The sequence below is a fragment of the Oryctolagus cuniculus genome, chromosome 4 (genome assembly GCF_051225735.1).
Source record: "Oryctolagus cuniculus isolate XC-2025 breed Fujian yellow rabbit chromosome 4, ASM5122573v1, whole genome shotgun sequence".
Taxonomy (NCBI): Eukaryota; Metazoa; Chordata; class Mammalia; order Lagomorpha; family Leporidae; genus Oryctolagus; species Oryctolagus cuniculus.
Window position 1 is genome coordinate 158,459,194 of NC_142870.1, and position 144,179 is coordinate 158,603,372.

The 144,179-nt window shown below is 39.9% G+C and overlaps 1 long non-coding RNA gene and 1 pseudogene across 1 annotated transcript; both read right to left on the reverse strand.

Annotated features, from left to right (window-relative positions):
- Positions 1-1,605: 1,605 nt before the first annotated feature.
- Positions 1,606-2,706, reverse strand: LOC100348160 (eukaryotic peptide chain release factor subunit 1 pseudogene; annotated as a pseudogene).
- A 22,875-nt stretch (positions 2,707-25,581) lies between these two features.
- LOC103350359 (uncharacterized) lies at positions 25,582-106,554 on the reverse strand. The gene is made up of 2 exons (XR_016233324.1): positions 106,316-106,554; positions 25,582-25,940 (listed from the first exon to the last, which is right to left on the reverse strand). It is a non-coding gene; the product is annotated as an uncharacterized LOC103350359 (long non-coding RNA).
- Positions 106,555-144,179: the final 37,625 nt, after the last annotated feature.

Genomic DNA, 144,179 nt, shown 5'->3' on the forward strand with positions numbered 1-144,179 from the left:
CTCTCACTGTCCGTAACCCTGCCTGCCGAATAAATAAATAAAAAAGAAATATTTTTTAAAAAAGTTTATAAAACTGAGACTTCTCATTTAGAAAAAAAACATTATCCAAACAGACCATTTGTAAACAGGAACATACTGATTTAATTTTAATGAGCAAGCATAAAATGCGTCATTGGTTTCGGTGCGGTCATTGTTGCTGCTGTATTTCCTGCCTGAGAGTGGGGATGGAAATTCCAGAAAAATATTAAAGAAAATTTAAAACTGAGATTTGGGTTGTCACGTGGAAGGAGATTCCTGAATTGCTCTGAATGAATTTCAAAATCAGCACAGTCACAAGGAACTTCTAATGCATGTGGCTATTGTCAACTACAGAGACTTATGATAAAATCACTTTGTTATTGGTGAATCAGGGGAGCCCAGGCTCCAACTGAGATAGAAATCTCTAAGTAAGTTTGAACAAGGAAGTAGGAACCAGAGGGAAAAACAAAAGGTCAGTCTGAAAAACAAAACATTGATCCAAAGATCCACGTAGATAAGTTGGATGATAATGATGCTGCTGAAACTGACAATGACAGAGGTATAATAAGACAACACGACAGTTACTGGAAACACTAGTGGGAAGGGACAGATGTCCTGGACATACTAGTTTTTAAATATATTTATGCAGATACTTCAAAAAGTTAATGAAATTAAAAGGTACTTGTCTGGCAGAAAACATTTTGAGATCTATGCCTATTTTTTTCACAGTATGCATTTTTCCATGAACGTATTCGTTTTCTTCACTTCAACTGAAATTGCGTGTTGTATTTCTCTCGAACACAAGCAACAGCCCCACATATCCATCTCAAACTGGTAGCTAGCAAGCTAAGATTAGAGGGACCTTTCTCAAAGCAATTGATACTAAGGGCACAAATGCATCTACCAAACACAGAGAAGTAAAAAGTGCACTAGAAAGAAAGTTCAAGAGTTGGTCTGATTTTACAATACAATTTTGAGGCTGACAGTCTGGAGGGGAAGGCAAAGCATGAGGGAGCAAAATTGACACTGCCTTCTGTTAGCTCACCTTTTCAATGTTAAACCAAGACCAACAGAGAAATGTTTCCAACATTTCACCACATATATTCTTGTTATGCAGTCGAAGCTAATGCCAAGTAAATGGGTCACTATGAAAAGCAGCAATTTAATTTTTCTCCAACCAAAATAAGGAAAAAAAAAGTATGATCTCATTTCTATTAACTTTTTAAGATTTATAACTGTTAAAGTATTTTTGCTCCTATGTATAAAGGTTTAAAAATTTTCCATAAAATACAAGAGCAACCAATTTCACCACTGAGTAAATGAGAAAAATGGGTTCTTTTTAAAATCAGCCCAAAGTGGCATTTAGGAACTTAGCTGAATCTTGCTGTACTGACACCATGACAAACCGACATGTAGGGTTGGCCTGGTTTTGTTTTGTTCTTCTCAATATCCAGTGTTGAAGTATTAAATTCTGGAAACGTTTCAATTGTAAGGCAGAGATCTGCATGGATTCCACCCAGGTATGCATCTGGGTTGGACGCTAAAGGGAGAAACACATTTGCGGGACCCATGTCCACTTCCTAGTAGTCAGAATATTCCCCCTTGGTATTCCATTGCCTGATAATCTAATTGATACCATGGGATACCTCCAATTCTAACAAATCCTTTCACAAATGGGGATCCCTCTAGTGACTTATCTGTGGCAATTTCCAAAGTAACGCTAATTTTTTTATAGTTGTTGGCACATCATTCCAAAGGGGCATGCTATCCAACAGTTCATGTTCCTGCCCTATCTCTTTGTACATCTTCAACTCCAAAATAGTACTTTCCTGATTCCATCAAATACTCACTCTATTAATTTCTTTTCTTGAATGTATTTCACAGTGGAGAGGACTTCAGTAGACAACCCAAGAGCTGGCTTGTTTCACTGCAATAGGAAATTTCAACAAATTTTATTAAAGTTTTTGATTGCAACCTCTGATCAAACAAATCAGACTGATTTAGTTCAGTTTCAAAGATAGCTGATCCACCTGAGATGAGACCAGCCCATTCCCTTTGTCCCCAGAAGTAACAAGCTATACAGCTGTCTCTGCTACTTTCAGAACATGGTTATGCAGTTTTTCCATTCTTAAATGGGCAAAACACAGGCTTACTGACCTCCTCTATCACGTTGCTTTGGGAGATCCACGGTGAATTTATGCAGTACTTCTCCTGTGTTTCCCTGAAGTGTGCCAAAAGATATACCAAGACCATCTATTACGCCAAAGCCAAACAACGTCACCTGAAAGTAGTGCTATAGGAACCTCTGCATGGAATTTATTGTCACATAAATACAATAACATATTAATTACTTTGAAAGGTTCAAATCAACACTGACTTTCTTTTCTTTTCCTTCTCCTGTTAAAGTTGTTCCACAATAAAAAGCCAGACCATTTGGTGGTACTGTGTTGTAAAGTTTGAGTCTTTGTTATATGATGCAGATGTCATGGTTCCTAGGAAAAAAAAAAAGTGGCTTGCTCAGATGTGAAGTTAGATGAATACCAGATACTTGTTGTATCTGGTCTTTGGGAAAAATGATCAATGATATCATGCTGGTGCCACTGCCACGGGCCTCCTCCAAGCTCTTAATGAGCTTCCTGGTAGTCCAGATTTCCATGTCCTGTCAGTAGCACTGGGGTCACCAACCATTTTCTTGCTTGCTAGTCCCTCAGGGCCCAATTCTGGGCAGCAGTGGCTCCTACCTTGCAGAGGGTCTCACTAGGACACTGTATCCTTGCTAGGCAGCTGCACCTGTGAGCTTCCATGAACTTTTTTGTACCTACCTTAAATGCATGGATTTCAAACAGTTTGTGCACCAAAATAAACGTATTTTAATTTCATCTACCATGAGATTTTTGAAGCACCTTTGTATAAAATAAATGACTTGTAGATAGGAAGTTGAGTGTGGAACTATTTACTGGGTTCTAGATTGTAACACTAGGAACTTTTATAGACTACATATAAGCACATGGATAATTCGGGATGGAGATAAAGATGGCTATTAGCCATTTCAGTCATCTTCTCTCACCCTACCAGTTTTCCATGGGGAAGTAATTGGTGGAAAGTGAGAGCTTCTACTAATGGTAAATTGTAGGCTTCCACAATCACCTCTTTCCAAAGTAAACTGTTCGCTGAATTTTAGCCAAGCATATAGCTCCCTCTGGTAAGTTATTCTGGTTTCCCAAATAGCATCCTATGACCAGAGAAGTCACCAAGACCAAGAGCTGTCCCCGTATCTGGATCAGTGGATGCAATGAATTTCCAAAGAGAGAAGCAAGAGGATGGCAAAAGCCACTGGAGAATGACCACTGTTATCCTGAAAAACATCTTCCTGCTTTCACCCTGGGCCTGCTGAGTGCTTACAAATTGTAAGAGGGCCTCAGCCTTCCAATTCACTGCACAGGCAAGTGTGTCTGTGATACTTCCAGACGACCAGAAGTTATCTCTTCAGAGGCTTTCTACTGTTCCTCCTGGCCTCAGGAGTACTAAGAAAGAAAAAAAGGAGGAAACTAGAATGTAAGAGCTGCATGATTTCTGCTCTGCATTCGTTACTCCTCTCCTCACTCATTCTATGCTGCTGAACTCACAGAAAGAGTAACATAACAGCTAATACCTTCACCAGATTATCCTGCTGTAGAGAACATGTTCTCCAGGTTATTGACACAACTCTAGCTCAGCACTCAGAGTGGCTGATCTGAGATGAAATCAACATCTCAGTCTAAACTCTTAATCCCCTTACAGATGCCCTGTGTTCTCCGACAGCATGGCTTAAAATTCATGTAGATGCTCTCTTGTACTAGTCATAGGCATCATGTACGAGAAGAAACTCTGAGATTCTAAAAACTCATAATTTAAACACCTTTTGGCATAAAGTATATTTAATAAGTGATTCCTGAATATAAAAGGTCTTAATTAAAGGGGTTGATTTTAAATTGGAGATTCTGATGAAGGTGGCTTGTGATATTTGAGAACATTGAGGAACTGAGTACCTCGACCTGAGTACTCATTTTCCAAGTAGAGCAGGTTGTATGTTAAAGAGGTAAGGAAATCTGCTGGTTATAAGCAACTGGGAAAAGGTTGAACTCAGCAATAAGGAGTGAAGAGTTATAAAACATGACCAAGTGCAATGCAGTCCACCCAGGGAAGTCAGAGGTTCACAGTACGACAGGAGACTGGAACTCAGCAATCCAGTCTCTCTGCCAGGGTGACTTACCTAAGACAGGAAAACTTCTCATCTCTCAGTTTCCACATGTGCAAACCAGGGGATCAAATCACACGTGTGGTTCAATACCTGCATCAAGTTTTGTTACGCTCTGCATTCATAAGAATAGTGAGTATAACCTCTTCATCCAAGCATGTTCTCATTTAGAAACATATAGTATCTTAGTATCATTAATTAGAAACTTAATCAGTGGCATCCATTTTGACTAGAATTATATTTTGGTGAAAACAAATGTGTTATTGATTTTTTTCCCTCATCTCAGTTATCCAAAGCTGAGAAAATAAGAGCTGCTAAAGCCTTCCCTCTACCATCTGGGCTTTCTGGAAAAATGCCAAATTGATGTATTATGTTGAATTTCCCACCTCCACTACAATTTGAAATTTTCAGCATCCTGTCATCCAAACCATTTCTGCCTGACTACTATTTATTACCCAAAGAGGCACAACATCAGTGTCAGAGATGTTTTCAGCTTTTTGATTTGGAAAAGATTTTCACAGTACCTGTACTGATAGATGGTTCTGTCCATAGGGGCAACAATAATCAAAAGACTTATCCCCATAGTAATCTGTAAAACGTAGCACTGTATTTCTGTTATTCATTAAATGAAATATATGGAACCAAAATATCCCTTTGAACTCTCCAACGTTTTTACTTTAATATTTTGTTCTTAAGTATGCTGGATCAACTGCCATGCTGTTAATTCACAGTTTCCAGCCTTCCCCTTGCTGTGTAGTTTGACTGTCAGAGGGAGGAGCATATCTTACAGAGAAGCCCAGGTACAGACTCCGGTTTCCCTGTACCTTTGCTGCTCTTCTTACCCATACCTTCCAGCTCTACTCACTCTACTCATCACATTCTTGACATCTTCGTTGCCCACCATACTGTATGTGCATACTGGCCATACTTAAGGTCGTAGTGTGTCTATTCTTTGCACACTTGCAAACAAAGCTGCTTCATTTTCTGTCTCCTTATTTCTACTCTCCCCTTCTCCCAGTGAAAAGTGCTTGTCCTTCTTCTTGTGGTCAGTTCTCAGAGGACATCTCCCAAGAGTCAGGTGTAACCTTAGTAATCCACAGCTTATTACCTTATCCAACCTTATATTGGTTCCCTATCACTGCTATAGTTAATTACCACAAACTGCATGGCTGACAACACCAAATTTTCGTCACAGCTCAGGAGACCACAAGCATAGTTCCAAGGTTAGCAGGACTGTGTAACCTCCAAAGGCCCTAGGAAAAACTCCTTCCTTGCCACTTCCTTTCTTGGAGGCTTCTGGTATTGTTGGATCATGACAGCACAACTCCTATCTCTCTCTGTCTTCAGCCTGAAGTGATCTTATCCTCTTGTGTCCCTTACACAAACACCTATTATTGGACCTCAGGTTCAAATGCACCTTCAAACACCCTTTTTCCAAATAAGGTCAAATTACAGGTTCCGGGATGTGGTGGGCATATCATTTCAGGGGAGAGGGTGATTGGATACTCAACCCACCACAAGCCTGCAACAATTGGGAGGATTTTCTGGAGAAGGTATTTTACACGTATTGCTCTTCCTCACAGAGCAGGTGAGCCCACAGACCACAGCTCTCCCTAGAGCACGTGCTCCTGAAGCTAAGCTTGCATCACCGCACCACACTTCCTTTTCCCATGATTCACTTTCACTCAACAGCTGTCCTTCCCTATAATTTGGTTTCTGCTTCTCCTCTAAAGTCTTTTGGGAAACTCTTTATTCATCTGAAGTGCAGAGGAAGGCCCATTCAAGTTCTTTTAATACACTCTGGTGCTAAAAAACCAGAAAATATAAGATATGTATGTATTTTTGACCTTGTGAGTGAGTCAGAGGAGTTTGTATGAATACAGAGAAGGATTAAATAGAGTTCAATATTGTCACCTGCTGTATCATTTTATGGACTGAATTGTTATATATAATTTCATATATATTGTTTCATATATAGTCCCCATATACACTGTATATTTGTATGTATATATATGTATATATACAAACCATCCATCTATGATGCCCAGTTATCTGTACACTTTACACATTTTGGACATTCAGCAGGAAGCAGGGGAGAGTAATACCTATTTTCCTAGAGACCAAATAATGAGAAGATAAGCCACAAAATGTCTTCTGAATTTTGTGGGAATATAAACCAGTATAGCCACACTGTGGAGGATAATATGGAAATACCTCAGAAATCTCAATATGGACCTACTATATGATCCAGCCATCACACTTCTGGGAATTTACACAAACCCAAAGAAATCAGCAGATGAAACAGTATGTAACCCTATGTTATAGCAGCTCAATGCACATTAGCTAAGATATGGAATCAACCCAGATGTCCATCAGCTGATGAGTAGATAAAAAAATTATGGTATATATACACTATAGAGAGCTACTCAGCTGTAAAAAAAAAATGAAATGCTATCTTTTGCAACAAAATGGATTAAACTGGAAACCATTATACTTAGTGAAATAAGCCAGTCCCAAAAGTATAAATATCATGTTTCTCTTGATATGGGAGAACTAATAGAGTACCTAAAATGTAATGTCTTGGAGTGAAATAGACATTTTGAAATTCAATGAATGTTTATAGACCTTGTCTCTACTGTTGAGAAACACTGTTTTTTTTTTTCTTCACACTATTTGTTGAACTCTTTACTTCATGTAGGATTAACCTTATAAACTAAATTGAAGATAGATCTTTATAAAAATTAAGAGTGGGAATGTGAGACAAGAAGAAGAAGGGTTTGAGTGTGGGCAGAAGGGAGGGTGGGTGGGAAGTATCACTATGTTCCTAAATCTGCATATATGAAATACATGAAACTTGTGTACCTTAAATAAAATTTAAGATAAATAAAAAAACCAAAAAAGATACAGAACTATGATCACTGATGTATGAAGGAATTACATAATAACATCTAAGGTTCTTTTATTTTTAAGTTGATTGCCAGTAAAAAAATTCTCTTATTTTCACATAGTTTTTTGAGATCAGGATGGATAAACCTTGTAGTCCTAAACCTAATCTCTGTTCTCCCTCACTACAACCAATGACTTTATCTTTCTTCTCTTTCTATCATAACTCTAACATTGAGAGGAAAGCTTGGGCTTACATCAAATGATGTTTGAGGAGCAATAAATGGACCTAAAAACTGAGTGCTATAGCCTTTGGGTAGGAAAAAGAGTTCATACAAACACAAGGAGAAGGATTAAACAGAGTTTCATATTTTCATCTACTTTGTCATTTTGTGGCTTGCATTATAGCTGAAACACGACGTCAACATGGGGTAATAGATAGTCACGGGGACCTGGGTTCTGCAAGAAGCAGAATGACATACAATGAGAAGCCCCTCATTTCAGCAGTAGGAAAAAGATAAAGTAGAGATTCTATAGAAGCAAGAATGCCTCTGGACTCGGCTTAAAGAGGCCCAATGTACCTCTTCATGTATAATTTAGCCAGTTGCATACTGAGGCTGGTTCATAGTAACTCATAAATTTTTAAGAAATCTGTGAGCCAGTTAAACACCATTATTAAAGAGACATGCATGTAAGCCTGTAATTAAATGAATTATATTTAAAACAATGATAATAAATAATCAAAACATCACTTTCTAATTATTTTGTTATAGTTTACTCATTTACTAGTACTAAGATATCATCTATACAGGCCAAGAATTATTGATTTCACTACTATGGGCTACAAGTCACCTGGCACGGGGAAAAAAAGTAATTTCTACATCTCTCAAAGACACATTTAGGAATCTATAGATATTCTACAATAAATGTACTGAATTCATCTGTTATTTTCTCCTTTTGTTGGAATTTTTCTCTGGCCATAATATCTGTAATTCCAGTCCCTTTGCTATCATATTATGGGTTAGCTGCAAAGGGGAACAAGGGGAAGAACAAGGGAGTAGGGGAAGTATGTGGAACAGAAAGGCTTGTCTCTCTGGGGATGAGTTTTGGTCACCTCCTACTCCCTCAGCCTTTCTTAGAGCTATGTTCTCACTCAGGCTGCTAGACATGCATCGCCTCTTCTAATTCTTTCTTAGCAAGCAATTCGAAACTCAGAAATCCTGTTCCCAATCAGCTTGGTTAATTTATCAGGGAAATCAACTCACGTCTTTGGGGCAAGCTATACTCTTCTAAGAGTAGACTACTGATATAGAACCATCCCAGGATAGAATCTTAACTGGGATCTTCATTTAGCAGCAGAAAGAACACACTTTGAGAAGCATTTCTTATGTCTGCATTTACTGCCATCATCAAGCTAAGCTGTTAAGATCTTGAGTGCCCAACAGAGAAAATGCTACTGTTCACCAGTCCCAAATCCTTTTCCCAGCAATCCTTATCTGCCCAAGGCATGGGAATATTTGGATGCTCAGCTTCCTGTACTGGCTAATGTGCCCAGAAAAGTGACTCCACCTCCTGCTCAGAGACAAATCATAACTCATCCAAATCCAGCATGAGAATTCTATTAAGCTTGCTAATGATAGGTTAATGGGTAAATGGCTCATTTGTGACCAGGGAGAGAGCTTCTAAGGACATCTAGGAAGGATTTCCCCATGGATTAAAAGAGGAATATCAGAAAAGACGGCCAGCCCCTCTACTTTCACTGGACAGCCCTGTTTTATCATAAGATACATTGTATCGCAGCAGCTATACCGTGACTGACAGAATAGGGAAGCAACACTGATAGATTGAGATTACTCTAGCTGATTAATTATCCAACTCTGGAACTGCCCTGCCCCTTGGTTTCTTGTCATTTAAAATAAGAAACATCTTCATTATTCATGCCAGTAGTTCTCCAGGTGGTGTCCCCACATCCTAAGCATCAACATAATCAGGAAGCTTCATAGAAATAAACAAACAAAAACTCGGATAAAACCTCAGGCTCTGTGTCAGGGTCAGAAACTCTGGGGAAGGGACTCAGAAGTCTACGCCCGTCCAGAGATCTTGATGCACTTCAAATGTGAGAACCTCTGATATAAGCCATTGGATAAAGCCTGGCCACAGAGCTTCGAATTCATTTGAAAGGAAATGATGTCTTTCTTAATTATTTTTATTAGAAAACATAAGGTATGAGATAAGCAGACAAGTCTTTCAGGTGACTTATAGAATTGAATCCCCAGGCGGGGGCCGGCACTGTGGCACAGAGGGTTAATGTCCTGGCCTGAAGCGCCAGCATCCATATGGATGCTGGTTCGAGTCCTGGCTGCTCCTCTTCCAATCCAGCTCTCTGCTGTGGCCTGTGAAGGCAGTGGAAGATGGCCCAAGACCTTAGGCCCATGCACCTACATGGGAGACCCGGAAGAAGCTCCTGGCTCCTGGCTTCAGATCGGCACAGCTCCAGCCATTGCGGCCATCTGGGGAGTGAACCAGCAGATGGAGGATCACTCTCTCTGCCTCTCCTCTCTCTATGTGTAATTCTGACTTTCAAATGAATAATGAATCTTTAAAACAATGTAAAAAAAAAAAAAAAAAAAAAGAACCGAATGCCCAGGCCAGCACTGTGGCTCAGCTGGTTAAGCAGCCATCTGCAGCACTGCATCACATATGGGTACCAGTGCAAGTCCTAGCTGCTCCACTTCCAAGCCAGCTCCCTACTAATGCCCTGGGAAAGCAGCAGAAGACGACCCAGGTCCTTGGGTTCCTATACCCACATGGAAGACCCAGATGAAGCACCTGGCTCCTAGCTTAGGCCTGGCCCAAGTACTGGCCATTGCAACCATTTGGGGAGTGAACTGCAGATAGAAAGATAGAAGGTCTCTTTTCTTTCCCTCTGTCTCTGTCTCACCTTCTCTCTCTGTAATTCAGCTTTTTTTTTCTAAAGATTTATTTATTTATTTGAAAGTTGGAGTTACACAGAGAGAAGGAGAGGCAGGGAGGAGAGAGAGGTCTTACATCCGCTGGTTCACTCCCCAGATGGCCACAACGGCCGGAGTTGTTGTGCCTCACCACCTGTAATTTAGCTTTTGAGATAGATAGATAGATATGTTTTTTTTTTTAAAGAAACAAACCAATCCCCAAATGGTTGGTGTCCATGAACAGATAACTCAATATCTTTTTGTCCCAGCTATACTTAATAAAATGAGGTAATGAAAGATTATATGCTACATAGGAAAACTGTTAGCATCCCAAGCTAGACAATAAGGACACATACACCAATTATCGCATTTTACACTTTTGTGTTTTTTCTCATGACTTGATATGAAAATGTTCTATTACATCTACTATGATTATCTAAATTACCAGTTATATGTGATAATTACTAAATTATTCTGCCCTCTTATTTTACTTTAGAAGGAAGGTGAAGTAAAAAGATGATATATTTTAAAAGAAAGTTTGAATCAAAGGACTGTAGAAAACACATGGACCACTCAATCAAAATGCTGATCTTGGGGTCAGTGTTGTGATGTAGCAGGTAAAGTTGCTACCTGTGATGCTAGAATCCCAAATGGGTGCCAGTTCATATCTCAGCCGCTCCACTTCTGAACCAGCTACCTGTTAATGGGCTGGGAAAAGCAGTAGAATATGACCCAAGTGCTTGGGCCCATGCCTTGGCCATTGCAGTCAACTTGAATGTGAACTGGCGGATGGGGGATCTCTCTCCCCTTGTCTCTCCCTATCTCTCCATAACTCCTTCAAAATAAATAAATAAATCATTTTATAATGGTGATGATCTTGAAAAGATAGGTTTTAAAAATGTAAGAGCTTTTCAGCACCACGGCTCAATAGGCTAATCCTCTGCCTGTGGTGCCGGCACCCCGGGGTTCTAGTCCTAGTCGGGGCTCCGGATTCTGTCCTGGTTGCTCCTCTTCCAGTCCAGCTTTCTGCTGTGGCCCGGGAGTGCAGTGGAGGATGGCCCAAGTGCTTGGGCCCTGCACCCCATGGGAGACCAGGAGAAGCACCTGGCTCCTGGCTTCGGATTGGTGCAGCGCGCCGGCCGTAGTGGCCATTTGGGGGGTGAGCCAACGGCAAAGGAAGACCTTTTCTCTCTGTCTCTCTCTCTCTCTCTCTCACTGTCCACTCTGCCTGTCCAAAAAAAAAAAAAAAAATGTAAGAGCTGTTTTGACTATAACTGCCCTGTGGTATGTCCTAAAGTCAGGTAGTGTGATGCCTCTGTCTTTTGGTTTTGCTGTATGAGACTGCTTTTAGCTATTCAGGTTCTCTTGTGTTTCCATATAAATTTTAGCATCATTTTTTTCCTATATCTGCAAAGAATGTCATTGGTATTTTGATTGGGATCTCACTGGATCTGTAAATTGCTTTTGGCAGTATGGACCTTTGGATGATGTTGATTCTTCTAATCCATGAACATGGAAGATTTTTCCATTTTTAATGTCGTGCAGCACACCTCTGTTCTGTTCCTACAACTGTGGGAGGTTTTAGAGGCATTAGCCCCAGAGCTATGGTCATGCACTTTATGTGAGCCAGGTGAATTCACCTTAGCTTCTGGGGGCTAACACCAGAAGTAGCCCATAAAAAATCTGCTCCACCCTAAGAAATCTGGATAATGACTCCACTATACCCTGCAACACCAGGACTGTAATAATTTATTCTAAATTTCTTGGTGCCACAGGAATCTACCTGGTGGACATTCTACCTCTCTGGACTCATACCCTCTAGAGAAAAATCTTCTGTACAATTTGTAGTCACCCGGAAGAAATGGAACAGAGTTCAATTCACGTTCCTAGTCCTAGGACTAGAGCTGTTGGTAGTATAAGCCACAACACCAGTTGGACTCTCCTAGCAGAGCCGAGGAAGGGTCCATCTGCATCACACAGTCCTAAAGCCACAGCAATTGATGCCATAATCCCTGGCATCACTCAACTTTGCCAGATGGATAAGGAAACAACCATCCTTATCTCCATCAGCATGAATAATGCGGTCCTGCTTACCACAGTGGTCAGGGTAACTGACACTGAACTTTTGTGGATCAGAGATACACACCCAAGGAAACCCTTATTCATCTCAAAGTCACACTTCTCTCCCTTTGAACTGCAGTAGACTACATCACTGTGTCACTCAGACACAGCTGACATTGATTATACAAAAGAAGCCGGTGCTGCAGCTCACTAGGCTAATCCTCCACCTAGCGGCGCCAGCACACCGGGTTCTAGTCCCGGTCGGGGCGCCGGATTCTGTCCCGCTTAACCCCTCTTCCAGGCCAGCTCTCTGCTATGGAGTGCAGTGGAGGATGGCCCAAGTCCTTGGGCCCTGCACCCCATGAGAGACCAGGAGAAGCACCTGGCTCCTGCCATCGGATCAGCGCGGTGCGCCGGCTGCGGCGGCCATTGGAGGGTGAACCAACGGCAAAGGAAGACCTTTCTCTCTGTCTCTCTCACTGTCCACTCTGCCTGTCAAAAAAAATAAAAATAAAAAAAAAAATAAAAAAAAGACAAAAGAAATCACTCAGAGACTACACTCCTGGGCTCACCTAGAACCAAAGCCAAAGTGACAAGCCAAGTGATACCCGGCATTCCAGTGAAAACATAAACTCTCTTCTAATGAAACCCACTCAATAAAAAAGAAGAGAAGAGTAGACCAGATGGGCAGATGTCAATGTAGAGACACAGGAGACAGGAAGAAGCAAGGTAGCATGCTGTCTTCAAAAGAACATAATAATATTCCAGAATTAGATCCTATATGAAGGAAATCTATGAAATGGCAGATGTAGAATTCAAAATAATGATTGTAAGGAAACTCCACAGCACGCAAGAAAATACAGATAGATTAAAGAAATGGGGAAGTCAATGAGTGACATGAATGAAAATATTACCAAGGAGATAAAAATCATTGAGAAGAAAAATACAAATTTTGGAGATGAAATCTTCAACTAGTGAAATAAAAAAATACAACTGAGGGGGCCAGCGATGTGGCGCAGTAGGTTAATCCTCCTATGGCGCCAGCATCCCATATGTGTGCTATTCTAGTCCCAACTGCTCTCTTCCAATCCAGCTCTCTGCTGTGGCCTGGGAAAGCAGTTGAAGATGGCCCACGCACTTGGGCCCCTGCAGCAGTGTAGGAAACCTGGAAGAAGCTCCTGGCTCCTGGCTTCAAATCAGCTCAGCTCCAGCCATTGCGGCCATTCGGGGAGTGAACCAGCAGACAGAAGATCTTTCTCTCTGTCTCTCCCTCTCATTGTCTGTAACTATACCTCTCAAATAAATAAATAAATAAAATCATTAAATAAAAGTTAAAAAAATAAATAAAATAAATAAAATATTTGATAAAAAATACAACTGAAAGCTTTAAAAGCAGGACAGACCAAACAGAAGAAGAATCTCTTGAGAAAAAGAATTTTGAAATTACCCATACAAAAATAAACAGAAAAGAATTAAAAATTATGAAGCAAGTTTACTCAAAATAAGGGGCACGGTTAAATGACCAAATATTGTATTACAGGTTTTCCTGAAATGGAACCAAAGGAAAAAAGCCACTGAGAACCTGCTAAATGAAATAGTTGAAAGTTTCCTACCTCTTGAAAGAGATATGGATATCCAGATACAAGAAGCTCAAAGAACCCCAAGCAGTCTCAACAAACAAGGTCTTCTCCAAGGCATACTGTCATCAAATTGCCAAAAGTTAGAGACAAGGAGAGAATCCTAAAGACAGCAAGAGAAAAGTATCGAGTTACATATAAAGGAAAACCAATTAGATTAATATGAGACTTCTCAGCAAAAACCCTGTAAGCTAGAAGATAGAGTGATGGTATACACGAGGTCTTAAAAGGAAAAAAAAAAAAAAAAAAAAAACTTCCATTCCTGAATATTATAACTAGCAAAGTTCCCTTTAAAAATGAAGGAGAAATAAAGCCGGCGCCGTGGCTCAATAGGCTAATCCTCCACCTTGCGGCGCCGGCACACCGGGTTCTAGTCCCGGTCGGGGCACCGGATTCTGTCCCGGTAGCCCCTCTTCCAGGCCAGCTCTCTGCTATGGCCAGGGAGTGCAGTGGAGGATGGCCCAGGTGCTTGGGCCCTGCACCCCATGGGAGACCAGGAAAAGCACCTGGCTCCTGGCTCCTGCCAGGATCAGCGCGGTGCGCCGGCTGCAGCGGCGGCCATTGGAGGGTGAACCAACGGCAAAGGAAGACCTTTCTCTCTCTGTCTCTCTCTCACTGTCCACTCTGCCTGTCAAAAAAAAAAAAAAAAAAAAAAAATGAAGGAGAAATAAGGTATTTTCCAGGTAAGCAAAAACTGACAGGCACAGTGGGTTAATGCCCTGGCCTGAAGCGCCCGCATCCCATATGGGTACTGGTTCAAGACCAGGCTGCTCCACTTCTGATCCAGCACAGTAGGTTAATCCTCTGCCTGCGGTGCTGGCATCCCATATGGGCACTGGTTCTAGTCCCAGCTGCTCCTCTTCCCATCCAGCTCTCTGCTATGGCCTGAGAAAGCAGCAGAAAATGGCCCAAGTCCTCTGGCCCCTGCACCCATGTGGGAGACCCGGAAGAAGCTCCTGGCTCCTGGCTACAGATTGGCTCAGCTCCAGCCGTTGTGGCCAGTTGGGGCGTGAACCAGCAGATGAAAGACCTTTCTCTCTGTCTCTCTCTCTCACTGTCTGTAACTCTACCTCTCAAATAAATAAATAAAGCCATTGTAATCCATAAACTGTACTTTGGAAATTTATATTTACTAAATAAAAGTTAAAAAAAAGTGTCTTATGCCTTTGTCAAACCCATGATTCAGAATGTTATATTACTATAGTTTTAATGTTCTGTGATTACTTTAAAATTTATTACATGTGGGTGAAATGGTCGTTTTTCTGTTTAATTATTATTTATAGCCATTTTCTATATTCCCACTAAACCTTTTTTTTTTTTTTTTTACTCTATACTTTTTAAACTTCTTATTCTGAGAAGGACTAAGCCTTTTTCCTGTAATGTAAATTTAAGATATGTTATCTCAAAAACTAAAACAAGATGGAAAGAAAGGGAGAAGGAAGGAGGATGGTAGGGAGATGGGGAGAGAAGGTGGGAGAGAGGAAGGGAATATTATGTTCTTAGGCTTGTACCTACAAGCCACATTGAATCTGTTAAAACTTAATTAAAAATTAAAATAATTTTTAAAATAACCTGGAAAATTTTTAAAAAATAAAATTCACTACATGAATGAATTGGACATACTCTAGCTACCAGCCCACAGTTTGGTCTTCAGACTACTCCAGGGTTTGCTGTTTGGTTTTGTTGTTACTTTGCTTTGATTCTTATGTATAGAAAATCCTTGAAAGATTTTTTTTTCTATCCTCTTCTATATTATTTCTTTTAGATTTAATCCTCAAATAGCATTACCAAGGCAAATGGTCATCTTTATGATTCTTACCCTACATTACTAAATTGCTGTCTACAACCACTGAAGCCAGGTATAACATCTCTAGCAACCCCTGAGTACACCTCTTTTCCTTCTTGGCAGTCAAAGGATATTTTCACTTTATTAATTCAATACACACACTGAGGTTATAGTTAACAAGCTTGGAAACATAATTTCTAAGCAGGTAGATTATTTTCCTTGCAACTGGTCTGGAACAATCAGCACATTTTCTTGGTACATTTAGTTGCCTTGTAGCCATTTGACACTTACCTTCCTTTAATTGCTAATAAAACAAGGCATTTATCAAGGATCCACAAATGTTCTCATAATGCATGTGGATATTGGGTTAGAAAGATGCACACTAAATGCTGAAGTGAGAGCATGAGGTACAAGTAGGCATTTCTGTCATGCGACTACTGTCGAAAATTACCACCAACTAGATGGCTTCCAGCCACAGAACTCATTCTCTCACAATTCTGGATGCCAAAACTCTGAAAGTAAGGTATCAGCAGAGTTACACATCTCCAAAGGCTCTAAGCAACAGTATTCTCTCTCTTTTTCCAGCCTCTGGTGGCTGAAACTTGGTTACTTGCCACTGAGTTTTGCACGTTCCTAGGTTCACCATATTCTCATGCAGGTCCATGCAGAATCTCTGTTTCATTCCATTTCTCTCCTTCAAGACCCACTTCTGTAGTAGCAGATTGAATGGAGGTCCCACATATATATATACACACCTCGTCCTCATCTTGAGAATCTGTGTACACATTTGGAAAAGAGTCTTAGTAGCTGTAAGTAAGAATCTCAAGACAATATCATCCTGGAGTTTTCAAGTGAGTTTCAATTTCAATGACAAGTGTCTTTACAAGATAAGAAACATATAGAGAAGAGACACACATAAGAAGCTGATAGAGTGACATAAAAATAAAAGTAGATGTTAAAGTTGTAGCTACAAGCTAAGGAGAGAGACCGACAGCCCATCTGTTGGTTCACTTTTGAAATGCCTACAACAGCCAGGCTGGGCCAGGCTGAAGCCACAAGCTGGAAAGTCCATCTGGGTTTCCTACATGGGTGGCAGGGAGCCAAGTAATTGTGTCTCTATTGCTGTCTCAGAAGGCGCACACCAATAGGAACACAGCTGAATATTGAACTAGGCCCTCTGATGGACTCTGGCATCCCAAGCAGTGTCTTAAGCACTGCACCAAATGCCCGCTCTATAAACTTTTAACTATATATTCAACAAATATTTTGAAATACTATCCTAAAATTCACATAATAGGAAACAAAAAGACTCTAACTGGAAAATCTGAGAGCATACTAGAAGACTTAATGAAATGCTGCTTTCTCTCCCCTGGAAATAAAAATAAAATATTCGAGGCATTCTTCTGTATCACTCTAGTTATTTTCTTTCTTCTACTTCAAAATAGTCTCAAAATTCTGTGTTTTTCACAATACTAACATAACACGATTAATCACTATTAACTATTCAATAGATTGTGCTCTGATCTTTACCTGTGTTTTTTTCAGTTGATGTATAAACCTTTTATTTTAAATGCAAAAGCTCTATTTCTTATCTTACTCTTCATCTTTTTTTTTCTTACTAGATGAGAGAGCAGTTCTGCTAAGTGTCCACAGATACATTTGGGGAACTGAACCTGTGTGTCTCCACGCTGTAGTCAGATGCTTCCACAAATATCTAAATGGACACCTCAATCGATCTCTGTGTTGAAACCAGTGCCTTGGTATAAGCCCAGTGCTCATACAGCTTTCTCACAGAGACTTGGACTCTTGCTGGAAGATAGATTAAGCTGGTGTCAATGATTTCCGTTTTTAACTTGGGCACATGTCAGAAATTCTCAGCGATTTAGGTTAATGCCAAGAGCTTATCACAGAAATAATTTTCACTCGCTTACTTAACAGGGACTAGAATAACTTCAAATTAATGACAGAATGAAACTAAAGAGAGGTAGGACTTCCAGAATGACAAAATAAGGAACTACATGGAGATTGCTCTGAGCAAACATTTAACTGATAAAAATTGTGTTTTAAAAGTACCTGAAGTCTCTGGAAGTTTTTCTAAGTGAATACATCAAACAGAGAAACATTCATTCATGAACATCTGCTAAACGTTGGTTTGATAAGAACTAAAGCATTTAAACCATGATGCACTCCTTTATACACCTTCCTCACCAAGTTCTGTTACAGGTCCTGCCCTCAGGAACTCTTCCCTGGACAAGTGCAATCAAGAAGCAAGTTCATAAATTCAGCCAAGGCACTCAGCAAATAAATAAAAAGAAAAGAAAATAGCAAATCCTTCAGGAATCAATATCCAAGGTTGGTACAATATACAAGTACTATTTAAATGTTCAGTTTTCAACCCAAAATTGTGAGGCACACAAAAGAAATATAAAAGTGTAATCCATATCTAAAAAAATAGCAAGCAATAAAAACTGCCTTTGGAGAGATCCAGATAATATGTTTAGCAGACTAAGAATATAAAGAAGCTGTTATAAGGATGTTCAAAAACTTAATGAAACACTGCTTGAAGCAGTAAAGAAAGGTATCATGACAACATCCTATCAAATAGAGAACATTAATACAAGGACAAAACCTACCTAAAACAACAGAATAAAAATGAGAAAAAGCACAAAATAATCATAAAAACACAAGAGGGGCTCCATATACACAAGAATTGGAAAAAGAAAGAAAGAGAGAGAGAGAAGAAGGGAGGGAGGGAGGGAGGGAGGGAGGAAGGGTGGGTAGGAGGGAGGGAGGGAGGGAGGGAGGAAGGAAGGAAGGAAGGAAGAAAACTTGAAGACAAATCAAAAGAGATTATGTGACCTGAAGAACAAAGAGAAAAAAGTATTAAGAAAAATGAACACAGTCTAAAACAAATATGGGATGCCATATATACAAGCCAATGTATGTAGAATGAGTGGGACAGGAGAGATAAAGGAAAAAAATTTTTTTTTATCTTTTATTTAATGAATATAAATTTCCAAAGTACGACTCATGGGTTACAATGGCTTCCCCCCCCCATACCGTCCCTCCCACCCACAACCCTCCCCTTTCCCACTCCCTCTCCCCTTCCATTCACATCAAGATTCATTTTCGATTATCTTAATATACAGAAGATCAGCTTAGTATACCTTAAGTAAGGATTTCAACAGTTTGCTCCCACACAGAAACATAAAGTGAAAAATAATAGATGATTTTTTTTAAATGATGATGAAATCAGATCAGACCTATTGTCATGTTTAATCCCAGTGAGAGTCAAGTTGGGAATTGATAATTTCTTTCTTTTTTTTTTTTTTTTTTTACAGAAGATCAGTTTAGTATACATTAAGTAAAGATTTCAATCGTTTGCACCCCCATAGAAACACAAAGTGAAATATACTGTTTGAGTACTCGTTATAGCATTAAGCCTCAGTGTACAGCACATTAAGGACAGAGATCCTACATGAGGAGTAAGTGCACAGTGACTCCTGTTGTTGACTTTACAAATTGACACTCCTGTTTATGGCATCAGTAATCTCCCTATGCACCAGTCATGAGTTTCCAAGGCTATGGAAGCCCCTTGAGTTCTCTGACTCTTATCTTGTTTAGACACGGTCATAGTCAAAGTGGAGGTTCTCTCCTCCCTTCAGAGAAAGGCACCTCCCTCTTTGAAGACCTGTTCTTTCCACTGGGATCTCACTCACTGAGATCTTTTTGCCAGAGTGTCTTGGCTTTACATGCCTGAAATACTCTCATGGGCTTTTCAGCCAGATCCGAGTGCCTTTAGGGCTGATTCTGAGGCCAGAGTGCTATTTAGGACATCCGCCATTCTATGAGTCTGCTGAGTATCTCACTTCCCATGTTGGATCACTCTCCCCTTTATTTATTCTATCGGTTAGTGTTAGCAGATACTAGACTTGTTTATGTGCTCCCTTTGACTCTTAGTCCTTTCATTATGATCAATTGTGAACTGAAATTGATCACTTGGAATAGTGAGATGGCATTGGCACATGCCACCTTGATGGGATTGAACTGGAATCCCCTGGTATGTTTCCAACTCTACCAATTGGGGCAAGTCAGCCCGAGCATGCCCCAAATTATACATCTCTTCCCTCTCTTATTCCCACTCTTATGTTTAACAGGGATCACATTTCAGTTAATTTTCAACACTTAAGAATAACTGTGTGATAATTACAGAATTAAACCAGTCATATTAAGTAGAACAGACAAAAAAACTACTAAGAGGGATAATGTATTAAGTTGTCCATTAGCAGTCAGGGCTATGCTGATCAAGTCACCATTTCTCATAGTGTCCATTTCACTTCAGGAGGTTTCCTTTTTGGTGTTCAGTCAGTTGTCACTGATCAGGGAGAACATATGGTATTTGTCCCTTTGGGACTGGCTTACTTCACTCAGCATGATGTGTTCCAGATTCCTCCATTTTGTTGCAAATGACTGGATTTCGTTGTTTCTTACTGCGGTATAGTATTCTAAAGAGTACATATCCCATAATTTCTTTATCCAGTCTACCATTGATGGGCATTTAGGTTGGTTCCAGGTCTTGGCTATTGTGAATTGTGCTGCAATAAACATTAGGGTGCAGACCGCTTTTTTGTTTATCAATTTAAACTCCTTTGGGTAAATTCCAAGGAGTGGGATGGCTGGGTCGAACGGTAGGGTTATATTCAGGTTACTGAGGAATCTCCAGACTGATTTCCATAGTGGCTTGACCAGTTTGCATTCCCACCAACAGTGGGTTAGTGTCCCTTTTTCCCCACATCCTCGCCAGCATCTGTTGTTGGTAGATTTCTGCATGTGAGCCATTCTAACCGGGGTGAGGTGAAACCTCATTGTGCTTTTGATTTGCATTTCCCTGATTGCTAGTGACCTTGAACATTTTTTCATGTGCCTGTTGGCCATTTGGATTTCCTCTTTTGAAAAATGTCTATTGAGGTCCTTGGCCCATCTCTTAAGTGGGTTGTTGGTTTAGTTGTTGTGGAGTTTCTTGATCTCTTTGTAGATTCTGGTTATTAACCCTTTATCTGTTGCATAGTTTGCAAATATTTTTTCCCATTCTGTTGGTTGTCTCTTCACTCTCCTGACTGTTTCTTTTGCAGTACAGAAACTTCTCAATTTGATGCAATCCCAATAGTTGATTTTGGCTTTGACTGTCTGTGCCTCCCGGGTCTTTTCCAGAAATTCTTTGCCTGTGCCAATATCTTGAAGGGTTTCTCCAATGTTCTCTAATAACTTAATGGTGTCAGGACGTAGATTTAAGTCTTTAATCCACGTTGAGTGGATTTTTGTGTAAGGTGTAAGGTAGGGGTCTTGCTTCCTGCTTCTGCACGTGGAAATCCAGTTTTCCCAGCACCATTTATTGAATAGACTGTCCTTGCTCCAGGAATTAGTTTTAGATCCTTGATCAAATATAAGTTGGCTGTAGATGTTTGGATTGATTTCTGGTGTTTCAATTCTGTTCCATTGGTCTATCCATCTGTTTCTGTACCAGTACCATGCTCTTTTGATTACAACTGCCCTGTAGTATGTCCTGAAGTCTGGTATTGTGATGCCTCCGGCTTTGTTTTTGTTGTACAAGATTGCTTTAGCTATTCGAGGTCTCTTGTGCCTCCATATGAATTTCAGCATCATTTTTTCTAGATCTGCGAAGAATGTCTTTGGTATCTTGATTGGGATTGCATTGAATCTATAAATTGCTTTTGGGAGAATGGACATTTTGATGATGTTGATTCTTCCAATCCATGAGCATGGAAGATTTTTCCATTTTTTGGTATCCTCTTCTATTTCTTTCTTTAAGGTTTTGTAATTTTCATCGTAGAGATCTTTAACGTCCTTGGTTAAGTTTATTCCAAGGTATTTGATTGTTTTTGTAGCTATTGTGAATGGGATTGATCTTAGCAGTTCTTTCTCAGTTATGGCATTGCTTGTGTATACAAAGGCTGTTGATTTTTGTGCATTGATTTTATATCCTGCCACTTTGCCAAACTCCTCTATGAGTTCCAATAGTCTCTTAGTAGAGTTCTTTGGATCCTCTAAGTACAGAATCATATCGTCTGCAAAGAGGGATAGTTTGACTTCTTCCTTCTTGATTTGTATTCCTTTGATTTCTTTTTCTTGTCTGATGGCTCTGGCTAAAACTTCCAGAACTATGTTAAATAGCAGTGGTGAGAGTGGGCATCCCTGCCTGGTGCCAGATTTCAGTGGAAATGCTTCCAACTTTTCCCCATTCAATAGGATGCTGGCTGTGGGTTTTTTATAAATTGCTTTGATTATATTGAGGAATGTTCCTTCTATACCCAATTTGCTTAGAGTTTTCATCATGAAAGGGTGTTGAATTTTATCAAATGCTTTCTCTGCATCAATTGAGATAACCATATGGTTTTTCTTCTGCAGTCTGTTAATGTGGTGAATCACATTGATTGATTTGCGAATGTTGAACCATCCCTGCATACCAGGGATGAATCCCACTTGGTCTGGGTGGATGATTTTCCTGATGTGTTGTTGTATTCTATTGGCCAGAATTTTATTGAGGATTTTTGCGTCTATGTTCATCAGGGATATTGGTCTGTAATTTTCTTTCAGTGCTGCATCTTTCTCTGGCTTAGGGATTAAGGTGATGCTGGCTTCATAGAAAGAATTTGGGAGGATTCCCTCTTTTTCGATTGTTCTGAATAGTTTGAGAAGAAATGGGATTAGTTCTTCTTTAAATGTCTGGTAGAATTCAGCAGTGAATCCATCTGGTCCTGGGCTTTTCTTTGTTGGGAGGGCCTTTATTACTGTTTCAATTTCTGTTTCAGTTATGGGTCTATTTAGGTTTTCTATGTCTTCATGGTTCAATTTTGGTAGATTGCATGTGTCCAGGAATCTATCCATTTCTGATAGGTTTTCCTGTTTGCTGGCATACAGGTCCTTGTAGTAATTTCTGATGATTCTTTTTATTTCTGTGGTGTCTGTTGTTACGTTTCCTTTTTCATCTCTGATTTTATTGATTTGGGTCTTTTCTCTTCTGTTTTTAGTTAGTTGGGCCAATGGGGTGTCAATTTTGTTTATTTTTTCAAAAAACCAGCTTCTCGCTTGGCTGATTTTTTGTAATGTTTTTTTGGATTCAATCCTGTTAATTTCTTCTCTGGTTTTAATTATTTCTCTTCTCCTACTAGATTTGGGTTTGGTTTGCTGCAGTTTTTCTAGGTCCTTGAGGTGCGCTGAAAGCTCATTTATTTGGTACCTTTCCAATTTCTTGATATAGGCTCCTATTGCTATAAATTTGCCTCTCAATACTGCTTTTGCTGTATCCCATAAGTTTTGATATGTTGTGTTGTTGTCTTCATTTACTTCCAGAAAGTTTTTGATTTCTCTTTTGATTTCTTGAATGACCCAGTGTTCATTCAGGAGCATGTTGTTCAGTCTCCATGTGTTTGCATACTTTCTGGGGTTTCCTGAGTTGCTAATTTCCAGCTTCATCCCACTGTGGTCTGAGAAGCTGCATGGTATGATTCTAATTCTTTTAAATTTGCTGAGACTTGCTTTATGGCCTAGTATGTGATCAATCCTAGAGAAGGTTCCATGCGCTGCTGAGAAGAATGTGAAGTCTGTAGATGTAGGGTTGAAAGTTCTGTAGATATCTGTTAGATCCATTTGGGCAATAGTGTCGATTAAATCTGCTGTTTCCTTGTTGATCTTCTGTCCGGATGATCTGTCTATTTCTGAGAGTGGAGTATTGAAGTCCCCCAGTACTATTGTATTGGAATCTAAATCTCCCTTTAAGTCCCTTAACATATCTTTTAAATAGACCGGTGCCCTGTAATTAGGTGCATATACATTTATAATAGTTACATCTTCCTGTTGAATTGAACCCTTAATCATTATATAGTGTCCCTCTTTGTCTCTCTTAACAGTTTTTGTATTAAAGTTTATTTTGTCTGATATTAATATGGCTACACCTGCTTTTTTTTGGTTTCTGTTGGCATGGAATATCTTTTTCCAACCTTTCACTTTCAGTCTGCATGCCTCTTTGTTAGAGAGATGTGTTTCTTGTAGGCAACAAATAGTTGGGTTGTGTTCTGTGAGCCAGTCAGCCAAACGATGTCTTTTAACTGAAGAATTCAGACCATTAATGTTCAATGTGACTATTGATACGTAGTGACTTTGCCCTGCCATTTTCCCGGAAATATTTTCTAGTATATGCTTTGAGCTTCCCATGCTCTTTTACTGGTAGGTGTTCTTCCTTTCCCTTCTTTCATATTGATGGCCGTGTTTCTGTGTTTCTGAGTGTAGCACATCTTTAAGTATCTTTTGCAGGGCCGGACGAGTGGCCACAAAGTCTTTCAATTTCTGTTTGCTATGAAAGGCCTTTATTTCACCTTCATTCACAAATGAGAGCTTGGCAGGATATAATATTCTGGGCTGGCAATTTTTCTCTCTTAGCACCTGTGCTATGTCTCGCCATTCCCTCCTAGCCTGTAGTGTTTCTGATGAGAAGTCAGCTGTGAGTCTGATTGGAGATCCTCTGAGAGTAATCTGACGTTTCTCTCTTGCACATTTTAGGATCTTTTCTTTATGTTTCACTGTGGTAAGTTTAATTACCACGTGTCGTGGTGAGGATCTCTTTTGGTCATGTTTATTGGGGGTTCTATGAGCTTCCTGTACTAGGATATCTCTGTCCTTCTCCAAACCTGGAAAGTTCTCTGCTAGTATCTCACTAAAAAGGCCTTCCAATCCTTTCTCTCTCTCCATGCCTTCAGGAACTCCTAGAACTCGAATGTTGGTTTTTTTAATAGTATCCTGTAGATTCCCAACAATATTTTTTAGATTTCTAATTTCCTCTTCTTTTCTTTGGTTTGACTGTATGTTTTCCTGTGCTCTATCTTCTAAGTCCGATATTCTCTCTTCTGCTTCACCCATTCTGTTTTTAAGGCTTTCTAATGTGTTTGTCATTTGATCTATTGAGCTCTTCATTTCATTTTGATTTCTCTTGACTATTACACTTTCCTGTTCTACTAGTTTCTGAGTTTCATTTTGACTCTTCCTTAAAATTTCATTTTCACGAGAGAGATTTTCAATCTTGTCCATTAAGGATTTCTGTAGTTCAAGGATTTGCTTTTGAAAACTTCTAAATGTTCTTATCATAAATTTTTTGAAATCCGTATCTTGCATTTCTTCTATCTCATCATCTTCATACTCTTGGCTTGGGGTGTTTTGCTTATTTGGAGGCATCATAGTGTCATCGTTGATCTTGCTCCCTCTATTTCTGTGTTTGTTACTCGGCATAGTTAATTCTTCTTGAGTCACTGTGCGTTTTTTTTTTTTTTATACTGTGTCCGTGTTAAGTGGACTGCCTGCTGTTGGAGGAGCCTTGGAGGCTTGAGATGGGTGCGGCCTGAGAGCTCTGCCTGGTTCTTCCTGGTTAAGGGTGTGCAAAGGTGACACCCTCAGGTTATGCGTGGTAAATCTCTCTCTTTTTATTTATTTATTTATTTTATTTATTCAGGGGGTAAGTAACACTGGAGGGCAAGGCTGTGCAGAATTGATGGTATTTAGCTTCCAGTCTTTGGCTCCTCTGGACTCCCACTGGGTTGCCTAGGCTACTGAATTGTAGTGACTCAGTTCCTTAGCTCTCCCCCATTGATATGTAAATCCAGAGAGGAGGCCTGCTCTTTGTCTCTTGGGAATTCTTCAAGCCTTGCAGCCTTGTAACCTTTGCAAGGTTAGGGGGAAGAGAAACCCGAAGCTTTTTTTTTCCGAGATAAAGGAAAAATTTTTTGAAAATAATATCTGAAATTTTCTAAGACGTATTAAAAACACTAATCTACATATCTAAGAATCCTAATAAACCCATGATACAATAAATGCAAAAAGAGTCAAAATCTTAAGTACAATGCACCTGAGTGTGAAAGTCAAAGATACAGTATTGAAAGAAAAGGAAGCAATAAAGGAGGAACAAAAATATATGAAATGTATTATAGAAACAAAGCAAAATGACAGATGTAAATCCTTTATTTATTTATTTGTTTATTTGAAAGGCAGAGTAACAGAGAGAGGAGGAGAGAGAGAGATAAGATCTTCCAGATCTTCCATCTGCTGGTTTACTCTCCAAATTCTTGCAAAATCCAGGTCTGGCCAGGCAGAATCCAGGAGCTGGGAACTCCATCCTGGTGTGATCTTCCACATGGATAGAAGGTGCCCAAGGACTTAGGCCATATTCTGCTGCTTTCCCCAACACATTAATGGGGAACTCTTTGGAAAGCAGAGTATCCAGGACCGTGATTGGCACTCCAGTCTGAGATGTAGCCTTGAAGCAGTAGCTTAATCCACTGTGTCACAACACCCGCTCCCAGCTGTAAATTCGAAAACATGAGTAACAGCTTTAAATATGAAATAACCAGTGGAATCAATAGCAATAGATATTTGGCTTGAGTAAGAAAGTGAGATCTTACCACATGCTAATACAGGAGATACAATTTAGATTCAAAGATACAAACAAAATCAAAGCATCTATACCATGCAAATTATAATCTTGAAGATTGAAGTATCTGCCTGAAAACTTGATGAAAGAGTCAAAAGCAAAACATAAAAAATAGAGATAAGGAGATATTTCATAATGGTGAGAAACCCAATCCACCTGAAATACATAATTATAAACATATAAGAACCTATAGAACAGATCCCCTTCCCCAGTAACAAGAAATAGAAGCAAAACAGAGAATTGAAGTCAGAAATGGATAATTGAACAATAACAGTTGGAGATGTCACTGCCCTATTTTCAGTAAATACAGAGAACCATCAAGCAGAGTATCAACCCAAAGAACCGAAGAAGACTGTAGAGCAATTACACTCAGCAGATGTCTATAAAGAAAATACCCAACAACAGAATACACATCCTTCTCAAGCCCACACCAACAGGCAAGACAATGATTAGAGGAGATTTTTATCCATAAAATCCCACCCTGAAAAGGAGAAGTCCATAAACCACTAACCTAATCTACCTTACAAAGTCACTGGGATCACTAAATCCTAAGAAAAGAAATGAAAAAAAAAATAATTAATTAAAGAGATAACTGAAAACCAGAAAAATCAATGAAACCAGAATTTGATGCTTATAAAATATCAATAAGATTGACAAACTTTTAGAGCTAGATTTACAAAGAGAAAGAGAGATGGGAGGTGGGGGAGAAGAGTACACAAATAACAAAACAGGAAATGAAAGAAAAGATATTAATTACTACCAAATTTAGTAAAGTAATAACTGTTATATACCATGAAAGCTTTCTTTCCAGCAAATTAACCCATACCGAAAAGACAAATTGCTAGAAATACATGAATTATCAAAATTTACTCATGAATACATAGAATTTGATAAATCTGTACTAAGCACAGGATTGAATTAGTAAGCACATCCCACAGATAACATGTCATCCCAGCTGTTATCACTGATGAATTCCACCAGATGTTTGAAAATGGTTGGTGGGGAGGCAGTTGCCTAGTGGTCAAGATGTTGCTTGGAATGCCTGCATCCCATATGGGAGTGCCTGTGTTTGAGTTCTAGCTTCATTCCCACTTCCATCTCCCTGGTAATGTGCACCCTGGCTGGTAGCAGGTGATAGCTCAAGTGATTGTATCTGCCCATGCATGTGTATTGAGTTTCCTACTCCTGGCTTTGTTTGTTGCGGGCATTTGAGGAGTGAACCGGTAGATGGAAGTGTGCTTGCTCTCTCTCTTTCTCTCTCTCATATCTCTGTCTCATAAATAAATAAATAATTATCCCCCAAAAGATGTTGGAATGAATTCTCAACTATCTCTTCCAAATGTAAAAGCGAAGGAACACTCTCAACTCATTCTTTGAGCCCAGAATTACTCCAATACCAAACACCATTCTGATACAGAAATATCACAATTATAGTAAACAATAGATCATATCCTCTGTGAATACAGATGCAAAATTCTATTGAAACAAACCCAGCGACATATCATAATGACTATATACCATAAGCAAGTGGGACTTATCTTAGGATTGCAAGTTAGTGTACAGTACCAATTAATATAATACACTTAATTAATAGAATATAAGAGTCATAAGATCATCTCAACTCTGTAGAAAAAAAAATGCTATTAAATTCAAAAATCTTTCATAACAATGACTCACAATCTAGAAATAGAAAGGAACAAATTCAAGTTAATAAGCAAAATTCACAAAAACCTCACAGCAAACATCACACTAAATAGCAAAAAATGCAATGCTTTGCCCCGAAAGCCAGCAGCAGGACAAAATGTCTATTACCACTACTTTTATTTAACATTGTAATACTGTCCTGGAAGTTCTAGCCAAAACAATTAAGGAAGAAAAAAATGCAGGAGATTGGAAGGAAAAAGTAAAATTACCTCTATTTTCAGGTAGCATGATTTTGTACACAGGAAATCATAATCATATAGATATATAAAATCATTCATGAGAAAAACTAAAATAGTAAATGGGTTCAGCAAGATTTTCAGATACAAGTGTCGCTCCCCCTCTTCGTGGAGGAACGACACAGGACCCTGCGCTGTTCTTTTGTTTGCTCGGCCCTTCCCGGGTTTGCTGCTGGTTCTTCCCGGGTTGGCTGCCGTCCCTCCACCTCCGTGGAAGGGCGGTTCCCTCTGCCACTTTCCCCACTTCCGCGGGGGAGCGGCACACCGCCGGCCGGCTCTCTCGGGGGCTGCTCAGATGTTATCCGGATGTTCCCCTTAGATGTTCCTGGTGCATGTTGTCTCTCTCCTCCTTTATAGTCCTCTTTCACCAATCCCAACTCTGCTACCCACAAGCCGAGTACGCTGCTCTCCTCAAATCAGGAGCAGGATCAGCTCCTGCAGGTCATTGGTCGAACTGGAGGCAGCTGTGTAAAAGTTGTTTACTCCTCTCCCAGCGCCATATTGTGGGAGAGCAGATGCATAGAATAAGTCTTAATTCCAGTAACTTAGTCTAGTCCGAGTTGCTCCCCACATACAAGAATATACAAAACTCAATTATTTACCTGTCCAATAGAAATTAAATGTTCACATTAAATTAGGAAAATAGTGATATAATAGCTTCAACAAGAATAAAATACTTAAGTACGCCACATGGACCAAAAGAACCATGACATTTGTATACTGAAAATTATAAAGAATTTTTTAAAAAGAATTATGTAAATGGAAAGATAATGTTCAACTATAAGAGTATTCAAGATTGTTAAGGTGGCAAATCTCTCCAAACTGATCTATAGATTCACCACATGCCTATCAAAATGCAAGTTGGACTTCTCTTTTGTGCAAGTTTATGAATTGATACTGAAATTTACATAAAAATACATGAGACCTAGAGTCACCACAAATGTAGAAACAAAAAAGAAAAAAGGAATGTCTGGTTCCAAAACATACTAAAAAGTTACAGTAATTGAAATTATATTGTACTGGCATAAGGACAGACAAAAATAGATAAATGGAATAGTATTGAGAGCCCCAGATGTATGACCAGTTGTTTTCTGATAAGGGTGCCAGGACAATTAAATGGGGAAAGAAGCTTTCTCAACAAATGTACTTGGACACTCAATATACATATCAAAAAACGTATAAATTGGGACTTCCAATTTTACATTACCCATAAAAATTAACTCACAGTGAATTATAGTCCTAAATATGAGACAAATTTATAAAAGTTTTAGATAAAAGCATAAGCATAAATTTTCATGATCTTGGGTTAAATATTGTTTTATCAGATATAATACCATAACATAAGCAATAAAGTAAAAATAGACAAAATAGGTTTCATCAAAATTAGAAACTTTTGTCCCTCAGAGAATACTATCAAGAAAATGAAAAGGCAAAAACAATGCAAAAGACTGACTGAAAACTTGAAGTCAAATCCTTGATCCCCAAGGTAATGGTATTTGGAGGTGGTACTTTGGGGAGGCAATTTTAGGCCATAAGAGTAGAGCTCTCAGGAATGGATTAGTGCCCTTATAGAAAGTGACACGAGAGAGATGGTATCTCTCCCTCCATCACATGAGGATATAGCAAGATAGCATCTGTCTGCATGCCAGGAAGATGGTGCTTACCAAGAAAGAGAACATCCAGCCCTCGACTTTGGACTTCTTAACCACCAGAACCGTAAGAAATTAATGATTACTGTTTCAGTCACCCAATCTACAATATTTGTTAAAGTAGCCTCAATCAGCTAAGATACGTAGACTAGGATAAAATCATGTCTCACAATAAAGTTGCATCCAGAATAAAGAACTCTTGCAACTGGGAAGAGGATGTAAACAAATTTTTAAATGGGCCCATAATATGAATAGTCATGTCTCCAAAGAAGATATACAAATGGCCAACAGGCACGTGGAAAGATGCTCAATATCATTAGCCATCAGTTAAGTGAAAATCAAAACCACAGCGAGATACCACTTCATACTCAGTAGAATGGATATAATCCGAAGGAAAACAACAAATGTTGGTATATATGTGGAAAAATTGGATCCCTCATATACCGCCAGTGAGAATGTAAAATACTGTTGACAATTTGGAAAATTGATCGGCAGTTCACCAAATGTAAAAGAGATGTGACCAAGTAATCCACACCTAGGCTTCCCAAGAGCAATAAAAACAAACATCACAGGGCCAGCACTGTGGCATAATGGGTAAAACTGACACCTGCAGTGCCAGCATCACATATGGGTGCCAGTTTAGGTCCTGGCTGCTCCACTTCTAATCCAGCTCTCTGCTATAGCCTGGGAAAGCAGTGGAAGATGGTTCAAGTAAGTGCTTGGGCCTGCACTCACATGGGAGACCTGGAAGAAGCCCTGGATCCTGGCTTCACGTTCAGCTCTGGACATTGCAGCCGCTTGGAGAATGAACCAGCAGATGGAAGCCTCCTCTCTCTCTCTTTCTCTCTCTCTCTCTCTCCCTTCCTCTGCCTCTCTGTAACTCTGCCTTTCAAATAAATAAATAAATAAATCTTTTTTAAAAAATCACACAAAAAATGGAGAAATAATTATGGTTTATCCACACAATAAAATTTTTAATGATGCCAACATAGCAGGCAGCAGCTTTACCCATCTTTTTCCAAATAAAATATTATTAAGAATTTTTAAAAGAATGGAATAGTGATATCTCTACAACAAGAATAGACCTTGAAAATATTATACTAGGGGCATGGCTCCAGTCTGTCCCAGCACCAGCCATTACAGCCATTTGGGGGAGTGAGCCAGCAGATGGAAAATCTCTCTTTCTCCCTCCCTCCTTCCCCTCCCCCTGTAACTCTTTCAAATAAATAAATAAAGCTCTGAAAAAAAAAAGAGCTTGAAGAACAGTGAGAAAAACATGCTGAAAACTACAGCAAAAGAGAATTTTTTCTATTTAAAAGAAATTATGCTACACAAAAGAAGACAGTTATAAAACATCACATACTGCATAACTCTACTTGTGTTGAATGTCCAGAATAAGAAACACTATACAGTAACAGAATGTAGACAACATTTAAGGTGATACTGAGATAAATGAGGAACGACTGCTAATGGGCAAGGTGTTTCTTTCTGGGAGGACAAAACTGCTCTAAAACTACAATGTGATGGTACTTCTCTGTGAATATAGAAAATGCTTTTCAACTCTGTGCTTTAAATTGATGATGTATGTGAATGATTTCTTCAGTATATGTTATAAAACAGAAGAACATATAACTGGAACTAATTTTAGCCTAGGTGAGCTTAATATGGTTCTTTAATTGTTAAGGAAACTAAGGTGACAGAAAACAAGTAACATCTTAAAGCAACTCAGTAACTAATAAACATGGTGACTAGATTTATTGAGATGCTTTTAGATGTCTGAGCTATCTAGGCCTCCACAGGGATGACTCCATATTACTGAAGACCTGCCACACTGTCCCTGTCTCTGGGACTAGCTCCAAGATCTGCAGTCCTGACCCAATCTCACTAAGCCAGGTTGCTAGTTCTTTGCTTTAAGCCAGTTACTGCCCCTCTGCCCAGTCCCTTTGGGTTCCATGTTACCCATAATCTTCCTGGTCTCATCATTACCTGGCATCTCACAAGAACTGGTTTTCTCAGTTGTTCTACTTTTCACAGTCTCCTTGCCCTGCAGTGGGTTCCAGTGCCGCCTCTGCAAAGCCGGCCTTGATCAGAGGTGACAAGACAGTAAACCAACACTGTGTTGTCTTTAATTTTCAGGGGAAGGGGGGACATTTAAAAGGTGGTTCCTGCCCAAGATGGAGATAAGAAAACTGAAGTTTAGAAAGACTACAATGCCGCAGGTCACTTTGCCAGTGGGTGGTAGAACAGGGAAATGACTTGATTCCTTTCTACCATACAGACCACCTCCAGGGCTTACCAGCTAAACTCCTTTATTATTTCTACCATATTCATGGCTTAGACAGCTCAGTAAGTTTCTGTTGCTACTATAACAAATTGTGCACAAGCTTACTGGTTTAACATGGCATAAATGCATTACTTTCCCATTGCCGTAGCTCAGAAGTCTGAAGCGGGTCCCATTGAGGTAAAGCAAGGTGTCAGAAGGTCTACATTCCTTCTCGAGGCTCTGTGGGAGAACCTGTTTCTTTGTCTTTCTGCCTTCTAGAGGTTGCAGGTGCTCCCTGGTTCACAGCCCCCTTTAACCTTCAAAGCCAGCAATGGCTGGTAGAGTCATTCTCTTATTTCATCCTTCAGATGAAATTCCTCCTCCACTCCTGAAGAGCCATTTGATTATATCAACCCAGGTTCCTCTTCTTAAATTAAGATAAGCCTGTTAGCAACCTGAACTTCACCTGCCACCAAATTCCTCCTTGCTGTGTAAGGTAGTAACATACTCACAGGTTCAAGGGATTAGAATGTGGATATCTTTAGGGACCATTTTACTGCCTACCAAGAGGCAAGTATGACTATGCGCTGTAATAGTGTAACAATCCCACTACTTCCCTTTGGCCCTCCTTATTTTACCACTACATACTCTACCAACTCCCACACCTTGTTTCTCGACTAAGATATGCCCTTCAACACATTTTATAGGTTTGGGGTGGCTCAATGAATAGGCTAAGTTGAATTAAAATGCTTATCACGGATAATAATGCAATGTATTACTCCTACTACAAAATGTGAATATTTTAATAATGTTCTCACCCCATGCCTTAATGCCAAAGAAAAAATAAAAGTGAATCTGATTATAGGCCCTTTCAGGAATTCTCTCTTTTGAACAAGAATTCACAAGTTTTTTTTTTTAAACTTTTATTTAATGAATATAAATTTCCAAAGTACGACTTATGGATTACAATGGCTTCCCCCCCATACCGTCCAAATTCATGTTTTGTTTATGTCTTCCAGACTGGTCAGCAACTGAATCAGTCAAGGTTTTTTTGTTGTTGCAATTAAAGAAATAAGCTTGTTAGTCACTGTTTGCTGTGGCCAAGTAAAATTAAAATGTATAAAAACAGTACAATATCTAGGGTTGGAAATAGAATAAAAACAAGAGAAAAAGCAGCTATTAAATGATTTTATTGGGACACTTTTATTAGAATGAAAAAATATAAGGTTTTATTGTTTGTCTGGTTTAATCTTTATGTTTTCCCCCTTGAGTGATAGGCAGTCAGAGTCACCAGCTGGCTAAGCTGTTTTGTGTTTATTTTTGGCTCTAATATGGCAATGAAAGGGAAAATATGGTGATGAGGAAACTAAAGGCTAGTGGAGCATCCATTTCATTTCACTGTGAGAAAGCAGGGTGAAAAGATCTACCAGTCAAGTTCAGCCAGAGATGCAACCAATAACAGACATGCATGATGAGCTGTATTGCAAGAAAGTGGCTTACACAAGCAAGGGGGCTGGCTGGCGGGCTGGGCACATCCAGACTCTAAGCGACGAGTTACCCCTGCTGCCTACCAGCAGAATTTTCACTTTCCGGGCAACCTCGGTTTGGCTCCTTAGGTTCCACAGCTAATTGAATCGGTCTCACCCAGCTTATCAGGGATAATCTCTGTAAAATGGACTCATTAGGGAGCTTAGTTATGTCTACAAAACACCTGGGTTAGTACTTGACTGATTAACTGGAAAATGTACCCAGCCACACTGACACATCAAAGACCATCACAGAAGAGGAACAAAGGAGGGCTTCTCGGTGTAGACTCACCAAAGGCACCCACAGCATGGCACAGATGATTCACCATGCAAAAATGATGAGATGTTGGGAAGAAGCAATGGATTCTGGGAAGGCACAAACAGATGCCCATCCAGCAGCTGGGAAGAGAGTGAATGGACAGAGTCAATAGTTTATAGTAGCAAGAGGATTATTCCGCCAGCCTGGCTCTTTCCACCAAACAGCCCTCTGTGATCAAACAAGACAACCTTATCTGTGCAGTACCTCAGACTTCCTTAATTCCTGAAATGAAGAGTAACTTTCATGTGGGAAGTAATTTAGGATTATCAGGTACAGGGTAAGTTTCGCTGTAAAAATATTTTTGAAGGCATAAATGCCTGTGAGAACCCTCAAATCACAACACATTGGGAAACACTATGCCAGTCCACAGTCAAGGGTGACCTTGGTTGGAGAATCAGAGAGATGTTTCAGTCTTTCTACTAATATCATGACCATATGGACTGAGAGGAGTTTACTACACTCGATGATGACTACTCAGTGTTATCAGCACAAAACAAGTGTGTGATGGAAAGCAAGATAAACATAAAGTCAAAACTTCAAGAGTTCTGTCAAGTAATAAATCCAGTTGATGTCTAAATTCCTCAGGATTTCTGAAAATGCAGAGGGTAAGGCTGAGCTGGAGCCTCACCTTTGCCTGTTCTAGCACTTGAACTGCTTGCTTTTTCCTCCCCTACCATTCATTTTGCAAATTTGGATAAGCTGTCCCTTTCTTGGTTACCTATCATCTTTCCCACTTTCATTCCCTCTATAAACACCATTTCTGCTGCATCTTCAAAAGCTTATCTCCTCTTCACAGCTGTCTGTTCAAAGTTGAGAGCCTGACACTGAATTGCTTGAATTGCTCTGAAATAAATTCCTCAGGGCAGAGACCAATTTCCTATGCATCGTCAATAGCTGAATATAGTGTTGGCGCTTCATAAACACAGAGTGAATATAAATAACAGAAAGTCCAAAAATCGGATCATGAATTCTGTTTATGGCATCGTTAATATCTAATGCCATGCATTGAATTCTAAGTGCCCCCCCCCAAAAAAATTATCAAAAAGTTCATGGTCTCTTCTGTATGGAAGACAAAACTATAAATGAAAAAATGATGGTTTTCTCAGGAATGCCCAAGAAAACTGAATTCTTGTTCCACTTTGCCTATATACTCTGTGGTAGAAAATACTAGTTAGTCACAATTACTCTTTCCCTCATCATCTCTCTATGGGAAGAATAGACTTCCCAGGTATACTGACTTTGGACCTATGTGATTTGATTTTGCAAATGGAATATAAGTGGCTGTCACTTGATCAGAGGTCTTAAAGGTGTTAGCATGTTCAACATGGCGTTGGCTCTTAGAGCTCCTGAATTTCAACATGAATTCAGGATGTAACTCTGTCCAGTTCTAGACATAAAATACATGGAACAGACCTGTACTCCTTCACAGCCTGAAGCATAAACCAACTGATCCCAACTAAGTTTACCTAGGACAAATAGAGTTGTGGCTGACCTATAGACATGGGTGCACAAAATATTTATTGTCTTAAGCCACTGATCTTAAGGGGTAGCTTTTTACATATTTGAGTATAACCAGAGCAATGATGAGTGGCAGATTCCAAAATTGAATTAGTTCCAAAATTGAACTCAAATTAGTTCAATTGAAAGACAAAATACCAGGAAATATTGAATCTAAAGAGGAATCTGATTCCTTGTTACACTTTCCTGGGATCACCCACAACAATTTCATTCCAGAAATAAGAACTAAGAAAATTTCAAACCACTCCATGTGATGAGTCTATAGCCTTGTTTAGAAGTATTTTTGCAATAAGACACTCTGAACATATGCTCAACCAGTACTTGACCACAAGACACAATTATAAATGAATACCCCTGAGGAAAAAACAATTACTCATTATGTTAGCTTGCTTCCAAGATATCACTTCAATGAGTCATGATCCCGAGTGCCCATGCACTTCTATAGTCCCTTTTCACGTGAAATATAAACTCAACACTGTGAAACCAAAAGAATGCCACAAATATGGAACCTTGCGAAACCTGAAATTGTTATAAGATACTTTGTGGCTATTCCAGGAACCATGATCTGCTATACCAGTAGTGTGACTAACTTGCTGGACAGACCATGTGGTGAACACCTGGGACTACATGGAGATGGTGAGAGACCAACTTGAGATCAGTCTTCCAGCTGTCCCTTCCAAGCCACCGCATTAATGGGATCCCAGACAAAGGTAGCTTTCTTGGACTATGCAAACTATACCAGCTTCCAAGCTGTACATGACAGAGACATCAGTCATACCACACCCAGGCCTGCACAAATTCTCTGTGTATCATGGCATAATAGAATGGTTTTTGTTTTAAGCCACTAGATTTGGGGTAATTTGTTAACCACAGCAATAAATAGCCAGAATATTTATTCACATGATTTACTAAAAGGACATATCTGATTACAATAGGCAATATTTGCTACATATTATTACGTATATGCTATACACCATGTATCATTTTATTTCTCCCTCACATTAAAAAATACTACCTCTGGGGGCCAGCGCTGTGGTGTAGCAGGTAAAGCCACTGTCTGCAGCACCAGCATCCGATATGCACACCAGTTCAAGTCCCAGCTGCTCCACTTCTGATCCAGCTCCCTGCTAATGCACCCAGGAAAGCAGCTGAAGATGGCCAAAGTACTTGGGCCCCTGCACCCATGTGGGAGACCTGTAAGAAGTTCCTGGCTCCTGGCTTTGGATCAGCCCAGCTCCAGCTGTTGCAACCATTTGGAGAGTGAACCAGCAGATGGACAGTCTCTCTCTCTCTCTCTCTCTGTCTCTCTAACTGTGCCTCTCAAATGAGTAAATTTTTAAAAATAAATAAATAAAAAGTAAAAAATAAAAACATTACCTAGGAATATATAACATCATCATTGTTGATGGATAACTAAGAACATTTAGACACAGAAACTACTTAAATTGCCCAAAGTCACACCAGTGGTAAAGTAGAAGAACCAAGGTCTAATCTAAGAAAAATTACTCCAAGCCCTGTTCTCCTGCTTCACTAAATCAAAGTTAGGAAAAATTAAGGTTCTGGCTTCCTAGGGCAGCAGCCTCATTTCCCCTCAGCCAGTCCGGTTTACAGGCCTTTTCATAAATGTTATAACATTGGCATTTATACAAAGAAACAAGCAGGAAATTAAATGACACCTATTAAAGTAAAGGCTAGTTTCAACCAGCTGAAAATCTAGCCCAAGGAGTTTTTGAGGTGTCAGAAGAGAGACAGAAGGCCAAAAAAATTTATGCAGAATAAAACACAGTTGCCAGCTGGCCAGAGAACATTAGCATTCACAACAAAGACAAGGACTACCTGCCAACTCAGGAAAAGTTGGTAGAACTAAATAGAATTATAAAGCAAACCACTTTTCCTCTCTAAGTGGACTTATCAATAAGGCCTGTTTTAGCTGGGTTTGAAATTTGATTATGCAGTTGACTAAGGTTTTCACAAGGGTATCCATCAGGTACAGTTACCTCTATGCCAATAAGTAGTCAAAAGCTTTTTCACAGTCATTTATAAACAATGTGAATCAAAGAGCATAAGGAAAGGCGTCCAGGTAATATGGAAATGGTAGATTTTCTTCTGCTGGTTACGGCTGATATTAGAAGTACTTCTGAATATTATTGGCAAATGGCTTTGAAAGAAAACCCTTGAACCAGGGGTCCCTCCTATTGTAGCCACAAGCAGCCAAAAATCAGTGGTAAAAACTTCTGTTTGAAGGTAACTATCAAATACAGAAAACAATACACTCATCAAAAGCATGGATAGGAACGTTTTCAGTTACACACACAAAAGTGAGGGACAGTCTAAAAAAAATCTAGCCAAGGTGATAAAAGTCAAAGAATGACTAAGTATCTATTCCAGATCAAAGACATGTCATACGAATGCAAGGTTATACTCTGAAATGAATCTTGGTCCACAAAATAAAAAGGTATTTTTCTCTCTTTTACTTAAAAGACACTAATGAAACAATTGGTGAGATTTCAATTATCTAATGCCATCAACAATGTAACAACATTGTATTGATTCTAAAATCCTGATTTTGATTTTATTATGATTATTCCTGGAAAATATACACAGAAGTGCTCAGGGTAAAAGGATACTGTGTCTGCAACTTTCACGTGATTCAGAAAAAAATCAATCCATCTGGAATGTATTTTTATAAATGATATTAGATCTAACATTATTTTCTTCCATATGCATAGGAACAGCCAGCAGAGTTTATTAGATAGTTTAACCTTTTGCATTACATTGTAATATTATCTTTGTAATATACCAGGGTCTTTCCAAAAGTTCATGAAAATGTGTATTATGAAAAACTATATGGGCCGGCGCCGCGGCTCACTAGGCTAGTCCTCCGCCTAGCGGCGCCGGCACACCGGGTTCTAGTCCCGGTTGGGGCGCCGGATTCTGTCCCGGTTGCCCCTCTTCCAGGCCAGCCCTCTGCTGTGGCCAGGGAGTGCAGTGGAGGATGGCCCAGGTGCTTGGGCCCTGCACCCCATGGGAGACCAGGAAAAGCACCTGGCTCCTGGCTCCTGCCATCGGATCAGCGCGGTGCGCCGGCCGCAGCGTGCCGGCCGTGGCGGCCATTGGAGGGTGAACCAACAGCAAAAGGAAGACCTTTCTCTCTGTCTCTCTCTCTCACTGTCCACTCTGCCTGTCAAAAAAAAAAAAAAAAACTATATGTGGATTTCAAAAATTTTGTGATAAAATGAACCTTTCTTATTTCCATTTTCTATAACATTTTTGACATACCTTCATTTTATATGCCCATATAAAGCTAAAATCTAGGGCAACAGTTTGAGTCCTGGCTACTCCACATCTGATCCAGCTCCCTGCTGAGGATCCTGGAAAGACATCAGAAGATGGCCCAAGTGGTTGCGCCCGTACACCCTTGTGGGAGACCTGAATGAACCTCTTGGCTTCTACCTGGCCCAGCCCCAGTCATGGCCATTTGGGGAGTGGACCAGCAGGCAGAGTATCTATCTCTGTCTCTCTCCTTCTCTCCATAACTTTGCCTTTCAAAGGAAAAAAAAAGGAAACTTGTAAAAAAAAAAAACCTAAAATATAGTTTTGTAATCTTTATTTTGATACATGCATTTACTTCCCATTCTTGTGTCAATCAATGATGTGGTTGACTTTGTTGTGTGTTTCAATATCTTGGATGGCAGGATCCAGCAAAATTTTGTATTTGTGCATCTTCATTTATATAATACACATGCATGCACAAAAATGTATATTTAAACATATATCACATATATATGAATGTTTTGTGTGGGTATTTATGTATTTTTGTGTATTGTGTGCATATTTATGAATTAAGTGTGTGGACATTCATGTGTATATATTATACATTAGTTATTATTCATTATACATATATTTTATTATGTATTATACATATAATACAAAATTAAGGCTGGCGCCACGACTCACTAGGCTAATCCTCCGCCTTGCAGCGCCAGCACACCGGGTTCTAGTCCCGGTCGGGGCACCGGATTCTGTCCCGGTTGCCCCTCTTCCAGGCCAGCTCTCTGCTGTGGCCAGGGAGTGCAGTGGAGGATGGCCCAAGTGCTTGGGCCCTGCACCCCATGGAAGACCAGGATAAGTACCTTGCTCCTGCCATCAGATCAGCACGGTGCGCTGGCCGCAGCGTGCCGGCCACGGCGGCCATTGGAGGGTGAACCAACGGCAAAAGGAAGACCTTTCTCTCTGTCTCTCTCTCTCACTGTCCACTCTGCCTGTCAAAAAAAATACAAAATTGAATATACATGTATATATTATACATTATATTATATAAACATGTATATACACATATTGCTTATGTATGTAATGAAAGTATATATGCATTGTATTGGTTTATTTGGGCATTTCCCCACCAAAAAAAAGACAAAAGCCTGTTGTGATTCTAATTTCAGTTGCATTTATTTATATATATTTTAGAGAAATAAAAATTGTATCTTCTATTTTTATCATCAAAAATTATAAATTTAGCCATTTAGCTCAGTTGATGTCCTTATAGTTTATAATTTTCTCATGTAAGTTTTGCATCTTCCCCATTAAATTCATTCCTCATATGCTATCACTCTATCAGTACCATAAGTAAAATAGGCCAAGTCCAGCTCTAAACGTTCATTTCTGTAATTCAGAAAATGTGTTTATTGCCACATTACCAAATTCACTTGTTCATTCTAGTAGTTTTTTACTTTTCCATTTTCTAGATATGCAATCAAACCTTCGCAGAAGACGGGAGCAGAAGTTCAGCTTACGAATTAAGACGAGAGGGTACCTGTGTCCACCTCTGAGGACCTGTGTTCAATCCCCAGCTCTGCTCAGCTCTCCAGTGTCCTGATAATGCAGACCCTGACAGGCAGTGAGGATGAATCACGAATTGGGTTCGTGCCGCTCACATGACAGCTCTGGGTTGTACTCCCCCAGCCCTAATCATCAGAGACGTTTGGAAGGTGGTCAAATGGGTGGGTGGGAGAGAGAATCAGCTTCCAAATGCTCACACTTGCAGGTGCCAGAGCCAGGAGGTGGGAACACAATCCAGGTCTCCTCCCAGGAGTAGCAGGAGCCCAGCGACGTGAGCCATCACCACTGCCTCTCAGGGTCTGCATTGTCAGGAAACTGTAGTCATGAGCAGAGCTAGGACTAAACCCAGGTCCTCTGACATGGGATGTGGTGTATTAACTGGTGTCTTATCCACTACAGTGGATGGCCACTCTGATGCCTTAAACATTTGATTAATCTTTTTACTTGACAGGTAGAGTTATAGACAGTGAGAGAGAGAGAAAGAAAGGTCTTCCTTCTGTTGGTTCACCCCCCAAATGGCTGCCACTGCCAGAGCTGCGCCGATCCGAAGCCAGGAGCCAGGTGCCCACTCCTGGTCTCCCATGTGGGTGCAGGGGCCCAACCACCTGGGCCATCCTCCACTGCCCTCTGGGGCCACAGCAGAGAGCTGGCCTGGAAGAGGAGCAACCTGGACTAGAACCCGGTGCCCATATGGGATGCTGGCGCTGCAGGCAGAGGATTAACCAAGTGAGCCACAGTGCCGGCCCCACATTTGATTAATTAATGGATTCTATACTGATGTTTTATTCAGAAATTTTGTCATTCTGTTTATGCATATGATATAAATTCTGTTATGCATATCATCTTAGTTTCCTTATTAACCTGATGTTACCTTGATAGATAAAATGGCGTCATTTCCTTTACATACTATATATTGGGTTAGCTTAAATAACATGAGAATGATTTATTTTTAAAGATACAATTTATCTTTGAAATGCAGTGACTGATACCCTTTTCAATGATAAATGTAGCCATTTCTATCACCTTTAACTATCTTTAATCATCTACTCAGTTCTCCACTTTTTCTTGGGATAATTTGGTAACTCATAAATTTTTCAAGAAAGTATCATTTTTATCTATTTCTTTGAAATTGCTATTAAAATCTTTTCTGTAGTCAGAGCACATGATTTTTCCAGCTGTCCTGTGCATGATTTTTCCTATTACATATTTTTGTCATTTTGCTGTCCCACATTTTTCCAGATTCCTGTTTTATCTAGCCTTATAAAATCAGTAATTTGACTTTTTTATCCTTTCAGATAGTTTGCTTTAACCCCCACTACTTTCATTTTTACCTTTATTAATTTCCTATTCCTGACCTCTGACTTATTTGATTGTTCAATATTTTAAATAGGTAATAAATCAAAATCCTTTAATTTTACTCTTTATTCCTTAATGTTAAAGACAGTCGGCCACACTGTGCTCTGAATGCACATTTGGCTGTGTCCATTGTTTCCAGTTTGCACTGTTTTCTACACAGTTTGCAGTGTTCCATGGATTCCAAGTTTCATTCAGTGGTTATCTACAAAGGCAGTCTGAGCTGCTACACACTTAGTATCTGGGAATTACCTTCATGCCATTTATTCTCAATTTCTAATTATTATTTCATTCACCTTCTAATATTCATTATAATATGATCAGAAAAGGCAGCCAGTAAAATCTATTAATTTTTATAGATATAGATAAAGGAAAATTTCTCTATGGTCAAATACACGCTCAATTTTTATAAATATTTTATGTGTACATATAGGAAAGTACATTTTTTGAAAATGTAGAAATGTCTATTAATTACATTATGTATATGTTATTACTTATTTTGTATACAGTGTACATATAATTCAAAGAGGTATATTGAAACAACCTATTACATTTGCATTTTTAACAGATTCCTCTCATAATTTTACAGTTTTGACTTACCTCTACTAACAGCTGTTGGGTTGTTCAATGCGTAGCATTTCCTGACTGGTACATGTCTTTCATACACCATGCCTTTTTCAATACTAACCCTCCAAGACGGGCTGACTGCTTTTAACCTTAAATTCTGTGTTGTCCAGTGTTCCCTTTGCCTCTCATGCTTTCTTTATCCTTTGTATTTTCTTCATATTGCTCTTTATTTTTTAAAATTATCTTAAGTGCTTTTCTTGTAAGCAGAAGTTAACTGTATTTTTAAAGTCGATTTTTAAATGTGTATTTATTTATTTGAAGGGCATAGAGAGCACAACAGAGACAGACAGAGATCACCTCTCCACTGGTTCACTTCCCAAATGCCTGCAACAGCCAGGGGTTGGAGACTCAATCTTCATCTTATTCTCCCACAGTCGCCATTAGAGGAAGCTGGAGTTAGGACCAGAGCTGGAACTCAAACCCAGACACAATGATATGGGATGGAGACACCCCGAGGGGCTTCTCAACTGCTATGCCAACCCGTCCCCCAATCTGACACTTGCATCCATAAATTCTGCTTTCATGTTTACGCAATCACTGATACTTCTTCGTTTTGTTTCTTCCTCTTTATATTCATCATTCATTTGACATCGCTGCTTTGTCTTTTTGTAGGTCTTATTTTTCTAGTTTGATTATTCTGGCTATTTGCTCTTTGCCATGTTTATTTGGAAAATCAAGTAGTTTTTCTTCTAGTTCTTTAATGATTGCTTTTTCTTTTCTTTGTTGACAACCTCAAATTTATCTCTCTACAATTGCTTGAAATAAAAACCATTTCTCCCAGTGAAACTATCTGTTTCTCTTTTTTCCATTTCTTCATAAGATTACATGTTTTAGGCTAAATACACTTCTCTCAATCCTCTCCTCAGAAGCTGAGGAAGAATGTAAAAGATTTTACTTCCTTTATCTTTTTCTCCAATATAAATCCCAGGACTTACTAAGGTCATTTAGTAATTCTAGCTCTAAACTCTTATCTGAAATTTCCATTGCAGTGTGTTTCTTCACTTTATTTAGCATTTTGATTGTATTTAGTAAATTTATTTAGCTTTTTTTAAGAATATTCATTTATTTATTTGAAAATCAGATTTACACAAAGAGAGGAGAGTCAGAGAGAGAAAGGTCTTCCATCTTATGGTTCACTCCCCAGTTGGCCACAACAGCCGGAGTTGCATCGATCTGAAGCCAGGAGCCAGGAGCCAGGAGCTTCTTCCAGGTCTCCCACACGGGTGCAGGGTCCCAAGGACTTGGGCCATCTTCTACTGCTTTCCCAGGCCACAGCAGAGAGCTGGATTGGAAGTGGAGCAGCCAGGTCTCAAACCAGCCACCCATATGGGATGCTGACACTTCAGGCCAGGACATTAACCCACTGCACCACAGCGCTGGCCCCTTTATGTAGCTTTTGTATCACATACTCTCTAACAGTCAATATCATGATCCATTTGTGTCTAAGTAAACACACAAACAAGCATGGATTTTCTGAATCATTGTTCACAATTCTCACTTGATGTCTCATTTCTCCTTAATTTATTCATTTGGAATTGCTTCTTTGTACTACTAGGTGTCCCTAAGATTTAGTAATTTTAAGATTTATCAATTTTTAACATTTTGCCATATGCACCTTATATTAGATATTATATACATCGACAGATATAGTATGTTTTCAACACAGGGGTATTAATATCACATAATGTGGGATTCAAGACAATGATCAGAAAGTAAGGAAAGAAGGGCATATTGCCATGTAGACGGTATAATTCAGCACCAAAGATTATGACACCCACACAATTTTTATACTCTGTATATCAACTTACACATAAGAAAGAAAAACTTTGGTATTTGTCTTTCTGTGTATCTGACTTTAATTTCACTTAGCATAATAATCTCCAGTTTCATTCATTTTGTTGTAAATGCACTTTCCAAATTCTTATAAAATCATAATTGAACTGTTTGGCTTTCCAGATGAGTTACAGTTTTTCTGCATAAGAAACTTCCAGATTAATCTCTAACAACTATACCACAGTTTTCTAGATTCCAGGATTGCAGATTAGAAATAGAAAAACAGTCTGAACCTTTTCCTTTATGTGGAACTTATTATTTCTAAGAGAAAGGTTGTAAGTTTCTTATTATGCTAAAAGTTCAGGAATTATTCAAGTATATTACACATATGTCTTTGCTCATCAATATTCCTGGCTTCACTATGCCCTTTCACGTTGTAAGGCCTTTCGTCCTGGAGAAACACCCTTTTTAAATTACATGTGCCTTTCATATCTACAGTCTGTATCTTCTTCATCACAATATCTCTACATTTTTGTTCCACGCTTTAAGACATTTATCCCAGTAGATTTCCTGTCCCAAAAATTCAGTCTCATCTGTGACCATCCTCTCCTTCAATTAAACAAAGACATCTTGGACAGAAATTTTTTCCAGGGCCAGAAGATTTAGTCTTGTATTGCCTTGAATGCTCCTTGTTTTTCAGGTTGTCATTTGGCCCCTCTGCTCTGACCTTGTATCCCTAGCTTCTGATCACCTTTCAGTTTATTTTTCTATGTTTGATTTTCCTAAGGTCTGATTGCTGAAGAGCCCTGTAAACAGTGGAGAGCTAAGTATTCCGTAACCCCTGAGTCTCTCAAAGGCACCAGAAGGAGTCTCTTGCCTGATGGCGGCTTGCTTTTACTCTCTCAATCTCAGAAGCACAGAGGACCCCACCCACCCATTTGTTGCCTTTCTGACCTACGGAGCACCATGAAAATCAGCCAGAAATCATCACCAGTGCAGACGTTCTATCGGGAATCCACACATACGTGGGGGTCCATTGATTTTCCATAGATGTTTCATTGCTGCGGCTCCCTCTGGTACCTGGTTCTTAGGTTCTCATCTACCTTTGAAGGCAGAAAGGCCTCTTTCTCCCTTGACATTATGAGGTAGAGGTTCAAATCCAAAATGACAGGCTCAAAGTTACTTCCACTTTTTCTGAAACTGTAGTAAACAGGGAGAAAAACTACACTGAACCTGGCTGATGCACGGCGACATTCTACCATAAACATGCCCAAGTTCTGAGGCCTGCAGTCATTATACTTTGCAATTTCTGAGAACAGAATCTCCAAAGCTAGAACAAGTTGAGATCTGGATAAACACAGGATGAATGGCTCTCATAGTCGGGTTCTGTGCATTTCATACCATTAATGTCTGCTCTCCTAGCAGGATCTTACCAATGCATGAGCACAGTTGGCTTTTCTGGGCTTCTCGCTAACATCCCGCACAGCTGGAAGCACAGATGCAGGCAGCACATGGGCCTCTCTGGTTAGAAGAGGCTCAAAGGCAGGTACCAAGAAAAGCTCAGTCCCCTGGATCTTAAAAGGAAATGCACATCCTTTTCCCAAACAGCAAACAGCATCCAACAACCTTCAGTCAACAAACTATACTGAAAAGCATCTCTTCGTTTTTCTATTCACTTACGCATCGGTCAGAACCTCCAGTCTATGATAAAATTCCAACATAAAAGTGACTTTTGTGTACTCTCCACTGAAAAACAATTAGCAGAAACTGCTTCCTCTTCCTCTGACACAATAACACATCAGACACGGTGTATCACGCTCCCGCAGTTAAACGAGTTTGGGAACTATGCTAGACGTCCCTTTCCTTTTGAGATACACCTCTCATGGGTGACGTGATTGGTGTAACGATTCTTAGTGGGCTTGCACGTTTCTTCTAGCCTTCTCTTTGCCTTCGCTCCTCCCTGCTCAGAGTTCTCATACTGGAAAATTGCTATTGCACGCCCATGATTAAAACCTGGATGCTGCTGACAGCTCAAAAGGGAGTATCTCTTAGCAATTTATATTCCAAAAGTCCTGCACTTTGTTCTCGCAGGAAGCCTCCTTAACTTGCATCTGGATCTGAACAAACCTGCAAAAAAGACAGCATCTTTCAGGTGTCCTGGCAGAATGCCGCCAGCTGCCACCATCACTCTATGTAGCTAGCTCTGATCACTTTGATCGCCTACTGTCTCATCAGAAAGCAAAACTTAAGATAAACCGCAACCTCAAATAGTCTTACAGCAAACCCAGTGTGCAAAACTGCTCCCTCTCTTCACAGGGAACTCCACTCAGCCTGAACACAGGCAATCAGCCATCCATCTTTTCTGACTTTGTTCTTTCCATTTCTTCTCTTGAGTAATTGATACAGTCACAGGCTTGGAAACAAGGAGACCCAAATCTTCCTGTTCTATGGAATATCTTTAAACTATAGTTTCTTACAGTTATATCTGCCCCGTGGGTGATCAGATATGCAAAGCCTCACCTGTCTGACACACAGTAGATATTCAATAAAAATTGGATTTGGGAAGTAAATGGCTGATTCCAATTTCTACCTGGAGTAAAGTAAGCATGTAGCTTTAAAGCAAGGAAGGAAATACAGGACAGAAGGAAGGAGGAAAGGGAAGAAATCTGGATTGGTTTAAATGAAGTCAGAAGGGGATGGCTCATTAGCCTAGCAGTTAAGATGCCTCTTAGACACCAAGGTCCCATACAGAGTGCTTGTGTTCAATGCCCAGCTCCTCATTCCAGCCTCTGTTAACACAAACCCTGAAACCAGCAGAGATGTCCCAAATTACTGGGCTCCAGCCCCCCACAAGGAAGACCGAGACTGAATTCCTGGCCCACCCCTGGGCAGGTGTGGGTATTTGGTGAACCAGCAGCTAGAAGTACTCTCTCTCTCTGCCTCTCACTCTGCAAAAAAAATAATAATAATAATAATAATAATAAGTAAAAAAGTAAATTATTTTAATGAAGCCACAGATGAGTAAAGTTAGTTTGGCAGTGAGTTCACAGCAGACTTTCCCCAGCACTTAAGCCACCAGTCCAAATAACTTTAATAAATCAAACATTCAGGGTAAATGCCCTAGGTATACTTAAAAATATTTTCTGTCTATTTTTGGAGATTATTTCTGACAAATTGAGTTGGTTGACTTAACTGTGGCTTAGCACTATCAAGAACTTTCATGCTTGCAGCACACACTGTGGCACAGTGAGTTAAGCCACTAGCTGAGATGCCCACATTCCATTTTAGCATACCTTGGATTGAGCCCTGCCTCCACTTCCAATCCAGCCTCCTGCTAAAGTGCACCCCAAGAGGAGCAATGATTCAGGGACTTGTGTCACTGCCACTTATGTGGGAGAGCTGGTTGTTGCAGGCACCCGGGGAATGAACCAGCAGATGGAAGATTCTCTCTCTCATACCACCTTTAAAATAAAATTAATATATTTTTTAAAAATGTCTCCCTTACAGACACATGGCACAAAATATTTCTTCCTGCAATAGAGTTGATGTTACAGTTAGAGTCCTACATCACAAAGACTCTCTCCTATATCCCTGTTAGGGACCAAAAAGCAATGCAAAATGCTGGTTAGGACAACAAATATTCCTTAACATTCATCAATATTCTCTCTCTCTCTCTCTCTCTTTCTGTCTCTCCCTACGCCTCCCTCTTTCTCTCTGATGACTTTGGCACATAGAAGTCAGCCCATAATGATTTACTGGACAGATAATCATGAATGAATGGACAAAAGGACAGAAGGATTGGGGGGTAGACAGAAGACCTACAAGGACTTCAAATCATGTGTGATAGAGAGATCTTCCCTCACTGCTCTTTCCACAGTGGCCAAATTCTCCAAGATTGCCTTGTATCGTTCTCAGTGTCTTAACGACACACCTACCACACCTACGCTAAACTTCCATCAGAACAGCTCACAATTGCAAAGTATTATATACAATAAGCACCACTGCAACAATTTATCCTGGTAAAAGAAATGTAACACTACTAATAAGAAGTATAACACTGGGAACCCTTGGATCCTTGGGAAGAAACTCTTGGCTCTTGGCTTCAGCCTGGCCCAGCTCTGGTTGTTTGCAACCATTTGGGGACTCAAGCAGCAGATGGAAGATCTCTTTCTCTCTCTCTCTCTCTCTCTCTCTCTCTCTCTCTCAACTCTGCCTTTCAAACAAAATAAAATAAATCTTTTAAAAAAGAGGTATAATACTAACATTAATAATAAGATAGAGTACAACTGAAATATCTTGCATACTTAACATCTGACAGTCACTTCCCTAATTCCTTCATTTGGAAAAGGACTTTTACTTTATATTTGCTTACTCCTTTTTCAGGTTTGGTGAAATAGAAGCCCAAAATCAAGTAACTAGCCCAAGGTAATGAGCTGGAAAGTAGTGACTGGGATTTGAGCCTAAATCAGTCTGACAATGGAGTCCACACTTGTATTTATCACACTGTCATTTGGAGTCATCACAACTTATCACCCACAAATGCCTGTTGCTCTGACAACCTTCACTGAAAATAAACAGTGTGGCTATCTGATAGCTAACCTGAATTTTTCTGCTGCTTCTGCTATTGACCAATTAGCTCTAGGTTAATGCATAATTTTGCAGCTTGGGTAACCCCAATGTAAAATGTTAACATTGACACGTGATCTTTATCTCTTCCTTGACTTTAAGCATACAATGATGCCATGCTATCACACATCCATGCAGAGTCTACGTTAACTAATCATGATGTTAAAATGATATTTGACCTTAAACAATATGCAATAAAAATATAAAAAATATTTTAGGAAACAGCATGTAGCCTAGGGTTAAGATGTTTGCATCTCACATCAGAGAACCTGGGTTTAATTCCTCACTCCAGCTGCTTTCATTTTGTTTTGAAAAATGTTTTAAGGGTTAAAGCCCTGGCCTGAAGCACTGGTATCCCATATGGGTGCCAATTTTAGTCCCAGCAGCTCCTCTTCAGATCCAGCTCTCTGCTATGGCCTGGGAAAGCAGTGGAAGATGTCCCAAGCCCTTGGGTCCCTGCACCCACGTGGGAGACCCAGAAGAAGCTCCTGGCTCCTGACTTCGGATCGGCAGAGCTCTGGGGAGTGAACCAGCAAATGGAAGCCCTCTCTCTCTCTCTCTCTCTCTCTCTCTCTGTCTCTACCTCTCTCTGTAACTCTGCCTTTCAAATAAATAAAATAAATCTTTAAAAATATTTTAAATAATCATTTATCTAGTTATTTAAATGGCAAAACAACAGAGGGAGAGGGAAGGAAAGAGAGAGACAAAGAGATCTTCCATCTGCTGGTTCACTCCCCAAATGGCTGCAATGTTTAGGGCTGGACCAGGCTGATGTCAGGGGCCAGGAACTTCATTTGAAGTATTTGAGCCATCTTCCATTGCCTTCCCAGCTGCATTAGCAGGAAGCTGGATCCGGACTCAAACCAGCACTCTGGTATGGTAAGCCACATCACAAGCAGCAGCTTAGCCGGCTGCAACACAATGCCAGTGCTTTGGCTCCAGCTCATTATCCCATTTTTCTGTCAATGCAGACCCTGAGAAACAGCAGTGGGAGCTGTGGTGGTTGGGATCCCGGTGGTCCCAGGACAGACCTAGATTGAGTTCCCAGTTTTGTGCTCTGGCTTTGGCCAGGCCTCAGATGCTGGGGATGTTTGGGGAGTGAACCAACAGAGAGGTTCATTTTCTCTCGCCCTCTCTCTCTTTCTGCCTCTCAAATAAATATTGATTTTTTGTTAATTTTTAAAGGAAAATACATTAGGGGCCAGCATTGTAGTGTAGCAGGTAAAGCCATGGCCTGCAATGCCACCATTTTACACATTTTATATGGGTGCCAGTTCATGTCCCACTGTTCCACTTCTGATCCAGATTGTTACAAATTTACCTGGGAAAGCAGTGGAAGATGGCCCAAGTACTTGGGTCCCTGATACCCTAATGGCAGACCCAGATGAAGTTTCTGGCTCCTGGCTTCAGCCTGGCTCAGCCCTGGCCATTGAGGCCATTTGGGGAATAAACCAGTGAATGGAAGTGCGCTCTCTCCCTCTCTCTCTCTCCCTCCCTCCCTCCACCCCTCCCTCTCTCCCTGTCTTTCTTCCTCTCTCTCTAGCTCTGACTTTCAAATAAGTAATAAATCTACAAAAAGAAAATTAAGTTAATACAAATACCTTTCCAGGAGATAAGAACCCTGTATGTCATATGCTGTACATGCATTTCCTAGATTTTAACTATGTTTGCTGTGCTTTATTTATGAGCCATAAAACTGTAATCCACAAGTGAAGTGTGAACACTTGTAGTGAAGTTCAGCGTGATATTTACCTCTTAGAATCAAAAGCCATTTTGTCATCATAATGGGGCACACTGAGATCAAGAACGGAAGCAAAGACGGAAGATATTTCTGGGTGCAATTACCAAAATCTCTCAGCAAGAGGCTGAAAATCAGAATCTGATAAACTGTAATAATAATTGTGATTTCCAGAGACTGTTTACTCAGAAAGGAATCAATATGCTACATGATTTCTTTCTCAATAAGAACTCATCACAAAATTTGAAGAAAAGCTAAGAGCAGGGGCAGGGTAAACAGAGAAGCAGGAAAAAAGAGGAAAGTAAAGGTGGGAGAGGAGGGGGAAGAGGATGAAGAAAAAGAGGAGAAGGAAGCGTGTAGCAGAGGAAGAGGGGCAGGAAGGAAGAGGGGCAGGTGTTGTAGTGCAGCAGCTTAAGCTCCACTTGGTCATTCACATCCCATATCTGAGCGCCACATCCAATCCCATATCCCTGGTAATGCATCATGGGAGGGAATAGATGATGGCTCAAGTACTTGGGTCCCTGCACCCACCTGAGATACCCGGATGGAGTTCCTGGCTTCTGGCATCAGCCTCGCCCAGCACCAGCTGTTGTGGGCATTTGTGGAAAGATCAGCAGATAGAAAGTATGTGAGTGTGTGTGTGTGTGTGTGTGTGTGCGCGTGCGCCTGCCTTTAAAATAATATAAGTAAATAACTAAATAAACCTTTTAAAAAAAAACAAAGGAGAGGACAAAAGGAAAGATGGAAGAAGGAAGGAAGTGGCAGACAGGAAGAGAGTTTCTTTTTGGTCATAGATATGGGACTCACATTTGAAGCAATTTCTCAGCTACAGGAGCCCTCCACCTGGATGAGTTCTAAATGAAAGATAAATAAACCCTAACTTTTCCCTGCTGTCCTGCCTTCTTATTGCTGTTAAGACAATGTTGGAGAGAGTTACACTATTTAAAACTTATGCAAAAAGAAATGAAAAAACTATTTAAATACAAATTTATATACATGTTATTTATGCAATAGAAGCATTTGACCAGAAAAGGATTCCTATGACTATATCCCAGGCTGCCATCACTATGAAATTATCCATCATCTGTGGGATAATGGGAAAAGGCATACACTGTCACATTTCCCCATTTCAATTCATTTATTCAGTTGTCAACTTATAACCCGGAGCTCCCCCGCAACTGTAGAGTAAGACATGTGTCAGTAGGATCCAAGACAAATGTGAATATTTGCTTTTGAGATGTCTCTTCCCATTTTTAAGCAAAAGCATGGAACTCATCTTTCTTTCTAGTCTCAGTGCTCCAACCAGAAAAGTGAAGAGTTTTTTTCCTTGTGGGAAAAAAAAAAAAAAAACTAGCAACAGTGTCATCATCTATTTAGGAATAAAGGCATTCATTTTCCTTTATGGTCCTAATGCCAGCAGAGGTCACCTCAGAGTACCTGAGAAATAAATTCTGAGGACAGAAATCAGAAAACACAGAGGTCAATTTGGGATGTTTAATATTTAAAGGCATGTTGTCGCTCCCCCTCTTCATGGAGGAACGACACTAAGCCCTGCCTAGGCTTCATATCCGAGTCACGGCACCATTATGTCGCTCCCCGTCTTCGTGGGGGAACGACACAGGACCCTGCACTGTTCTTTCATCTGCTCGGCCCTCCCCGGGTTTGCTGCTGGTTCTTCCCGGGTTGGCTACTATCCCTTCCACCTCCGTGGAAGGGCAGTTCCCCCTGGCCACATTCCCCACTTCCGCAGGGGAGTGGCACACCGCCGGCCGGCTTTCTGGGGGGCTGCACGGGTTCCCTTAGATGTTCCCCATAGATGTTCCTGGTGCATGCCGTCTCTCTCCTCCTTTATAGTCCTCCTCCGCCAATCCCAACTCGGCTGCCCACACGCCGAGTACGCTGCTCTCCAATCAGGAGCAAGTCCTACAGTTAATTGGTTGAACTGGAGGCAGCTGTGCGGAAGCTGTTTACTTCTCTCCCAGCGCCATATTGTGGGAGAGCAGATGCATAGAATAAGTCTTAATTCGAGTAACTTAGTCTAGTCCGGATTGCTCCCCACACATGTGGATTGGAAGCAAGTATATTCAAGCATGCTGTTCTGTGTCTTGTTTCTCTGGTGAATCATTTTTATGTGATCAACTAAGTACACTATTGTATTTATTTATTCAGCCAACACCATTTGGTAGCCTGCATCACAGATCAAGGCCATAAACCAATATAACAATGGATTTGGGGGAACTAGGCAGGGAGTTAGTTAAGGATAGATGAGCTGGAAGATTTTTCCACAACTTCTGTCTCTGCAGCCCGGTAACATAAGTCCGCCCCCTTGCATGTCATTCAGTACGCCCACTTTGCAATGATGCACCTGCTTCTCCTACAGAGGGAAGAAGATGCCATCATGGGCACACGGAAGTTAAACTCAACATGGAGGTGCCATGAAACTCCCAGAAAACCTCACACACACTAAACCCATACAAGCTCCACCCAATTTGTATATATTCAATTAGGCACCACCCCCTACCCCACAAAAGGGACTGCTCTCTTTATGCCTTTCTGTCCTCCTTCTCTGGCCTCCCACAGGCCCTCTCATGGAGGGTATGTCTCCGTGTGGGTTTTCCCAGACTCACACATGAATGTCCAGTCACTTTCTCACTTTAAATAAATTCTACTATCAGTTGTGAACCTTACTTATGCCTCTGCTTTGAATCTTTATCTCAAGCGGGCACAAGGACATGGAATGAACACCAGGAAGTGTATTCCCATAACACTTCTACAGAATTCTCACACATGGGGAGGATAAAACTTAACCAATTTCATACTAAGGATAATAACTGTTAATTAATTAAGAGTGTGTGTGACATGTTGACAAGTAGGCACTATTATAATTCCCATTTTTTAGGATGTGCAAATTGGAACCACAAAATAGTACCTGTTGTAAAAAAAAAAAGAAACACACACAAAGGCATATGAACCCTAACCTTTCATGCCTATACTTTTAACAGGTGTGGCTGTGCTACAGTTACATTAGCTTAAATGACTTTATTATTATCATATAATACATATATAATTGCATACTAAATACCATACTACAGATACTATATATGTGTGTGTGTTTGTGTATTCTGTATTTGTATTCAACCACAGATCAAAAATATCCAGAAAATAATTGCATCTGTAGAAAACAGCTATCTTTTCCTGTAATTATTCTCTAAAAAGTACAGTTTAATAACTAGTTATACAGCATTTACATTGTATTTGGTATTATAAGGGATCAGGTGATGAATTAAACTATGTAGGGAGCTGTGCATAGCTTATATGCAAATACTGAAACATTTTACATAACATGAGCTGTGCTGATTTTGGTATTCACTGGGTATCCTTGAACCAATCTCACACAAATGCTAAGGCAAGACTTCATATTGTAAAACCATTGTAGTTTCCATCCATTCATGAGTGAAATACTAAAACATTAACAATCTTAACAACAGGAAAAACACATACAGTCTTATAATTCCACTTCATAAATACACCTGTCACTAATGCTTTAGCACATATATTTTACTTTGTAACACTGGGTAACTATTATTTATATTGCTTATAACAGCTTAAATGATTTTATCACTAGAGAACAATCAAGCACTCTGGGAGTTTAGATAAAGGAGAGAACTGGGTAAGGACACATTTCATGCGAAATGGAGTGTGGAAGCCAGGCAGGGTTTGAGTCTCTGAAGAGGGTTCCATGCAGATCATTCCAGGTAAAGCAACTGCACCTGCCTTGATTCTTCACAAATGTTCCGTTAGCACAAAATTCCTATCCTTCCCTCTCAGGGGATCAAACCTGTGGACACTGCATATGTTCACTTGGAAATTAGGGGCTGGTACGTTGCCTTCCTTCTTCCTCCCCTGTCAACCTCCCTGTACAGGGAATCACTTCTCCTTGGGAGTCACTGTTGCTGGTAGGAATACGATGTTCAAGTGAGCTGGGCGCTACTACAGCAACATGAAAAGTGAAAAACGAGGAGACCACGCAGGGGCAGGTAACTGAGTGTGACAGGAAATCTCACAACTGCTAAACATCCACTGCAATGCCGAGCGTATTGTGGGACACTTAATCTGCTCGACACCCCTCCGTAGAAACTCTTTTCCTCACGATACATGAAGTAATGCAGCCTGAAACAGCGCTCGGTGACTCTTCCCCAGGTTTACAAAGAGGGTGAGAGAATCTGATTCAAGGTGGGTCTAACACCAACACCCAGGGTTTGTACCTCAACAGCCTGAGAGGCCTCACTCCAGCGAGAGCCTCAGTCAGGTCTTTGTAAGGAGGGAGGTGAAAATCACACTTATGTTGGCTGGTGTGCAAGTGTGTGTCTGTCCCACTTTCTGAATACTTTGGCAGAATTCTTTTATCAAAAATATCCTACCAGAGGCCGGTGCTGTGGCGTAGCAGGTAAAGCCACCGCCTGCAGTGCCAGCATCCCATATGGGCACCTGTTCGAGTCCCCGCTGCCCCATTTCCTATTCAGCTCTCTGCTATGACCTGGGAAAGCAGTAGAAGATGGCCCAATTGCTTGGGCCCCTGCACCCGCATGGGAGACCCAGAAGATGCTCCTGGCTCCTGACTTTGGATCAGCTTAGCTCCGGCCGTTGCGGCCATTTTAGGGTGAATGAGTGGATGGAAGACCTCTCTCTCTCTCTTCCCCCTGCCTTTCTGTGTTGACTCTTTCAAATAAATAAATAAATCTTTAAAAAAATATATCCTACCAGTCTCCAGCTTTAGAGCAACTATAAAATCATAATGAAAACAAAGGACATTCCAAGGGAAAATAAATTAATGAGGAGATGGAAAAGAACAGAAATGCAGTCATTGGGTGAAAGGCTTTGTTCAATTGATGAGGGCTATTCTGGGAAAACCTTGTACCTGGACTCCTGCCTTCAAGGACAGTCAGGATTCAGTTAGCACTGTAACTGCAATCAAATAAAAAGTTTATTATAGGAATTAGGGCTTAACCAAGTGTTGGAGAATCTCAACAGTGAAAATTGTAAGGACAGGAGACATGTACTCACCAGCCAAGGTGAAGATAAATGACTTCAGCTGTCAGAGATATCTGGAAGCTGGGCATGTCCACACACTAGAGTGAGACCGTGAGTGAGTGGAGCCAGTTCTAGGAGAGATTTGCTTGTGAGTTCACAGCAAATTTTACCACAGTGGGCTGGGGTCACACTCTGCCAGTCAACAGGAAGCAGAGCCGGTGAAGCAGGAAGAATCAGCACCCATCTGCACCTCTCCCAGGCCCCACCATCTCTAACCAGCAAAGCTCTTCTGAGAGTGACAGATACTACTTCACACCCATTGTAATCCAGCACCATCCTGAGGGAGGGGTTTGTGGGAAACGTAGCCCCCACCAAAGCCAAATCCACAACAGAAATGGGGGCTCAGCCAAGTACAGTCCTCCTGTTATATTTGTAATGGAAGTCACTCCGGTTGAGTATTGTGGTGCAGCATGTTGAGCCACTGCCGGGGACAACCTGAATCATCTATCAGAGTGCCAGTTTGAGACTGGCTCCTCTGCCTCCAGTCCAGCTTTCTACTCACACATCCTGAGAGGCAGATGATGGTTCAAGTAGTGGAAGCCTGCCACAAGTGAGAGACCCAGATGGAGTGCTAGTCTGCTGGCTTCTACCTGGTCCAGTCCTGGCATTTGGGTAGTGAACCAGCAAATGGAAGATATCTTTTTCCCCTTCTCTCTCTCTCTCTCTCTCTCTCTCTCTCTCTCTCCCTCTCTCTGTTTGTCTCTGTCTCTTTCTCCCTTCCAAGTAGATGAAAACAAATAAACTTAATAAAGAAAGTTACTGGAACACAGTCATTTATTTATAGTCTTTGATTCATCTGCCCTAGGATGATGGCAGAGTTGAGTAGTTACAATAACACCATAGACCTACAAAGGCTAAAATATTCACTGCCTGACACTTTTTTATCTTTTTAAATTTTATTTTATTTATTTGAAAGAGTTAGAGAGAGAGGTGAAGACTGGGGGGTGGGGGTCTTCTATTTGCTGGTTCACTCCCCAAATAGCCACAATAGCTGGAGCTGAGTTGATCCAGAGTCAGGAGCCAGGAGCTTCTTCCAGGTCTCCCACAGTACAGGGGTCCAAGGACTTGGGCCATCTTCCACTGCTTTCCCAGGCCATAGCAGAGAGCTGGATCGGATATGGAGCAGCTAGGACTCGAACCGGTGACCATATGGGACACCAGCACTGCAGGCTGGGCTTTAACTTGTTGTGCCACAGTGCCAGCCCCCAACTGCATGGCCCTTTAAAGAACAAATTTGTTGACCTGTACAACAGAACAATTCATAGGAAGCTTCACCATCTGGTAATCTTGACCCAGTGACAGATTTATCCTCTATGTGGTCAAAAAGAACTGTTCATTGTCCATCTATAAGTCTATACCTTGGATCAATGAAGCACCCAGTAAGTGTTCCTTAGACAACAAGTAAGATGAGCCCCTGTTTGACCTGAAGCCTGATTTAAATGGTAGGAATCTGAACAGGATCCCCCTTGGGTCTTGCAATCACTTGGATGTGGACTGGACCCACAGCTTCATTCTTTACTGCTTGAGTGAACTTCCTAATTGTAATCATTTGGTGGCTATTCTGACTTTTTCATTTGTTCTTTTGATTCCAGTTATTGAAGGTTGGGAAAGGGCTAGCACCTGGATGGAAAACTAGAAGAATAGGAGGAAAGGAATAAATTATTTTTGTTTATGAAATTAATATTTATTCATGGCAAAAATTTCAAATTACAAAAGAAGATAAAAACATAAAAATAAGGGGTGGGCATTTAGGGTAGAGGTTAAAACGACCTTGGAACATCTGCATCCCACATCAGAATGCCTGGGCTTGAGCCTCAGCTCTGATCCTGATTACAGCTTCTTGCTAATGTGTACCCTGCAAGATGCAGCAGAGGATGGCTCAAGTATTTGTGTCCCCGCCTCCCATGTGACAGACTCAGATGGAAGTCCCAGCTCCTGGCTTTGACTTGGATCAGCATTAGCTGTTGCAGGCATTTGGAGAGCAAACCAATGGATGGAGCACTCTCTCCATCTCTTCTCTCTCCTCTCTATTGTTCCATGATGGCAAAGTGCAAACAGAACAAGACAGAATAAGGTGGGATGTGTAGACAGAACTGTACAGCTTTGCTTTGGCACATTTAGGGCTTGTGCTTGAGAAAAGCAATAACTGAACTCCAATTAGCCATCTCCACCTTCTAAAACAATTTACATTCATTAACATGTGGTTCTCAAATTTCTATTGGATCCAGGCAGGCAACACAGCCTAGCAATGCTGTAGGGGTAACACAGAGCTGATGCAGGGAATTGTTCACCATTGTAAGGCTTGTCCCTGCTAAAAGGACAGCTGGTTGTGGTCCTGTGAAAATGCAATTCTGAAAATTTTCCAAATCTTAATGAAAATGGGGAATCTTGGATGTGTGATTGTGTGTGTGATTGTGTGCACGCACACATGTAACCATCAAATTTTAAAATATTGGCAAGGAGCTGGTGCTGTGGCATAGTGGTCAAGCCATGGCCTGCAGTGCCAGCATCTGAGTTGGGAGCCAGTTTGAGTCCTGGCTGCTCCATTTCTGATTCAGCTCCCTGGTAATGTGTCTGGAAAAGCAGCAGAAGATAGCCCAAATCCCTGGGCCCCTGCACCCATGTGGGAGACCCAGAAGAAGTTCCAGTCTCCTGGCTTCAAATCAGCTCAGCTCCAACTGTTGCAGCCATTTGGGGAGTGAACAGGTAGATAGAAGACCTCTCTCTTTCTGCTTCTTCCTCTCTGTAACTCTGCCTTTAAATAAATAAATCAACCTTTTTAAAAACAATATTGGCAACAGGGGCCAGTGTTGCAGCATAGAGGATAAAGCTGCCACCTGTGACACTGGTAACTCATATGGGCTCATATTCATGTTCCAGCTGCTCCACTTCCAATCGAGCTCCCTGCTAATGGCCTGAGATAGCAGCAGAGATGGTTCAAGTGTTTGGGCCCCTGCCACCCACATGGGAGACTTGGATGAAGCTCCTGGTCCTGGCTTCAGCCTGGCTCAGCCCTGGCCAGTGTGGCCACTTGGAAAGTAAAAGAGCAGATGGAAGATCTCTCTCTCTCTCTCTCTCTCTCTCTCTCTCTCTGTAATTCTGACTTTCAAATAAATAAATAAATCTTCAAAAATAAATACATAAATAAAATATTGGCAATGAATTTAATTTAAAAAATACTGTACCTGATACAGAAAATACCATTTTCAATTCAATTTTTTAGAATTCCATACTTCCTTAGTGATTTACCGGAATCTTAAAATAGCCAGGACAGTAGATTAGAAAGTCAGCTTTTTAAATCAGCACTCTAAGGAACAAGTGGTACAGATACTCATAAGTGCCACCATCTGTCTTCCTTCCAGGTGTTGATTATTGGGTGGCAGGTTAGACTGAATAAGAGGAGAAATGAACTCTAAAGAATCCCACTACACTCTGAGGGTTATGAATGATGCCACTTTGAGCCTGTCTAGTTACAGCTGAAACTTCCCAGGAAGAAACCCCTTGTTATCTATGACATGCCGCTGCTGGCTTACCCATGACAGTAACTGGAAACAGCCTGCACCATGATCTACTGTAATGGGGCCCTTGACCTACTTTTATATTCCAGCACTAAAAAGTTAAGCTGCTCACTCACCAAGCCTGGGCATGTTATTTTCCAATGAAATACATTTTTACAAGCATCTTTCTACCAAGTTGTCCTTTTTACGGGATAATTTCGAAAATACAGAGGTACTGAACTGATCTTCAGAAAACTGGGATGGAAAAAGCCTATAATGCATTGTCACCCAGAGGTGATCCTTAACTTTTGTCAGCTTGGAAATCACTTACATTGATGGTAACATGCATGCATGTTCTCTGATCTGAACCCTTTCCCTTTTGTGGGAATAGAGTAATGTGGGCTATAAAAACAAACACCACACTGAACAAAGCTGCTACCATTAGTGATTAGGAAAAAGTGAGCACACTGATTTCACTTCTTTGCCACAGGACTTGTTTCCTTATCTCCCTGCCAGATCATTATTGATTCCACCCACATCTCTACTACAGAAAGACTCTTTAGAAATTGAGTTGTCTAGCTCCCGGGAGATATAGGGCAGTAGACCCCTGTAGTAGACTCTTTCTGTCCCAATCACTACCCTGCCTTACCCACATGTATCTGGCTTGCCTAAAAGCTTCACAATCCTGATTTAAGTAAGAGTAAAATTGATCTGATGTAACGCCAAATTAGCTGATCAAAATAGAAAGCTGCTGAATTTAGTTCTCTGGCATTGGTTCCTCCTTCATAAAATGATTTAAGTCTTTGAAAAGGATAAGCTTTATATATATATATATATATATATATATATATATGTGTGTGTGTGTGTGTGTGTGTGTATATATACATATATATATATACATGTGTTTATATATAAAATTTGCCTCTTTCAATGAAAATCAAAGAAATTAAGAAAAAAGCAAGCTTCTCTGAGGTGTTAAGCATACTTTGCTTTGTAGAAGTTCAGAATGTTTGCTATAGCCAGGCCTCTGCCAGCCCAGTGTCAAGAGAAAAGTCATAGGTGCTGGCAACAGGTAAGAGGGACCTTCCAGCAGAACTCTGGAGCAACAGAGGACTCATCAGTTTTATCCTGAAATGACAAAGCAGCCGCAAGGCCCCCAAGTGACCTGCAAAGCAAAGGAATGGGGAAGAAATACCCACCTCAGGCAGCCTCTTCCACTACATGTGAAATGTGTAACCTTGAAACCACTGTTCCCATTGCATCCATAAAGGGCAGGAGAGGCAACAGAACTATTATGTACCTCATGTTTCTTCTCCCACTGATGACAAATCATCCTCAGTGAAACAGGCAATTGTTAACAGTGGAGAAGAAACCAAGTTGCCCACCTGCAGGTCTTGTAAGATTCATACCCACACAGTAACTACAGCAGGGTCCATGCAAAAAAAAAAAGCCACTGACTGGGTCAACAGTATCCGTAGGTCCTCATTTGGAAATGACCCATTTCATTTGCTTGTGTTTGCTCCACAAACTGCCTCCATTTCTGCATTCATCTGATCCCCAGGAGTTGAGATCTTCATTAATCCACCCTAGCCCAAGCCACCAGCATCTCTTGCCTGTGTTAGTGCAGCAGTCTCCTAACTCTGTTCTCTTCACTCTTATCTCTGCAGTCTGTTCACAGAGAAGGCAGAAGGGTCTTTGTTTTTTTGTGGTTATTTTTTTCTAGTTGAGGTAAAAATCATGTAGCATAAAATTAACCATTTTAAAATAAAATTAACCATTTTATTTTTTTAATAATTAGAATCAGTAATTGGGACATTTTATTTATTTATTTTTATTTCACAGATAGAGTTAGGCAGGGAGAGAGAGAGACAGAGAGAAAGGTCTTTCTTCCATTGGTTCACCCCCCAAATGGCTGCTACGGCTTCAGCTACGCCGATCCAAAGCCAGGAGCCAGGTGCTTCTTCCTGGTCTCCCATGGGGTGCAGGGCCCAAGCACTTGGGCTATCCTCCACTGCCCTCCTGGGCCACAGCAGAGAGCTGGACTGGAAGAGGAGCAACTGGGACTAGAACCCAGCGCCCATATGGGATGTCGGTGCTGGCGCCACAGGCAGAGGCGCCGGCCCCAAATTAGCCATTTTAAAAATAAAAGTGCATTCTTTTTTCAATTTATTAGCAAGTCAGAGAGAAAGGGAGACAAGGACAGAAGAAGATCTTCTGCTGATTTAGTCCCCAAATGCCAGCAACAGCTGGGACAAGACCAGGCCAAAGAAAGGAGCCTGGAATTCAATCCAGGTCTCCCACATGGGTGGCAGTGAGCTAAGCATGTAAGCCATCACCTTCTGCTTCAGTAGTAGGAAACTGAGATCAAAAGCAGAGCAGGAACTCAAGCCCCTTGGAATAAAGGCTTCCCAGGTAGCATTTAAACTCCTCTGCCAAATATTAGCCCCAAATCAGCCATTTTAAGGTTTATGGCTCGGTGGCTTTTAGCATATTATTCCTATCTTGTACATCATCAGCTCCAAAACATTTTTCTCACTCCATAAGGAAACCCTGTACTCATTAGCAGACATTCTCATTTTCCTCTCTTCCTAATGCTGGCAACCCATGATCTGCTTTCTGTATCTAGAGATTTACCAAATCTGGATATTTCACGTAACTAGAATCATAAAATATGCTACCTTTCATTTCCTTCAGTTAGCATAATCAGAGTTCAACCATGGTGCAGTGAATATTAGAACTTCATTATTTAACATGACAAAAATGTTCCATTGTATGCATATAACACATTTTGTTAATCCATTCATCAGTTGAGGAACATTTGAGTTGTTTTTGCCTTTTGTAATAGTGCTATAAACATTTATGTAAAAGGATTACTTTAAATATCTGTGTTTAGTTCATTTGAATAAGAACCTAAGAGTAGAATTCGTGGGTCATATGGTTTAACTTTTTGAGGAATTACCACGTTCCTTGCCACAGCATCTGCACAATCCTACATTCCCTCCAGCACCACACAAGGAAACACGTTTCTCCATTTCATCACCAACACTTTTTTTATTACAGCCACAAAGACCATTTCATGGCTGTAGCTCGGATGATGTAACTACTCCCCACCACTGGCTCCTCTCATATGTGTAAAATAGAAAGCCCTGGAATGATCAGGGATATGAATACCCCTCTCATCCCTTATCCCTCTGCTTGCCTTCTTTCTCACTTCATACCAACTGTATTTATCCTGTCTGGCAGTCCTTTAAAGTGTCAAACTTGCTCTCACCTCTTGGTATTTGCACTTGCTGTTGCCTGTCTTTAGAATGTCTTCTAGTATCTCTACTGTGATTGCTCATTCAAGCTTCAGTTCGAATGGCATGTCTACTAAAATGCTTGTCTTTGGCATATCAGGAAGCATGAACTCACTGCCTACGGCCAGGTTTTCTAAGAAAACAGAATTTAATTCAAGAACCAAATGCTAAAAACCATTGTGGAAGAGGCAAAATGCTAGGGAAAGAAGAGAGAGCATACTGGGGAAGTGAGATAATTAATCAGAGAGAAGACAGTGGGAGTGGGAGGTGAATTATCAAGTAGTCTTCAGTTCCTCAAGAAAAAGAGCCACTTACTTGATCTTGAAGAAATGCCCAGAGGGCTAAATAAAGTCACTGGGTCTCCTAACAGCCTTTCAGTGTGAGGCAAGGAGAGAGTGGGTAATGTGTTTCCTAGCTCTTTTCATTCTCCTGTCATTGAAAGCTACTCTCAAAGGCTTTTGCTTTTAATTGCAGCAAAAACAAAGAAGATAAAATTTGCCATCTTAAGCATTTTTAAGTGTTCAGGCCAGTGTGTGAAACATATTCACATTGTTATGGAACCAATCCCTATAACATTTTCATCTTGCAAAGCTGATATTTTATACAGCAATTCCCCCTTTCTCCTCTCCCCAGCCACTGTCAACTACCATTCTACATTGTGTTTCTGTAAGTTTGACTATTGTAAGAATCTCACATAAGGGGAATCACACAGTATTTATCTTTGTGTGACTGGCTCATTTCACTTAGGATAATGTCTACAAGTTTCATCCACACTGTAGCATTTGACAGGATTTCTCTTTCTTGGTGGCTGAATAATGTTCCATTGTATGTGTATGCTACACCTTGCTTACCATTCATCCACCAACAGACACGTAGGTTGCTTCTACCTCTTGGCTGTTGTAAATAATGCTGCTATAAACACAGCTGTGCAAAAGTTTCTTTGAAATCCTACATTCAGTTCTTAATATACATACCCAGAAGCAGAATCTCTGGATCATATGGTAATGTTTTCCATGTAAGCTACACTATTTACATTAGCATCAACAATGCACAAGTTTCCAATTTCTCTACAACTTCACCAATACCTTCTTATTTTCTGGGGGTCTTTTTAGTAATCATTCCATGGGTGTGGGTTTTAGTTCCCCAGACTTCCAAGCTGTGTAACATGGCTGTTCCAGAGGCCTGCATTGTGTCATAGTGAGTAAAGCCACAGCCTGTGACACCAGCATCCCCTGTGGACACTGGTTTGTGTCCCAGCTGCTCCACTTCTGTTCCAACCCCCTACAGATGGCCTGGGGAAAGCACTGGAAGATTGCCCAAGTGTTTGGGCCCCTGCCAACCAGGTGGGAGATCCTGATGAAGTTCCTGGCTCCTAGCTTTGACTGGCCCAGTGCTGGCCATTGCAGCCAACTGGAGAGTAAACCAGAAGATGGAAGATTTCTCTTTCTCATTCTCTCTCTCTCTCTCTCTCTCTCTCTCTCTCTCTCTCATTCTCTGTGTGTGTGTGTCTCCCTTTCTCTGTAACCCTGACTTTTAAATAAATACATAAATCTTTACAGATAAGTTAAAATAAGGAGGCTATTCCAGGGAGCTTCTGAACAAGCCAGACTTCCAGCTAGTTCATGCATAGGGACTCTCCTTTTTATTTGGCACCATGTAGGGATCCCCTGGGACTCTGTAGGTGAGACTGATACCCACAGACAGTACAAACACTTCAGTCTAACCCAGTCAAAAAAGAAATGTAAGCAATCAACACTGGGGTGGGTAAGCAGGCAGGTAAGGCTAGACAGAGCCAACGTACTATCTAAACTAGACAGATTGCATCCACTTACTCTGCTTGATCCCTTCAATATATTTACCATTACCTAAAACTAAGTGTTTAAATATATTTAATTTCTTCTTGTCCATCTCCCCCAAAATATGTAAGCTTCACAAAGGCAGAGAATATACCTTGTTATAGTCGTATTTCCATTGCCTGGAACGGTCTCTGACACACACTAGAGAGATGAGAAATATTATACCATGAAAAATTAATCACTGGGCTAGCTTCACTTTGCTTCAAGTCCAAGTTTACCTGGTCTTTCCCATCAGTTATGTCTCAGGGATTCGGTTGCAAGACTTTTGCTTCCAATTAGCCCTGGAGAGACATGAAAGACTATCCTTTCTCATCCTACGACAATGAACCAGAAAGCTACAAAAGCACGATTTCAGAGAACTGCAGAGCCCAAGAGTGAAAATGGAGTTAAACTTAATGAAGTGAAATATCCTTTCTAAGGAAAGAAGTGAACCTCAGCTTCTTGGATCCCTAGAGAAGCAGTGGAAGACAAGAAATCCACCTGAGGCCATTGTTAGAAGAAGCCAGCAAACTTGTAATGACTGATGGTGAACAAGCAGGACAGAGCATATGCCGCCAGGCTCTGCAGCAGAGCCGTTCTCTGTCCCCTACCTGCCCCTCGCCTCGGTTCTTCACTAAGTGCATGGGGGCAGTCAGCCCAAGGTTGGGGCAGGACAGAACTGCTGAGGGAGCTCCTCTGAGGTATGCAGGGCCTCCATACCTCTTAGTGGTCCCACATGCAGGTTATTTTTCAGAGAGAGAGGGAGAAAGAGAACGAATCTTGCGCTTTACATGTATTATTTTCAGTATCCATTTTTTTCTTGACAATAGCAGTGTTCAATAAACATGGGAATTATTTATGATTAATATTTTATAGCATAGACAGAATATCATATTCTCTTAATTCTGATTTTCATTTTTATTTACCTAGAATATATCTTACAATGCATATGTGCACTTAGCATGGTCGTTAACTTTTCCAGTAATTTACTAGATTTTCTGTGCATTTTATATACTTCAAAACAGCAGAAAAAAACACTGGACTTTCACTTGAGAGAATGGCATTTGAATTCAAGACTCTCCTCAACTACTGAATAGTCTAAAACAACTTCACCTAGATATCAATGTTTTTAATTCTTCTCATATAAAACAAATCCAATCATCCTTCATCTCATAGTTAGACTAACTTAAGAATAAAATGAACCTGCAGGTCTTTGAAAGTCAACATTTCAGATCATAGTGCTCACAATTATTAAGAAAACTTACCACTTCAAATTGCTCATTAAGCCTTTTATTTTCTTTTGAAAGCAGGATTCTTAATTGTTGCACCTTCCAATGAATATAATATTAATGATTATGTGGAAATCTAAGGCTAAAAGCCATAGATTCTTGAGATTGGGTTTATAAGGATTTGTATGACCATGTAGTCACCCCTGTAACATGCTCCAATATTTAAAATATAACTATATATGCTACCATATAAAAATATTCCACAGTTCCTAAATTCAACAGCATAAAACATTTTTGGAAGACACAAATTGTCAAAGGCACATGAAAAACTGTCCAGTCTCCCGAAGATGGCAGAACAGTACAGAGCCACACTAATTTAAGCTGCTCAGGTTATGAAAAGAACAAAGGAAGGACCAAGTTTCCAGGAGTCTGATTGACGGAAATGTTTGGCAAAGAAGCAAAAGAAAAATTCTTTGATAAGACAGAGACACCGCTACAGCCAGATGTGCAGGGCAGTCAGCTGTCAGCCACTATCTTACCACATCCAAGTAGGAAGAAATTGCTGCACAACCCGCCGTTTGCAAGTTTAGCTGAGAAGAAATTCCACAGTCACGTACTGACTTTTACTTCAGTGTGGAGAGCTGACTGGGGTCTGAGCAACTGTCGGATTTGGAATAGGGAAGTGCATTGCTTTCCTTTCTTCCCCGCCCCTACCCACACAGAGGTCCATACTTGACAGCAAAAAGCCACCAAGCACTTTTCGTCTATTCCTACCAGCATCATAGTCAGAGTCAGGACAACACGCGAGGCAATGGACAGATCTTCGACATCATGCCACTGTTGAGGGCTTTTGGGCATTAGACCCAGAGTTGTGGTCACACACTCTATGTGAGCCCCAGGAATTCGTTTAAGTTGCTGGGTGCTAACACAAGAAGCAGCCCATAAAAAAAAATCCACTCCCTCCCTAGGAGATCTGGGAAATGACCCAACTGTACACTGCAATACCGGGATTGCAACGATTAATTCTAAATCTCTTGATGCCACTGCAATCTCCCTTCATCCCACCTCATACTGTGGAGGGATTCATACCATCAACTACCTTGTAGTCACCCTGTAGGACTGGAACAGGGTTCACTTCACATCCTGTAGTCCTAGGACTAGGGCTGTTGGTAGTATAAGCCACAGTACCAGTTGGACTCTGAGCAGGACCAGAAGAAGGATACATCCAAATCACACAGTCCTAGAGCCACACCAATTGATGCCACAAGCCCCAGCATCACTCAGCCTTACCAGTAGGACAATGGGGCAGCTACCCTTGTCCTCCTCAGCACCAAGAACAAGACGCTGGCTATCACATTCACCAGGGAAGCTGACACTAAGGTCTCTGTGGGCCACAGATACTCAAGGAAACCCTTATTCATCTGAAAGCCACACTTCTTCCTCTACAAATTGCAGCAGACTAGACCACTGTGTCATTTATAGACACAGCTGACATTGATTAGGACAAAATAAATCTCTCAGAGACTACAGTCCAAGGCTTACGTAGAATGAAGCCAAAGCAATAAGCCAAGTGATATCCTGCATTCCAGCTAAACCATAAACTCTTTTCTAACAAAATTTACTCCTTAAAGGAGGGACGAGTATACTAGATGAGCAGAGGTCAACATAGACAGATACATTAAGAATCAAAATAGCACAACACTTCTTCACAATAATTCTCCAAAACTAGAATCAGAAATGAAGGAAATATATGAAATGATTGACAGAGAATGCAAAATGATGATTGTAAGGGAAAAATGGGGAAATCAATGAGTGACATGAACAAAAATATTACTAAGGAGAAAGAACTCATTAGGAAGAGCCAAATAGAAATTTGGAGATGAAATCTTCAATCAGTGAAATAAAAAAATTGCAATTGTGAGCTTTAAAAGCAGATAGACAAAGTGGAAGAAAGAATTTCTGACCTTGAGGGCAAGATTTTTGAAATAATCCAATCAGACAAAAACAAAGAGAAAATAATTAAAAAGAATAAAGAAAGTCTACATGAAATATGGGATACCATTAAATGACCAAATATTTGTTTATACATATTCCTGAAGAAGAACAACAAAAGAAAAAGACATTGTGAACCTGCTAATTGAAATAATAGCTTAAAATTTACCTGGTGTTAAAAGAAACATGGACATTCAGATACAAGGAGCTCAAAGAACACCAAGCAGACTCAACCAAAAAATGTCTTCCCCAAGGCATAGTGTCATCATATTGTCAAAAGTTAAACACAAGGGGGGACTCCTAAAGACAGTAAGAGAGAAGCGTCAAGTTACATATAAAGGAAAACCAATTAGATTATAAGCAGACTTCTCAGCAGAAACTCTACAAGCCAGAAGAGAAGGGAATGATATGTTCCTTGAAGTATTAAGCCTTTTTACTGTAATGTAGATTTAAAAATATGTTATCTCAAAAACTAAAAAAAAAAAAAAAGTCAGAAAGGAAGGAAGGAGGGTGGGCAGGAGAGAGGGGAGGGAGGAAGAAAATATCCTGTTGTTCTTAGAATTGTATCTAAAGATCATACTGAATCTATTAAAAACTGATTAAAATTATACAAATTTTAAGTTAATTCAGAAAATAATAAATAGATGAGAGAATTTTAAAAAAAGAAAAGAGTGTTCATATCACTAGTCATCAGGGAAATGCAAATTAAAGCCAAAATGAGATATCATATCACTCTTGTTAGAATGGACAAAAATAACATATACTGGTAAGGATACAGAGATAAAGGAATCTACCTACACTGTTGGTCGAGTCAACAGTATGTATGTTCCCCAACAAACTGAAAATAGATCTACTATATGACCCAGCTATCCCACTTCTGGGCATATAACTAAAGGAAATGAGATCAGTCTTTCAAGGAGATCCTGCAGCACTCTTCACAACAGCCAATATATGGAACCAACCTAGGTATCCATCAGTAGATGAACAGATACACAGTGGAATATTATCCAGCCACAAGAAGAACGAAATACTGAGATTTACAGCAAGGCAGACGGAACTAGAGATCATCATGTTAAGCGAAATAAGCCAGACCCAGAAAGACAAATAACATATGTTCTCTTACATGCGTAAGTTAAAAGAGTTTAATTGAACTTAGAACAGTGATGACTATAGGCTGGGAGGGGTTGGGGGAAGGGAGAGTAGAAGGTTGAATAAATGATACTAAAATACAGTCTGATAGAAGTAACCAAAACTAGTGTTCCACAGCACAGTACGGTGGCTATAATTCACAATAATTACTATACTCTTTTTTTAAAAGAAGTTTATTTAGTTATTTGAAAGTCAGAGTTACTCAGAGAGAGAGAAAAAAAGAGTTTTATTGGTTTATGCTGTGTATATGTGCTGAAATATTGCACTGTATTTTACCCCATAAAATATACAAGTTATAAATGTAATTAAAAACTTAAACCATAATTTTAAAATGACTTTTAAAACATACATATCAATTTTAAATACGTAAAAATTGAATGCATTGTATGGTCAAGGAAATCCATTAAAATGCATCTTGTGGAGACTAGAGAGGCTATGTTCTTTATTTAAACCTAAGCTTCACTGGTTTCAAACAGTAAGTTGAAAAACATATGCCCGTGGGTGGGTGCTCATAGCTGTTCTTCATTAGTCTGTCTAAACCTGCTGACGAATAGTTCACCCCTTCCTTCTCCCAGAGGAGATAAATCCTAAACCTCCTGAGCATTATCTTAGCTGACTTACATGACCTGAGCATTATCTTAACTCAGTAACAAAAGAGTTGCATATGATAATCCAGACCTGCAAGCTGTACATCTCACATGCCTCACCCAGCCCTTGCCAGGGGCTAACTGCCTGCCACAGTGCTGTCATTGCTATTTCTGAAAGCACCAGAGTCAAATGCATGGGAAAGGGAAGAGAAGTCAAGCGCTTATTTGACTGGCCATGTTCTCTGAAAGCCTGGCAGATGCTTAACTGTGCTTTCTTCACTCTTAAGTGAGTCTGTGCCTTCAGCGATTTCCCGACTGGGTACTTCCTCAAGACCCAAGAGACCAGTCCTCCTGCTGCTCCCTTTTGGGCAACTGTTTTGCAGCCATTTGCCATGCACAGACTGAAGCATCTGTAGAATTTCCAAGAGATCTTTCTGACTGGATTTCAAATGGCCCCAAACTGGTTCTTCCATGAGTGCCTCCTCTGACCAACAGAAAAAAACTCATTCACCCACTGCCTGGAGAAAACTCAAAAGTGCAGGCCAATCCAAACACAGCCATGGCAACTCCACTGGCAAAGCTGTGAGTGATCAGATACCATCCTCTGTGCATGCAGCAATCGCTACTCAAAATCTCCATATTCTGGATGAAGGAACCTTTCACCTGGCATACTCACGGACCACTGCCCCTCGTTCAATAGCAGGCATTATTGCACAGTTCACACCAAAGAAATCCTTTTCACCAAATCCTGCAAACCCTCCAACAACTTAGAATTGTGTATCACTTTTTTTTTTTTTTGGATGAAGGAACCTTAAGAGCTATAAAACATCTCCCCATCTTTTTACTTCGAAAATTTGCATCTTGCTTTTTCAACTCACATTAGAAATTCCTATTGAAATTCCTCAATTGAAACCTCCAGTTGCAGAAAGATGAAGTTGATGTTACACATTGCCCTAATTTCATCCTTCAACATTTCACTAAAGCAATTTTTATTTTGTTGTATCTTTGGTTAATAACAAACAGAAATTTGATTATTTCCTTGACTCCTGAAGCAAGAGAAGAAAATCTCTATGAACAAAACCATATAAATATTGTGTAGAAGTCAACAAAACCTTATGATCTCAACATTATAGAAGAGTTAGAGAACCTGTACAAGGTCCCATCTCTGCAGTGTTGTTTGTTTAAAATGCCGGGCTTTCTTTAATCCAAATCCAAGTTTGGAAGGATGCTTACTTTTTTCAGTGTTAAGATGCTGAGACCATATGGGGTGGCAGGGAGCATCATATCTGCTAGATAAATAAATAGTTCTTAGTTTTTAAAAAGGTACTCAGTGGAGCCACTAATAACTGTCTTAGAAGATACATAAAAATTGGTTATCAAGCCTTTGTGCATTCCTGATATGAAAATTATAGAACTGATTATGAGGGAAATAAACACACGGATATTGTGCTTATTGGCAGTACTTGCCTCAGTACCTAATCAATGGAGCAGTTGGGAATAATTGAATTAATGTGGTTAGATAATACTGGAAATCTGCAATCTTGGGATCAGTTACGATGGGTTACATGCTGGCACAGTGGCAAACAACTTGCAAATCTAGCTTACTTAAAATCATAAATACTCTTGTGTTACTTACCTCGTGAGTTTATTAGGATTCAACAAGGAAGCTCTGAGCACACTAATAATTAAGGAGTAATTCAGACTGATGAAACAAACATCATTTCAAGTATAGCCACATGCTGTGCCAAAGACAAGGGGCTCTGGAAGACCTCACACCAGTGGTGACATCCTCTGTCCAGAAGTGATACATCATTTCCTCCGAAGAGTTGTTGTATGGGATCAGTCAACATTTTGTCAAGCATCCATGACCTTGCATCAGACCTCAGTCACAGAGCCATTCCCGTGCAGGATGTTTCCTCAACCACTTGGTTCCAACTGACCAATCAGAGCTCCCTGTTACAGACCACAATCCAAGAGTGAAAGGAACCAAACCAGAACAATCAAAATCACCTTTGCCACTTTCCTGAAGCTATCTGAAAGAAGTCCTGATGCCTCTCCAGCATCACAAGCTGCAACGAGATGGTTATCTGCTAAGAAGCCCTGGCAGTTCTAGAATTTATGACACCAAGCAAGTCTTCATAACCAGTTATACCTAAAGTGGGCTCCACCCTTGGACTTTTCATTCAGGTGACCTGTTTACATTTCTCCTGATCTGCCTTAAACACAAAAAAAATAAGAACCTCCCAACGTGCTGCTCACAAGAGGGCAGATATTTTTATGATGCATTTAAATCCAGGTGTAAATATACTCCCTGGAAACATTTTTGAGACATTATGTTAACCATTTCTATGAAGTTCACTGACTATTAAAAATAAGAAAATGCTCCAAGTATTTATGAACAGATTATTTTGGGTCATTTTTAAAAACTTATTCCTGACAAAAGAATCCTTACTAATGGTAGTAATGACTTTATCATGCAGAGGAATTATGGTTTTTGTATAACCTCAGATCTAAACCAACAAAATGCATTCTCTCAGAAAGGTAAACTCCAATAGAATATAATCTGTTCTCCAAACAACAGTATTTCTTCCAGAATTATCACTTCAGTTAAACGGTAATACTTTTTCTTCCAGTCCCATCTTTCTTCAAATCTCAGAATAATTAGTGATCTGCATATTGCTATCAGAGATCAATCTGTTAATTATAAATAATGGGTATTGTTGACTGATTACCACTTATTTCTTTTTTTAAAGATTGATTTATTTATTCCAAAGTCAGAGTTACACAGAGAGAGGAGAGGCAGAGAGAGAGAGAGAGGTCTTCCATCCACTGGTTCACTCCCCCAATGGCTGAAGCTGTGCCAATCCGAAGCCAGGAGCCAGGAGCTTCTTCCAGGTCTCCCATGCAGGTGCAGGGGCCCAAGGACTTGGGACATCTTCTACTGCTTTCTCAGGCCACAGCAGAGAGCTGGATTGGAAGTGGAGCAGCAGAGTCTTGAAGAGGTGCCCATATGGGATGCCAGCGCTTCAGGCCAGAGCATTAACCTGCTGTGCCACAGCGCCGGCCCCACCACTTATTTCTTTATCTTTACCAAGAACTTCAAATAGATCACTGCTGATTGTTTTGCTAATAACATTTCTTATCATAATGCCTAGCAATGTGCACTCTGAAATCAAATTACCTGGGTCTAAATAATCTAGGGTCCACTACTTATAAATTGTGTGACTCTGAGTAAATTAATTTACTTTTATCTCCTATATCTATCTCTTCTATAAACTGGGATTAATAATAGTTGATAACTCATGATGGTTGTGGCAAATAAAAGAAATAATCTATGTATTTAGACACTGGAAATTAATACTTGTTAATTATTATTTATTCTCATAAATCTCACTATTATTATAGATTTTGCAAATCCATATCATTCCAATGTCTGGTTTCTACCCAAATAACTCCCAATGATTTTACAGATAGAAATGTAGGTGTACTAAGTCAGAATTCCTCTGAGAAGATGAACATATCTCTTAATTTTCATTGATAGATACATAGTATATATACAGTGTATATACATAATAATATGGACTCTTTGTACTGACTTCAATTAATTTGATTATAATATTATTTGTATATGTATAAAAACTTTAGTATAAACTAATTAAAACTCAAAAACTTATTGAACAATAGAAAACAAATGAATTAGCAATAGTAACTTAATGTGACTGATAATGTCATTTCACTGAAACTTATCTAATAGTGCCAATCTAAATATGGCAATAACTGCTATAGCACAAATAAAATTTTTAATTCTACATACTTCACTACTTTGTATTTTGCTATTAACTTTTCTAACTCTCATTTCTACTGGGAGGACTAGGAAAGCTTGTCACAAAAACCTGCAGAGAGGAGATTTGGTCTTCATTGGTATATATTGTTAAGTTTGATTCCTACTCAATAGAATCTTGTAACTAAAACAGTGCTATTTAATTTCAAGCAGCTGAAAATTTGAGCACTGATGTCTCTAAGCAATACCTCTATAAGACGGCCATGCATAGATTCAAAAAATACTTCACATTTAATGCTATAATTGAAATAAAATACAATATTTTTACCACGAATTATGAAAACATGAAACCAGAGTTCCCAGAAATTCTGGGTTGTGAGATGACCAAAGAATGCCAAGGATTGCCAGCATCCTCTGGAAGCTAGGAGAGAGTCACTGTGATTTTCAAAGCCTCCAGAAGGAATCAGCTCTGCTGACAGCTTGATTCTGACTTCTGGCCTCCTGAACTTGGAGGGAATCTATTTTCATTATTTTAAGACAATCAGTTGTAGTAATTTGCTACAGCACCCCTAGAAAACTAGGGATACTAGAAAATACATTCAAATCATTGAATATGAAGGCACAACATATAAAATATATGGAATGCTGGTAAAACAGTGCTTTGATGACAAAAAATAGATGTGAAAATGTACATTTTTTTAAGAAATAAGAAAGATCTCAAATCAACAATCTTAGCTTCTACCTCAAGACACTAGAAAAAAGGAGAATGCTAACCAAAGCAAACAGAAGGAAGGAGAAAATAAGGATTGAAATGGAAATTAGAAAAATATGTAACAGATGTATGTATATCACAGAAAATCATTTAAAGCAAAATAGGTTCTTTTAAAAGGATGATATTGACAAACCTTTAGCTATGCCGACCAAGAAAATAAAAAGAGTCAAATGACTAGAATCATAAGTAAAGAGGGAATATTAGCACCAACCTTACAGAAACATAGAGAAATATTAAAAACAACTGCATGCCACTGAATTGTACAACTGAGATGAAATGGACAAATTTCTAGAAAGACACAAACTACCAAAGTTGACTTACAAAGAAACAATCTAAATAGACTTGTAACAAATAAAAAGACTGAATTATTAACCAAAAAATTTTGAAAAGCAAAGTCCAAAGATGACTTCATTAATGAATTCCATCAACTATTCAAAGAATTAACATCAATCCCTCACAAATTCTTCCCAAAAACACATAAGAGGAGGAAACTCATTCCAACTCATTCTGAGGCCATAATTATCTGACAACCAAGTCAGACAATGACATCATAAGAAAATTGCAGATTAATCTCTCTTATGAATAGAGATGTAAAAATCCTCAACAAAATACAGAATTCAAATCTAGAAATATATCCAAAGATGACATACTATGATGGAGAGGAATTTATCCCAGGAATGTGAATTTAATTTCCATCTAAGATTAGGAACAAAACAAAGGACATCTGTTCCTTGGGGGCTCTATACAGTGCAATTAGACATGAAAAAAGATGAAACCTACTGATATTTGAAAGGGAGAACTATGATCATCTCCTTTTGCATATGACATGCATTTTTTTAGAGAGAGACTAAAAGAAAGACAGTTCCCACTTGCTGGTTTACTCCCCAGAAGCCTTGCAATGGCCATGGATGAGACAGGCAGAGCCAGCAGCCAAGAATTCAACACTGGCCTCCCACATGCTCCACTATGAGAGCAGGCATCTGCTACTTCCTGGGTGTGCGTTATCATTAGGCTGGAAGCAGGAGCAGAACCGGCACTGGAAGTCAGCCATGCCAATGTGGGATGCAGGGATCACAACTCTTGACTGAACCACTAGGCCAAACACCCAAAGCAGTCTGTCTCTGATATGGATAATCTAGACATAAAAATACAGGTATAGACAATGAATGGAATCAAACAAACTGTTAGAATAAAGGAATTGAGCAAGTTTGATGGATATAAGATGAACATTCAAAAATCAATTGTTCTCTATATAATAATAATACAAGTAAAATAGAAATTAAGAAAATAATTCTATTTACAATAACCTGAAAAGTAATAAAAAATACTATGAATACATTTAATTAATAATTACCATTTCTACTCCAAAAACTACAAATCAATGTTAAAAAATTAAAGAAGACAAAAGTGAATGGAAAGACATCCCAGGGTCAAGGATCAGAAGACTTCCTATTAAAAATCTCCAAACTGGTCTGCCAAGTCTGTGTGATCCTTATCAGGAACTGTCAAATTGATCTTACAATACATAGAGAAAAATTCAAGAAGTCTAGAATAGTTTAAACAATATCAGAAAAGACAAAGCTCTTCATCCCCAGTTTGTCTCACTGCATTTTTCATTCTTTGTGTAAACATTACAGTTTAAAGCAAGAGACAATTTTACAGATTTAAGTAGCTAAGCAAAGTCCAAATAAGGAAACGCAAAGAAAACCATGCCCAAACACATCACAATCAAAAATAGCCAGAAAGAAAACAGCCAGAGGAAACAACACATTACACTGAAAGGGACAATTCAAATGACTGAAGATTGCCCAGCAGATACCAGATGATAGCTGAATTGCTTTTCTGTCACTGGTACACATAGAGTATTGCTTATCCAAAATGCTGGGGACCATTACTGTTCCAGATTTCAGATTTTGAAATAGCTGCAAGTCCCAACACATAATTCATTCATAGACCATGTGTAACTTATGTACACTTATGTTGAGGGTAATTTTATCCAATATTTGATTGCATCTGTCATAGGGTCATGGGTAGAATTTTTCACTGTGGCATCATGTATGTATTCAAAAAGTTTTGGCTTCTGGAGTGTATGAGATCTTGAGTTTTCAGATTACGGATGCTAAACCTGAGTAACCAATCACCATAATTTCAGTAACTTAAAGCACCACAAATTTCTAATCTTACAGTTGTGAAGTTAGAAGTTCAACACAGGTCTCAGTAGACTAAAATCATTGCTTTCTGGACTGCATTTCTCCCCAAATCCCTAGGAGAGAATCATTTTCTTACCTGCTACACCATAGCACCAGCCCTGTTATTTTTTTAATGTCAGTATTTCATTGTCCTCTTACAAATAATTTAAGACCTCAAAGAATTTTATGTGAGTTATACCTATCACTATTTAATGAAAAATTTAAATTAATCATTTACATATTTATTCATTCTAAAATAAAAGTAACATTGTATATGTTGATGTAAATAATATTTTCATTTAAAAATACATAGTAACAAGATAGGCATTGCTTTAAATTTTTGCAAATGCCTTTAATTTGTGGCTTGACAAAACATAACTGGGAGTTAAGATGCCACTTGGGACATTCACATCCCGTATCATACTGCCTAGGCTCAAACTCCAGCTCCACCTCTGCATCCTGGTAATGCATATCCTGAGAAGCAGCAGGTGATGGCTCCAGGAGTTTGGGTCCCTGCCACCCAAGCAGGAAACCCAGATTGAGTTCTCCACTCCAGCTTCAGCCTGTTGAGGCAGCTGGGGAGTGAATCAGTAAATAAATAAATTTAATTATTTTAAAAAAGCAACTTAGTGACCAGCTTTGTGGCACAGTGGGTTAAGCCACAGTCTACAACACTGTCATCCGATATTGGAGCACTGTTTAAAGTCCTGGCTACTCTGCTTCCAAACCAGCTCCCTACTAATGCACCTGAGAAAGCAAAAGATGATGGACCAAGTATCTGGGCTCTTACCATCCATGTCAGCAACCCAGATGAAGTTTTAGAGTCTTGGCTTCAGCCTTGCCCAGTCCTAGTCATTTCGGCCATTTGGGTAGTCAATCTGCAGATGGAATAACTCTCTCTCTCTCTCCCTCTGTGTGTGTGTGTGTGTGTACCTATCTCTCTATCACTCTCCCTTTCAGATAAATAAAATAAGTCTTTTTAACAAAGACAATTAGATTATCTACTTTTTTTTGATGATCTATTTGATTTTATTCCTTCCATTATGTGTTTTTTTCTTAACTTTTATTTAATGAATATAAATATCCAAAGTACAGCTTATGGATTACAATGGCTTCCCTCCCAATATGTCCCTCCCACCCACAACTCTCCCCTTTCCCACTCCCTCTCCCCTTCCATTCACATCAAGATTCATTTTCTATTCTCTTTATATACAGAAGATCAGTTTAGCATACATTAAGTAAAGATTTCAACAGTTTGCTCCCACACAGAAACATAAAGTGAAAAATACTGTTTGAGTACCAGTTCTAGCATTAAATCTCAATGTACAGCACACTAAGGACAAAGATTCTACATAAGGAGTAAGTGCACAATGACTCCTGTTGTTGACTTAACAAATAGACACTCTTGTTTATGGCATCAGTAATCACCCTAGGCTCTTGTCATGAGCTGCCACGGCTATGGAAGCCCCCTGAGTTCACCGACTCTGATCATATTTAGACAAGGACATGGTCAAAGTGGAAGTTCTCTCCTCCCTTCAGAGAAAGGTACCTCCTTCTTTGATGAACCGTTCTTTCCACTGGGATCTCACTCGCGGAGATCTTTCATTCAGGTTTTTTTTTTTTTGCCCAGAGTGTCTTGGCTTTCCATGCCTGAAATACTCTCATGGGCTTTTCAGCTGGATCCGCATGCCTTAAGGGCTGATTATGAGGCCAGAGTGCTGTTTAGGACATCTACCATTCTATGGGTCTGCTGTGTATCTCACTTCCCATGTTGGATCATTCTCTCCCTTTTTTATTCTATCAGCTAGTATTTGCAGACACTATTCTTGTTTATGTGATTTACAAAACCTTAAAGAAAGAAGTAGAAGAGGATACCAAAAAATGGAAAAATCTTCCATGCTCATGGATTGGAAGAATCAATATCATCAAAATGTCCATTCTCCCAAAAGCAATTTATAGATTCAATGCAATACCAATCAAGATACCAAAGACCTTCTTCTCAGATCTGAAAAAAAATGATGCTGAAATTCATATGGAGACACAGGAGACCTCGAATAGCTAAAGCAATCTTGTACAACAAAAACAAAGCCAGAGGCATCACAATACCAGATTTCAGGACATACTACAGGGCAGTTGTAATCAAAACAGCATGGTACTGGTACAGAAACAGATGGATAGACCAATGGAACAGAACTGAAACACCAGAAATCAATCCAAACATCTACAGCCAACTTATATTTGATCAAGGATCCAAAACCAATCCCTGGAGTAAGGACAGTCTATTCAATAAATGGTGCTTGGAAAATTGGATTTCCATGTGCAGAAGCATGAAGCAAGACCCCTACCTTTCACCTTACACAAAAATTCACTCAACATGGATTAAAGACTTAAATCTATGACCTGATACCATCAAATTATTAGAGAGCATTAGAAAAACCCTGCAAGATATAGGTACCGGCAATGACTTCTTGGAAAACACCCCAGAAGCACAGGCAGTCAAAGCCAAAATCAACTATCGGGATTGCATCAAATTGAGAAGTTTCTGTACTGCAAAAGAAACAGTCAGGAGAGTTAAGAGACAACCGACAGAATGGGAAAATATATTTGCAAACTATGCAACTGATAAAGGGTTGATAACCAGAATCTACTTTTAACAGTATATTGTACACACAGATGAATTAGAATGAAAAAAGCAAATACTATCTTAGAAACATAAAAATAATTTTGACCCAAAGATATCTCTGAAAGCATCTCTAAACCATATTTTGAAAATCACTGATTTAACAAACTTGAGATGTGATTTATCTAGAAATATATATGTTATAATGGAAGTGTCACTATATCTATTGATTAAAGACTTATTTATATTTTATTTATATTTATATTCAAATAGCAGTTTGAAATGAAGTAATAGTTGAAGTTAACCTTATTACATTAAATTACTTTTCCTTTTTTCTTAGGAGGCAAAAGCTATGTGACAATTTGTAGATGTCTAAATCACCAACAGTTTCCAACTCTGAAGGAAAGGTAGTGGTTCAAAAACTGATCACAAATTAGAATCACCTGGAAAGATGTTACAACTTCACTGATCCCAGGACAGACCAACCACATCAGAAGAGCAGAATGAGGTGCTAAGAGCTTGGTATTTTGTAATGCTTCCCAGGACTTCTAGGAGCTTCCGGACAAGGAAAACCACTGTCTTGATGACTCCCAATTCCTAGCTGATTTCATCCTCCCCTAACTCCTCTGTCTTCTTTTAAATAAGTACCCGAGGGAAGCAACAAAACCTACTCTACTCCTCTTCAGGAGTTTTGGCAGATGCACAACTTTACAGAAACCTTATTTGTATATCAGTAACTTACAGCCACATTTCTCCTGAATTTCCTGGATTTCTGGCTAGGTCAATTTCACAGGCATCTGAACTATGCAGGTGCACAAGTCCTCACATTCAGAAGGACTCTGCTTCACCTGCTTTTCTGCTCCACTGTTGCTGTCCTACAGTTATTAAAAACTGCTTGCTGAGTGGATGAAGAAAATGTGATCACACACACACACACACACACAAAGGAATATCACTTTGTCATGAAAAAGAAAGATGTCTTAACAGTTGCAAACAGTTGTGGAAGTTTATGTAGTAAAATAAAAGTGTGGATGGCATGTTGTTTGGTTTAGATATTTACAAATGTTGTCCTCACTGAATGGTACCCCTTACATAATAATATGCTCTTCTTGCCTAATTTTATGATCATCATGGACCCCACATTATGTGATATTAATATATTCACCTCTGCTTTCAAAAAATAGTACGTGTGTGTCCATATAAAACGCTTACCTATGAATCAAATACAGAAAAATATTACAAATAACATTTTAAAATATATTAAATAATTGTTTAACAAAGGTTCTTGCATTTTCTTGTTTTTTTTTACTGAGCCCCACAAATTATGTAGCCAGTAAAATATTGAATTAAAAAACTTTGAAAAGGATGAGCTGATGTTATTTTTCTGAGAAGACAGATCTATAGAATGGGCCTGCTATCCAAGAAGAGGTTCACAATGACTTCTCACATTCTAAGCCCGAACTTTTAGAAAGAATCCTCCCTAAAAGTCCCAGGCCACAGTTCATAATCTATTATTCACAACATATTTATGTTTCACCTTTACTGATGAAAGCTATAAAATGGATTATGACAATGAGTTTCCCAGCAAGAAGCAAATGATATATTCAAGTTAGGCTAACTGAACAGGGGCTGACCAGGGGCTGACAAACACATGCACAGAGACTGGGAAAACCAGGAGGTCGAAGTGAATTAACCCAGAGAAGCACCAGTGACTCCTAGACTGGGAAGGAGACAGTAGCACAGAGGAGAGTACTTTGAGTAAAGCAGTTGTCGCTCCCCCTCTTCATGGAGGAACGACACAGGACACTGCGCTGTTCTTTCGTCTGCTCGGCCCTCCCCGGGTTTGCTGCTGGTTCTTCCCGGGTTGGCTACTGTCCCTTCCACCTCCGTGGAAGGGCGGTTCCCCCTGCCACATTCCCCACTTCCGCGGGGGAGTGGCACACCGCCGGCCAGCTCTCTCGGGGGCTGCACAGGTGTTCCTTCAGATAGATGTTCCCCTTAGATGTTCCTGGTGCATGTTGTCTCTCTCCTCCTTTATAGTCCTTCCACCAATCCCAACTCTGCTACCCACACGCCGAGTACGCTGCTCTCCTCCAATCAGGAGTAGGTCCTACAGTTTATTGGTTGAACTGGAGGCAGCTGTGTAGAAGCTGGTTCTCCCTTCTCAGCGCCATATTGTGGGAGAGCAGATGCATAGAATAAGTCTTAATTCCAGTAACTCAGTCCAGTCCGGGTTGCTCCCCACAGCAGTGAACTTTTTTCCCCATATACACCATTTCAGTGACATGATGACACTTCCCACCCTCCCCTGCTCACTCTCATCTTTCCTCATCCTTCTTTTCTTATTGTTCTTTGAATTTTAGTGGTACCATACTTCTAAGTATGTCAAAGAATTGGGCTTTTGTCAAGGACTAGAATACAGTCAGCCTGCAGCAACTGCAGCCTGAAAGACTAAGAATTCAGATCTTGTTCTTCTTCCTGCTGGCCAAACCCAACCAGAAGGTGGAATGCAGAGAACACCAGATGTTTAATCCTTGCAAGTTGGCCGCCTGGAGCAGGGGCAGATTGGAAAGTGGATCTTGAGTTGCAGACTGATATTATCCATAACATTTTTCATCTAACCACTCATTTTTGCCTTTCGTTCAGGTAAAAAAAAAATCCTGTCCTCAACACAGGGTTTAAGTTCTGTTGGCACTATCACATAGGAGAAGTCAATTCAATAATATTCTCATCTCAGATTTTTCTATGCCAGTCAACACTAGGGTTCTGTACATAAAGAAAACAAGAACATGTGACAAATAAATCATTAGGTATTCAGTTATCTCTTTATCTGGTTCATAAGTCTCAGGTTTGTGGTTATAGCTTCCTTCCTTTACTGCACAAACCTCATTCCAGGAAAACAGTCAGTGGTCTTGTCTCTATTTGGATGCCGCAGTTTTGTATTAGCCAGGACTACTGAGAAAGGGGTATCAAAGTGAATTTCACGGATCCCAGAGCTAGTCTTCCGTGATCCACCAAGGAGGAGCAATACAAATTCTCTCTCATGACTGGAATCAACTTCCTGTATCAGCACAGTGACACTATCCTCTGCCTGTTGGTTTAGTGGCATAACAAGCTCCATATGGACAGGGGCAGCCCTAGCTTCTAATCCATGGGGTCTGTAGCAATAGTTCTGATGGGAACATTCCTTCATTGAACACTAGGATCTCCTTAGTCACTGGGTCCGGGTCCAGACAAAATGAGGTTAAAAAAAATGCTTACACCACGGTTTCAGAGCTGATAAAGAAAGGCAGTACTCCCATCTCCTCCCCTTGGTTACCATGTATTCTGAGTACAGGAGAAAGGTTGATGATAAATAGACAGACAGACAGACAAGAAATAGGTACCACGGCTCAGTAGGCTAATCCTCCTCCTGCAGCGCCAGCACCCTGGTTCTAGTCCCGGTTGGGGCACAGGATTCTATCCTAGTTGCTCCTCTTCCAGTCCAGCTCTCTGCTGTGGCCAGGGAGTGCAGCGGAGGATGGCCCAAGTCCTTGGGCCCTGCACCCACATGGGAGACCAGGAGAAGCACCTGGCTCCTGGCTTCGGATCAGCGCAGCGCCCCAGCCACAGCGGCCATTGAGGGGTGAACCAACGGCGAAGGAAAACTTTTCTCTCTGTCTCTCTCTCTCACTGTCCACTCTGCCTGTCAGAAAGAAAGAAAGAAAGAAAGAAAGAAAGAAAGAAAGAAAGAAAGAAAGAAAAGGTATCATCTGTGTGTGTGTGTGTGTGTGTGTAAGGGTGTTTCCAAAAGTTTGTGGAAGATGGAATTAAAACATGGGGTTTATTGCTAAAAATCTGAAATCTATGCACAGCTTTTCAAAAATATACATTTTCTACATTTGAAGGTACCTTGTATGCTTGGATTCAAGAAATTTCACACCAAAATAAACTTATCTTTAAGCTCTATTTTTCAGAGCAGGTATTTAGACAGAGAGAAAGGTCTTCCTTTGCCGTTGGTTCACCCTCCAATGGCCACCGCGGCCCGCGTGCTATGGCCGGCGCACTGCGCTGATCCAATGGCAGGAGCCAGGTGCTTATCCTGGTCTCCCATGCGGGTGCAGGGCCCAAGCACTTGGGCCATCCTCCACTGCACTCCCTGGCCACAGCAGAGAGCTGGACTGGAAGAGGGGCAACTGGGACAGAATCCGGCGCCCTGACCGGGACTAGAACCCGGTGTGCTGGTGCCCCATTTGTAAATCATATCAGAGTAACTGGGTTTGAATTCTGGCTCTAGCTCCTAACTCCAGCTTCCTGATACTGCAGACTTGGGAGGCAGAAGGTGATGACTCAAGTCACTGAGTTCAGCCACTCATGTGGGAGACCTAGACTGCGTTCCCTGTTCCCAGATTCAGCCTGAACCAGCACAGGCTATTGTAATCATTTGAGGAGTGAACCAGAAGATTGGAGCATTCTCTGTGTATGCATGTGTATGTGTATGTCTGCCTCTCAACTAAATACATTTTATATAATTATTAAAATGTAAATGGATTCCATTTTTCCATGAATTTTTGAAGTACTGTCATATGTATAGTATATGTTTATGTATGAAATTTCTAATTCTTTTGCTTCTTGCTTTTTGTAAGTAATCTTGTTCAAAGGACCTTATAAAGGAAATTTAATAACTCCTATATTTCCTGATTATGTGTTTGTATATGTTTGTGAGAGAGATGAGCCCACTAAAGATTAATGGAATTACTTAAAGATTTTAAATATTATAATTAAGCCACAGGTTTTAATGTCCAAAACATTACACAGTCCACAATAGGTCTTATAAAATCTATTACACAGAGAGAAATCAGTAAATTGAGCAAGGAAAATGAAAATATAACAGAGAATGCACAGACCCCATTAAATCATTATAAGTTTATTAGAATTTTAAGTGGAGGAAATGGAGGAAATTTATCAACTCAGTAAGATAGTAAGACTATGTGAAATATCAGCTTTTGACTTGAATGTCCACAAAGCCAAAACCAATGTACAATTTTTTCTTTTAAAATTAAGCATTCCACTACTTCAAAAATTGCATGATGTTTAAAGTGTCCTTAAGCTTCTTTTCTCCATTTTCTGACTAAGTTTGGCTATACTTGCTTTTTTGGCCTTTAGCCTTATGTCCTACTTTGCATATCAGTGTATTTTAGTGAATATGTCTGCTTTTAAAAGGAACACTAAGAAATATGTTAAAAGTTATATTCCAAAAATAGAATTTCTTATGGTAGATGAATAGAATATGTTGGAGCTCAAACTGTAATTTCATTTCTATTCGATGAATGAAATACCAGAGTCAGAGATGCAAGTATCTAAGATGGTCATTTATCACGTATTTAACCAATATATTTTGAATGCCTACTATGTACATCCACTGTGACAGATAATATGTGCTCTGGAGGATTTTTAAATAAAGCAAATGAAACATGGTCTGAGCCCTCAAGAGGCATAAAATCTCATAGGAAGGACCCAACCCACACACAACAAATGACCATTTTCAAGTATTTGACAATCATAATTTCAGAGGAACAACATGCTATGAGAGCTGAAAACAGGCGAGATCAGTTTGGTTTGTGGGGAAATACTCTGAAGACAAAAAGAGCTGAAGACGGGCCAGGAATGAAGAGATGGATGAGCCAGGAATATTGACACAGCCATTAAAAAGCCATTTGCTTTGAATATCAGTCAAAACTAAAAACCTATGAAATCATGATGGAAAGTGTCTAAGAATTAAAAAGAAGAGGACTAAAAACTGCCCACACCTTAATTTGAGATATTCAGACATTTGCTGTCAGTGGGGCAGGGTGGGTAAGGTGGGGTAGATCACCCAAAACTAAATGATTAACTGAAGGGAACTGAAAATGAAGGCCTAAAGACAGTTAAGGTAATATCCTATCACAAAAGTCAGTCAAAGGAAAATCAACTGGCCAAGCCCAGCATGATGCCTCTAACAAAAAGCAGCGGTCTGAACAGCATGTCCTTGCTCATGGAAACATTGAGTGTCCTCCAGACTCCTGCCACATCGCTGTTTATCTCACAGTCTTGTTCTGATTATTTCCAGGAGTCTGGCTCAACTTCCCTTTTGTCCCTGCAGCCAGCTGTTACATCTGATTTGTTTTTTGGTTTAATGCTTTTGAGGATGTCAGCATCTGAACACCACGTATGAGGTGCTTAGCATACACACAGGAATCCAGGTTAGGTCATTTTAAAAATCTCTTTAAAAACAGTAAGGTGATATAATGAGCTAGTACTACTCTCAAACAAATTGTTTAACAGTGACGAGTAGAGTGCTCTTTCAGGAAATTCTGCACAGCACTTATGCATGATATAATACTGAATAGCTTGGAATACAGGTCAGATTTTACATGCAGACTGGCCCACTTTCCTTTCTTACTCTTTATTTCTGCTAAATGTGAAACATCAACTTTATATAAATTATTTTCAATGGCCACAATGGTCCAAATATAGGCCTAGAATCTACAGAAGGGTCTCTTTAAAGCATGCACTAACAGCACCAAAAGATGCTAAGTCGGTGTAAAAGGTACACCTAAAAGTAGAAAAAATTGTCCATTTGTACTTGTAAAATAATGGAAACTGTTTTCCTAGCTTGTGTTTTGCTTCAGAATTTTTTTTTCTTTTTTGAGTTGTAATGTATGGCAAGCTTTAGATATTATTTGTAAAGACGCCAGGTATTGTTACTGCTTCGTTTCTCTAGTAAAAACTGCAACTAGGCAGCCTGTGTTGTGGCATAGTGAGTAAAGCCACCACCTAAAGTGCTGGCATCCCACATGGGTGCCTATGCAGGTCCTGGCTGCTCTACTTCTAATCCAGCTCTCTGCTATGGCCTGGGAAAGCAATAAAAGATGGTCTAAGTCCTTGGGCTTCTGCACAGTACAGAACAGACCTAGAAAAAGCTCCTGGCCCCTGGCTTCAGATCGACACAGCTCCAGCCATTGCATCCATTTAGGGAGTGAACTAGCAGATGGAAGATGGAAGACTTTCTCTCCCTCTCTGCCTCTTTCTCTCTGTAACTCTTTCAAATAAATAAATCTTTAAAAATGCATATTACTAAGTGAAATAAGCCAATCTGAAAGGCCAGACACTACACAATTCCAAATACACAACAATCTGGAAAAACCAAAACTGTGGAGACAGTATCAAGGATCCCCAGGGCTTTAAGGGAAGGGAACATTGAACAGGCCAAGTGCAGAAAATTTTAGAGCGGAACTACTCTGTATGATCCTAAGATGGTAGACACATGACAGGACTCATTTGCTCACAGCCACGGAACTAAAACACCAATAATCAAACTGTGGACTTGGGGTGATCCTGAATGGTCAATGTGGTATCATTGATTGTAACAAGAATATCATCATGGTGTGGGATGTTGATAGTAGAAGAGATTGCAGAAGGTGTTACAAAGAAATTTATTCTCGCCCTCAATTTTGCTGTAAACCTGAAAATGAAGCCTATTTTAAACAAAGAGATCCTGTTCACTCTTTTTCCTATTCTAGCCAGAAGCACACATTGAATACAAAATGAGCTCATTAAAATTACCCATTTCCTTTGAGGCTGACTCAAGACTGGAATAAGGATTTTGGTTTTATAGATGGACACCCTAATCATCTATACATGTTGGTGGATTGTCTGTCCACCGTTCTCTGCATACAACTTATGCTCCTACAACAAACTTGTGAAACACAGCAGAGCTAAACATAAATCAGTACCTCCAAGGGCCAGAAGATTTGTCTGAAAGCATAACAAAAAGTCATCACTATGGCCCACACACTGAGCTATGCTGCCCACAGCTGGGGTCTGATGCACCAGTAAATATCTGCTCAAACTCACATGAGATAATTGAACTTCAACACTGCCTGCATTTGATAATGTGTAATGTCTAGCAATTACATTGGAAGAAGAATTTTTCCAATTTCCTCCTACTTTTACCCTAAACACAACACTTTATCATTTACCTCCTGTCTGGCTTTATGATCCTTTCCAAAATTGATGTACTTTTAAAAGATTTGCTATGAAGAACAATACTTTGCTTTATGCTACTCTAGTGTGGCGTTTCTGCTTAAGTGAACAGGTTCACTAATTTCGTATTAAAATATAATTTTGTCCATGTTTTGAGAGAAAATATCGATTGTTTTACCAAGACCTTTAGTGGATGTTTCATTTATAAATGATGTTAAATATTCTGATAAATGGTTTTGTGTTGATAATTGACAAAGTTTCATCTAAAGTTAAAAAAAAGGTATTACCAGTAAAATAAAACACAACAATCCCGTGTTCCTGATCACATTGCTTATTCATAGCGCATAGCTGTGGGGAAAAATAAAGAAATTCATCTTCAACAACTCATCTTTGTCCATCCACTTCTTGGACAGGTTCACTTGTCTATTTTCATTCCATAACTTTTCTTTATCCTCCCAAACTTACTCTGTATTTCCCTAATGCTTACCTTTGGTTCCTAACTCAGCCTTGAAACTTCCTAAAGCTAACTCTGGCTTTTCTGAATATGAAGTTCTGCACATACTGTGCTGCAATTTCTCAGTCCGCCCCTATACCCAGAGAGGCAGAGACGAAGATGAGAAGTCTAGCACCCGTCGCCAGCAGGTGATAGGACCAGGCCAGCCTGTGTGTCTGCCTCACTAAGGAAGGCAGATCTGGTAGCCTCTTTTAGTGTTTCTGCTCATCTATATCCACAGCTTTCCTGTGCGACTCCAGGAGGTCCTGTTACATTTACTAAGCACAGGCAGGATGTAATTCCAACTAGTAAGGTAACTACCACTTGCTAAGTCTTTTGAGATACATTTTTTGCATATGTTAGATGATTTGAATGTTGTCTACGAAAAATCCTTCCTCCATGTCTGGTCCGTTCTCCAACTCTTCTCAGTTTGTAGGATTTTTGAAGTTATAATGCAATAAATTCTCATCACAAAAGAAATTTACAAAGCACATGCTGGCATACAGCATGAACTAAATTCTTTTTCTCTTAGAAAAGATATTTGAATGATAGCTCTTTGTGTCTTCTTTCATATTGATATATTAATATCACATTAAAAAGAATCATAAAAATTACCATACTATATAGTCTTTTTGGACATTTTTCTTATTTTCTAAGAGTGAGGGTGATACATAAGCTCTTTTGCCAATATCTTTTCTCCAGACATTGAAAATAATTTATTTAAAGGCCCAAGGAAGGGCAGTATAATCAATGAAAGGTTCAATTGAAAATGTTGTTAATAACATGATTCAGACAATATTTCCGTATAAGTCTACTTAATCACCCATCCTGATTGAGTGCACCAATTAGTTGGTCAAACCATTAATCAAGTCACTGAGTTAAATTATTTTATCACATGGATGGACCAGGCAAGTAGTTGAAATGAGTGAAATGGCTCAGAGTTATGACAGGGTAAGGGGAAAACTATGGCAAATCAAAGAAAGAAGGATCCACATGAAGGCTTCAGTCACCATGTCATGTCTCCTGTGAAATTTAGAAACTAGCTTCATCATTACTTTATATTTATCAAAAGCCAGAAATCAGATGTTTTTAAGCAAAATCTCCAAACTTTTTAAAATTGTCAATGAAACTGAAATTTCTGAAATAATAATACTGTTCGATGAAGAAATGACTTATAGATCAGATACACCAATCAAGCCACCAGTTTCTAACCAGCAGATACGATGCAATGTTGTGGGTTCAATGGGTTAAGTCACCACCTGTGATGCCAGCATCCCATATTGAAGCACAGTAACCGTAAGTGCCTTAGTCAATGTACAATATGGGCACACATCTTCTCACTGCATTCCCAGGAAATATTACTGTAAAGAGTACAATTCATAGGACACACAATAATATTTACATATATGCACACATACATTTGTGTGTATATGTAATACTTCAGCCCCATTCAAAACTGAGAAAATGCAGTGGTGCTCCTGCTATAAAAGTAAAACTTGTTGCTACTGCATGATGGCTAAACCTTTCAAAACTGCTTCAGGTTCTAGAGGTCTCATGGGGTGTATCACATTCCAAAATTTCTAATCACAGTCTTTTATTATTGAGGTGCATCTATTGAGTCTTCCTTCTTGTCCACTTCTTATTAAATGGCTGCAAGATCCTTATCATGCAGTCAACACAGGAGTACAGGGCCTTGTGCCATTCATGCTGACTCAATAAACTGAGGTGGGGCAGAATACCATGCATTTTTAATACTTTTGTGATTCTGAAGCAAGTGGTCTACCTGTACGTTTTGAGAAACATGGATGTATATTCCTTCATTTCCAGCCCTCTGGTACTTCCCACCTGTCATGTTTCCTTATTCCTTATTTATCTCACGCAGAATTCTGTATGCTTTTTCAATCTAAAGATTTCATCTGTTTTCAATTCGGCACTCATCTACGAGCTCTGTGTCTCTCCTGCACTTCTCTACTGCTGCAGAACTACAGTCCTGCTCCTGACCCTCCGCCCTATAGCTGGACCTCACCTGCAGCAGGGCATCCAAGATTGGAGCACGGGTATGAGTCCTGGCTGCTCCCCTTCTGATTCAGCTCCTCGTGTGTCTGGGAAAGCTGCAGAAGATGACCCAAGTTCTTGGGCCCCTACTACCTATGTGGGAGACCAGGATGGAATTCCAGGCTCATGAATTGGACCTGGCCTAGCCTTGGCTGTAGCAGCCATTTGGGGAGTGAACCAGTAAATGGGCCCTGCACCCGCATGGGAGACCAGGAGAAGTACCTGGCTCCTTGCTTTGGATCAGCACGGTGCGCCAGCCGCGGCGGCCACTGGAGGGTGAACCAACGGCAAAGGAAGACCTTTCTCTCTGTCTCTCTCTCTCTCACTGTCCACTCTGCCTGTCCAAAAAAAAAAAAAAAAAAAAAAAAAAAAAAAAAAAAAAGGAAAGTCTATCAGACAGATGATAGAGAAAATGCAAAGGTCTCTAGTATTCAGAAACAGCAAAGGAGACCAATGTGACTAGAGTGATGTAAGCAAGGGAATGACCAGGAGGAGGAAGTCAGAGAGACAGGAGGTACCCAGATTATACAGAACCCTATCAAACATTGTAAGGATTTCAAATTTTATTTTGAGTCTGTGGGAGATCACTGGAAGGCTTTAGCCTGTTTTAATGGGTACTCTGTTAAATGTGGGCAAAAACAGAAGCAAAGACTTAAGGATGATATGGCAAGCTATAGTTTGAATATGACTCAGCCCTCAGATCTACCACAGAATTTAAACCCCAAAGTCTTGCATTAATGGTACCAGGAGAGTGGAAACTTAATCCAATCTTACAATGTTTAGAACTAGGGACTCGGAGGTGATAAGATTAGTTTGGGTCATTGGGGTGGAGCCCTCATGAATGAATCTGGCAGCTTTATAACAGAGCACAGAGAAATAGACATGCACTTCCTGTCTCTTGCAACAGGAGGCTCTGCACCACCTCAGGACTCTGCCAGTTAGATGGTCATCCCCAGAGGCTGAATCAGTGAGGTCTGCCCAACCTTGAACTGTGAATCTCCAGAACTTTGTGCCAAAATCAATTTCTTTCCTTCACAACTAGCCAGGACCAGGTATTTCGTTGTAATGATGAACAGCTGACTAATAATAAGTGTATAACAATTCCAGGACAGAGATAATGGAGGCTTGATTCAGAGTGGTAGTAATTCTAAAATTCTAAATCTGTTTTCAAAGCAGAGTCAGCTAGACTTGATAATGCATTAAAAGTGTGGCAGAAAAAAAAAAAGAAGATAAAAGTCACATTGACTTCAGAATCGGTTATGTAATTAGCAAGCTTGAGTTGAGAAGCCTGGAAAGATGCAGAATTGAGCAGGAAGAAAGAATTCAATTTGAATATCTTAAACAGGTGGAAAATTTTAGGAGCAAACATGCTTATAACCTAGATCTCAGTTGGACAATACAATCAGATAAATCATATTAAAAGACAAAAGGGTAAGATGAGATTACCTGGGTTGACTGAGAAGAAAGCTCCAAAGGATGAGCCCTTATGCAATCCAACATTAAGAAGACAAGGAAATGAAGGGAGAATGTAGGGAAGAGAACCAGCCAAACAGGCTAGGAATGGGCAGCCAATGAGATAGAAGGAAAACTAGAAAGATTTGGTAACGTGATGACTCAGAAATCAAATATAGAAAGGCTGCGAGGAAAAGGATGTAACCAACTGCATCAAATGGTGTTGAAAAATCAAGTAAGATAAGGATGGAGAAATGACAGTCTTATCAATATCACAGCCATTAGGAATTTTGATGACATCTAGTTGGGAAGGGTGACAGGAACTAACACTTCTTTGGCTCACAAAATAATAATTTAGTTAACTTTCGAGGATCAATTACAACTTTATTGTAACTCCAGCTTTATTACTAATGTTCTTTATTTGTCCTAAACTGTGTCTGAGAAAACCCAGCATTGGCACCCACTGTCCCCTGGAACAACGTGCGCTTGTGGAACTTAACATGAGGTGAAAAGCAAAGCGGCAGAACAACTATCGCCATTAGGGCCATGAGTATTGTGCAGGCTTGAATTAAATTTAGTACCTCCTGTGACTGCATTAGCTGCAATGAGAGAGGACAGTCCATAACTACCACTTACTTTAATGAAATTAACCATAACCTGATTTTTTTTTTTTTGCTAAAAGTAGCAACAAATTACTCTATAATCCAAATGTATCTTAGGTAACAGTAGGAGAAAATTACTGCATGATGTTCTTTGGTAACTTGAAGCCAATGAGTGCTTATTATCCTCATAAAGTATATAGACTCAGTGTGGTATATGAAGCAATGATGCATTGACATACAGCTATTTTTTTTGTTTAAAAGTCTCTAAATGTCAAACTTCACTTATCAACTGTTAAAGTGCTATAAAGAATAAAACAGGAATACCTACAGATATAAAATGTGTCCTTTCATTAAGAACACAAAAGAAGTCATTACTGCTTCGCATTAAATAACCATATTCTTTGTGGCTTACAGAAAAGAACAGTAGGCTTCTTATAAGGTCCCTGAAAGTTTTAGCTCCTTCAAAGAGTCATTCCCTTGGGGAGAAAATCATCCATTAAACTCCTGAGAGAATGTTGCACAAATCAGTGAGTTTGTTGTATCTTACTTTCTTTCCTCTGATTGGTCCATAAAACTGAGTTTGAGAACAAACTCTTTAATAATAAGGATACTTAAACCCCATCCTACTAACATCTGCCCAAAAATGATAAAGGAAGAAAGGAATTTTGGGCAACTCTAGATATAATTACTAAATATGAACCTACCTAAAGGTGTGAGAATATGAATGTTTGCAACTGCATTACATTCTTCTTCACAATTTATATTGACTAAATGTAATAGACCCCACTTTCAGACCCTATCTAAAAATAAGGAAGTTAAATCTAAGGAAGATTAAATGCATGCTCAGTAAAATATAGCCACTACGAAGAGTGGCACTATTAATATATAAATAAGAAAACTGTGCAAGACTACATCTATGGGTGTGGGGAAAGTGTTTTTTTTTTTTTTTTGTTATTATTGTTTGAGAGGCAGAGAGATGGAGGGACACAAAGAATGAAATCATTCTTACTCACTGGTTCACTCCCTAAATGCCTAAAATAGAAAAGACTGGACAAGGCTGAAGCTGAGATTGAGGAATTCAACTCAGGCCTCCTAAGTGGGTAGCAGGTAGCAGGAACCCAATCACTTGAGCATCATGGCTGCCTCCAAGAGTATGCATTAACAGGAAGCTGGAAGCAGGAACCAGAGCTAGGACTCAAAACTAAACATTCGAATACAGAATGCAAGTGTCTTAACCAGCGTCTTAGCAGCTAGGCTAAATGTCCATTTTATTTTAATTTGAGAGACACAGAGAGAAAGATAAGCAGACAGAGAAGAAAAACTTTTAATTATTAATTACACATAGCACTGTGGAATTATGTTACCATGAGTATTTACTTTCAAATGTACTTCCTTTCATTTAAGGAGCATGATTTTCTTTAAGGAAAAGGTCATTACCAAAGTACGAAGTCATTCTATTCTGTTGGGCCTTGACTATGTATCCTTTCTCTCAATTTGGGTAAGTAAAGGTTAGAATTGTGAACTAAGGAAGAGATAACCAGAATCTCTCAACTGGTTAAGCTATTGCCTGTGACACTGTCATGCCATATGAGTCCTGGCTGCCTGCGATGCTAGCAACCCATCCCAGCCATTGTAGCCATTTGAGGAGTGAACCAGTGGATGGAAGATATCTGTCTGTCTCTCCTTCTCTGTGTCACTCTGCCTTTCAAATAATAAATACATAAATTTTTAAGAGGAGAGATCAAATGTATCAAGGCAGCCAATTTTATTTTCATTAATCAAATCCCAAGATGAAACTCCGATGTTATCTTATCCCCCAGAAAGTTGCTTCTTTTTTTAAGATTTATTATTTATTTACTTGAAAGTCAGAGTTACACAGAGAGAGAAGGAGAGGCAGAGAGAAAGAGAGGTCTTCCATCCATTGGTTCACTCCCCAGATGGCCGCAATGGCTGGAGTTGTCCCGATCCAAAGCCGGGAGCCAGGAACCAGGAACCTCCTCTGGGTTTACCATGTGGGGACAGGGGCTCAGGGACTTGGGCCATCTTCACTGCTTTTCCAGGCCATAGCAGAGAGCTGGATTGGAAGTGGAGCAGCTGGGACTCGAACCAGCAGACCTATGGAATGCCGGCTTTACCTACTAAGCCATAGCGCTGGCCCCACTTTTTATCTTTAAATTTATTTATCTGAGAGGTAGAGTTACAAACAGAGAGAGACAGAGAGAAAGGTCTTCCATTGCAGGTTCTCTCTCCAAACAGCTGCAAAGGTCAGAGCTGAGCTGATCCGAAGCCAGGAGCCAGGAGCTTCCTCCAGGTTTCCCATATGGATGCAGGGGCCCAAGCACTTGGGCCATCTTCTACTGCTTTTCCGGGCCATAGCAGAGAGCTGGATCAGAAAAGCAGCTGCTGTGACACAAACCAGTACACATACGGGATGCCAGCACCGCAGGCAGAGGCTTAGTCCACTATGCTACAGCACCAGCTCCCAGAAAGTTGACTCTCGAGCACACCATCCAGCTTGTGCTGCACATGATCATGCCCAACCCAGTGTGCTGCCTCCTGCCACTTGCAGGACTTCCCCTCTTCTCTTGAGGACACCTCCTATATGCTCAGTATCTTCCCTGATCCACTGCTTTCGTGTCTATCTGAAACTCTCTCCCAATCATGTAGCTTTGCTGGAGTCCAGCTCCAGCAGGTCCAGGGGTTCCCGAAGGTGTGGGAGCCGTTGGTGCAGGAAGAAATGAAAGACACACTCACAGCAAGGCTCTGGCTCTCAAGCACCAGACTTTTATTTTTATATCATAAATCACATAATGATTCTTTCTTCTTTTTTTTTTATTTTTTTATTTTTGACAGGCAGAGTGGACAGTGAGAGAGAGAGAGAGACAGACAGAGAGAAAGGTCTTCCTTTACCCGTTGGTTCACCCTCCAATGGCCGCTGTGGCTGGCGCACTGCGCTGATCTGAAGCCAGGAGCCAGGGGCTTCTCCTGGTCTCCCATGCGGGTGCAGGACCCAAGGACTTGGGCCATCCTCCACTGCCTTCCCGGGCCACAGCAGAGAGCTGGCCTGGAAGAGGAGCAACCGGGATAGACTCCGATGCCCCGACCAGGACTAGAACCCGCTGTGCCGGCACCGCAGGTAGAGGATTAGCCTAGTGAGCCACAGCACTGGCCGATTCTTTCTTCTTACAATAACAAGTCTGTTGTCCATTGTCATCTAGTTACAATTTCTTGGATTTTCAAGGGCATATTCAGAGCATGGGTCCCAATCACAGACAGGTGCAAGATAACGGGCTGCCCGCACAAGCCAAGGCCTGGAGTGCTGTCAAACTATGCAGAAATTGTCTACACAAGCTAGAATATTACCTTCTTAATCTAATCTTTACTAGAAGTCCCAGTGTTCAAAGCAGGCCCTTTTGAAAATATATCCCCTCTTTTACAGTTCTTTCTGTAAATTTTTAATTTCTTTATTGTACTTATTTAAAGGTTCACTTAGATCTATTCCATAGTTTTGACATCCTAACCATTGTATTTATTGCACATATTGAATTAAAGCTTTAATAACATTTGTCTTTGTTCTAGTGGGAAGTATATACCAAGGAGCCTTGCCTTTTAATTCTTATTCACAAACAGCTCAACATTGCATGAAGCATCAACCCCTTCTCCTACACTAACATTCTGCTTGATTAAAATTCTACAAAGCAATGGACATTTTGGGGATTATGAGACTAAGCGTTCTTCCCTAAAATTAGAAATACAGCAGTCATTAGCGGGACCACCAGGAAGCTCTGGCTTTCTTATGCAGAGTGTAGCTCCCAACAATCCTAAGACCACCAAGAAGATGGCAGCTGTCATTCTCAGCCTTGCTGAGACAGACCTTCTGCTGTGACCTTGTCAGCCAGCCGAAGTTGCTTTGGCCTTGCCATAGCTTCCCCTAAGTTTCTCAAGAGTGATGGATGTTCCTCCTGTATACTGCATGTGCATCAGTCTCCAATAGGGGAATCACCCACCTTCCTCCAAATTGCTGCTCCAGGGCACTGTTTACACACTGGTCGAAAATTCTGTCCCTCTGAAACCCAAGCCTTCATTCAATTCAACAAATACAGAGATCCCGCTGTATGCTAAGACTCTACAAAGCACACTGTGTGACTTGATAAAGAAGGAAGGAGGAAAGGAGAGAAGGAGGGAAGGAAGGGGATGAAGGAAGGGAGGGAGGATAGGGAAGAAAGGGAAGAAAAGAAGGGAGGAGGGAGGAAAAGAGGGAGGGAGGGAGGGAAGGGAAGGAGGGAGGAAAGTAGGAAGGGGTACTTACTAAATTTAATTTACCAGTTATCACTTTGTTGCCAAATCCACTGGGCATTTGCCTCAGCTGACATGACCCATGACCCATCAGTTTATTCAACACTGATGATCACTCCCTGTGTCTAAAGTCTGTCTCCCCTTGGCCTCACTGCCACATGGTAAAGGCTCATTCACTGCCTCCCGCACGTCACTGGGGCCTGCATTCACACTTTAGCCACAGCCTTAACACCAGCAGAGTGTCTTCCTACACCCCTAGATTTTGCCTGAGACAAAGAGTTGGAGGCGTTGCTGTACCAGTTTCACATCTAGCAACTTAGACTCCTCTCTAGGAAAACATACTCCAGCCAGCTCTGGTGTTGGACGGAGAAGAGAAACAAAACAGAACATCACCGGCCAACTCAAAGATACGCATTCAGCATTTTTTCATATATTTGTTGGAGATCCGTATTTCTTCTTTTGAGAACTCTCTGTTGAAGTCTTTTGCCCATTTCTTAATTGGATTGGTTGTTTCTTTGCTGTTGAGATTTTTAATTGCTGATCTACTCTGGATATTAATCATGTGTTGGATAAGTAGCTTACAAATATTTTTCCCATTCTGTTAGTTGTTTCTTCACTCTCCTAGTTGTTGCTTTGATGTGCAGAAGCTTCTGGGTTTGATATAATCCCATTTGTATAGTTTTCTTTTGTTACTTGTGCTTTGGGGGTCTTATCCAAGAAGTCATCTCCTACACCAATGTTTGGAAGTGCTCTTCATCAAACCACATCAAACCAAGGGTTAAAAATGATATATTATTATAGTTTTAATGAACTGTATTTTAAAATTTACTCTATGTGAGTAAAATGGACATCTTTTCATTTGCTCATTGTTTATAGCCCTTGACAATATTCCTGCTGAATTACAGTCTTTTCACTTTTTATTAGTTGAACTCTTAATTTAGTGAAGCACTAAGCCTTTGACTGTAAGTTAAGAATATATCTAAATTTGTTTAAAAGACTGAAAAAAAATTGCCTTCAAGATGACTGCCTCTTGTCCCCAAAGCCTGAAGGAGAGCTATGCACCCAACTAAATACAATCTAGATGAGCAATATGCCCCAGCCATTTCGTGAATATAAACCAAGCCATTTAATTTGGGGATGGAATGAGTCTTATTAGCTTGCATTTTCTCACAGTTCTGAAGGCTAGAAGCCTGAGGTCCAAGTGTTGACAAAGTTGGCTTCTATGGAAACTTGAAAATGGTCCCCTTCTTGCTATGTCTTCTCATGGTCTTTTTTCTGTGCACATCCATCCCTGGTGCCTTTCTGTATCCAAATTCCTTTTTTTTTTTTTTATAAAAAGACCACTCAATGGCTTCGTTTTTAATTTAATTGCCTCTTCAAAGAATGTACCTTCAAAAACAGTCACCATACACGGTACTGGGAGTTACGACTTCAATACGAGAATTTTGGGGTCACAAAATTCAATCTATAGCAGTACATTATATGAAATCATTATGGCAATAGCTGATTAATATACTGAAATTATCTAACTTCTTCCTACAGCATTAAATTTTTCCTTCATTTTTTTCTACTTAGCCGACAGATAAAATAGACCTTAAGAATCAATCCTCTATGCTCTTTTATACTCTCTATATTAATTCCAGATCAAATTTTTAACTGGGAGAAGTTTAACATCCTGACTCCTCAAGAGATGTTTGACAATGTCTAGTGGCATTTTTAGTTACCACAAGTGTGAAGAGTGTGCTACTGGCATCTAACATGTGCAGACTGGGATCCTGACATATGTCTTACAGTGCATAGAGAGCAGTCTCCCACAACAAAGAACTAGCCAACACAAAATATCAGTAGCATTGAGGTTGAGATTGTCTGTTCCAAGTAATTACATCCATATTCTAGGCTCCATTACATTGACAGCATCACATCGATAGCCTTGATATTTGAGTGTCAGACAGTTCAAACTCAGATTATCTTGAAACACACTTGTTGTTTTCACTCCAAACATGTTTCTCTCACTTGGTATCTTACTTTAGCAAGTGATATTCATCCAGGAATACAGGAATAATTCTCAGCATTTTCCTCTCTTCCTACCTATGCAATCCATGACCATGAGCTATCATTTACTCTCTGAATATACCTCTATTTCATCCATATTTTTGATTTCCACCAATACTATCTTTCTATCCCAAACTGTCATCTGTATCTCCCTTGGAATGATACCATCCACTTTGTCAATTAGCAATCAATTAATTACCCTAAAAATTACTAAGTATTTTAGCTGAATAAGGAGTAGTCACACTAACTTCAGCTGCTCTGTGGTATGAACAAAATACAAATATACTACTTCACTTATTCAAAACAAACAAGGAAGCACTCTCTATTATTCTTAAGGACTTCCTTAGCATAGCCTATAAAATGTCCATAAAATAAATTGTCAAAGCCAAGGCACTTTTAAGAGCATGTGTGCATACGTGTGCATGTGTGTGTGTGTGTGTTGATCAGAATGATACTAAAAATTATTTCATGGAAAATATAAACAGAGACCATCCCGGACCAGTTGGGTATCCTGTCAGTAAATCTGCCACTCTGGTCTTTGCCTGCCTCTCAAAATTCATTTTATAATATTTTCCTTTCTCTTTTCCAGAAATACTGGACTTTGTGTCATGCTGCTTTCTTTGTTCCCCCTTTGTACCATGTCACCATCTGCCACAGTAGTTTTCTATGTGCTTTTCACTCTACATAAAAATTTTACATCCCCATCCCCAAGAACTAAATCTCTATCCTTCTTTACCATTTCCTCAGAAAAGTTTCCTCGAAGACCACAGGCTGTCATACACTCTCACATCACCATATACACGTCTTTCAAAGCATCTGAAACCCAAAGTAATTTGGAGGACACATACAGTCCAAATTGTGTTGCATCTGGGGTTTCATAATTACTCCAGATTTTTTGTTTCTTTTGTTTTTTTTTTAGGTATACATAGACTGTTGGATACAGAAGTTTTATCACACTGTGCTTCACATACTTGGTGATGAATTAGTTTGATTAATTCATTCATTATTTTGGCCAACATTACATAATAAGTAAAAATAAATCAAGATCAAATATTTCAGGGGAGCCGGCGCCGTGGATCAATAGGCTAATCCTCCACCTTGCGGCGCCGGCACACCGGGTTCTAGTCCCGGTTGGGGCGCCGGATTCTGTCCCGGTTGCCCCTCTTCCAGGCCAGCTCTCTGCTATGGCCAGGGAGTGCAGTGGAGGATGGCCCAGGTGCTTGGGCCCTGCACCCCATGGGAGACCAGGAAAAGCACCTGGCTCCTGGCTCCTGCCAGGATCAGCGCGGTGCGCCGGCTGCAGCGGCGGCCATTGGAGGGTGAACCAACGGCAAAGGAAGACCTTTCTCTCTCTGTCTCTCTCTCTCACTGTCCACTCTGCCTGTCAAAAAAAAAAAAAAAAAATATTTCAGGGGGATATGGCCAATACAGTGACCCCACTACATCTGCAGGGTTTGTGGGCATAGACTCAACTGAACTTCGGTCAATAATATTTTTTAAATTTGCATCTTCACTAAACATATACAGACCTTCTTTTTCTTGTCCTAACTCCCTGAGCAATACAGTAGAGCAATTAGCTCTGTAGCACTTACTTTGTATTAAATGTTATTATAAGAACCTTAGAGCTGACTTACATATGTGAGAGGGTGCACATAGGTTGTATGCAAATACTGCACTATTTTATATAAGGAACATGAGCTTCTGTTAATTTTGGTGTCTGTAGGTGATCCTGAACCCAATCCTCCATGGATGCTGAAGGACAACAATATATTGCTGCTTCTTACCTTTACCGAAATGTAATTATACACTATTCAATAGTGTATTCACCCCTTACATGAATATATCAGGAAAACAGTATTCTAGCAGTGCCTAATTTTTTGTACACATTTCAACATTAAAAAAGAAAGGAAAAATGTGCTTTATTTACAGAATACAAACAGTTATACTTATGAGGAAGCTTGAAGCCAGGGAGAACTGTTTCAAGGTGTTGAAAGCTTCCCAAACTAATTACAAAGATGTATTACGGTTCATCCATAAAGCAAAATGAACAGAAGATTTACAGATGATAGATGATGATGATGAAGATAGGGAGGTAAGTACATAGATGGCAGACTGACCTCCTATTGGTTATATTTTAAAGTACATTTATTCCTATTATAAGAAACTGGCTTATGTTATTGGGGAGACTAGAAGTCCCACGAGCTGGAGTCTCAGGACAGTTGGCAGTGTGCCTCCCATCTATGTGGAAAGGCCTGAAAACTACATGTACCGATGCTGTAAGTCATAGCCAAAGCCCAAAGGTCTGGGAGCGAGCCGTGCACATGATGTAAGTCCCAGCTCAGGGCAGGCAAGAACTAAACAAGGGCATGATGAAATCCAATTATGAATATCAAAATACTGAAAAAACTGATATGTAATATATAAACACAGAGGCCTTCACATCAATGAAATTGTTTACAATTTGTCTATCGATGTTTCTGATACTTCTGTGGGTTTTATATATCAGTTAACCAAGTCCTTACCCTTCTCCAGTTAAATCCATTCAAATACCACACATACATGTCTCTCCTGGGATACTGCAATTACTTTAACATTCACAATGATTCTTCTGCACAAAGAGCTCCCACAGGAGAAGTTCCCTTTTATCTTTAATAATGAGTAGCAGATTGTTGATTAAGCAAGGCAATTAAAGTTATTATTAAGACAGCCTGATACAAATCATTTTTTCTTTCAAGACACAGAATTTTATTCCATTTAAAAAGTATCATTTTCATATTCATCTCCTGACTTCTTGTATTGCTCATATTTTCAAGTACCAAGTAGACATTTGCTGTTTCTAAAGATATGAAAATTTTTTGATTTTTGAAAATCCGTTCAATCTTATCTTCACTAAGTAGATCCATTTCAATGTGGAAACAGGTGTTAGTCCACAGTTATGTCTAAATAATTCTGTTCCAGTCACTCAGTATCAGTGGATTGCCTGTTTGGTATTAGTAGTTTATTTTATAGCTGTCTAAAACTGTGAGGTAGTGACTTAAAAATACAAAGGAAACCAGCAGTGGAAGAAGACATTCTCAGTGAGTACTGAGAGCTTTCTCACTCCGTACTGTCCACATGACTACCATTTATTTCTCATAAGATTTTTTGTTCAACTTGGAAAATGCAAAAAGCAGCCTTTCAATTTAGAGTAATTTAATTTCTAACATTTTAACACAAATAGTTTTAAAAAATAAAAAAGAACAAAGTAACTACATTTAATTTCCTGGTTTCAGATTCCTAAAAGCCATTACATCTTTCCGTATAATTGAAGACCTCCATTAAAGCTGAAAAGAAAAAAATGACAAACTTTTGCCCTTTTGGGGAAGAAAAACAAAGAATTTATGGTACAATTTCAATGAATATTTACTGGATAAGAGGTCTGTGGTGATTCTGTGTTGCTTAGAAAGGTAGAAATCAATCAAGTTAGAAATGGGTCCTGGATCTGTTGGAAGAATGCTTAATAACTTTTTCCTTAATACCAGTTGAGGTGGGAAAAAAACCTCAGAAAGAAGCACAATTTATTTTGCAGGTATCCTGATGTATCGTGGAAGTTAGCACCATGTTATTTAATTTTTGAGACTGAAGCCATAGGTAGACTATATTTCATTGACTAAAGACTCTCAACGTTTATCTAATAACATTTTCCTACTTTCCCCCTTCCTGTACAGAAGCCCAAGTAGATTCTAAGAGTCAACACAGCTTTCAAAGACAACTCATTTAACAGTACCACCAAGCAGATGGCCTCCACAGCCTGGAATTCACTTTCCTCTAAGGATTCTCTCTCTTCTTTTTATCTGTGGAAGCCTTTCTGATCATTTTTCAAGGCTTAACTGAAACTCATAAACCCTGGGGACCTTCTACCATCATTCCTTTTGGAATGAATCACCATTTGGCATGTTTCCATAGGAATTTTTAGATCTCATTTGGGCTATTTACCTTATATTTTCATAAAGTCATAAATACATGCCTTTTTATACATATTTGGGCATTTTATTATTTTCTGTGGATAAATTTGACCTTCAGTTAACTTTACAAGTCTGTTTCCTTTGAAATCTAAAGATAGATTTAATATTGGTTTAGGCAGAAATGAACCCTGGCTGGTAAAATATTTTATTATTTAGAAAAATTATATATAAAGTCTCAAAATCTAGTTGGAAACCATGGTTTTGGACTTGTTTGAATGCAGTGACTTATAATTGGATATATTTTTTGCACAAAGTCATATCAAGTGTATTCAACAATCATGGTATATACTTTTTAAAGATCCCCTTCTTTTAAATAACAGTTATTTTAATTAATTACCATGAAGTTATCAGCACATATTATTTTATGTGTTTCACAGTTTACAAAGAACATTTTTAAATAGTATACTTTTGATATAATAGTCAAAATAAGTAAAATATTTCATATAAGAACTAAACTCCACCCCTATTAAAATATATTATTCCCATTACAATTCATACTATGTTTCACTCTTTTAAATTTTAAATATAAAAACTCTAAGCATATAAGATGGTAGAATTGAAGTAACTCAAGTTCTATTTCTTTATTTTTACAATCTCTTTGTTATCATTGTTTATTTTTAGCCTATTGTTGAAATGTAGAGTTAGTATTAACACAAGATGTGGACACACAAGCAGCTCCTAAGGCAGTTTGAATGACTCCAATCCATTGTGAACTTATTCTTGCAGAGAAAAAAGCAACACATTGAGCTCAATCTATGAGTATCAGGGACTGACTGCATAACTTGCAGTTTCTCAAATTAACTTCCACATAGAAAACAAAGTTTACTAAAGCATAAGTAATTTTTTAAAACATGCTAATCTGAATCTTATGCAGTCTGAAAGAAAAGTCCACTTCTCCCCAAAATGAATTAGCAAGTATGCAATGTGCAATCCTATCTGAAACAGCTTTAAAAATATTTTTGAATAAATAGAAAGATTTCCATGATGCTAAGACATCAGGCAACAAAAAGCACTGAGGTGGAAAATAAACAATAATGGCCTTCAAGATGTCCCAGTGTACTTCCTGGAGAAAAATGCTCCACTCTAGTGAAAAAGAACTCAGGCAGGCTCCCTAGAGACTTTCTGAATTGAAGAGACTTAGCTTTCTAGTCTAGAGAGACTGGGTTGGCCAGAGTTTACAGGACATAGTACCAGAAAAAAGACAGCATCACACAGAGTGAACTATAGAGATCTTCAGAAAATTTGCCACAAATATTACACAGAGCATTATCAGCACCTGAATTTGAAACTGCCCAAGGCTGGAAAAAGAGTCATTAAAGAGGATTAAAGGGAACAGTGCCCAGCATTTACATGGTGCCAGAAACAATGTGTGCTCACATTTGGTGTGCCACTGGGTAGACTATACAGAAGAGTCTAATTCAGTAGCGGACAATATTTATTCCTATACTGATCACCGCTTCAGTTACTTAACTAATAATAAATGTCAGATCCAGAAGGATCAGAACATTTTTCAAATGTATTCATAAACAGAGCTCAAGAGGATTTAGAAGAATATACAAGGACATAGTACCCAGCAAGCTGAAATGCACAAAATTTGTCACTCAATCAAGATTAATTAATAGGAAAGGAAACAGAAAAATAAAATCCACAATAAGACAAGCAGCCAATCAAACAAAATTGAGTCGGAACTCACACAAATGTTAGATCAAAGAAGCAATGATATAAAAAATTTTTTAAAATAAAAAAATTATTATTATTACTATTATTTTAATCTACTATGAATGGATTCTATATTTTCTTTTCTTTTTTTTTATTATTTGACAGATAGACGTGAGAGAGAGACAAAGAGAAAGATCTTCATTCGATGGTTCACCCCACAGTTGGCTGCAATGGCCGGAACTGTGCCGATCCGAAACCAGGAGCCAGGTGCTTCTTCCTGGTCTCCCATGCAGGTGCCACAAGCACTTGGGCCATCCTCCACTGCCCTCCCGGGCCACAGCAGAGAGCTGGACTGGAAGAGGAGCAACCAGGACTAAAACTGGAGCCCATATGGGATGCTGGCACCACAGGTGGAGGATTAACCAAGTGAGCCATGGCGCCAGTCCTTCTATATTTTCAAAAACATTCAAATAGAGACATGGAAAACATAAAAACATGAAATTTAAATATCCAGGAATGAAAACTATAATGTGTGACATGAAAAATTCACTGGATGTGATTTAGAAAAGACTATCTAGACATTGCAGAAGAAAACATCACTGAATTTGAAAACATAGCTGACATTATTCAAAATGAAACATACAAGGGGCTGGCGCTGTGGCATAGCTGGTAAAGCCACTGCCTGCTGTGCCGGCATCCCATATGGGCTCCAGTTTGAGTCCCAGCTGCTCCACTTCCAATCCAGCTCTCTGCTAAGGCCTGGGAAAGCAGTAGAAGATGGCCCAAATCCTCGGGCTCCTGCGCCCGCATGGGAGACCCAGAGGAGGCTCCTGGCTCCTGGCTTCAGTTGGATGCAACTCCATCTGTTTCAGCCAAATGGGGAGTGAACCAGGGGATGGCAGACCTCTCTCTCTCTCTCTCTCTCTCTCTTTCTTCCTCTCCTTCTCTCTGCGTGTAACTCTGACTTTCAAATAAATAAATAAATATTAAAAAAAAAAGAAAAAGAAACATACAAGGCAAAAAAGAATTCAAAAAAGCATTATTTAGGCCAGCGCTGTGGCTCACTTGGTTAATCCTCCACCTGCAGTGCAAGCACCCCGGGTTCTAGTCCTGGTCGGGGCGCCGGATTCTGTCCCGGTTGCCCCTCTTCCAGGCCAGCTCTCTGCTGTGGCCCGGGGGTGCAGTGGAGGATGGCCCAAGTGCTTGGGCCCTGCACCCCATGGGAGACCAGGAGAAGCACCTGGCTCCTGGCTTCGGATCAGCGCAGTGCGCCGGCTGCAGCGCACCGGCCATAGCGGCCATTTTGGGGGTGAGCCAAAGGAAAAGCAAGACCTTTCTCTCTCTCTCTCTCTCTTTCTCTCCCTCTCTGTCTAACTCTGCCTGTCCAAAAAAAAAAAAAAAAAGGCATTAATTAAGCTATTAAGCTATGGAGCTATGGAAAAATTTGAAAAGGCCTAATCCTAATCTACACATGATTGAGACTTCCAAAGAGCACAGTGAGCAAAGGATATTTGAAGAATGGCTAAAATTTGACAAAAAATACAAATCTTAAGATACAAAAGGCTCAATAAAAAGTAACCATGAGAAATTAAGAAAATCACACTATCACATCATAAACTTTCCAAACCACCAATAAAAAAACTTACATCTTTTTTTAAATTTTTATTTATTTTTATGTTGTTTTTTCACAGGCAGAGTGGACATTGAGAGAGAGAGACAGAGAGGAAGCTCTTCATTTTTCTGTTGGTTCACCCCACAATGGCCACGCACCGCGCTGATCCGAAGCCAGGAGCCAGGTGCTTCTCCTGGTCTCCCATGAGGTGCAGGGCCCAAGCACTTGGGCCATCCTCCACTGCACTCCCGGGCCACAGTAGAGAGCTGGACTGGAAAAGGAGCAACCAGGACAGAATCCGGCACCCCGACCGGGACTAGAACCTGGTGTGCCGGCGCCACTGGCAGAGGATTAGCCTAGTGAGCTGCAGTGCCGGCCTTATCTTACATCTTACACATGGCCGAAGAAAAAAAGATATGCTATATTTAAAGAAAAATAAATATACTGTATTTCTCTATTTTTTGGACTAAGTATCCATAAGGTCCCCTTTCAAGTCTTGGGTAAGCTTAAGTAAAGTGTGTGTATTAAGTTAGACATTGCTAACACGTACAAAAGTATTTTCTATGTTTTTTGAACAATACCAGCAATTTGATCTGCTGTAAACTGGACATCACAAAAAGAGTCCAATATGCATTTTCTCTTAAGTACAATATAGTACATAATTCAATTTTGTGATGTATTTCTCACAGGACACAGGGTATATGAAACAAAATAGTGGAGAAATATCTTTACAGTTCTAATAGGAAAATGATTTTAGCCTAAAATGTTACCCACGGGGGAAAATTGTTGTGCGAAGCAAAAAAAAATTTTCAAATACACAAAAGCGGAAAACATTAATAACCAGCATAAAATCAATAAAAATATGTTAAAGGAAAAAATGCAGAGAGAGAAATGGTAGCAAATGAAAATATCCATCCAGCCAACACCGTAAGTGACACTGACCAGTGAACTTAAGCTTTGCAACACCAACGATGATAACCTGCCTGCCTGCTGGAGCAAAGAACTCACACTCCTACACACACAGAGTTCCTGGGGAAGTTTCCAGACATTTAAAGAAAGTTCTGCCCTACAATCATATGAGCAATGAACTAATCAATCAGAGACTTTGGTGAATGCAGAGAACCAAGAACCAACAGAGTTTGTAGAATTACTTCAGAAATTTCACTAAATAAACAGCAGGAACACACCTGTAAATTGAAAGGATATCTAATTTCAAGAGTTTCTATAGAAGAGAAGGGGATTCCAAGATGGCTGAATAGAAAAAAGGAAAAAAAAAAATGTGCTGCAGCTTCAGCACTTTACTTTACTTAATGTATGCTAAACTGATCTTCTGTATATAAAGAGAAACGAAAATGAATCTTGATGTGAATGGAAGGGGAGAGGGAGTGGGAAAGGGGAGGGTTGCGGGTGGGAGGGACGTTATGGGGGGGAAGCCATTGTAATCCATAAGCTGTACTTTGGAAATTTATATTCATTAAATAAAAGTTTGAAAGAAAAAAAAAAGTGCTGCTGTTGGCCAGGGGCAAATAGCAGAAGAAAAGCGGAGGAAGTACATCCCCAGGGGAGTGCTAGAGAGACGTCTGCAGTGGAAAGTCTACGGAAGGAGGAGGGATGCTATGGAGCAGCGGGGAAGGTGCAGACACTGCACACAACCCCGCAGCTGAGAACTGGAGGAGACACCAGCTTTGGAGAGCGAGCTGAGGGCAGTATGCAGCAGCCTGTGCCACTGGTGGTGATGCCTGAGGGAGAGCCTTGCAGAGCTCCCTGTCCCTGAGTCCTGCCTGGAGCCCTCGTGACAGGCAGGGTACTCACCTAATCCAGCGAAAGAAAAGCACATTTTCTCTCCATCACCCTACAATGGCTCCCTGCAGCTGGTGGGGAGAAGGCACCACTCCGACACCAGTGGCGGCTGCAGCGGCTCTTGTGCAAGCCTGCAACCAGGGGACTACATCAGAGGGAAACAGCTGTGCTCCCCACTGGCCTTGAGTCTGGCTAGGAGTGTAGGCAAGATGCTGGGCACCAAGTAGGACTGCTAGTAGCCCGTATTCCTCTCAAAATTTCAAAGCCTCTAGGGGCTCAAAGCACAAAGGCGGAGCAACAATAGACAGCTGGTTCTGGGAACCTCTCTGCTCTCTGTGTGGACAGAGGAAAAAAACTGTCAACACAGAAAATTGTACCCTGCAAAGCTCTCACTTATGAGTGAAGGTGAAATAAAGATCTTTCATAACAGAAATGGAAAGAATTTGTCACCACTTGGCCAGCCTTACAAATGAAACACAGAAAGATAGTTATCATTATGAAAGAACGTGAAGGCAGAAAACCTAGTAAAAGTACAAAGGATATCAAAGCAAACAATAGGAGTATTTATGGAAAAATGGCAGGGCCAAGTCATTACTTATCTACAGCAACCTGAATGCAAATGACCTACACCCTCCAGTTAAAAGAAAGAGACTGGCTGAATGGATTAAAAAGCAGGCCCATCTATTTGCTGCCTGCAAGAAACATCCTCACCAACATAATGCACACAGATTGAACTTGAGTATTAGCTCAATTAACCAAAAAGAGGGGGAAGACCCAAAGCAATAAAATCAGAGATGAAAAAGAGATGTAACAGATACCAGAGAGATAAAAGGAATCATCAGGAGTTACTACAAACAGCCACATGCCAACAAACTGGAAAATCTAGAAGAAATAGATTCCTGGACACATACAACCTACCCAAATTGAGTCATAAAGATCTAGAAAACCTAAATAGACCAATAACCAACACAGAGAGTGAATCAGTAATAAATATCCTCCCAACAAAGAAAAGCTCAAGACCCGATGGCTTTGCTGCTGAATTCTATCAGACTTCTAAAGAAGGAACACAATCAATTCTTCTCAAGTGATTCCAAACAATTCAAAGGGAGGGAAAGCTCCCAAACTCTTTCTATGAGGCCAGCATTACCTTGAATCTTAAACCAGAAAATGACACAACACAGAAAGAGAACTATAGACCAATATCACTGAGCAACATGGATACAAAAATCTTCAATGAAATGCTAGCTGATCAAATTCAAAGACTTATCAGAAAGATTATTCACCTGGACCAAGTGGGGTTTATCCCTGATACGCAAACATGGTTCAACATAAATCAATAAAAGTTATATATCACATTAACAAACTGAAAAATAAAAACCAGCTCCCTGCTAATGCACCTGGGAAAGCAGTGGAAGGCAGCCCAAGTACTTGGACCCCTGCACCCATGTGGGAGCTACAGAAGAAGCTCCTGGCTCCTGGCTTCAGATGGGTCCAACTCTGGCTGTTGGGGCCATTTTGTGAGTGAACCACTAAATAGAAGACATCTCTCTCTCTCTCTCTCTCTCTCTCTCCCTCCCTCCCTCCCTCCCTCCCTCCCTCTCCATCACCCTCTCCCTCTCTCTCTGTCTTTCTCTTTCTCTTTCCGCCTTTTAAATAAATAAATAAATCTTTAAAATAAATAAAAAAGAGAATAAGAGAGGAAGGAGAAAGAGCATGGGCAGGAACGAGGGTAGGGTGGGAAGTATCACTATGCTCCTAAATCTATATATATGAAATACATAAAATTTGTTTGCCTTGAAAAAATTACAAAATAAATGCCAATAAAGAGTTTCTATAGTATTTAAATGTATATAAAGTTTTCAACCAAAAAAAAGCAACACACAAATAAGAATGAATGACTCACCCATGGTGATGGGAGCAGAGGGAGGGATAATTATTAGAAATTATTCCCCAGGAAATGTCAGTACTAGATTTGCTAGATAAAGACTTGAAATTTTAAATATTTTTGTACATTTTAAATATGTACAAAGAACTAAAAGATCATGTCCTGAGAAGTAAAGGAAAAATGAGAATGATGTGTTCACCAAATAGAGAACACAAATAAAGGGACAGAAAATAGAAAAAATGCAATTTGATAGTCTGGATTTGGGAATCACAATACTTGAAATGAACTATTCACTAGAGAGGATCATTAAAGATTGAGAAGGCAGAGAATGAGCAAGTGATTTTAAAGATAAATCAATTTTGATTATGCATTCTGAGAAATAGGAAAAAATTAGGGAAAACAGGCATAGCCTCAGAGACCTGGGAGATACCACCAGAAGTACCACCATAAGCAAAATGGGGGTTCAAGAAAGAGAAAAGAGAAATAAAGGGAACAAAGGAATATTTAAGGAATATGGCAGATAACTCTCCAGCATGTGGAATACATTAGTATAGTTATAAAAAACACAATGAGCTCCAAGTAGAATAAATGCAAAGAAATCCTCACTTAGACATACCGTTTTTTCTAAAATGTTTTTAATTTTTAATTAGTTTTTAACAGACTCAATGTGACTTGTAGATGTAATTCTAAGAACATGATATTCCCTACCTTTCTTCCTCTTTCCCTTCCCTCTCTCCCTCTCATCCTCCTTCCTGATCCCCCTTTTTTAATTTTTGGGATAACATTTTTAAATTATATTATGGCAATATTACTATGATTTTAATGATCTGTGATTACTTTAAAATTTACTGTATAGAGGTGAAATGGTCATTCTCCATTCAGTTCTTATTTAATGTCATATTCTATATTCCCATTAAACTACGGCCTTTTACTTGCTTAACTTCTTATTCAGTGAAGTATTAGACACACCATTTTCATACGGCAAAGGACAGAGAGAATCTTGAAAGCAGTAACAGAAAAGAAACACACCCCAAATAAATACAAATATGGACAACTTATAAAAGGCTCAATTCATTAGGAAAATGTAAAAATCATAAACATATATGTATGTACCAACAATATGCCAAAAAAATCAGGCAAAAAACAACAAAAAAAAAGAAGAGCGAAACAATTCAACAAAAATCATTGAAATCTTGCTAGTTCAATAGAAGCTCTCCAGTGTGAAATTCAAAGAGAAAAGAAGAATTAAAGTAATGAAGCAAAACATTCAAGATACGTGGGACAATGTAAAAAAGTGCAAAATGTACATAATTGAGTACCAGAAAGAGAGAATAGAAGAGGAGAACTTTAGAAGTGATAATGGCCAAGAATGTTCCAGAATTAAGGATAGACTTAAAGCTAAGATCCAGGAAGTCCAGGGAACACTAAGCAGGATAAATATCAAAAAACTTAAATGTAGGCACATCATACTTGGAGTACAGAAAACCAAAGATGAAGAGAAAATCTTGAAAGAAGGGACATACAATAGACTCTCATCAGAAACCATGGAAGAATAGCACACAATTAAATATTTAAAATGTAGGGGTAAAAACCATCAATCTAAAATGTCTATATCCACTTAAACTATTATTCAAAAAGTGAAGAAAAATAAGACTTTTTCTGATAAACAAGAAATAAGGGAATTCGTTTTCAGCCGAGCTGCTGCCCTGCCAGAGATTACAGATGAAAGAGCTGCAAGACACAGACTTGAAATGTTAAAAAGTTCTTCTCAGAGAAGAGAACGGATCTAGGTCAGAAACTTGGATATACATAAAGGAAGAGCAGCAGAGAGAATAAATGGGGTTAAAATGATTATTTTTATTTTAGTAGATGTTAAAAATAGCTGTTTGAAGCAGTAATAACAATATACTAGGTGACTAGTACATGGATAAGAGAAAATAGTGATAGCAATGTCATGAAGGGACAGCAGGCACTAATTCAGGTCACTGTCATATGCTGCCTGTACTGCATGTGAAACAATATAGTATAAATTGAAAGAAATGTGTATCAGTGAAAAATGAGTACTGGAAACCCTTTGGCAAAAACAAAAAGTTTTAAGTATTCATAAACTGATATGCTAAGAGACAAGATGAAATCATATAGAAGTTCAGTTAGGTCTAAAGCAAAAGGATAATAAACAACATACATGACAGCAGAAATAAATGATATTTGACACAAGAAAATAATAATGAAAAATAAACAAAATCCAAAGCAGTTTCTTGACAAAGGTACCTTAAATTAAGAAATTCTAGCCAGACTAAATAGAGAAGACATCAAGAAAGTGGGGTCACTAGTACCAATCCACACACATTCAAAAAATTAAAGAATGCTGTGGGGGCCAGCGCTATGGCGCAGTGGGTTAATGCCCTGGCCTGAAGCACCAGCATCCCATATGGGCGCCGGTTCTTGTCCTGGCTGCTCCTCTTCCAGTCCAGCTCTCTCCTATGCCTGGGAAAGCAGTAAGAAGATAGCCCAAGTCCTTGGGCCCCTGCACCCACATTGGAGACCTGGAAGAAGCTCCTGGCTCCTTGCTTCAGTTCAGCGCAGCTCCGGCTGTTGCAGCCAATTGGGGAGTGAACAATTGGATGGAAGCCCTCTCCTTCTCTCTGTCTCTCCTCTCCCTGTGTAACTCTGACTTTCAAATAAATAGATAAATAATAATAATAATAATAATAATAAAAGAATGCTGTGAACAACTCAAAGTTATCAAATTTGTGGGCTTAGAGATTTGTGCGCAACACAACGATTGGCTTAAGGCAATAATTCCATTTGCAGCAACATTAAATTAAAATATCTCGGGGCAGGTATTTGGTGCAGGGGTGGTTAAGATGCTTCTTGTGACTTTCACATCCCATGTCAGAGTGCCCAAGTTCAAGGCCTGGCTCCACTTTGAATTCCAGCTATCTTCAAATGTGCACCCTGGAAGCTGGGTCAAGCACTCAGTTCCCTGTCACCCTTATGGGAAACATGATTTGAGGTCCCAGCGCTGGCTTCAGCCTGGCCCAGCCTCAGTGTTGTGGAAATTTGGGGCCTGAACCAGCTTACAGAATATCTCTCTTTGTGTGTACATATGTGTGTGTGTGGGTGGATGGGTGGATGGGTGGGTGGGTGTCTGTCTTTCAAGTAAAATGAAATAAAAATAAATTTTAATAGAATATTTAAGAATGAATTTAACACAAAAGTGAATAAGTCCTACACCAAAAATTATAAAACACCTTTGAATAGAATTGAGGAAGCTATAAATAACTGGAAAGGTACTCACATTCATGGAACTAAAGCTGTTGTTAAGATGACAATACTCCAGGCCGATGCTGGGATGCAATGGTTAAGAAGCCGCCTGCCATGCTGGCTTCCCATACCATAGTGCTGATTCAAGGCCCAGATGCTGTTCTTCCAAGCCAGCCCCGTGAGAGTGTGCCTGGGAAAGCAGTGGCTGATGGCCCAAGTGCTTGGGCCCCTGCACCCACATGGGAAACCCCAATGTGCTTGGTCTTGCCCAGCTCTGGCCATTGCAGCCATTTGGGGGACTGAATCAGTGGTTGGAAGCTACCTGTCTCTCTCTGTCTCTCTCTTTGTGTGTGTGTCTCTCTCCCCACTGTGTGTATGTGTGTCTGCCTCTCAAGTAAATAGATAAATATTTTAAAAATAAAGTCAGGTTCTTTAGTATAATTCTCTGCTGCTTAATGATATCTGAAATCTGCCATCATTAGTCTTCACTCTCAATCAGATTTTTGTGAGGGTCCGAGTTGTTTCTTCAGGGTGGCTTCAAAACACATGGATAAAAAATCTAAGCTAAATTCTAACAACTGTATCTATAAAGAAAGGATTTATCATGATCAATTGGGCTTATTCAAGGAACTCACACTTGGTCCAGCATCAGAAAAATACATTAATGTAATTTATTGCCTTACCCAAAAAGTGAAGAAAACCAAATGATTTAAATGGCTACTGAAAAAATCTTTTAAAAAAATTAATAAACATTCTCTCATTGATTTATAAGTAGAAGGGAATTTTCTTAATGTACTAAAAATATGTGCGAAACAATCCTTAAAATGCATCCATGAAGGAAAATATTTAAAGCATTTCCTTTAAAATCATGAACAAACCAGCATGCACACTGTCCTCACTTCTAGTAAACAGTATATTGGAATGTTTATCTCATACAGAAGAATAAGAAAGAAAGAAAAGATATAGGAATTGAAAAGAAAAACTGATTGTATTCTCATATAATATTTGCTTCTATTTTTAGAACTTTCTACAGATATATTATGAGGATTAATAAGCTCAGCCAAGGGAATAAATATAAAATCAATAGTCAGATTTATTTCTAATTACTAGTAGTAAATTAAAAGAATATGATGATAAATATAATCAATTATAGTATCTTAAAACATATAAGTAATACAATAACAAATCAAACATAAAAGATTTTTAAGGGGAAAATTATAAAGCTAATTAATGATTTTACAGAATACCTAAATAATTAAGAGATATCACATTAATAAATAATATGATGACATTATAAAGTTGTCAGTTCTTTCTAGCTGTATTTGGAGATCTAAATTTATTCCTGCTAAATCCCAACAGAATTTTCAATGGAACTTGACAAGCTTATTGTAAATTTTATCTGGAAGTGCAAAGATTTAGAATAGTCAAGGGACCACTAAAGAAGAAGAAAAAAAATAGCCAATATATCTAGGCTTGCTAGAAAGCTACAGTAATTAAAGCATTGTGGTATTGAAATGGAGATAGAAATTACAGGCCGGTGGGAAAAAGAAACACTAATCCCCAAAACACAACGCATACATGTATGCACACATGTAATAGAAATAGAGTTAACTTCCATTTCAGTGAGGCAGTGAACAGGGTGACACAACAGATATCCATACAGGAGACCAAGGAAAATTAATCTGTATTACATAATATATAAAATCATTTCCAGATGGATTAAAAATAAAAGTAATAAAATTTTAAATATTCTCAAAAAATAAGTTGTATATCTTTATAATCTTAGAAGCAGGAGTGCTTATTAGCAAGGAGTAACCACCAAAACCTTTCCATATTGGGGCAGGCATTGTGGCACAGCAGTTAAAAATTAAATAAAACCTGAGGCTTGGGACACTCACATCCCACATGGATGTACCTGGGTTCATGCCCTGCCTCCATTTCTGATTCTACTTCTTGATAATGTGCACCCAGGGAGGCAGCAGATGATAGCTCTATACTCTGGGTCTGTGCCACCCATGTGGGAGATCTAGATGGAGTTCTGGACTCTTGGCTTTGGCCCTGCCCAACCCCAGCTGTTGCAGTCCTTCAGATAGTAACCCAGCTGTTGGAAGACCTCTTTCTTTTTCTCTCTCTATTGCTCTGCCTTGCATATAAATAAATAAAATTTTTATATCCCTACTCTCACCAGCCTCAGTAGATAAACTAAGCTGAACATAGGTCATGAACCTGGGTAAGAAAATCTCTTCTGAATGTGAATTTGGTAGCTCCAACATCACCTCCAGTAACCAATGTAACTTCTGGTTGCACTCACATGCCCTCTCTACCTCTACCCTTAGGATTCACTTAATGCCACTCTCTGGATTCATAGTTTATCTTACTTCTTCCCTTCTGCTCTCACTCCTTACAGGTTGGGGAGGAAGTTGAAACAATGGACTAAAACCAAACCACAATAGTTAAACAAGGATTTATTTTTCAAGGGATAAACTGAATTCTCTGGGAAGCATGTGTTCTTATCTAAGGAAGCAGCATCCTAAGTATGATTTACAAAAGGCACTTTAATCCTAAGAAGGTGTATTAAATTACAGACAAAAAGCTCAGGTCCTAGATGCATTTAAATTTTTAATACTCCTAATACATGAATTGAGTAAACAGGAATCAGGCTTGGAGGGGCAAGGGGAATAAGTGACTCTCTCAAGACATTTCACAATAAGCCTGTGACAAATCCAAAAACAAGAGACTAGTTTTGTTTTTGCTTCTGATCCAAGGAGTCAAATGTGTCAGCATTAATTTCAAAAAAATCCCCTGACTCTCAAATACTAGGCAGCCTCAGTGAGTGCATTGTTTGCATTTGCACCAGGGACTCTGCCTAGGAAAACAGTGAAGACTGAGAAGGGAAAGGAAAAAGATGAAAAGGTTCCACTCTACTTTAACTGCAAACCATCTTTGGTGATTAGAACGCAAGTTAATACAGTTTCTCCTTCAGCCTAACGCATTCGGAGAAGCACATAAGTTCTTACAATTAGTAAAACCAATCAACAAGACAATGTTTGGTCACTGGGCTGAGCAGACTTTGCTATCAGCCAGGGATGGGGGAAATGTGCTGCTATCCATTAACAACCAGAGAGCCACCTTGTTCTCCACAAAAAGGATTAATTTAGTGAAACAAAGAAGTGGGAGCTATGTATTCTGCTTCCTCTGCAATATACCTTCTCAATTGTTCTCCCCTAGAGAATAGATGAGGGATGCTAGTTCTGAATCAGCAGGGAAATCACGCTCTGTTCTCTTACTCTTTGTCAGCATTAATCCCATAGGAATATGCTGGCATTGTTTCAAATATGGTCCAAAGAAGTTAACACTGCTATTGTACTTGCCACCAGATTTTAAAGGTTTGAATGGTACTTGCTTTCTGATCTGGCTGTACATAAAAACAGAACTTTTTTTTTTTTTTTTGAGAAAAGTGTTTCTCTTCTATTAATGGCTTGAACTAGCATTTGTTATCGCAAACTCTGCTCATGGAGTTTACATTTTTCCAACATGATGCTTTTTCATCTCCTTTTCTAAACTATGCACCAGGTCCTACACCTTTTCAAGAATGAACCAGCCCTCAGAGATTGTTCCCCTGTGGCTACATGGAGTCCACATTCCTAAGAATTCACATTACATGCACCAAACATTTTTCCAGATACACAACATGGGCTTCTCCAACTTTTTATATCTTCCATGATGTTTGGTAAAATTTTGTGTATTCAGTAGCCAATCAATGCTGTGTGTCAGAGAATAAAATTTCTTTCTGTATTTAATTATGATTTTTTTTAAAAAAATAACACTAGTTCAAATTACTGAACAATTATGCTTCCTATGGTACTTCATGTTTATATCCACAAGAGTGACTAGAACTAAACTCTTATTTTGAAGATTTGGACACAAGTCAATAAGCCCAGTGGTTAAATAACCAAAATTAAGGGCATCTAGTTTCATAGTTTAGTTACCCACAAAACAAGAAGACTATGAGAAAACTATTTGAAAGCAAATTGTTAACTGGAGGTTTGAGTCCAGAAGAAACCAGGAGGAAAGTGTGAAAGCAAGAAAAAGGAGCCAGTGAAGTAACCATGATGAACAGATGATCACAGAACCTAACTCTACTGGGAAACTAGGAGCTAACGTAAACACGGCACAGTGGAATTATGCTAAGCTCCCAGCAGGGGAACCTGGGCCTTCTACCTCAGCTCCCATTGGTCATTTGGTGAGACCTGCTAGGGCAGGAGGTGCCGGTTTCACAGAACTTCCATTTTGCTGTGTGCATGTAGAAAGCAGGATCCAGGGAACAGGGGAAGACCTCAAAAAAAAAAAAAAAAAGCAGGTGTTACTCCTTGGACATTGGCTCTGCACGAAGATAAGGGATATTGATGAGACAACAAGAGAGTCTGCAATGCAAATGGCCAACCTATGCTAGATGGACTCTAAAAGTGATTGGCCCAACACTTGTATTGTGTGTTCCACTGGAAATAAGTGTAGGATTGCTATGAAGGAACAGTTGGCCTTAATGTGTCACCCAAGAAAACATAACGCAAAATGATGTCATGAAAGAGTTGGTGGAAACTAGAAAGCAGGGTGAGACGTGTTTGCTAAAAATAACACAACAATAACCTAAAGAATGCTAGGAAAAGAAACAAAATAAGTATTTTTAGCAAACCCACGAATTATTCCAAGACAAAGTACAAAAAGATGCCTTTTTTCTCTAAACCTTATCAAACCTAGATCTAAGTCCCTACTTAAAAAAAAAATCAGTGTTAAATTAAAATCAGTTCCTTCTTATTGTTCATCCTTTCATTCCCTGCATTGTCCCAGACCCTCAGACACAAACAGTACAAGAAAAATAGGGAAGAGACCTGGTCACGACATCATCTTGTCCATCTTATCTTATTCTGGCTGCTCCACTTCTGATCCAGCTCTCTGCTATGGCCTGGGAAAGCGGTTGAAGATGGCCCAAGTGCTTGGGCCCCTGTACCACCATGGGAGACCTGGAAGAAGCTCCTGGCTCCTGGCTTCAGATTAGCTCAGCCCCAGCCATTGCAGCCATCTGGGGAGCAAACCAGAGGATGGAAGACCTCTCTCTCTCTCCCTCTCTCTGTAACTCTACCTCTTGAATAAATAAAATAAAATCTTTAAATAAAACAAAATAAAATAAAAACATTTGCCTTAAGTCATTCACTCTCTTTGTGCCAAATTTTGCCACAGACACCTCTATCGGAAGCCCTCAATTCTAGACCCAATTGTTTTATAATTATTTTAAAGTCATTCATGCAGTTACCCTGAGTAAACGTTTGGGGTGCTGAGAACTTTGTGGTTTCAATAGGATTTGGCTCCCCAAATTCATGCAGATGCTGAAACCCTGAAGTCTTATGTTAATGGTTAGTGGAGTAATGTTTGATGGGTTGGGGTTGAGGTTTGATCCAGTTATGGTGTCTGAAGGTGGGACCTTCTAGAAGTGATAGGATTGGTTAGGTTGCTCAGCTGGGTCCCGTGTTTGAATCATGGTGGAAGATAAGTGTGTTTCCCTTACCTCTCCTCTTCTTGGCTCACCACATGATCACCACTCTGCCATCCTCCAACCCCACAAGTTGCTTAAACCAACAGGGCCCCCGATGTTGAAGCATGAGCCTCCAAATCCTAAGTCAAAATAAACTTTCCTCCTTCCCAAGTGGCTACTGCCAGATATTTTAGTTTAATAAAAAACTGACTACAACAGTACTGAAAGTTGGCAAGACTGCATCTACCATGAAAACTGCTCATCCCTCAATCCCCTGAAATCTCATATTCTACAATCAGGCCAATCCCTATACACTGCAAAGTGTCAATCTCATCTCCACATTGTTTACATTATCCCATCTTTTTTAGTTCAAATTGTTGTCAAACCTCAAAGTCATTTTAAGATGCAAGTTTTTCCAGTACTTGGGAAGTAGGTGCCCCATAAATCACACTCTAAGAACGTTATGCAAAACTATGGTTTGTTTGGGAATGACAACACTTTTCACTCTGTCAAACATCAAAAATTGTTTACTATGCATGTGTGAAGTCCAGAAATCAAAAGCACAACATCTAGGCTGTTTTCTCTGTGAGAAAGGAATCATAAATTTTCATTACAAAATATGGTATGAGGGCAGGCGTTGTGGTGCAGTGGGTTAAGCTGCCACCTGCGACACTGGATCCTATAAAGAAGCATCAGTTTGGGCTCAAGTCCTGGCTGTGCCACTTCCAATCCAGCTCACTGCTAATGCACCTGGGAAGGCAGCAGAAGATTGCCCAGTACTTAGGCTCCTGCCACCCATGTGGGAGACCCAGATGGAGTTCTTGGCTCCTGGCTTTGGTCTGGTCCAGCCTCTGTTGCTGCCACCATTTGGAAAGTGAACTCAGTGAATGGAAGATCTCCTCTCTCTGTCTCATCTTCTCTCTGTGTAATTCTGCCTTTCAAATAAAATAAAATAAATCTTTAAAAAAATAAGGTGATAATTTTTTTCTTAAGAATTCACTCTGTTATACAATTACTGTTTTTGCTAACTGTATATAGGTGAAGGGGAAGGTAGAAAAAGCTTGCAAGCAAAGCCAGTTCTGCTCAGTTTATTGTCTTTTCATAGATAATAGTTTAACATGCACAATTTTTCCAAGTTTGCAAAATTTAGACGAGATTTTATCTGCTCTTACAGAACTTATAATCTAAATATTTGATTTTTAGGCAACATTTAATTATTTGTCCTAACATGGGAAAGCATTATGAAAGATAATAATAAAATAAATAATGGATGATTCAGAATTCGTTGTATTTTATTGAGAATGCATTAATTACATTCATAGTCTGCGGATTTATTTTCCTAAACCTGTTAAATTCCACTAAGTAGTAAACCTGATTTACATTCCACCATTATGGAAATCATGCTAGGGACGTACTGAGGGGAGGAGACTGAGCAAACAGTGACAGTCTGTCAAGTCCTGCAAAGACGGTGACATAGCCGTGGCTGGTAGAGTGGACACAGGAAGAGGTCAAAAGGGGTTCACAATAACTTCCTCACAGGACAGTGCTTTTCAAACTCGGTTGCCGCGGAACACCTGGAGGGTGTGCTGTAACACAGGCTCCCGGGCCCCTGTATCGGAGCTGCTGACTGAGCAGGTCCATCTGGGCCACAGCCCCAGCATTTGCCTTCCTGATGAGATCCCCAGAGCTGCTGCTGGTCCAGAACCTGCACTTCATGATGCACTATTTCAGAGTAAGCTTGACCTCACAAACCTGATTTCCTGAACTCCTAGATATAAAACTATCTCCTTTATTCGTCTTTATTTTCACAGTGAAACAACACAGGACGCAGCTGAAATCATGGGCAGATATAATACATGGCTCATGAACTTACCCTTGATTTGGACTGGAGTAAGCTGGCCTGCCTGGCTCCACACCTGGGTTCCCTGGGAAATGAGTCAAAATCGTACTTCCTTCCCTGACCATTGCACACGGACGCCTCAAAGGGGCCCATTTCAACAAATGACATCCATTCAAATGCACAAGCCAGCAGTCTGACAGCCTCCCTCAATCCTTTCTCCTTACAACTCACCCACCTTCACTTGGTCCATGGGGAGGGCAAAGGAGCCTGAATGACTTAGTGGAGCAGAGCATGCCACCAGTATTCTGAGACTGCACTGTGAGTGAAGACAAGCATTATTTTGTCAAGACCCTATGTTTTGGGGTTTGTGTTTTTGAAACAACTAGCCTGACTAACTTATATAATCCATAACATACAGAGGTGACAACCACACTGCCTGACACTCATTGGTAAATAAAAATTTGGGGGTTATTCTAAATTATTCAAGATTCCAGCTTCCTTTTGCAGCTTAAAGACATATACATTGATACACAGATATACAGTTATGCACATCTATTAATGAAAGATGCTGCTACTGCTGATGACAGGTGGTAGCACAGAGAGGAAGACAATAGATGACAGCAAAGTCTTCTCTGCCTAAGACAGAGGCATTCCCAAAGTTTAGTGAGAAACGTAGACATACATTTATAAAGTAATCTCCTCCAGCTCATATTTACTCTATCCTCACAGTTAATATAGCTGAAGCCATTACAATAGAAATTATTAGAAATTCAGCATAGACCTGAATTTCTATTTTAAAAATAAAAGAAAAATTATTTTAGAATTAATTAAAATCTGTGCACCTGGGAATATTCAGATTTCCAAGCTGTAGGGAAACATTTTATATATGAAGTAAATGAGCCGGAGCATGGCTTTTGTTCTCCAAACTGAGATGGCAATACTAGAAAACTGTTTTTGGATCAATGATGGTAATTTAGGCCTACAATAAGAATTAGATGAGTGCCTGCAATTAATATCAATTAAGATAAGAAAGTTCTTTTTCTCTTAAATGTCTTATCCTTGATAAACTGCAGTAATAAATTTAGAGAAGCAAATGGATTTACAAAAACGTTAAAAGTCGGGCCCCGCACTGTGACACAGCAGGTTGGAGGTTGGGCATCCTATGTGGATACTGGTGCGAGTCCCGACTGCTTCACTGCCACTCGAGCTCCTGGGAAAACATCAGAGGACTGCCCAACTCCTTGCACCCCTGAACCCATGTGGAAGGCCTGGAAGAGGCTCCTGGTTCCTGGCTTCAGCCTGGACCACACAAACCACCACCACCACCCCCCCAGCCATTGTGGGAAGTGAAACAGTGGATGGAGGCTCTCTCGCTCGCTCTCTCTCTCTCTCTCTTTCTCCTCTTTATGTAACTCTGACTCTCAATTAAATAAAATCTTTTAAACAAGGATAAAAATCAGCTGTGCCTCGGCCAGCATTGTGGTGTAGCAGCTAAAGCCATAGCCTGTGATGATAGCATCCCATACTGGCGCCAGTTCATGGCCACGTTCACACTGCTCCACTTCCAATTCAGCTCCCTGCCAATGTGCTGGGAAAAGCAACAGAACACAGCACAAGTGCTTGGACCCTGCCAACCACATGGGAGACACAGATGAAGCTCCTGGTTCCTGGCTTTGGCCTGGCCCAGTGCTGGCTGTTGTAGCCATCTACAGAATGAAACAGCAGGTGGAAGATCTCTTTCTCTCTGTGTGTGTAACTCTGACTTTAAAAATAAATAAATAAATAAGTCTTTTAAAAAATCTGTTATACTCTTTAATAGGAGCCAGCTTCCAAGAGAAAGAGGGTGGATATAAATGAGATCTTAGTCTCAATAAGGCTTCAGTAGCCTGTAATCATTTTACTCTGTGAGGTTGATGATATTCTTTAAAGGAACCATCTAACTTACTCATCCCTGTCAGGCAGCTAATAACAGAAAACAGGGGGAAAAGAGAGAAAAACTCTTTAGAGAAAGTAGAGCCTTTGTTTTTATGTAAACATTTCTATATATATTTATTATTTGCAACTATATAAGGAATAAATATTCCCTGAAGAATTTTTTAAAATATTGGAAGATGGGGCTAGCATGATGGAGCAGTGAGTTAAGCCACTGCCTGTGACATTGGCATCCTATATGAGTGCTGGTTTGAGTGTCAGTTGTTCCACTTCCCATCTGACTCTTTGCTAATGTGCCTGGGAAAGCAGCAGAAGATGGCCCAAGTAGGTGAGCGCCTGCCACCCATGTGGGAGTTCTGGGTAGAGCTCCAGGCTCCTAGTTTTGGACTGGCCTAGGCCTGGCTTTAGGAGCCATTTGGAAAGTGAAGCAGCAGGTGGAAAATATCTCTCTCTCTCTCTCTCTCAACTCTGCCTTTCAAGTTGAATAAATGAATATTTTTAAAATAAATAAATATTTAAAATAAAATAAAACATTGGGGAATGCAAGTCTGAACGAGTGTTAAGAGGGCAGAGGTAAGATGGGAAAGAGGAAACAGAGTGCCAGCTGGGGCCAGTGCTGTGGTGTAGCAAGTTAAGCTGCCATTTGCAATGCTGGTATCCCATAGGGGCACCAGGTAGCATCCCAGCAGCTCTACTTAGGATCCAGCTCCTTGCTAATGTGCCTGGGAAAGCAGCAGAAGATGGCCCAAGTCCTTGGGTCCCTAGAGCCATGTGGGAAACTCAGAGGAAGCTCCTGGCTCCAGGTTTTGGCCTGGCCCACCCCTAACCGTTGTGGTCATTTGGGGAGTGAACCAGCAGATGGAAGATCTCTCTCCCTCACCCTAATCTCTCCCTCTCTGCAATTCTGACTTTCAAATAAATAAGGTAAATCTTTTAAAAAGAGAAAGAGAGAGAGAGAGAGAGAGAGAGAGAGAACGTGCCAACTAAACGGAGATTCCTCCCAGCTCTGGAACCAAGTAGTAGAAATGCATGTCATTCTCTCTGACAGCGTTCATCCGTGCATAAAGACAAAGCAATTTGTTAGCATATGCCATGTGCGATTTCATGTGTTAATTCATTAGTATATGCCATGTACAAATGTATATGATAATTTATTAGGATGTGCCTTATACCAGACGTTGGTCTGGGTACTGAGGAAGTGCCAATGAACAGAACACACGGCCATCTAGATCTTCACTAAGTTTGCAATTGTAGGTATTTGGTAGAATATTAGAAGCTATATGGGGATTATTTTATGGGCTCACAGCCTATCTCTGAGTTTAGAAGGAATCCCAAGTTTAACAAAACTAAATGCGCTTGGACAATAATGAATCACAAGTGAATCAAGTGCATTCAAACCAGAAGAGCATCTCGCCAAGTGCCTTGCAGTCTTCCAGCACACTTGTGTTCTGGATACAAAATCATAAGAGAATTGCTGAGACTGAACACTCCAGACAGCACAGCTCTTGTGGTCACAGTGAATCACCTAAGAAAAGCCTCCTTGCTTAACAATCATGTGAATGCCTTCCCAAGATCCCTGGTCATTTGCAGGATTATTGAGCACCTACGCCAATGTGGAGATTATATTTTTAAGCATTTTATTGAGGTAGGGTTGACAAAAACTATGAATATATGTAAAAAATACAACATGGTGACTTTATAGATATAAATATACATGTGAAGTATAATCATATTCTATACCATAAACCTGATCATCACCTCCAAAGGTTTCCACCTACATTTATTATCATCATTATTATCATAAACTGAATGTTGATAAGCATCTTAGTAGATAATCCAGACTCAGAAAGTACAGATTTTTGTTTTTTGACAGGCAGAGTGGACAGTGAGAGAGAGAGAGACAGAGAGAAAGGTCTTCCTTTGCTGTTGGTTCACCCTCCAATGGCCGCCGCAGCCGGCACTCTGCGGCCGGCACATTGCGCCGATCCGAAGGCAGGGGCCAGGTGCTTCTCCTGGTCTCCCATGTGGGTGCAGGGCCCAAGCACTTGGACCACCCTCCACTGTACACACCCGGGCCACAGCAGAGAGCTGGCCTGGAAGAGGGGCAACCGGGAAAGAATCCGGCGCCCCGACCGGGACTAGAACCAGGTGTGCCGGCGCCGCAGGTGGAGGATTAGCCTATTGAGCCGCGGCGCCGGCCAGAAAGTATAGATTTTTAAAAAATTTATTTAAAGGCTATGTAGATGATGTCATTGTTTCAATGTGGAGTGAGGTTAAAAAAATTGTCTTAATTATTTAAAATTGGGATTTAGCTTTTAAACTACCATCTTATAACGTAGTAATTCTGTATTGATTCCTCAAATTCACACACTGTGGATCTAAGAAATCACTCAGGAAACTTTCTAGTCTGAAAGATCTGAATCTTTGTTATTCCAGCAAATAAATAACTTTTATTGTATTCATTTTTAAAAGAAGAGAGGTTACCACTGGTCTTTGTTATTTTTTCCTTTATGTCTACATTCTCTTTATGAATTGCTTGATGGATTGAAATAGTGATTTATTTCCAGCTTTTTCCAGGAATTCCATTTATAGATGATCTTCTAGGCTTGGGACAATGCTTTTTAAAAATCCATAAAGAAGATACAACTCTTTTTCCTCAGTGAACAATTCTTCATGTGTATTAATCATTGTCTGGAAAAAGTACACATATTGTCAGTGTGGTAAGTACTGCATAGTGACCTCAAATTTGGCTTTTCAAATTTTCTGGCCAAATTCTCAAGGGACAAAAAACACTATAATAAAGAGGTAGCAGGCATTGCAACAGTCATTGTATTGAACTGTTCTGCAGAAGAGACCATTAAATTCATTGCCATTGCCGCAAGCATGGAAGGTCACATCACCTGACGTCAGTACCAGCCCCACTTTGCCCAGCGGATTCATCACCCTTCTTACGACCATATTTTGTGATGTCTCTAGGCAGAAGAGCTTCTCTTGTGCCTCCTAGATGGAAATAATGCTGAATTTTCTTTGGTACTTTTTTTTTAAGATTTATTTATTTATTTATTTATTTGAAAGTCAGAGTCACACAGAGAGAGGAGAGGCAGAGAGAGAGAGGTCTTCCATCTGATGGTTCACGCCCCAACTGGCCGCCAACAGTCAGAGCTGCACTGATCCAAAGCCAGGAGCCAGAAGACTACTCAGGGTCTCCCAGGTCAGTGCAGGGGCCCAACGGCTTGGGCCATCTTCTGCTGCTTTCCCAGGCCACAGCAGAGAGCTGGATAGGAAGTGGAGCAGCTGGATCTCGAACCAGTGCCCATATGGGATGCTGGCACCTCAGGCCAGGGTGTTAAACCACTGTGCCACAGTACTGGCCCCTCTTTGGAACATTTAAAAATAGCTGCTTTCTACTGAATTAATTAGTGGTACTCACTAAATATTAACTTACTATTTAGGAGATGGCAAATATGCTCGTCCCAGGTAAGCACATGCCAAACACAGAGTTTGTAGATGGTTTGGGTTCAAGTGTACAAAACTGATTCAAAGACAGTGACTTAAGAAAAAAAAAATGGTACTCTTCAGGAACATTGATCCATGGAACTTCAAACTCCTGTGTGAAGATTTCTGAAAGCTAGGAAAACAGCTTTGACACATAGAACTCTGACCCTTTAAAAAAAATCCAAGAAAATCCCTGATCTACTCATGAAACCTTGATGTAGGAATCCCCAAGGCTTCCCTCTCCCACACAATGTCTCAGTCAGGGAAACAAAACTCACTCAAGTAGGAAGGGGTTCAATAAGATTGTTTATACAACTTGAGTGGAGTATAGTTACTTACACTGCAGGAATTTCAAGCCAAAAGACTAGAACAGCAGAACTAGTGCCCTTCCATGAGCTAAGACAGAGAGCATTAATTACATCTGCTCTTTAAATATATTTTGATAGAAATTACTGAAAGGAACGGCCGAGAGCCAAGGGCTGCCATAAGAATGGCCTTAATAAAACAGTCCTGGGAAATGGGGAGTAAACTAAGTTCACAGAGAAGGCAGATAGCTACTACCCAGAGATAAGGGCTACAGAACATCCTGGTACGCACCTAAGCCCCCTCCCCTGTGCTTGTTCAAGCTTAACAAAGAAACCGCGAGACACGTAGGGCACGTAGCCACCCCTTTCTGCTCTTCAAGGACCCCCTCCCCATATCCAAGCTTAGACACGCAGGGCACGTAGCCCCCTGTTTCTCCTCCTCCTCGACGACCTCCTCCCCTTGTAGTTGCCCAATAAACTTACGCCACCCTATGGTATGTTAATTTTGTGGTTTTGCCCTTTAAAAACTGTGTAAAATGATTGTTTGGGGCTCCTCTCTGCCCCCGCTGCTTGCGGCAGCAAGAAGAGGGCCCATTTGCGCAAATGAAATAAAACTGCCTCCTGCCTTTTGCATCGTCTGGCCTGGAGTCTGTGTTTCTGGGGTCGTCACAAAAGGACACCGCTTTTGGGGTCCTACAATTACCATTTAGGAGTCTTCTATTTCATAATCTCTCATTGTTTTCTGAGGCTCTTCTATTGGAGGTAACCTCTTTCTTGTTACCAAATACCCATCAATCATAGCTGACCTGTTGTAGTGAAGTTGTTTCTGTTTTTATGTCCTTTCTTGTATTAAATAAGATCCTTGAAGAGAGGATCTGTAATAGTGCATATTTATTGACAATGTTATTTGTAATAATAATTACTGTTTATTAAATCTCTTCAAATAATCAAATCAGCTTCTTCTGTATTTTTTTTACTCAATTTCATTTAATACCCCTAACAATCCTATGAAAAAATCACTCACTTTTTCAACTAGGACAGTGAGCCATCATTCAGTAACACACTCGAGCCAAGAATTTAACTCTGATTTGTTAAGCCTAAAGCTCATTTGTTTCCACAGTTGCCCCACTGCTATGATATCAGAGAATTATGGAGTGAAACAGGAACCTAAATGTTGTCATAGACATTTCTAATGATGGACAAGGATCTTTCAAACAGCCCGTTTGATTGTAGGAAACTCTACTGTTAGAAAGAAACTCCTTATAATGAACTCACAGGGCATGACACTTTCTCCACTTAGATGTGCTCCAATGTGACCAGAGTTTAGAAACCATACAAAGAAAAACTGTCTTTCCTTCAGCTAAACCTTGAGGAACTGCATTTCATCCAGCGCACTCCCAGAAGGTATCATTCACATGGTGCATAATGTGATGGCCCTGCTTTCAGCCGGAAGTTAGAATTTATTAGGCACTCAACAAACATTGACTGCTGATGTTGACACTCTGGTACAAATAGAAGTTTAAAATAATCATCTGGCCATCTGTGAGCATACTTCACAAAGTAAAGATAACAAATATATGACTTCTAGGGTGACTTATTATATGTCACCACTAGACCAATGCTTGGCTCATGATACGCACTGGTCATTTCATTAATAACAGCTGTTGTCAGGCATAAGAGTATTTGCGTAAGATACAATTGGAGGTAAGGTATGGTAAGATTCTGCCCTCAAAGAATTTTTACCTTTACATTCTCCTGAATTTTGTTGTCTCAATAAGAAATGCAATTTTCCATACCCACACTTTCTGAACTCTGAAACTACACAATTATAAAGAATTCCACTTACTCACTCAGAAATGAGCACAGGGTATCCCACTCCATTCTGCCATGTTTGAAAGACTAGGGAGAAAAGATAAAATTTTCTGACTAGACCGCTATATTTATGAGGTACAAAACCAGAAACCTGATGACAGTTTTATGGCCATTTCCTCAAAAACTATGCCTCCCAAAATGATAGGAACCAGACACGCATGGTCATTGTAATGAAAACTTTCATGAATTAGAACTTTAAAATTAGCTCTCAGTTATTCTAGAACAGCCACACTGAAAGTGCTCTATTGCCACATTAGCTGGATACTCCCTCTATGAATAGTGTAGATATAAGAAAATTTCTATCATCACAGGAAGTTCTATTAGGCTGCACTACCCTACTGTTAGGGTCTTTTTTTTTTTTTTACTAGATTATTTGTTTTTATTGACACACAATAATTGTACATATTTATGGGGTACAATGTAATATTTCAATAGGGTAAATCTTATCAAAACTCTGATGCTCCTGTGGGAGACAATTGCAAATCTCAATCTCTAAGCACCTTAAAGGACTCAGCATAAGAAATGGGCCTCTTGGATTTAGATAGTTATGGGGACTTTTTCAGAAAGACAGCTGCCCATAAACATTTCTAATGAATGGACCCTGTTTATTGTTAGACCCTGTTGTCCTTGCTGAGTCTACCATTATCAACCAGAGTACGTGGAATGTAAGGAATGCTAGAGAGAAAACTCAGTTAATTCACAAATGATATTAGCAATGGAAGCTGGGGCAGAGAAGCATTGACCTACCCAGAATTCCAAGGCTTTGCCTGACCTTAGATAACGTATGTACCTCTTCACAAAGCCCCAGTTTTGTGGTATTTAAATGGGTGTGTGATCCATTGTGAAAGGACAGAAGTAGCATATAAAGCACTATCCTTGCCAGGAAATTGGCAGGTGCTCTTTAGATGTCTTCTAGGACATGTGGAAAGTGCTCATGTGAAATGGTGAGCAAAATCATTTATTTAACCTGCACCTTGGTTTTTATCAGATATCCTCTTCCCTGAGATTTATTGCAAGGGTAATATGTGGTTATATATATTAAAGTACTTCACAAATTGTCAGAGAACATAAAAACACTTTTACTAATCTTATCTCTTCAATGAGGCTGATTATTTTCCAAACATATCTCACATGGATTACTGGTATAAAAGTGGATAATGCATGTGAAAGATTTATGAGGAAAAATGAAAAAGAACTACTCTAGTGCACAGCTAAGCTATTTATTATGCTCTATTTCATGCAGAAAATTTTCAGGTTAATCTAAGCACTTAACCTGCCCCTGTGACAAGGATGAACAGAAGTCAAATTGAACCAGCATGTTCCCAGGGGCCCAGACTGTCCTCCCCTCTTCCCCTCCCCACCTCTCAAGAGGTTAAGGGCTTTCCAGAAACAAAGGAAGTAATTAATCCTTGGTCAGCAGAACTCTGCATTTATAAAGATAGCAAATTCGGTCTGACATTTTGTATTTACCTTTCAAGCAGAGGTAGAGAGCTCATGAACGATTTGGAAAATTGTTCTACAGTGGCATCTGACCCATTTACAGCTGCAAGTGTGAGGCTGTCGATGAAGCCAGCAAATTGCCCCAAGTTCAAGGAGGCATCATCCTAAAGTTCCAATCTTCATCTTTTAAAGAAAAGAAAAAGTGAATAAATCTTGAATCTAGAATTTAAATGCCATTACTGCAAGTCAAACATCAGTGTTAATCCTCTGGCATTTTGGGAGTCGGCTAGCTGACTTTACTCATACTCTTGTTCTCACAGAAGGAAGAGGAACCAGAGGAAAATGAAAGTCTTTTCCTTTTCAATAAAGCATGGGCTTTATTGACAGCTCAGAAACTTCATTCCAGTGGAAGGAAATTGCAAGAACTGAAAGTCACACAGAAATGATCATCTGAATCAAACGTGGACACAATGACTGTCCTCCTTAGAAGCTAAAACATTTACAATCAACTGCAAAATCAGCCATGATTTGCAATTCACTCTTTTGAGAGAAGATTCTGAATTACATTGAACTTTGAAATGAAGGTAGGCTGTCAAGAATGCCAACATCTTTGAAGACAGTGTCTAGGGAATTGTTATTGTAACTACTTCCTCTATCTCCATGAGGAACTCATCCCTTAACACTTCCTAACTGACTGGTCCCATGAGTGTCTCTGCCTGAAGTGAGCTGTCTCAATTGATTCATTAATTCATTGATTTATTCAACTATCTATATCTCCACTAATCATTTTCTGCTAATATATTTCACTAGGTGGCAGTAATAAAATAAAACTGCATGCTAGGGGCCAGCATTGTGGTATAGTAGGTAAAGCCACTGCCCACAGTGCTGGCATCCCATATGGGCACGGTTCGAGTCCCAGCTGCTCCACTCCTGATCCAACTCTCTGCTGTGGCCTGGGAAAGCAGTAGAAGATGACACAAGTTCCTGGACCCCTACACCTGTGTGGGAGACCCAGAAGAAGCTCCTGGCTCCTGGTTTTGGACTGGCGCAGCTCTAGTCATTGCGGCCATCTAGGGAGTGAACCAGTGGATGGTAGACCTCTTTCTCTCTCTCTGCCTCTGCCTCTATGTAACTCTGCTTATCAAATAAATAAATAAATCTTTTTTAAAAACCACATGCTAATGTAAGTCCTCTTTTAATGCCCTTCCTATCCTTCATCCCAGAGACTATTTATTTAGTTAATGTCTATTTATTTATTTTCATCTACTTTAAAGGCAGAGTGATGGAGAGGGAGTGAGATGTCCAATCTACTGGTTCACTCACCAAATGCCCACAACAGCCAGGGCTGGGCCATGCTTAAGCCAAGAGACCAGAACTTCATCTACATCTCCCAAGTAGGTAGCAGGGACCCAAGCACTTGAGTCATCATCCACTGCTTCCTAGGCGCTTAGCAGGAAGCAGAATAGTTGAGATTTGACCCGGCACTCCACTATGTAATGTGGACATCCAAAGCAGCTGTTTAACTCACTCCACCACAGCACCCATCCACCCTGGGATTCATTAGAGACTATCTAAATAGTTCACCATCACAGCTGATTTTTGGTTGGAAAAGCTGGATTTCTTCCTGATAAAGCAAATCCTATTAATTTCCTACACATAGCATAGTCAGTGGTCTAAATACTATTTTCCCTACAAGCCTTCAATTTTATTCATGAAAAATGATTGTGTTTTAAGAAGAGACGGGGATTCCACATGGACCTCTGTGTCTCCTTTTCTTAAATTATGCCCCAGATCAGTAGATCCCCCCACGAGATAGATGGGTGCTTGCAATTTTCAGTGAGAGAAGCCAACTAGACTGAGTTTCTACAGCAGAGCCCCACACAGGGCTGTGAATGGCTCATAGGATCAAAGACAGAGAAGCTGTGAGCCAGATTCCTGGATGTGAGGGAGAAATTTTTCAGACCTAGAGTTTCTGGGCTTTAAAATTGACTTCTCTCACTGTTGCAAATCCCAAACCAGATGCATGGTATTCTTGGTGGTGGCATTAACATGGATTTGGTTATAAAAGCCAGGTTTTTTGGGAGTTGTCCCCTCCTCCTCACCATCCCACCCACTCATCTACTCTATCCCCTAGACCAAACACCTCCACCTCTTAGATTTGTCTCCAGTGTATCATCACAGCACCGCTCAAACTGCCAGCACCCCAGTTCAAGCTGTCAGCATCCTCTGCTCAGATCACTAAAAAATCTCCTATCTCGTCTCCCCTCATCCACTTTTGCTCCCTCCAACCTATTTTCCCTCAACATTCACAGTGAATTTGGAGATATGACAATAGCTACGCCATACTTAATGCAGTTTGTCAGTTTCCTCTTGCTATCTTTAGAAAATGCCAATTCTTAATTTGTGGGAGAAGCTCCAGATGAGCCCAGCCCTCTCTTACCTTTGTCTCCAAATGCTACCTTACCTTCCCCTACTGCTTTCCTTCAGTTCCTTAGATATGCAAGCCTTCTCTCCACACCAGAATCCTCACACTGCCAGGCTAGAGATTAGACTAGGTGACTGCTTACCTTATCTATCTCTGTGTGAATGAGTGGGTTGGAATGGACTAGCCAAAACTAGGCGGCTTTAGCTACTTTTGATCTAAAGAAGAAAACACTACCAAGAGGTATAGGATCAGCTGTGCCATGATCTTCACAGAGCTTAAAATTCATTCTCTGTTTTTTGTTTGGGCCCCACTGCCTCCCTCTTTTTCTTTTCCCAGTTTTATCCCAGTGAAAACAAAGGGTTGGACTCCATGTATGCAAAGAAACCATTTGATAAGATTCAACATCCCTTTCTGATAAAAAACTTCTCAACAAATTAGGTAGGGAAGGAACATATCTCAAGATGATAACAGCTATGTATGACAAATGCACAGCCAATATCATTCAGAAAGGGAAAAAGCATGAGCATTTCCCCTGAAATCTGTAATAAGACAAGGCTGTCCACTTTCACTCCTCTTCTACAACATAGTTTTGAAAGTCTTAGGATAAAAAGGTAGGTATTAACCTATTTGTGAGAAGTGCAGAAGAGCAAAAATAAGATGTTCCTGTGGTTGATTGGGAGTTGAATGAGGGAAGAAACATAGAAGCATACCTCGGAAGCAACTCTGCATTTACATATCAAAAATCTTGCTCATGTCCAATAACCTTGTAGGTGGGTTCCAGACCTCCCTAGGGATATCCTAGGAGAATTTTTCCCACCTACTGCCAGGGAGGATATTTGGTTCAGTAACTCTGTGTGGATTGATACAGGTTTAGGGGGAATTTCATGAGTTCCACTTCCAAAAGCCCTTCTTCCAGCAGTATCCCTGAAGCAGGGGGGTTATGTGTCCACACCCATAACAACTTCAATCTGAGTGCAGACTGCACTCTCATTTCTTTGTTGAGATGCTTACCTGGACTGCCAAGTGTATTTTCTCATTAATCTTCACTAGCACGCTTATTGTCCATCTCTGTCTCACATCTGAAATTGTTTTCTTACAGGAAAAAAAGAATCTGTGCTGCAGCCATTTCTGGTAACAGAAGTACTAGCAAAAGCAATTACAGAAGAGAAAAAGGGCATCAAGATTGTAAAGGAGGAAATCAAAATATCCATGTTTGCAGATGACATGATTTTGTACATGGAAAAGGTTGTTAGAAGTGATGAACCAGTTCAGCAAAGCCACAGGCTACAAAATCAACAATCAAAAACAGTGACATTTTTATACACCAATAACAATCTCACTGAAAAGAAAGAAGAAATACAAATATTCAACTGACATATAGGGGAATATGTTCCATATGATTAGCTATCAGGGAAATGCAAATCCAAACCAAAATGAAGCATCACCTCACCCCTGTTAGACAGAAAGCAACAAATGCTGGTGAGCATGTGGAACTCTTACACACTGTTGGTGGGAAAATTACTACAGTCGCTTTGGAGAACAGTACAGAAATTTCTTTAAAGATTAGAAATAGAATTGCCATATGATTCAGCAATCCTACTACTGAGTATAAATATTTAAAAGGAAAATAAATCATTGTATCACATAAACACCTGCTCCACCATGTTTACTGCACACTGTTCACAAAAGCCAAGATATGGAATCAACCAAGGGATCCATCAGATGAATGGAAAAGACAATGTGATATAAACACACACACACACAATTAAGTACTATTCACCTATAAAAAAGAATAAAATCCTGACACTTACAGCAAAATGCATGGAACTGGAGGACTCTGTGTTAAGTGAAATAAGTCAGACAGAGAAAAATAAAAGTATCAAATATTCTCACATGTGGGAGCTAAAAGAACAACCTAATTTTAACACAGATTGGTGATTATTAAGACGGAAGGGTGAGAGTAATGGAAAGAGTATGGATTTTAAAAAGGCGGTGAGGGAGAGTAGACCTGGGCATGGTTCATTATCTATGACAAGTGTATCCTAACCATGTAAGAAGTTAATAATAGGGGAAGCAGGGTATGGAGTACTTGGGAACTCATTACTTTAAAATTTTTGTTTTGTAAATTCAAAACTGTTCTGAAATAAAAAGTTTATTAAGAAAAAAAAAAAAAAAGAAGGTGGGGTCAGCACTGTGGTATAGTAAGCAAGGCCTCTGCCTGCAGCGTCAGCATCTCATATGGGCACTGGTTCATGTCATGATTGCTCCTCTTCTGATCCAGCTCTCCGCTTATGGCCTGGAAAAACAATAGAGTATGGCCCAAGTGCATGGGCCCCTGCATTCATGTGGGAGACTCAGAAGGGGCTCCTGGCTCCTGGCTTTGGATCAGCCCAGCTCCAGCCATTGTGGCCAACTGGGGAGTGAACCAGCAGACGGAAGATCGAGCTCTCTCTCTCTCTCCTTGTCTCTCTCTCTCTCTCTCTCCCTTTCTGCATCTAACTCTGCCTCTCAAATAAATAAATAAAAATCTTTAAAAAAAAGAAAATAAAAAGAAAGGATTATGACACCTATACCTGTCTTCAAGAAGCTCATAGAAAAATCTGTGTATATATATATATAGAGAGAGAGAAGAAGTTATATATAACTTCTTATATATATGTTATATATATATATAACTTATAACTTAAGTTATATATAACTTCTTCTGTATATATATATATATAAAGCTATACATGGATTTTGAGTTATTTTACACAAAAATAACCTTGTTTTTCAATTCTAGTTTTTCGTGAACCATTTGCAGCACCCTCATTCAAATTCTGGAATTATCTCTATCCTTTCTTTCCTGTTATTCATCCCAAAGCTGCCTTTCTGATCCCACTGTCAGAGCTCTGATGTCTGCTTTCTGAAGGAAATTGACAGCTGGAAAGCCTGTGAGAAAGGAGCACGGTGATGAAGCCTCGCATATGGCGCGGACACTCCGGCTCTTGCGCACACAGGCGCTCCTAGCCTGCATTTGCCTACAGAGGGTATCCCTTTCAGCTACCCTGCAGCTCCCCAGGGCTCCCCATGTTGTTAACATCCCATCACTTTTCCCATTGCTCCTTTTACCTGCCTCATTCTTACTGTGATGGTCTAACTTGAGTGATCACTCCCCAAGGAATTCTCTGTGTCTCTAAGGCTGTGTTAGCTGCCCTTGTATGCCCTGGGCAGTCTGCACCTCTCTTATCAGGGCACTTACCACATGGTAATTACCTTCTTTAGAATTCACTTTCCCTCCCTAGCTCTCCACTCCAAAGGGGCAGGAGAGATGAATATCTTATTCACAGTTGTAGTCCCCAGGGCTTGGCCACATGCCAGGAGGAGCAGTCAATATATGTAGAGTGCATAAAAAAACGCCAGAGGGGAAATCCATTTATTCACTGATAAACTCTACAGAGTTGTTGTGGGAATTAATTCATTATATATTTAAATAGGCCAAGTGCTGTGCCTGGTACGAAATACCTATTTAGTTCTGTCTAACAAATTGCAGTAGCTCAATAAATATCATCTATTCAGTCACCCACATGTATTTATGACTGCCACTGCCTAAATTTGTTATTCCCTCTACAGTAATGTATTCTAAGTTGACATGTTTCTTTTTTGAAATACAAAGTCTTAGTATTTCAGGGGGAAAAAACTTAGATATCATGGCAGGCCATCATTTTAACATCTAAGGAGGTAGCCACTTAACCCTTGCATCACAACACTGTGGACATGCCTTGCACACTCTTCCTGCCTTGAAGGGGATGGACCTTTGCCAGAAGGATCTTCTGAGGATTCTAAAGTAGTAATAGACCTTCCAGATGCCAAGTACCTGACCCACCTGAAGCACCCATTAGAATGCCACCAATATGCCAGCTGGGGAGAGGGTAAAATCAAGCAATGAAAAGTCAGTGGCAGTGCACACACAGTTCAGTGGGCAGCAGAAATCCATCCGGTGACATGGTCACTACTCGTCACCACTAAGTTCTCCCGAGCTGTGTGTTTCACTCACTCTGTTCCTTCATAATCTACCCTGTCATCATCAGGCTCCCTCCTCTGCTACAGTAGGGTCTGTATGCTGACTGCATGTGCCTACGAAGCCACGGTGATCTTCCCCAGAAGCAATGGCGGTGAAGGTGAGAAGGCAATTGAGTCCGTGCACTTCAGCTCTCAACCAGAAGCTGCTGCTTCCCTTTTGGTCCATTACTGCTCTGGCTTCTCTCCTGCTTGCTTCTCCTCTTTGTGGGCAAGTCTCCCACTAACTGCCTTCACCCTTTCTCTTCTGCTCATCTTCCGTTGCTGCCTGCCTGCCACTGCTTTCCTTAAGTCTTTTCCTTGTCCTGACACCCATTTTCACTCCAAATGCTATATGGTGAACATATAGAACAAAAAGAGAAAAAAGATAAATCTACCAAAGAGTATAAAACTGTATCTTTTCCCCTCTAAACATATCTTTATTTCTGGAAATAGATCACCTGAGTTGTTTACACTAAAAATTAGCATAGTGAGTGGTGCACTTGGTATAGCTGTTCAGTTGCTGCTTGGGACAATCACATCCCCTATCTGAGTGCATGCCTCAGAGTCCTGGCTCTATCCTTGATTCCAGCTTCCTACTAATTAATATGCACCCTGGGAGGCAGTAGGTGATGGCTCAAGTACTTGGATCCTCGCCACCCACATGGGAGACCTGGACTGGGTTCCCAGCTCCTGGTTTCCTGGTCCAGCCCTGGCTGCCACAAGCATTTGAGGAGTAAGGGAGTGACCCAGCAGACAGAAAAGACAGAAGATCCCTCGCTCTCTCTCTCTCTATGTCCCTCTCTCTCTCTCTCTCTTTGCCTTCAGAGTAATAAAAATAAGTAAATAACAATGTAACTGAACAGATAATCACATTTTAAAAGCTGTAAGAATGAAATTCATGCAAATGAACAATAATGTTTGCCCTAACTTTTGTATCCAAATCTTTTTTTTCTTTTCAACTTTTATTTAATAAATATAAATTTCCAAAGTACAACTTTTGAATTATAGCAGCTTTCCCCCCATAACCTCCCCGCCACAAGCAACTATCCTATCTCCCACTCTCTCTCCTATCCCATTCTTCATCAAGATTCATTTTCAACTATCTTTATATACAGAAGATCAACTTAGTATATATTAAATGAAGATTTCAACAGACTGCACCCACACAGACACACAAAGTATAGAGCACTGTTTGAGTTGTAGTTTTACCATTAATTCTCATAGTACAACACATCAAGGGCAGAGGTCCTACATGGGGAGCTAGTGCACAGTGATTCCCGTTGTTGATCCAACAATTGACACTCTTATTTATGATGTCAGTAATCACATGAGGCTCTTGTCATGAGCTGATAAGGCTATGGAAGCCTCTTGAATTCACAAACTCCGATCTTATTTAGACAAGGCCATATTCAAAGAGGAAATTCTCTCCTCCCTTAAGAGAAAGGAACCTCCTTCTTTGATGGCCTGTTCTTTCCACTGGGATCTCACTCGCAGAGATCTTTCGTTTAGGTCATTTTTTTTTGCCACAGTTTTTTGGCTTTCCATGCCTGTGAAACTCTCATGGGCTTTTTAGCCAGATCTGAATGCCTTAAGGGCTGATTCTGAGGCCAGAGTACTGTTTAGGGCTTTTGCCATTCTATGAGTCTGCTGTGTATCCTGCTTCCCATGTAGGATCATTCTCTCCTTTTTAATTATATCAATTATTATTTGCAGACACTGGTCTTATTTATGTAATCCCTTTGAAACTTAATACAGCTTTTTGATCAATTATTATCTTGAACTGATCATTTTCGCAAGTAAGATGGCATTGGTACATGCCACCTTGATGGGATTAAATTGGAATCCCCTGGAATGTTTCTAGCTCTACCATTAGGAGTAAGTCTTAGTGAACATGTGTCAAACTGTACATCTCTGCCCTCTCTTATTACCACTCTTATATTTAACAGGGATCACTTTTCAGTTAAATTTAAATGCCTAAGAATAATTGGGTGTTAATTAAAGAGTTCAACCAATGGTATTAAGTAGAACAAAAAAAATACTAAAAGGAATAAAATAGTAAGTTGTTCCTCGACATTCATGACAAGGGCTGATCAAGTCACTGTTTCACATAGTGTCCGTTTCACTTCAACAGGTTTCCTTTTATGTGCTCCCGATCAGGGAGAACATACGATATTTGTCCCTTTGGGACTGGCTTATTTCACTCAGCATGATGTTTTCCAAATTCCTCCCTTTTGTTGCAAATGAGCAGATTTCGTTTTTTTACTGCTGTATAGTACTCTATAGAGCACATATCCCATAATTTCTTTATCCAGTCTTCTGTTGATGGGCATTTAGGTTGATTCCACATCTTAGCTATTGTGAATTGAGCTGCAATAAACTTTGAAGTGCAGACAGTTTTTTTATTTGCCAATAATTTCCTTTGGGTAAATTCCAAGGAGTCGGATGGCTGGGTTGTAAGGTAGGTCTATATTCAGGTTTCTGAGGAATCTCCAAGCTTATTTCCCTAGTGGCTTAACCAGTTTGCATTCCCACCAACAGTGGGTTAGTGTCCCTTTTTCCCCACATCCTCACCAGCATCTGTTGTTGGTAGATTTCTGTATCTAAGCCATTCTAACCAAGGTGAAGTGAAACCTCATGGTGGTTTTGATTTGCATTTCCCTAATGGCTAGTGATCTTGAACATTTTTTCATGTGTCTGTTGGCCATTTGGATTTCCTCTTTTGAAAAATGTCTATTGAAGTTCTTGGCCCATCTCATATGTGGGTTGTTGGTTTTGTTGTTGTGGAGTTCCTTGATCTATTTGTAGATTCTGGTTATTAATCCTTTATCTGTTGCATAGTTTGCAAATATTTTTTCCCATTCTGTCGGTTGCCTCTTCACTTTCCTGACTGTTTCTTTTGCAGTACAGAAACTTCTCAATTTGATGCAATCCCAATTGTTAATTTTGGTTTTGACTGCCTGTGCTTCTGGGGTCTTTTCCAAGAAGTCTTTGCCGGTGCCAATTCTTGTAGAGTTTCTCCGATGTTCTCTAATAATTTGATGGTGTCAGGTCGTAGATTTAGGTCTTTAATCCATGTTGAGTGGATTTTTGTAAAGGTATAAGGTAGGGGTCTTGCTTCATGCTTCTGCACATGGAAATCCAGTTTTCCCAGCACCATTTGTTTAATAGACTGTCCTTGCTCCAGAAATTGGTTTTAGATCCTTGCTCAAATATAAGTTGGCTGTAGATGTTTGGATTGATTTCTGGTGTTTCTATTCGGTTCCATTAGTCTATCCATCCGTTTCTGTACCAGTACCATGCTGTTTTGATAACTGCCCTGTAGTATGTCCTGAAATCTGGTATTGTGATGCCTCTGGCCTTGTTTTTGTTGTACAAGATTGCTTTAGCTATTTGAAGTCTCCTGTGTCTCCATATTAATTTCAGCATCATTTTTTCTAGATCTAAGAAGAATGTCTTTGGTATTTTGATTGGTATCACATTGAATCTAAATCGCTTTTGGGAGAATGGACATTTTGATGATATTGATTCTTCCAATCCATGAGCATGGAAGATTTTTCCATTTTTGGTATCCTCTTCTATTTCTTTCTTTAAGATTTTGTTATTCTCATCATAGAGATTTTTAATGTCCTTGGTTAAGTTTATTCCAAGATATTTGATTGTTTTTGTCGCTTTTGTGAATGGGATTGATCCTAGCAGTTTTTTCTCAGTCATGGCATTGCTTGTGTATACAAAGGCTGTTGTTTTTTGTGCATTGATTTTATATCCTGCTACTTTGCCAAACTCTTCTGAGTTCCAATAGTCTCTTAGTAGAGTTCTTTGGATCACCTAAGTAAAGAATCATATCGTCTGCAAAGAGGGATAGTTTGACTTCTTCCTTCCCAATTTGTATCCCTTTAATTTTTTTTCTTGCCTAATGGCTCTGGCTAAAACTTCCAGTACTGTATTGAATAGCAGTGGTGAGAGTGGGAATCCCTATCTGGTACCAGATCTCAGTGGAAATGCTTCCAACTTTTCCCCATTCAATAGGATGCTGGCAGTGGGTTTTTCATAAATTGCTTTTATTGTATTGAGGAATGTTTCTTCTATACCCAACTTGCTTAGAGTTTTCATCACGAAAGGGTGTTGAATTTTATCGAATGCTTTCTCTGCATCTATTGAGATAATCACATGGTTTTTCTTCTGCAGTTTGTTAATGTGGTGTATCACCTTGATTGATTTGCAAATGTTGAACCATCCCTGAATACCAAGGATAAATCCTACTTGGTCTGGGTGGATGATATTTCTGATGTGTTGTTGCATTCTATTTGCCAGAATTTCATTGAGGATTTTTGTGTCTATGTTCATCAGGGATATTGGTCTGTAATTCTCCTTCTCTGCTGCATCTATTTCAGGTTTAGGAATTAAGGTGATGCTGGCTTCAGAGAAAGAATTTGGGAGGATTCCGTCTTTTTCGATTGTTCTGAATAGTTTGAGAAGAATTGGAGTTAGTTTTTCTTTAAATGTCTGGTAGAATTCAGCAGTGAATCCATCTGGTCCTGGGCTTTTTTTGTTGGGAGGATCTTTATTACTGATTCAATTTCTTTTTTTTTTTTTTTTGTCTTAATTAGAAAGTACTTTTTTTTTTTAAACTTTTATTTAATGTATATAATTTCCCAAAGTATGACTTATGGATTACAATGGCTTCCCCCCGATACCGTCCCTCCCACCCACAACCCTCCCCTTTCCCACTCCCTCTCCCCTTCCATTCACATCAAGATTCATTTTCGATTATCTTAATATACAGAAGATCAGCTTAGTATACATTAAGTATGGATTTCAACAGTTTGCTCCCACACAGAAACATAAAGTGAAAAATAATACATGATTTTTTTTAAATGATGATGAAATCAGAGCAGACCTATTGTCATGTTTAATCCCAGTGAGAGTCAAGTTGGGAATTGATAATTTCTTTTTTTTTTTTTTTTTTTTTTTTTTTTTTACAGAGGATCAGTTTAGTATGCATTAAGTAAAGATTTCAACAGTTTGCACCCCCATAGAAACACAAAGTGAAATATATTGTTTGAGTACTCGTTATAGCATTAAATCTCAATGCACAGCACATTAAGGATAGAGATCCTACATGAGGAGTAAGTGCACAGTGACTCCTGTTGTTGACTTTACCAATTGACACTCCTGTCTATGGCATCAGTAATCTCCCTATGCTCCAGTCATGAGTTTCCAAGGCTATGGAAGCCCTCTGAGTTCTCCAACTCTTATCTTGTTTAGACAAGGTCATAGTCAAAGTGGAGGTTCTCTCCTCCCTTCAGAGAAAGGTACCTCCTTCTTTGATGACCTGTTCTTTCCACTGGGATCTCACTCGCAGAGATCTTTTGCCAGAGTGTCTTGGCTTTCCATGCCTGAAATACTCTCATGGGGGGCTTTGACTTGGTTATGGGTCTGTTAAGGTTTTTTATGTCTTCATGGTTCTAAATTAGGTAGGTTGCATGTGTCCAGGAATCTACCCATTTCTGATAGGTTTCCCTGTTTGCTGGCATACAAGTCCTTGTAGTAATTTCTGATGATTCTTTTTATTTCTGTGGTGTCTGTTGTTACATTTCCTTTTTCATCTCTGATTTTATTGATTTGGATCTTTTCTCTTTTTTCAGTTAGTTTGGCAAATGGGGTGTCAATTTTGTTTATTTAAAAACCAGCTCTTCATTTTGCTGATCTTTTGTAATTTTTTTTGGATTCAATTCTGTTGATTTCTTCTCTGATTTTAATTATTTCTCTTGTCATAGGCCAGCGCTGTGGCTCACTAGGCTAATCCTCCGCCTTGCGATGCCAGCACACCCGGTTCTAGTCCCGGTCAGGGTGCCAGATTCTGTCCCGGTTGCCCCTCTTCCAGGCCAGCTCTCTGCTGTGGCCAGGGAGTGCAGTGGAGGATGGCCCAAGTTCTTGGGCCCTGCACCCCATGGGAGGCCAGGATAAATACCTGGCTCCTGCCATCGGATCAGCACAGTGCGCTGCCTGCAGCGCGCCGGCCACTGCGGCCATTGGAGGGTGAACCAACGGCAAAGGAAGACCTTTCTCTCTATCTCTCTCTCTCACTGTCCACTCTGCCTGTCAAAAAAAATTATTTCTCTTTTCCTACTAGTTTGGGTCTGGTTTGCTGCAGTTTTTCTAGATCCTTGAGATGCATTGATAGCTCATTTGTTTTGTGCCTTTCCAATTTCTTGATGTAGGCACCTATTGCTATAAACTTTCCTCTTAACACTGCTTTTGCTGTGTCCCATAAGTTTTGATATGTTGTGTTGTTATCCTCATTTACTCCCAGAAAGTTTTTGATTTTTCCTTTGATTTCTTCTATGGCCCAGTGTTCATTCAGGAGCATGTTGTTCAGTCCCCATGTGTTTGCATATGCTCTACGGATTCCTGAGTTGCTAATTTCCAGCTTCATTCCACTGTGGTCTGAGAAGATGCATGGTATGATTTCAATTCTTTTGAATTTGCTGAGACTAGCTTTATGGTCTAGAGTGTGGTCAATCTTAGCGTTGGTTCCACATATTGTGAGAAGAATGTGTATTCTTCAAGTGTAGGATGAAAAGTTCTGTAGATATCTGTTAGATCCATTTGGTCTATAGGGTTGATTAAATCTGCTGTTTCCTTGTTGATCTTCTGTCTGGGTGATCTGTCTATTGCTGAAAGTGGAGTATTGAAGTCCCCCAATACTATTGTATTGGAGTCTAAATCTCCCTTTAAGTTCCTTAACATATCTTTTAAATAAACTGGTGCCTTGTAATTAGGTGCATATACATTTATAATAGTTACATCTTCCTGTTGAATTGAACCCTTAATCATTATATAGTGCCCCTTTTATCTCACTTAACAGTTTTGTTGTTAAAGTTTATTTTGTCTGATATTAAGATGGCTACGTCAGCTCTTTTTTGGTTTCTGTTGGCGTGAAATATCTTTTTCCAACCTTTAACTTTCAGTCTGCATGTATCATTGTTGTAAAGATGTGTTTCTTGTAAGCAGAAAATAGATGGCTTTTGTTTTTTAATCCCTTCAGCCAGTCCCTGTCTTTTATTTGGAGAGTTGAGGCCATTTACATTCAATGTGACTATTGATAAGTAGTGAGTTTGCCCTGTCATTTTTCCAAAGATATTTGGATACACCCAGGTTTGGCATGGTAAATCTTCTCTCCCTCTTTTTTTTTATTCAGAAAGGAAGTAATTCTGCTCAGCTGAACTCTTTTCCTTGATGGCAATCAGTGCCTGAGCACTAGCCCTAGTGGGTAAAATATTCATCTGCTCTGTCCCAGGGACCACACAAATGATATGTTCAGTCCTCAGTGTAATCTCAGATTCCCCTGCAATATCTCTCACGGGTAGCCAAGGTTGCCTGAATTTGCGGTGTCTCCCACCAAGACCACTCACATCTCAGCCACACCGTGAGTTCTCCCACACACCCTCAGTTGTTTTTTTTTTTTTCCCCACAATCCCAGTTCATAAGATCCACACATTCACCAGGTTTTAGTCTCCTGTTATTTATCCCCATCAGAGTCAGGCTTTTCTGCTGGGCTGAGGGCAGGCACAGCCCCAAGCTGGCGCAGCTGTTATATATATCCAAAGTTGTGCCTGCTCTATTGTCTCGCTCGCATTTGTAAGGTAAGTGGAGAGAGAGAATCGTGTCTGTACCAGTCCCTTTTAATTTTTTTTTCTCTCCTCTAGTTAGGCTGCTGTACTTTTCCCCATAGGGCTTCAAGCCTCGTTCCCTCTAGGCTCTTCATGCCACCTTTCCGCCAGTGTCTTGGGTTACTGCAGTTCGCCTCACCTCCCTTTCCAGCACTAGAGCAGAGACTCTCTTGGCAGCTGGGCTCCCGAGCCATGGGCGCCCATGCCCTCCACGTAGGTCCACCCTGTCCCTCTAATTCCAGAAGAGTTTCCTCTGCAGTTTTTTCCCTAACTCTTTCCTGAGACTACAGTATCTCCACTTTTATTAAACTATCTTTTCCTGGACTATCAGTGAGCTCCCTCCCTATTCTGCCATCTTGAAGCCCTCCTGTAACTTTTAAAAAATATTTATTTGCATGAAAGTCAAGGGAGGGAAGGTGGGAGGGCAGAGAGAGAGAGAGAGAGAGAGAGAATCTTCCATCTGTAGGTTTACTTCCCATACAACCAGGGCTGAACCAAGCCAAAGCCAGGAGGAGCCAGGAACTTTAACCAGGTCTCCCATATGTGTGGCAGGAAATCAAGTACTTGACCACCTGCTGCCTCTCATGTGCATTAGCAAGAAGCAGGAAGCAGGATCAGAAGCAGAGGAGCTAATATTTGAACTGGCACTCACATATGAGATGTGCTTGTCCCAAATAGAAGCATAACCTGCTGTGCCACAACACTCATTTTTAAATTCTTGGTCACAGTTCACCTTGGGGCAACAATTTTCTGGTCAGAAATCTTGTTCTCTCCTTTCTTTTCTTCCTTTTGTCTTGCAATGTCATTGCATATATTCTGTGCAAATCCTTTTTGTTATTAACCACCTTGATAAAGTGAAATGCTTCAGAAACATTGAATAGAGGTTCTTATCAGAGTGAAGTCAGTATTCCATCTTAGCTAGAAGTGAGTGTGAATGCCTTTAAGAGTTATTTCTAATAGCAATAGAGATGAACAGTGCAGATGAGATGACCATAAAATACTCTCTCCTCTCCTCTCAACCTTACTCATGGTTTGCTGCAAATAGGACTGCTGGTACACCCTCCCTTACCCTCTGCCTTCCCTGCCTCTTGCAGCTTCAAGTAAAATTGAATCCAGGGAAAGTCGCATAATATCCATCCCATCTACTTCCCATTTAATAAAAGGAGTATTATCAGTTCCAAACCTTATGCCATTACTTAGACAGATAACATGCCAATATTGTCTGAGATATATAGACAGCCATCCTCTCTAGTACATTCTGGTGGTTTTTTTTGTCCTTTAATTTTATACCATTTAGCAGCCGTTGTTTATAATATTACAGTTCAGGATTCACAAAACTTCTATTTTAATCAAATATGCTTATATTTTCTTACGGTTCTTTGCATTTATTTTCAATTATTCCTGGAAGGAAAGAGAGAAATCCAGAATGTTTAACCCACAAACCTATGGATTCTATCTCCTCTTTATGTTATCACCTGTTTGTTTCCACAGCCTTGATCTGAACTCTTACTGCTTCTCATGTGGAATTTCTGGTAGCCTCTAAATTAGTGTACCTGTCTACAGTTAGACTTATATTGAATGCTTTCTCAAGTATGTCAAAGTAGTATCCTTAAAGCACTGAATTATTAACTGACCTTCCTGTTTACACATCCTCCAAAGACTCCTCTCAGATTGCAGGAAAAAATTTAAATTCCTCTAATCAGCACCAAAGGCCATTCATGATTGGTGAATTGCTTAACACTCTGCATGCATTCATTCATTCATTGTTAAATACCTACCATGTGTCAAAACAAACAGTGAAAATACAATGGCAAATGCTAATGCAGTTTCTGATCTAGTGGATTGGGTAGATATTAAATTAAATAGATGCTATCTACATTTATTTCATTACAAGTTGTGATAAAAGCACTAAATGGTGAGGACAGATTGTCAAGGAAGAAAATAACATGGTGGAGGAAAACATGCAATCAGAGATCACAGTTGGTCAAATCTTTTTTTTAAAAAAAGGAAAGAAAATACCACTTCCTAAGGTTATTTATTCCCACTCAGCATCTCAGCTTCCTTAGAATTCCTTAGTTTAGAAGTATTTTATTCCAGGTGTCATTGTCATTATTTGTACTAGTACCTCTCCTTGGAGCATTCATGAAATTCCTTTTATCTTTCAAATCTTG